Source organism: Pinus tabuliformis, chromosome J (assembly GCF_031772625.1).
Source record: "Pinus tabuliformis cultivar Carrire ecotype Pingquan chromosome J, CPIR1, whole genome shotgun sequence".
Taxonomy (NCBI): domain Eukaryota; kingdom Viridiplantae; phylum Streptophyta; class Pinopsida; order Pinales; family Pinaceae; genus Pinus; species Pinus tabuliformis.
This window is the reverse complement of record NC_142295.1, coordinates 1398884557-1399028735: the sequence shown is the minus strand read 5'-3', so window position 1 is coordinate 1399028735 and position 144179 is coordinate 1398884557. Positions and strand designations below refer to the sequence as shown.

At 39.2% G+C, this 144179-nt stretch overlaps 1 protein-coding gene across 1 annotated transcript; it reads left to right on the top strand.

Annotated features, from left to right (window-relative positions):
• Positions 1 to 22080: 22080 nt before the first annotated feature.
• LOC149232594 (flavonoid 3'-monooxygenase CYP75B137-like) lies at positions 22081 to 24072 on the top strand. The gene is made up of 2 exons (XM_089379450.1): positions 22081 to 23038; positions 23244 to 24072. The coding sequence occupies exons 1-2, from the start codon at positions 22121 to 22123 to the stop codon at positions 23871 to 23873; spliced, it is 1548 nt and encodes a 515-aa protein (XP_089235576.1). The 5' UTR covers positions 22081 to 22120; the 3' UTR covers positions 23874 to 24072.
• Positions 24073 to 144179: the final 120107 nt, after the last annotated feature.

The following is a 144179-nucleotide window of genomic DNA, read 5'->3' as shown; positions in this document are numbered from 1 at the left end:
TGCTCCCGGTCAGCTATTTTCTCAAAAATTCATAATAAAACATTATTATTGCATATGATGGTGTCCTCTCTGCTATGTTAATGTTTATGGTTGATTGTTTATGATGTTAATGGATTCCGCAGATTAATATTGTTAATGAAAGATGATGAATGTTAGGTGTAGTTCGTAAAGTAACTTAACAATGGAACATGTTAGCTACTTAGGTGGTGCCACATGGTTGCCAATTAACGAAAAAAGAATTGGGGGCGTGACAGATGGTATTAGAGCTACTTGCAGAGAACAGACATGTATGCAGGAAAAATTTATGGAGAAATCATGGATTAACAGTCTGCGTTTCATGGACTTGATGGTTCATGGAAAGACCATTCAAGTTTTGCTGGACACAGGGGCCACTCATAACTTCATGATGACATGGTTGGCAAAAGAGGTTGGACCGATGATCTTCCCATCAAATGTGGAAGTCAAGGCGGTGAACTCTAGAGCCAAAGTGGCGGGGCTGGCACACGAAGTGCCTGTACAGATAAAAGAATGGAAGGGTCAATTGGACTTCACAGTGATGGAGATGAACGACTTCAATATGATATTGGGGCAAGATTTCTTGACAGGCAATTGTTGTCCCCTTCTGTGATGAGGTGTTGCTGGTCAGACAGACACAAACATGGACTTTGCCCACTCATAGGCAAAGGTGGGAAGTCAAGGTGCAGCATGTTTCTACACTAATTTTGGAGAAGGCTATGAAGGAGTCAGATATCAAGACATATGCGGTGATGTTCAAGGAAGTCAAAGGTGATGGAGTGGGGATGCCTGTTCCAGCCGAGATTTCTGAGGTACTCGCAAAATATGCAAATTTGATGCTTGATGAGCTGCCAAGGAAGCTTCCACCAAGGCGTGCAGTGGACCATAGCATAGAGCTTGAGCCAGGGAAGCAACCTCCGGCTAAACCACCTTATCAGTTGTCAGGAATTGAGTTGGAGGTGTTGAAAAGGAAATTAAAGGAGTTAACTGATGCAGGTTTCATCAGACCTTCAAGGTCCCCCTATGGAGCTCCGGTATTATTCCAGTGGAAGAAGGATTCGAATGATTTATGAATGTGTTGTGATTACCGTGCACTGAACAAGCAGATGGTAAGGAACAGGTATCCATTGCCATTGGCTGCTAATTGCTTCAACAAGCTTGTGAAGGCCTGAGGGTTTTCCAAGCTAGACTTGAGGCATGGGTATTATCAGGTGCAGATAGCTGAAGGAGACAATAAGAAGACCATGATAGTAACAAGATATGGTAGTTTTGAATTCCTTGTTATGCCATTCGGGTTGTGCAATGCTCCTGTTACCTTATGCACCTTAATGAATGATGTTCTACATCCATACTTGGATTTGTTCATAGTAGTATACTTGGACGATATAGTGGTGTATAGTGACAACACGGAGGATCATAAGAAGCACTTGGTGATGCTGTTCGAGGCACTAAAGGCAAATCAGTTGTACTTGAAGAAGTCTAAGTGTGTGTTCGCTCAGACCGAGATTCCGTTCCTCAGACACATAGTGGGTCAAGGGTACATACGGATGGAGCCATGCAGAGTGAAGGCAATCGAGGATTGGGTTGAACTGAAGAATGTCCATGATATCAAGGTGTTTGTGGGCATGACCAACTACCAACAAAAGTTTGTAGAGGGGTACTCCAAGGTAACATCATCACTTACAGACCTGTTGAAGAAAGACAAGAGATGGAGTTGGAAGGACAAATGTCAGTCGGCATTTGATAATTTGAAGAAGATGATGGTTACAACACCGATACGAAAGTTTCCAAACTTCGAGCGACCGTTTGAGGTACACACAGATGCTTTAGATTTTTCTGTAGGAGGGCTTTTTATGCAGGATGGGCATCTGGTGGCGTATGAGAGTCGGAAGTTGCAGGATAGAGAATGGAGGTATCCGGTCCATGAGAAGGAGATGACTACGATCATTCACTGTCTTCATGTGTGGAGGCATTACCTGATTGGGAAGTTGTTTGTTGTCAAGACGGAAAACGTTGCAGTAAGTTATTTTGCATCACAACCAAAGCTTTCTACAAAGTAAGCTCCTTGGTAGGACTTCTTGGCAGAATTCAACATGACTATCGAGTATAGACCGAGGAGACACAACGCGGTATTAGATGCCCTTAGCAGGAAGGGATAGCTTGCAGCATTGGAAGGAGAAGACCGGGCAGCAAGGGGTAGTAGTCGAGTTCAGATGTCAGAAGAGACACAGAAATAAGCTTATGGAAAGTGTTGAGACTGATACTTAGGTGTAGAATATAGTGAAGCAAATAAAGGAGGGGAATACATGAAAGTTCTTTCTCTGAGATGGGTTCTTGTTCTCTGGAAACCAACTCTATGTTCCAAAGTCATATGGACTCAGGAGGCACCTTTTGAAGGAGTTCCATGACTTTCCATGGGCTGGCCACCCAGGGCAGCATTGTTCTTTGTCATTATTGCAGAGAGGATTCTTTTGGGAAAAAATGCGGGAGGATGTATAGGAGTATGTAAATACGTGCATCATTTGTCAGCAATACAAATCGAATACTTAGAGGCAAGGAGGTCTATTGCAACCTTTACTGATTCCTGAGAGGCCATGGATGAGTGTCTCGATAGACTTCATTACTCAACTGCCACAGGTACAAGGTTATAACGGGATAATGCTTGTGGTTGAACATTTTTACAAGTATCTTGTCTTTGTTCTAACAAATATGCCTTGTGGAGCCAAGCGGACTGTGGAGTTGTTCTTCAAGAACATAGTGAAGTATTGAAGGATGCCACTAAGCATCGTGTTGGACCAAGTTCCATGATTTACACGCAGATTTTGGACCACATTGTTCAAGTTAGTCGGGACAGAGTTGTTGATGAGTTCAAGTTACCATCCACAGATAGATGGACAGACCGAGAGGATCAACGCATTGCTGGAGGATTACTTGAGACATTATGTGACGACTTATCAAAAGAATTGGCCTGAACTCTTAGATGTGGCTTAGTTTAGCTACAACATTCAAAAGAGTTTTGCGATGGGGTACAGTCCATTTGTGTTGGTGAATCGACAGAGGCCAATCACACCACATACCGTAATGACAGGAGGTTTGTTGAGGAGTTCTAATGTGAAGAAGTTCATGAAGGCTTGGGATGAGACCTTGGAATTGGCATGGTTGCGCTTGCATGAAGCTACAAGGAGAATGAAGAAATGGGCAGATAAGAGAAGACAGGACGCACACTTCAATGTGGGAGATATGGTGTTTCTCAGGATTGTTGGAGATTAGTTTCAACCACCTAAGGGGACTGCGAGCAAACTAACGAGGAAGTATGAGGGACCATTACAAGTTAAGAAGAGAGTGGGGGAAGTTGCTTATGAGCTGGAGCTTCCACGCCATATGCACATGAAGTATCCGGTTTTTCATATGAGTCAGTTGAAGAGATGCAGACTTGATGCTGATCATCCAAAGAGGGTGGAACCACCGAGGGGACCAACCATGATTGTGGACAAGCCTCACCTAGAGATGGAAAAGATTTTGATTGTTTGATCTATAGGGATTGGTTGCCACAGGGGATGGGAATTTCTTGTGAAATGGAAGAATTCACCGGAAGAGGACAACTGGGAAACGGAGGACTTACTTTGGAGATGGAAGCAAAAGATTGCGAAGTATGATAGGAAGCAACAGAGGAGAGCCAGATTTCCACGGATGACAATGGTTTCAGGTGGGGGATAATGTAATTCGCTTCTGCTTGTGATTCTCCTGGGTGCGCCCACCGAACGAAGGAGCTAGAAAACAGGCAGAAATGCGACTGAGCAGATGAGGCATACATATGAAGGCGAGGTGTGGTTGCATGGTTTATATGCGGGCGAGCTAGGTGAGCTACCTGTGGGCCGGCCAAGTGGCATTGTGAAATGGGCGAGCGAAGGAGAGGGCTGTCCCGCGACATGGGCAGGCCGACCCACACCTTGGACGCGTTTTGCAACAAAATAGCAAGTTCGCTGGGTGGGATGACTCACCCACCCACCATATATATTGTTGGTGCGAGCTGGGAGGAAGGCATCTTCGATCACATTCGTTCATTAAATGAGTTTGAAGGGAAGTGCGAGGAGTAGACGTAAGCCACAGAACTGCGGGTGGTCATGTGCCCGCTCTTCGGGTAGACGGACACGAAGTCTTGCACAAGTTTGGTGGAGGGGTGGTGTGTCAGGGGGAGGGCCACACGAAGGCGTGCTTGCCCGATGGGTGAAATGAGTTCGGGTGGAGGGCCGCATGAAGGCGTGTCCGCCCGAAGGGTGAACGAGTCTGGGTGGAGGTCTGCACGAAGGTGCGCTCGCTTGGTGGTCTTGTAAATGACTCGGGTGAGGAGAGTCGGGTGGAGGGTTGCACGAAGGCTCACCCGCTCGACTCATGCACGAGTTTTGTATTGTTGAACGGACCAACCAAGGGCGGCAGGTGACCCGGGTGTGGGCGCCTGTGCATGCTGAGTTGGCAAACTTGTTGAAGTGTGGATTGTATATGTGTGACCACCATGCAAGGTGTGCATGAGGTGGGGCGCCCGGTGGCAAAAGACACGGGTATAACGCCAGTGAAGCATTTGCTCCCGGTCAGCTATTTTCTCATAAATTCATAATAAAACATTATTATTGCATATGATGGTGTCCTCTCTATTGTGTTAATGTTTATGTTTGAATGTTTATGATGTTAATGGATTTCGCACATTAATATTGTTAATGGAAGATAATGAATGTTAGGCATAGTTCTCAAAGTAACTTAACAATGGAACATGTTAGCTACTTAGGTAGTGCCGCATGGTTTCCAATTAACGAAAAAAGAATTGGGGACGTGATAGATGGTATTAGAGCTACTTGCAGAGAACAAAGTGGAAAAATTTATGGAGAAATCATGGATTTACAGTCTCCGTTTCGTGGACTTGATGGCTCATGGCAAGACCATTCAAGCTCTGGTGGACACAGGGGCCACTCATAACTTCATGATGACACGGTTGGCAAAAGAGGTTGGACTGATGATATTCCCCTCAAATATTGAAGTCAAGGTGGTGAACTCTAGAGTTAAAGTGGCAGGGTTGGCACAGGAAGTGCCTGTATAGATAAAAGACTGGAAGGGTCAGTTGGACTTCACAGTGATGGAGATGAACGACTTCGATGTGATATTGGGGCAAGATTTCTTGATAGGCAACAAGGCAATTGTTGTCCCCTTCTGTGATGAGGTGTTGCTGGTCGGATAGTCACAAACTTGGACTTTGCCCACTCATAGGCAAGGGGGAAGTCAAGGTGCAACATGTTTCTGCACTAAGTTTGGAGAAGGCTATGAAGGAGTGAGATATCGAGACATATGCGGTGATGTTCAAGGGAGTCGAAGGTGATGGAGTGGGGACGCTTGTTCCAGCTAAGATTTCTGAGGTACTCGCCAAATATGCAAATTTGATGCTTGATGAGCTACCAAAGAAGCTTCCACCAAGGCGTGCAGTGGACCATAGCATAGAGCTTGAGCTAGGGAAGCAACCTCTGGCTAAAGCACCTTATCGGTTGTCAGGAACTGAGTTGGAGGTGTTGAAAAGACAATTAAAGGAGTTAACTGATGCAGGTTTCATCAGACCTTCAAGGTCCCCCTATGGAGCTCCGGTATTATCCAGTGGAAGAAGGATTCGAATGAGTTACGGATGTGCTGTGATTACCATGCACTGAGCAAGCAGATGGTAAGGAACATGTATCCTTTGCCATTGGCTGCTGATTGCTTCGACAAGCTTGTGAATGCCCGAGTGTTTTCCAAGCTAGACTTGAGGCATGGGTATTATCAGGTGGAGATAGCTGAAGGAGACAATAAGAAAACCGTGATAGTAACAAGATATGGTAGTTTTGAATTCCTTGTTATGCCATTCAGGTTGTGCAATGCTCCTATTACTTTTTGCACTTTGATGAATGATGTTCTGCGTCCATACTTGGATTTGTTCATAGTAGTATACTTGGATGATATAGTGGTGTATAGTGACAACATGGAGGATCATAAGAAGCACTTGGCGATGGTGTTCGAGGCACTAAAGGCAAATCAGTTGTACTTGAAGAAGTCTACGTGTGTGTTCACTCAGACCGAGATTCCGTTCCTTGGACACATAGTGGGTCAAGGGTACATACGGATGGAGCCAAGCAGAGTGAAGGCAATTGAGGACTGGGTTGAACTGAAGAATGTCCATGATATCAGGGTGTTTCTGGGCATGACCAAATACCAACGAAATTTTGTAGAAGGGTACTCCAAGGTAACATCATCACTGATAGAACTGTTGAAGAAAGACAAGAGATGGAGTTGGACGGACAAATGTCAGTCAGCATTTGATAATTTGAAGAAGAGGATGGTTACAACACCGATACTAAAGTTGCCAGACTTCGAGCGACCATATGAGGTACACACAGATTCTTTATATTTTTCCATAGGAGGGGTTCTTATGGAGGATGGGCATCTAGTGGTGTATGAGAGTCGGAAGTTGCACGATAGAGAATTGAGGTATCTGGTCCATGAGAAGGAGGTGACTACAATCATTCACTGTCTTTATGTGTGGAGGCATTACCTGATTGGGAAGTTGTTTGTTGTCAAGACGGACAACGTTGCAGCAAGTTATTTTGCATCACAACCGAAGCTTTCTGCAAAGCAAGCTCATTGGCTGGACTTCTTGGCAGAATTCGACATGACTATCGAGTATAGACTGGGGAGACACAATGTGGTAGCAGATGCCCTAGGTAGGAAGGGACAGCTTGCAGCATTGGAAAGAGAAGACCAGGTAGCAACGAGTAGTAGTAGAGTTCAAATGTCAAAATAGATGCAAAATAAGCTCAAGGAATGTGTTGAGACTGATACTTAGGTGCAGAATATAGTGAAGCAAATAAAGGAGGGGAATACACGAAAGTTCTTTCTCTGAGATGGGTTCTTGTTCTTTGGAAACTAAATCTATGTTCCAAAGTCATATGGACTCAGGAGGCACCTTTTCAAGGAGTGCCACGACTCACCGTGGGTTGGCCACCCAGGGCAGTGTCGTTCTTTGGCATTATTGCAGAGAGGATTATTTTGGGAAAAGATGCGAGAGGATGTAGAGGAGTATGTACATACGTGCATCATTTGTCAGCAAGAAAAATTGGATACTCAGAGGCAAGGAGGTCTATTGCAGCCTTTACCGATTCCTGAGAGGCCATGGATGAGTGTCTTGATGGACTTCATTACTCAATTGCCACAGGTACAAGGGTATAATGGGATAATGCTCGTGGTTGAACATTTTTCCAAGTATGTTGTCTTTGTTCCAACAAAGATGCCCTATGGAGCCAAGTGGACTGCGGAGTTGTTCTTCAAGAACATAGTGAAGTATTGGGGGATGCCACTAAGCATCGTGTCGGACCAAGATCCACGATTTATAGGCAGATTTTGGACCACATTGTTCAAGTTAGCCGGGACAGTGTTGTTGATGAGTTCAGGTTACCATCCACAAATAGATGGATAGACCGAGAGGATCAACGCATTGTTGGAGGATTACTTGAGACATTATGTGATGGCTGATCAAAAGAATTGGCCTGAACTTTTGGATGTGGCTCAGTTTAGCTACAACATTCAAAAGAGTTCTACAGCGGGGTACAGTCCATTTGAGTTGGTGAATGGACAGATGCCAATCACACCACATACCATAGTGACAGGAGGTTTATTGAGGAGTCCTCATGTGAAGAAGTTCATGAAGGCTTGGGATGAGACCTTGGAATTGGCATGGTTGCGCTTGCATGAAGCTGCAAGGAGAATGAAGAAATGGGCAGATAAGAGAAGACAGGATGCACACTTCAATGTGGAAGATATGGTGTTTCTCAGGATTTCCGGAGATTAGTTTCAGCCACCTAAGGGGACTGCGAGAAAAATGACAAGTATGAGGGACCATTACAAGTTAAGAAGAGAGTGGGGGAAGTTTCTTACGAGCTGGAGCTTCCACGCCATATGCACATGAAGCATCCAGTTTTTCATATGAGTCAGTTAAAGGGATGGAGACTTGATGCTGATCATCCAGAGAGGGTGGAACCACCGAGGGGACCAGCCATGAATGTGGACAAGCCTCTCCTAGAGATGGAAAATATTTTGAGTGTTCGATCTAAAGGGATTGGTTGCCACATGAGATGGGAATTTCTTGTCAGATGGAAGAATTCACTGGAAGAGGACAACTGGGAAACGGAGGACTTACTTTGGAGATGGAAGCGGAAGATTGCGAAGTATGACAGGAAGCTACAGAGGAGAGACAGATTGCTAGGGATGGCAATGCTTTCAGGTGGGGGAGAATGTAATGCCCTTCGGCTTGTGAGTCGCCTGGGCGTGCCCACCGAACGAATGAGCTAGCGAACAGGCAGAAATGCGACCGAGCGGATGAGGCATACATATGCGGGCGAGGTGTGGTTGCATGGTTTATAGGCAAGCTACCCGCGGGCCGACCAAGTGGCATTGTGAAATGGGAGAGCAAAGGAGAGGGCGGTCCCGTGAGGTGGGCGGGCCGACCCACACCTTGGATGAGTTTTACAACAAAATAGAAAGTTGGTAGGGAAAGTGAAATGAGTTGACCGGGTGGCACAACTCACCCACCCACCATATATATTGTTGGTGCAAGTTCGGAGGAAGGCATCTTTGATCACATTCGCTCATCAAACGAGTTCGAAGGGAAGTGTGAGGAGCAGACATAAGCCACAAAACCGCGGGTAGTCATGTGCCTGCTCATCGGGCAGACGGACACGAAGTCTTTCATGAGTTTCGTGAAGGGATGGTGTGTCAGGTGGAGGGCCACACGAAGTCGCACCTGCCCGATGGGTGAAACGAGTTCAGGTGGAGGGCCGCATGAAGGCGTGCCCACCCGAGCGGTGAACGAGTCTGGGTGGAGGGCCGCACAAAGGTGCGCTCACTCGGCAGTGTTGTAAACGACTCGGGTGAGGAGAGTCGAGTGGAGGGCTGCACGAAGGCGCACCTGCCTGACTCGTGCACGAGTTTTGTATTGTTGAACGGACCAACCGAGGGTAGTGGGTGACCCGGGTGTGGGCGCCTGTGCACGCCAAGTTGGAAAACCAATTGAAGTGTGGATTGCATATGCATGACCACCATGCAAGGTGTGCATGAGGTGGGGTGCCCGGTGGCAAAAGACACGGGTATAACGTCGGTGAAACATTTGCTCCTGGTCAGCTATTTTCTCATAAATTCATAATAAAACATTATTATTCCATATGATGATGTCCTATCTATTGTGATAATGTTTATGTTTGAATGTTTATGATGTTAATGGATTCCGCACATTAATATTGTTAATGAAAGTTAATGAATGTTAGGCATAGTTCGCAAAGTAACTTAACAATGGAACATGTTAGCTACTTAGGCGGTGCCGCATGGTTTCCAATTAATGAAAAAAGAAATGGTGGCGTGACAGATGGTATCAGAGCTACTTGTAGAGAACAGACATGTATGCAGGAAAAATTTATGGAGAAATCATGGATTAACAGTCTGCGTTTCGTAGACTTGATGGTTCATGGCAAGACCATTCGAGCTCTAGTGGAGACAGGGGCCACTCATAACTTCATGATGACATGTTTGGAAAAAGAGGTTGGATTGATGATCTTCCCATCAAATGTGGAAGTCAAGGCGGTGAACTCTAGAGCTAAAGTGGCGGGGTTGGCACACGAAGTGCCTGTACAGATAAAAGACTGGAAGGGTCAGTTTGACTTCACAGTGATGGAGATGAACGACATCGATATGATATTGGGGCAAGATTTCTTGACAGGCAACAAGGCAATTGTTGTCCCCTTCTGTGATGAGGTGTTGTTGGTCGGACAGTCACAAACTTAGACTTTTCCCACTCATAGGCAAAGGCGGGAAGTCAAGGTGCTGCATGTTTCTGCACTAAGTTTGGAGAAGGCTATGAAGGAGTCAAATATCGAGACATATACGGTGATGTTCAAGGGAGTTGAAGGTGATGGAGTGGGGATGCCTGTTCCAGCCAAGATTTCTGAGGTACTCCCCAAATATGCAAATTTAATGCTTGATGAGCTACTAAAGAAGCTTCCACCAAGGCGTGCAGTGGACCATAGCATAGAGCTTGAGCCAGGAAAGAAACCTCCGGCTAAAGAACCTTATTGGTTGTTAGGAACTGAGTTTCTGGTGCTGAAAAGACAATTAAAGGAGTTAACTAATGCAGGTTTCATCAGACCTTCAAGTTCCCCCTATGGAACTCTAGTATTATTCTAGTGGAAGAAGGATTTGAAAGAGTTACGGATGTGCTATGATTACCATGCACTTGACAAGCAGAGGGTAAGGAACAGGTATCCTTTGCCATTGGCTGCTCATTGCTTCGACAAGCTTGTAAAGGCCTGAGTGTTTTCCAAGCTAGACTTGAGGCATGGGTATTATTAGGTGCAGATAACTGAAGGAGACAATAAGAAGACTGTGATAGTAACAAGATATGGTAGTTTTGAATTCCTTGTTATGCCATTCAGGTTGTGCAATGCTCCCGTTACTTTTTGCACCTTTATGAATGATGTTCTGCATCCATACTTGGATTCGTTCATAGTAGTATACTTGGACGATATAGTGGTGTATAGTGACAACATGGAGGATCATAAGAAGCACTTCGCGATGGTGATCGAGGCACTAAAGGTAAATTAGTTGTACTTGAATAAGTCTAAGTGTGCGTTTTCTCAGACCGAGATTCTATTCCTTGGACACATAGTGGGTCAAGGGTACATACAGATGAATCCAAGAAGAGTGAAGGCAATCAAGCACTGGGTTGAACTGAAGAATGTCCATGATATCAGGTTGTTTTTTTGCATGACCAACTACCAATGGAAGTTTGTAGAGGGGTACTCCAAGGTAACATCATCACTGATAGACCTGTTGAAGAAAGATAAGAGATGGAGTTGGACAGACAAATGTCAGTCAGAATTTGATAATTTGAAGAAGAGGATGGTTACAACACTGATACTAAATATTCCAGACTTTGAGCGACCGTTTGAGGTACACACAGATGCTTTAGATTTTGCCATAGGAGGGATTCTTATGCAGGATGGGCATCTGGTGGCGTATGAGAGTTGGAAGTTGCAGGATAGAGAACAGAGGTATCTGGTCCATGAGAAGGAGATGACTACGATCATTCACTGTCTTCATGTGTGGAGGCATTAACTAATTGGGAAGTTGTTTGTTGTCAAGACGGACAACTTTGCAGCAAGTTATTTTGCATCACAACCAAAGCTTTCTGCAAAGCAAGCTCATTGGCAGGACTTCTTGGCAGAATTTGACATGACTATCGAGTATAGATCGAGGAGACACAATGCGGTAGCAGATGCCCTTAGGAGGAAGGGACAACTTGCAGCATTGGAAGGAGAAGACCGGGCAACAAGGAGTAGTAGTCAAGTTTACATGTCAGAAGAGACGCAAAATGAGCTCAAGAAAAGTGTTGAGACCGATACTTAGGTGCAGAATATAGTGAAGTAAATAAAGCAGGGGAATACAGAAAAGTTCTTTCTCCGAGATGGGTTCTTGTTCTTTGGAAACCGACTCTATGTTCCAAATTCATATGGACTCAGGAGGCACCTTTTGAAGGAGTGCCACGACTCACCGTGGGATGGCCACCCAGGGTAGCGTCGTTCTTTGGCATTATTGTAGAGATGATTCTTTTGGGAAAGATGTGGGAGGATGTAGAGGAGTATGTCCATGCGTGCATCATTTGTCAGCAAGATAAATTGGATACTCAGAGGCAAGGAGGTCTATTGCAGCCTTTACCGATTCCTGAGAGGCCATGGATGAGTGTCTCGATGGAATTCATTACTCAATTGCCACAGGTACAAGGGTATAATGGGATAACGCTCGTGGTTGAACATTTTTCCAAGTATGTTGTCTTTGTTCCAACAAAAATTCCTTGTGGAGCCAAGCGGACTGCGAAGTTGTTCTTCAAGAACATAGTGAAGTATTGGGGGATGCCACTAAGCATCATGTCGGACCAAGATCCACGATTTACAGGTAGATTTTGGACCATATTGTTCAAGTTAGTCGAGACAAAGTCGTTGATGAGTTCGAGTTACCATCCATAGACAGATGGACACACCGATAGGATCAACGCATTGATGAAGGATTACTTGAGACATTATGTGATGGCTGATCAAAAGAATTGGCCTGAACTCTTGGATGTGGCTCAGTTCAGCTACAACATTCAAAAGATTTCTGCGACAGGGTACAGTCCATTTAAGTTTGTGAATGGACAGATGCCAGTCACTGTTAAATTTTAATTTTAAACAGCGCGCAGCAGTTTTTGAAAACAACCCCGGTCTCCCCGCACCGCCCTTCACCAAAGGCGGTATCCGTAGCTGAGGCTCCGACACAATCACACTCCGCCACGCGTCCTTAGTACGACGCCGAAAACCGCTCTCCCCGGACGCTAAAGTCCGTTTGTTTTGCGCGAGGTTGGCTCCCGAACCTCGTTGGATCAGCCAAGTGATCTGGGCGCGCGATCTAAGCCGTTGATTTCCCGAAGATGCATACCGCCCGTGTCAAATCGATTTTTGCGTGGATTGAAAGTCTCTTTTGTCGTTTTGTGTTGACCGCCGTAGGTGATGAACTTATGGCTTTTAATGTGTCTACGTAGAATTGGGTGGCGGCCTTTAATATGGTTATGGGCATGTGTTTAATATAGTTATGGGCACATTTTTTTATGTTTGTTTTATATATGTCGTAAAAAAAAAAAAAAACGTCTACGAGTGTAGTTTTTGTTGTGTGTGTTGTGAGTGGTGGCTATGCACGACAGTGCGATTTTTTCTTGTGTAAATGCACAGCAGTGCGATATAGAAATGGATATGTAATGTTTTGATTTAGCCATTGAAGAATAGAGAGCTATTTATGTAATATCCACAGCAGTGGAAAATCTGTGAGAGTAACAGAGTTTGTTTTGTGAATCCCTCTTTGCACAGAGGATGAAATATGTATCAGTCCTTTTGTTTTAAATCAATGGAAGTGTTTGTTGTGACTGTGTAATGGACTGTGTTCTGAGTTATTTTTTTAAAGAGGTTCTCTGCAAAAGATCCTGGATAGAAGAAACAAAGCATTGTCTCTGTGGTGAATATTTTGTTGGTTTTGGTATTTTCCCCATTAAAAATACCCAACACTGGTATCAGAGCAGGACCAGGCTCTTTAAAGAAGTTAAAGAAGTTGAAGGGAGAAGGTTGTTGCTGCAGCAAAACTTCTCAGGCAGATAGAAGACTCAGACAGCGAAGGACTCAGGTATTCCTCAAAAGCATCTCTTTTGTTATTGCGGAAGACAGTTAGTTGTTTTAAAAAAAACACAGTCAAGGATTTAAAGCCATAGTTCAGAATGCAAGGAATGGCAAGCACAAGCATGGGTATGTTCAACACCCAGCTCCCACAGTTTAATGGGAAAAACTATGATTATTGGGCAATAACTATGAAAGCCCTGTTTGCCTCTCAAGATTTATGGGAAATAGTTGAAGATGGTTTTGAAGAACCAGCAGATGAAAATGAGTTTAATAGATTAACTCCAGGAGAGAAGGATCTGCTGAAGAGCAATAGGAAGAAGGATTCAAAAGCCCGTGTGTTGTTGTATCTAGCAGTAGATCAGAGTGTGTTTCCAAGGTTAGCAGCAGCTAAGACATCAAATGAAGCATGGGAAACCCTTAAGACAGCCTATCAAGGCATGGAGAGAGTGAAGACAGCAAAATTGCAAATGCTGAGAAAGGATTTTGAAAACTTGAACATGAAGGAGTCAGACAACATTGAATCATTCTTCACTCATGTGATTGGTGTAATCACACAAATAAGAACTCATGGAGAAACAATTGAAGATAAAAGAATAGTGGAGAAAATATTGAGGGTCTTACCCTCAAGGTTCGATGCCATAGTCACCACCATTGAAGAGACAAAGGATCTCTCAAACTATTCAGTTGATGAGCTACATGCATCACTGATAACTCATGAGCAGAGGTTGAGTAGGAATGAAAACTCATCCCTTGAGCAAGCCTTCAAGACCCAGATGTCCTTTGGAAGAGGAAGGGGTCAAGGAAGAGGAAACCGAAGAGGAAGAGGCAGAAGCCAGAACAGAGGTGGAAGGAACAGCCCATCAAATGCACAAGGAAGAGGCAGCAATCCAAATCAGAACCAAGGTCAAGGCAACAGCCAACAAAGAGATCAGTATCAGGCTCAAGGACAAAGGTATGATAAATCTAATGTTCAATGCTATTATTGCAAAAAGTATGGACATTATGCTAGTGATTGTAGAAAGAAACAGCATGATATGAACAGCAGACAAAATGCAAATGTTACAAGAGAAAACAACAGTCAAGAAAATGTCCTGTTAGCTTGTAACATGGCTGAAACACATAGTGAGGACATATGGTTTTTAGACTCATGTTGCAGCAACCATATGACAGGAAACATTGCCCTCTTCTCAGCCTTAAATCAAAACTTGAAATCAGAAGTCACACTAGGAACTGATAGTAAAATCTCTGTTATGGGAAAAGGGGAGGTAAAAATATTTACAAAGCAAGGAGAAAGGAAAACCATAGCAGATGTCTACTATGTCCCCGGAATGAGATGTAACCTCTTGAGTATTGGACAACTTGTTCAAAAGGGTTACAAAGTCTTTTTTGTGAATGATGTATGCACCATCATGGATATACCACCCAGCAAAAGATGCATTGTTGAAGTGAAGATGACAAGGAACAGGATGTTCCCTCTCCGGATCAGGGCAGACATGAAGAACAAAAGGGAAATGGCAGCAATCACCCAAGAGGCCTTCCAAAGCGTGCAAAAGGATGAGAACTGGTTATGGCACTTGAGATTCGGGCATCTAAATTTTGGAGGTCTAAACCTATTAAGCAGAAAAGGAATGGTAAGAGGATTACCATTGATAGAGAAGCCGGACAGCCTTTGTGAAGGTTGTATATTGGGCAAACAACATAGAGAAAGTTTTCCATCAGGGAAAAGCATAAGGGCAAAGGCACCCTTAGAGATTATCCACTTAGATTTGTGTGGACCAATGCAAGCTCCATCATTAGCAGGCAGGCTATATTTCTTAACATTCATTGATGACTTTACAAGAAAAACTTTGGCATATTTCCTTAAAAACAAAAGTGAAGTGTTTGAGAAATTCCAAAATTTCAAAGCACTTGTGGAGAACCAAAGCGGGCTGCATATAAAAGTTTTGAGAACTGATAGAGGAGGTGAGTATATCTCCAGTGAATTCCTAAATTTTTGTAGAGAAAATGGAATTCATAAACAGTTTACAACTTAGTACACCCCACAGCAAAATGGAGTTGCTGAAAGGAAGAACAGAACCATCATGGAGATGGCAAGGAGCATGTTGAAGGCAAAGCATTTGCCAAATGAGTATTGGGCTGAAGCTGTACATTGTGCAGTTTATATTTTGAACAGGTGTCCTACAAAAGCAGTCATGAACAAAGTGCCAGAAGAGGCATGGAGTGGGAGAAAGCAAGGAGTCACCCACATGAGAGTCTTTGGATGTGTGGCCTATGCACACATTCCGGATCAGCTAAGGAGGAAGTTAGACAGCAAAGGGGAGAAATGTATTTTCATTGGATACAGTGATGAATCCAAAGCCTTCAGGCTGTACATCCCATCTACCAAGAAGTTCTTTGTCAGCAGGGATGTTCAATTCATTGAAGAGGAAGCTTGGGATGGAAGCATAGAGAAAACAGTGAACATTAAAAGCTGTTTGCCTCATGATGAAAATGAAGAGGAAGTGGCTGAAATGAATCCCCAAACAGCAACACCAACACAAGAACAACAAGGTACACCATTGAGGATCAATGAGAGTGCTTCTCCAAGCACACCACAAGGAGGAAATTCAAGTGCATCTTCAAGCACTTGCACACCAAGTGAAAGAGGTAAGAAATTTAGAAATCTAAGTGACATTTATGATGAAGGAATGAATTCCTTATTTGCCTTGTATTGTCATGTTGATGATCCTATTCATTTCGAAGAAGCTATTAAAGATAGAAAATGGATAGAAGCTATGGATGAGGAAATGAATGCCATAGAAAGAAACAAAACATGGGATTTGGTTGAGTTACCAAAAGGCAAAGAAGTCATTGGTGTGAAATGGGTCTACAAGACCAAGAGCAATGCTGAAGGCAAGATTGAAAGGCATAAAGCAAGGCTGGTTGTCAAAGGCTACAAGCAACAGTATGGGAGAGATTATGAGGAGACTTTCGCCCCGGTTGCAAGAATGGAAATCGTGAGAGCAGTGCTGTCCATAGCAGCTCAAAACAAATGGAAAGTCTACCAAATGGACGTGAAGTCGGCATTCCTAAATGGAGTGTTAAAAGAAGAGGTGTACATTGAACAGCCTCTCGGATATGAGAAGAAAGGTGAAGAGCACAAAGTGTGCAAATTGAAGAAAGCTCTTTATGGGCTGAAGCAAGCGCCAAGAGCATGGTACAGCAGGGTAGATTCATATCTATTGGATAATGAATTTGACAAATGTGAAGGAGAACCCACAGTCTACATCAAGGAAAAGGATGGTAAAATTTTGATTGTTGTCTTGTATGTTGATGATGTCATTTTTACAGGTAATGATATTTATCTTATTGAGAATTTTAAATCAGTCATGAAAGATGAATTTGAAATGACTGACATGGGTTTGTTGAGATACTTCTTAGGCATAGAAGTAGATCAAAATGAAAAAGGAATTTTTATATCTCAAGCAAGATATGTAAATCAAGTTTTGGGCAGATTTAACATGCAAGAATGCAAGGCAACCATCACTCCCACAGTAATGGAATTAAAGCTCAGCAGAGAGGACAGCAGCAAGGATTTTGATCCTAGTTTGTACAAAAGTGTTGTAGGCAGTCTTATGTATTTAACAGCAACTAGGCCTGATTTAATGTATGCTGTTAGTTTAATTTCCAGGTTCATGGAGAGGCCGAAGGAGGCACATTGGCAGGCAGCAAAAAGAATTTTGAGGTATGTCAAAGGTACCAAAATGTTTGGAATTTTATATCATGCCTCAGAACATTCAGATTTGGTTGGGTACACAGATAGCGATTGGGCTGGAAGTGTAGATGATCGGAAGAGCACTTCCGGTTATGTTTTTAATATGGGTTCAGGAGCCATTTCATGGGCTTCTAAGAAGCAATCCATTGTAGCATTATCTACAGCAGAGGCAGAATATGTGGCAGCGACAGCAGCAGCATGTCAGGCAGTATGGATGAGAAGGATGTTGAGAAGCTTAGGCCAAGAGCAGGCAAAAGCGACAGTGGTCTTTTGTGACAATAGCTCAGCTATTGCTTTGTCAAAGAATTCAGTGTTTCATAAGAGAACGAAACACATTGATACAAGGTTTCACTACATCAGAGAATTAGTGAACAATGGCGAAATCGTCCTAGAACATTGCAGGACCCAGGAACAGGTTGCAGACATCTTGACAAAGCCACTGGTTCAGAAGAGTTTTGAATTTTTGAGAAAATGCTCAGGAATGACCGAACGCGCGGTTGTTAAAATTAAAGGGGAGTGTTAAATTTTAATTTTAAACAGCGCGCGGCGGTTTTTGAAAACAACCCCGGTCTCCCCACACCGCCCTTCACCAAAGGCGGTATACGTAGCTGGGGCTCCGACACAATCACACTCCGCCACGCGTCCTTAGTACGACGCCGAAAACCGCTCTCCCCGGACGCTAAAGTCTGTTTGTTTTGCGCGAGGTTGGCTCCCGAACCTCATTGGATCAGCCAAGTGATCTGGGCGCGCGATCTAAGCCGTTGATTTCCCGAAGATGCATACCGCCCGTGTCAAATCGATTTTTGCGTGGATTGAAAGTCTCTTTTATCATTTTTTGTTGACCGTCGTAGGTGATGAACTTATGGCTTTTAATGTGTCTACGTAGAATTGGGTGGCGGCCTTTAATATGGTTATGGGCATGTGTTTAATATAGTTATGGGCACATTTTTTTATGTTTGTTTTATATATGTCGTAAAAAAAAAAAAACGTCTACGAGTGTAGTTTTTGTTGTGTGTGTTGTGAGTGGTGGCTACGCACGACAGTGCGATTTTTTCTTTTGTAAATGCACAGCAGTGCGATATAGAAATGGATATGTAATGTTTTGATTTAGCCATTGAAGAATAGAGAGCTATTTATGTAATATCCACAGCAGTGGAAAATCTGTGAGAGTAACAGAGTTTGTTTTGTGAATCCCTCTTTGCACAGAGGATGAAATATGTATCAGTCCTTTTGTTTTAAATGAATGGAAGTGTTTGTTGTGACTGTGTAATGGACTGTGTTCTGAGTTATTTTTTTAAAGAGGTTCTCTGCAAAAGATCCTGGACAGAAGAAATAGAGCATTGTCTCTGTGGTGAATATTTTGTTGGTTTTGGTATTTTCCCCATTAAAAATACCCAACAGTCACATCGCATACCGTAGTGACAGGAGGTTTATTGAGGAGTCCTAATGTGAAGAAGTTCATGAAGGCTTGGGATGAGACCTTGGAGGTTGCACGGTTGCACTTACATGAAGCTGCAAGGAGAATGAAGAAATGGGCAGATAAGAGAAGACAAGATGCACACTTCAATGTGGGAGATATGGTGTTTCTCAGGATTGCTGGAGATTAGTTTTAGCCACCTAAGGGGATTGCGAGAAAACTGACGAGGAAGTATGAGGGACCATTACAAGTTAAGAAGAGAGTGGGGGAAGTTTCTTACGAGCTGGAGCTTCCACGCCATATGCACACAAAGCATCCAATTTTTCATATGAGTCAGTTGAAGAGATGGAGACTTGATGTTGATCATCCAGAGAGGGTGGAACCACCGAGGGGACCAGCCATGATTGTGGACAAGCCTTTCCTAGAGATGGAAAATATTTTGAGTGTTCGATGTAAAGGGATTGGTTGCCACATGAGACAGGAATTTCTTGTCAAATGGAAGAATTCACCGGAAGAGTACAGCTGGGAAACAAAGGACTTACTTTGGAGATGGAAGCAGAAGATTGCGAAGTATGACAGGAAGCTATAGAGGACAGTCGGATTGCCAGGGACGGAAATGCTTTCAGGTGGGGGAGAATGTAATGCCCTTTGGCTTGTGAGTCGCCTAGGCGTGCCCACCGAATGAATGAGCTAGCGAACAGGCATAAATGTGACAGAGCGGATGAGGCATACATATGCGGGCGAGGTGTGGTTGCACGGTTTATAGGCGAGTGAGCTAGGCGAGCTACCCGCGGGCCAACCAAGTGGCATTTTGAAATGGGCGAGTGAAGGAGAGGGCGGTCCCACGAGCTGGGTGGGCCAATGCACACCTTGGACGAGTTTTACAACAAAATATCAAGTCAGCTGGGCAAGTGAAATGAGTTGGTCGGGTGGCACGACTTGCCCACCCACCATATATATTGTTGGTGCGAGTTGGGAGGAAGGCATCTTTGATCACATTCGCTCATCAAACGAGTTCGAAGGGAAGTGCGAGGAGTAGACGTAAGCCACAAAACCGTGGGTGGTCATGTGCCCACTCATCGGGCAGACGGACACGAAGTCTTGCACGAGTTTGGTGAAGGGGTGGTGTGTCAGGTGGAGGGCCACACGAAGGCGTGCCCGCCCGATGGGTGAAATGAGTTCGGGTGGAGGGCCACATGAAGGTGTGCCCGCCCGACGGTTGAACGAGTCTGGGTGGAGGGCCACACAAAGGTGCGCCCGCCCGGTGGTGTTGTAAACGACTCGGGTGAGGAGAGTCGGGTGGAGGGCTGCATGAAGGCGCACCCGCCCGTCTCGTGCACGAGTTTTGTATTGTTGAACGGACCAATCGAGGGCGGCGGGTGACCCGGTTGTGGGCACCTGTGCTCGTTGAGTTGGCAAACCAGTTGAAGTGTGGATTGTATATGTGCAACCAGCATGCAAGGTGTGCATGAGGTGGGGCGCCCAATAGCAAAAGACACGGGCATAACGCCGGTGAAGAATTTTCTCCCGGTCAGCTATTTTCTGATAAATTCATAATAAAACATTATTATTGTATATGATGGTGTCCTCTCTATTGTGTTAATGTTTATGTTTGAATGTTTATGATGTTAATGGATTTCGCACATTAATATTGTTAATGAAAGATGATGAATGTTAGGCGTAGTTTGCAAAGTAACTTAACAATGGAACATGTTAGCTACTTAGTCGGTGCCACACAGTTGCCAATTAACGAAAAAAGCATTGGAGGCGTGATAGGTTTGGTCCATGTGTATGTGTCATATTTGAAATGGTTGAAAGAGGACGAAATTGAAGTTTAGTGATTTGCTACAGTGTACAGTGTTTGCACATAAAAGGGTGTGCACCTATGTTGCATGAGTTCCTGGAACGTGGGAACGTTGGGAAGTTAGGTACGGGTGTGAGGAACGGCTTGAGGTTTCCCAAAAATTTACAGGAAACGGCTAATCCAGAGTGATAATATTATATAGTAAAAAAATATAAAATATAAAAATAAAAATATTTTTTTAATTATATAATTTATATAATAATGAAAATTATTATTGAATAAAAATATTCAAATATTAAAATCAATTTAAATATATAAATAATAAATATATAATCCCTCTTATATATAAATATATTTTTTGGGTCTCTCTCTCCTTAAGTCTCTCCCTTTTATATATATAAAATATTAAAATGTTAAGTTCATTATGACACATTATGAGTCTATGAAATAATTTGGCTTAAAAATACAAAGGAACAATTTTACATATGTTTTTCTAGTTATTCTTAAGAGAAAAAGTAAAGAAACTCTAATGTTTAAGCATTGACTTGCCACATACAATATGCACACACAATCTTGTGCCATATATATACATAAACAACAAAATAAATACTCACCACCATGACATCATATATTTCACCCTTACATCGAGGTGCCACACACTTCCTTAACCCATCAAGAGATTGCTCCAGTTTCTCAATTAAGGATATAGGTGTTAAGGATGTCTTTGGCCTTTCTTCTTGCGAAGGTTTCAACTCATGTTCATGTTTTGTGGGCAGTTCGCCGTTCTTCTTGCGAAGGTTTCAACTGAGGCTCATGTTTTGTTGGAAGTTCAGCATATTTCTCGTTCTTCTTGCGAAGGTTTCAACTGAGGCTCATGTTTTGTTGGCAGTTCAGCATATTTCTCTAGAAGCTTTGTATTCCCTAACCCCAAGGAACGCGAGAACTCCAAGAAAACAGTCTTCAAAGCTCCCGAAACTTCGCAAGCTCCCATTGCAGCTCCCGCTGAAAAGGGAACGTTCCCATACAGTTCCAAAGCTCCCAGGAGCACGGGAACCATTGGATCGGGTTTCCCAACTTTTGGAAGTGGTTCTCGTGTAACAAATATTTGCACATAAATGGTGATAGAGAAAACACACTGAACCGTGTTTGCAGAATAGTTACCAAATTCAAATCCAAATTGGATACGATACCATAAACAATATACATTTTAAACATTGAGAAATATACACTTTTCTTATGTAACAACAATTGTTTTTACTAATTTTCTTTCTATTAATTTTCAAACTTAAATAATTTCTATTAATTTTAACTAATATAAACAATTTTAAAATTACAATAAAAAAAGAAAGACGCTCTCAAGCTTATTTCTTTTCAAAACTTTAAAATCACTCCCTAATTAAAAAATCTATCAAAATTCATTTGTTAATTAATATATATTTAAAAATTAAATACTAAAAATATGTAAATTTTCTTATAATTTAATCATATTTAAAATTTCGAATTTCAATTTCAATTACATATGTAATTTGTAATTTGCTAATTTCGCAACTCAATTTTTGCTGATTTCACAATTCAATTCTTTTAGCTTTAGGGGCCACCTCTCTACCCATGTAGATATCCCATAAACTCTGAACCGATCTCCTTTTCGCAAGGCAGACGATAAATTAGTTTATCTGTACGCACCGAATCGAATTTTTACCGAATTATTCGAAATACTAATCGAATTGCCGAATATCCGTATTTTTTTTTTTCTGCAGTACGAGCGAATTTGGTAACTAGGGTTTGCAGTCTGCACATAAAAGGCCATAAAGAGAACGCATTCGGCAGGCCATAAAGAGAACGCATTCGGCTTAGTTAAAGCGAAGGAAACCATGGATCCATCGCTTGATTTGCTACAGAGATCTAATCCGAGCCTGAGCCTCAGCTCAGCTTTGAGTCTGATCCTCCTGGCAATTGCTTTTATCTGCGTGGTGAAACGGGGTCTGAGAAAACGGTTTCCCCCGGGTCCGTCTGGATGGCCTGTGATCGGCAGCCTTCCACTTCTGGGCAACATGCCCCATCACTCACTCTATCAACTATCGAAGCAATACGGTCCGATCATGTATTTGAAGCTCGGGACAACCGACACTGTGGTCGTCTCCTCGCCAAAGATAGCGGAGGCATGCCTCAAAACGAACGATCTCAACTTCTCCAACCGGCCAGGCAACTCTACGGCCAAATACTTTGGCTACGACTCCAACTGCCTCCCCTGGGCTCCCTACGGCCCCCGCTGGAGAATGATGCGAAAGATCTGTAACATTCATCTCTTTGGCGGCAAGGCCCTGGACGATCTACAGCCCGTGCGTGAAGAAGAGGTCGGGATGCTGGTGAAGTCTATTCTCGAACATGAGCGACAAGGGAAGGCAGTGAACCTCGGGGAAGTGCTCAACATCTGCGCTGCCAACGTCCTCGGGCAGACTATGTTGAGCAAGCGCCTGTTCGATTTCCAGGGGCGCAGGGCCGGCGAGTTCAGACAGCTGGTGGTGGAGCAAACGGATTTGGCCGGTAAGTTTATTATCGGCGATTTCGTGCCCTCTCTGGCATGGATGGATCCGCAGGGCGTACGGAATAAGATGAAAAAGCTGCACATAAGGGTTGATGAGTTCATATGTCAGATGATAAAGGAGCACCAAACCGCATCGTGCAACGGAGGGAAGGCCGACTTTCTTAGTATTCTTTTGCCTCTTAGAAATGATGCGGATTCCGAAGAAGGAAAGCTCACGAATGATGAGATTAAGGGCCTTTTACATGTGAGTATTATTAAATTCATTATATTGAATTTCATAATGATCTTGCAAAAACCTATCGAAAATTTTCGAATCTGTAATTTTCCCAAAAATGTTGAGTTTATAAGTTTTCCGGGATTAAAAATGAAAAGTTTTTGATCCCACTATTTTTTTTTCAAATTTCCGAAGCTTATGTGATACTTGCAACTTATACATGTATATTTTTTAGACCATGTTCAATGCAGGAACGGACTCATCTTCGAATACAGTGGAATGGGCAATAGCAGAGCTGATACGCCACCCGAACATCATGAAGAGATGCCAAGAAGAAATAGAGTCGGCAGTAAAAGGGGAGCAGAGAAAGGTGAAGGAGTCAGACCTCCGAAACCTCCCGTACTTGCAGGCCGTGGTAAAGGAGACGTTACGGCTGCACCCTTCCGGTCCCCTCCTGCTGCCTAGGATGACAGTGGAGGCATGCGAGATAGAGGGGTACTACATACCCAAGAACACTCGAGTCATGGTGAACGCGTGGGGTATGCAGCGCGACCCGGGCGTGTGGGAGAGGCCGCTGGAATTTGATCCCGACAGGTTTATTGGTAGCAGTGTTGACGTGAGGGGGAGCGATTTCCAGCTAATCCCGTTCGGCGCAGGCAGACGGATCTGTGCGGGCATGAGCATGGGAATCCGCATGGTTCAGCTCATGCTTGCTACCTTAGTCCATTCCTTTGATTTGTCTCTCCCCAACGGCCAGCCATCCGAGACGCTTGATATGGCAGAATCCTCTGGTCTCACAATGCGTAAGGCAGGGCCGCTGCTTGTTGTTCCCACCGCTCGTATACCTATCCATCTCTACAAGTAATGGACTCCATTTGTCAAGAGGATAGTGTGGTTTAGATTACACAGTGTGCATGATTGAATTATGTAAAATGAAAAATTGAGGCTGAAACTCTATTTTTCAGTAGCTATAACATAATAGCGTTGTCTACCTACGCCACTGAAAGGTGCTGTTTTGTTTGTTTGTTAAAAATAAAAGAGAAAAATCAGAATGTTGGAACGTTGGAGTTTTTATTGGTTTTTTAAGTGTGGAAATAGATTAGCATCATCTAGGACTCAAACACGCCTAAAATCTTAATATTTAAGAGTTGTAGTTTAAATTTTCAAAAAAACTTCAGAAATTTTATCATAATCTTGTACAAATTTCTCTTATTTTTAAAATTAATTTATAAGTTCTTTAAACTACCCGTAACCTAACATATAGTGACTGAAGAATTGCTGCACTATATTTTTTTAGCTTCACAGGTAATTATTATGCTTTAATATAACTGAATGTATAGTGAATGTCTGTAAGAAACGGGATCAAATTCGATAGACGAGCGAGGTAATTATTAGGTGTTTAATATAACTGTATGTATAGTGAATGATTGTAAGAAAAGGGATCAAATTCCAGAGACGAGCGGGAGAGGAAGAGTTAGCAGACGAAATGGACATTTGATTGTCATGTTTTTGCTGATTTATTGTATTTCTGACATTTTCCTCATTTAGATGTCCTTGTGTTTATTATCCGTCCGTTTGAATGTAGTATTGTCTAGTAATTTGTTATGGTATTGTTGTGATAAAATGATTATTATAATACTAATTTATTATAATAATTGTTTGATAAAATGATTATAGTAATAGGTAGTTAGTATATTTTAATATAACCTAATGTATAGGGTATGTGGGTTAGAAAATGGATTAAATTTCAATTCTAAAGGTGAAGCCAAGAGAAGAACTAAGAAAAAATTAAACTCTAAAGGTGAAGTTAGGAGAAGAAATAAGAAAATAGATCAAATTTCAAAAACTAGGAGAGAGAGTAATTATGAGATGAAGAGTTAGGAGAGGAATGGACATATGATTGTCATGTTTTTGTTGGCTTGTTCTTTTTCTTTTTTTCAATTTCCATTATTTGTGTTTATTATAGGTAGGCTTGAAATTTGAGTTGGGTTCTATAATGGGTAGGTTTGGAATGTGAATTGGGGATATTTTTTCCTATAGTCATTTATTTATTGGCAAGTGTATATATTTGAAGCTCCGTGGATGTCAATGGCAGAAATTTCATTTTTTTATTTATCAAGGGCTAGAATCTATTGTTGCCCGAACATTCTTCGTCTAACAGCTTGATCCATAAATACAACGAGAGGGAGTGCAAAGAATCATGGAAACGTGGCGGTGAAGGATCGAAGGACACGGGTGAGCATCAGGGTGATGATCGCGTGTGAAGAGCGAACACCACATTACGAATTGAATGACATTTCAAAGATCGAACAAAACAGTAGTTTATTAGCTCAATTTGGTTTTGTATTGCTCGAGTGGTTGAATTTTTTTCGCCTCAGATTGTGTGGATTTCTAATTGAAGTAGAGGGACATTTTTTCTGGAACAGTGTGCATGTTTGCATCACATTTCATGGCGAGATATATGAAAAAGAGCAGGTGACTACGTGTACAACAATATGAGTGGTGAGATTCTTTTGGTCCTTCGATATCTGTACGCAACGGTTGGTTCTACTTTTATTTTTTTTTCAAATATGTTTTGAGCTTGCAATAAGATGGATAGGGAATGCGGGGTTGTTTCCACTCATTATATTGATAGCATAAAACTGGTCTTGTGGAGTCTTATGCTTGCAGTGACTAGATGTAAAAATGCACGAATGATCTTGTCGAATTTCTAGTGAATATTCTCATAGAAATTTGGGGTGGTCTGTAAGCTACCAAGTAAGAGAACGAAGAGTTATATGTTTTGATATAGAATTTGTTATGAATTCTTTTGAAGATTTAGTTTTTTTCTCTATCTAATGTCCTATAGCAATAAATAAAAATAATTTAGGTTTGTTAAATGAATATGGACTTCGGTAACAATATTTCTTGAGACATTACATGTTAAGTAGAAATTACGAGTGACTTCGGTAACAATATTTCTTAAGACATTACATGTTAAGTAGAAATTGTTAGTCACGTAGTCAGAAGTTGGGATGGTGTTTTGAAGAATTTACTTGGAGGTGGCCCCAATCCCAATGTACAGCGTAGTCAACGTACTCACATAAATGGTTTTTTTTTTTATTTTTTAACTTTTTTTCGGTATTGCTATTTTTCGAGGATTATTAGTTGAAGTGATGTTTTAAGAGAAAAATGATTTTTTTTTCAAGAATGCAATTTTTTTTAAATTGTCTTAAATTAATGTTATTTACTATATATATATATAATTTTTTTAATAAATATTTGCGAAGGATTTTTTTATCATGTTTAATATGATAATTTGCATATTTAATAAGATTGGTATTTTTAAAGGATTTTATCATTTGCGATGTAACATACAATATTTGGTTTGCTTTTAGGAAAGTTGTTGACTTTCTCATGGATCCAAGTATTTGGAAGTTCCTACCATTTGAGATTCTTGAGCTTATATTTCATTGGCTTCCTTTATCAATGTTGATAAAATTTCGGTTGGTTTGTAAAAAATGGATTATTCTGTTTGAAAACCCAATTTTTCTCGCTTCTTGCAATTAATGTACCTACAAAGAATTTGGATTTATTTATTTTCCAGCTGGTATCAAGGATAAATGATTTGTTGGATCTTACCTTAATGAGAAAGGTTAAATATCTCAGTTGGTTTTTCCTTTTTACACTTTGGATACAAAATTCAATGTACATTTGGATCAATGATTGTGTTCACTACACCTGGAAGCTCTTTACATTTTAAGAATTATTTCATAGTAAACCCCTTTACAAATACCTTTACAAATATTGTAAGTGTTACTGTTGGAGATGGGATTCTTCACTTTGTTGGAGAAATTTAGTTGACAAAAACGTTATTGGGTTATGCTGAAACATGTGTCAAACGACATGGAATCACATTTTTTTATTTGCAAGAGTGTGTACATGGTTTGAAGAAGGACGAATCCTCCTTTTGGTGGTGTAAGGCCCCCAAAGGAGGCTTTCTTTAAGAAAGGAAATTTTTTCTGGTTATATTTAAACAAAGATTATGATGATTACCCTTTGTATGCCTACACTATCTATTGGATGGATGTTATCATAAATGAATGGGGTTTTTCATTTATTCCTATCCTTGACATATGATATATGACATTAGGATTGTATCGGAGCTAACTGGTTTTTCTTGTAAAAAATTGTTCAATGTTTGTTTGGTCACTTGAAGAGAGAAAATTTTGAATTTGGCCATGCTTCAATTGGACGAAGCTTAGAATATTTTGAAGATGTCTAGGGTTTCAGATGGAGATTGCTTCATACTATCTCAATGTATATAAATAGTAAATGCCCAGGCTACATACCTTTTCAGTTGAAGGAAAAGTACTTATATTGGGTTGTATGGAAGTGCAACTAAAGGTATATGATATGGTGATTGGATTATGCACAATGACAATTAGTGATGGTGTCTCCCTTCAGAAAGATCTGGGTTCCATGTGCAAGCCGTTGAAGGTTTCAATGATGTTATTGAGAATGGAAATGTTTTCTCACTTTCTCCAAATACAAATTCTATTGTTGATATAGCACTACTGCCTATGGATAACTTGAGTTAGCTTTTGAGGCTTCAAGAATTTTTTGGTGGACATTGTTGCAAATGTCATGTTTGTTTAACCTTTGCAGAGGTATTTTAGAGATCACTATGATACGAATTTGGATTTTTTAATGAAAACACAACCATGTCAAATTTTCATATTTTTGTTGGATATTACTTGCACTGATTTACTATTTTACAGATCGAACAATGCACTTAAATGTCAACTTTCGTTATGTATCTGTGTATTGTATAGAGTGTTTTTATATTTCATATGTTAAACTGTGTAAATGATGGTTCTTTTTGTATTTGTAATATGGAAGGTCAATTGTTTGTATTTAAAATTATGTAGTATTGTGATGAGCCTCATCATTGGGTAACTATATGGACCTTAATTCACCTCCTAGCTTAATCAAATCAACTCTTCTCACAATTTATTGCATGTTTTGATTATATTTTGTTTAATGAGATGAGTCAAAGTTTGATATTATGCCTAATGGACTAATGTGCATTGAATGCAGATTTGTGAGAGAAAATCGGGGAATTTTGGCAAGATTAAAGGCTGAAACTTGAATGAGACAAGGAAGAGAGATTGTAGGAGGTAAATCCTCCTCATTTACTGCTCCCTCATTTAAATATTCCTCGATCAATCACACTAGCTCAGACTACAACCAGCCAAGTCATGAAGATCAAAAGGCAGCCGAGCAAGTGACAGTCAAAGAGTTAGTTTATCTCGAGTTTGGGAGCCGAGCCTCCCTATAATTGAGGAAGTAATTGGGGGCTTCAGTTGTATAAATAAAGAGGCCTAGAGCCTCATTAGGATTCAATTTTTTGCTGTAAAGACACTAGTTATTTTTGAGCTCCAAACTTGTGGAAGACATTGCTATGTAATTTTTTGTTTTGATAATGAGAATGAGCTTTTTCTTGATCCAGTACTGAGTTAACTCAGAAGGCTGAAGCTCTTGGGTTAGTGCCCAACCCTAGCAAGAAAGGCTCCTCTTCTTGTATCTGTACACTTAGATTGATTTCATAGATTCATGGTTAAATTTCCCTTAGAACAATTTCATTGCATGTAGTGTAGATTTGATTAGTTTGTTTATTAGTTTGCTTCAATTTGTGATTTACTTCAACAGTAGTTTAGAAGAGAAAAATAACCATCAAAAAGCTATCAATAGGTGTTTTGGCCTCACTTCCTCCTTTAGGGATCATGATTTGAGGAAAAGACTCCTATGCAGCCCCAAAAAGATAGAATTCTACTTTCTCATATAATTTAGAGTTTTCTGTACTTAAGTCAGTGTTTGATCACTTTGCAAGAGTAGGCCCTAGTCATCATTTCTTCCATCTCAAGCTTTACAGTAGATCGCATCAATGATTCCATCTTATTTTGCAAGTTTTCCTCATGCATGAAGTAGACAACTAGCTCATTAAACTATGTTTTCCTAGTTTATTGAAATTCTCCTTGTTTATATGATTTTTGGGAAAATATCAATGTTTGATGCAGTGCAGGTGTTTCAGAAGTAAAGAGAGATCTCATAGACAACAACCTCCTTCAAACTTCATCCATTCATGATCATTCCTTGCTTTCACTAAGACCCTCACCAATTTCAATATTTTACAAGGAAACTTCTCCAAGCATGATTGAGCAAATCCAACCATCTCCCAACCTTGGTTTTGAGTTCTGAGTGACCCTAGGCATTTTCTTGCTTCATTCCATCCACCAACCACCTTCCCTAAGCCTTCCATCACCTTCAGGACCCATCATTTTTCTCTTGGCCGTATCCTATAGAAATACAGGGAATCCTATAGGTTATTAAGACATCCTCTAGGTTTTCTTATAGTGGCTTGTTTTGTGGCCGAATTGAGGGAAAATCCTCTAGAAAGCCAGACAAGATCACCTAAGGGTCTCCCAAACCTTCGAACCATCCACTAGCATTCCTAAGCCACCTGCCACATCACCAAAATAGATTAACTTTCACACTCTTCCATAAAAAAATAAAAAAATAAATAAATAAAAACTAAAAAATAAAAAATAAATAAAAAACAAATTTATTCTAGTCATTTACATGCACAATAGTAATGTTTGATGTTTTGAACTTACATGCTTAGAATAGTAGAATTTCATACATGTTAACTTAGCATTCTTTCTAAAGCATAGTCTCTTAGCAGCTAGTTAGAAAATGGTTTGATTTTAGCATTGGATTTCAGTATTTTTCCTTATTGAAGTAGACAAGCTTTCTCTTAGAGTAGATTTCTCTTTTCCTCATCAGTAATCAAGCTTCTGCTGAATCCATAGAAGTCCGGCTTGAAAAACCCTAGTGGTCTGTCGCCAGCTAAACAGTGACAAAAGGGAAGAACCTTCACTTTTACTTGTGTATATAGCACTGTCACCTCCAAGTTTGTACAAACCCCAGGTTGATAAAGTAAAGTTGGTAGCCCTAGGATTTGCAGCATTCTTGCTACAATACTGGTGCTCATCACTTTTTGGTGTCGTTGCTAGGGAGGTGTGTGAGTAATATGTGATTACTGCTTTCTTTCTTCCATTTCTTGTTTATGATATTCTGCTATTAGTTTCATTTTTGCAAGAGTAATTTAGCTGCTTTCTTTTCCATTCTACATTCTTTGATTTCCTTTCCATTCTGCAAGTAAGATTTCATTCAAATAGTTAATCTTCATTCAGTCATTTAGTTTTCATTCAGTCTGCAATTTCAATTCTGCAATCATTTTCAAAATTTGAAAACAATCTCAAAACAAAACAAAAAAACAATTTTTTCATGCCTTGTAGGAATAGGTATAACTTAGGGTTTTTTTTGCCAAATACCCCCATTGCTTCAAAAAACCAACCTTCCCTCTTCTTCGGTGGCTGTTAATTGGACGAACCCTTAGGTGAGCAACCTGGACTATTTGAAGAACCTATAGGGGAAGAAGAAGAAGAACCCATTCCTACTGATCCAATGGCTGAAAATAGAAATGACAGAGGAAATATAGAAAGAGTTGAGGGTGCCTTCCCCATCAGGGAAACCAATGGGGATACTAAGATCAAGAATATAAGCCCCTCTTCCCTTGCTCATTTCCATGGCCTGACCTCAAAAGATCCAGACACTTTCTTATTTGAATTTGTTGTCATATGCCAAACCTATGACTACACCAATGATGAGTAGTAGTTGAAACTATTCCCATCCACTCTCAAGGATGAAGCTTTGCGTTGGTTCATGGGTTTACCTGGGGATATCATCACCACTTGGGCTCAGATGCAGCAAGCATTCAACAACAATTATCAAGACTACTATAGGTCTAAAGACACTAAAGAGGAATTTTTTAGGATGACCTTAGGGCATGATGAATCCCTAGAGGATTATGAAGAAAGGTTCCAACTTAGCTACAAAAGGGCCAGGTGTACACTTGATCCTGAGTCACTAAAGCTAGTCCTACTTAGAGGAGTAAGGGAAGATCTTCTGGATACCCTAAAATTGTTAGAAGGAGGGGACATCTACTAGTTACCCTATGAGGATATCAAGATTGTCTTTAGAAGCCATTCTAGGGTAGCTAGGAAAAAGGGTAGGGGTAGTCAACCTATGCTCAGTCCATCCTCTTCCAATGCATCGATCAAGGGTGAAATTGGAAACATGTTGGAGTATTTCAAGAGTGAGATGCTGCAAACCCTTGCCCTACAAATGGACACTATGCACATTAAGAGAAAATAGGAGGAAGCAGAAAGAGCCTTAGCCATTTTATGCCCTAGATGCACTAGGAGCCACCCTAGGAATGAATATCCATTGAATTCGATTGAAATCTGCACAGTTTGTGAAGATAACCACTCGACAGACAAGTGCCCTTCTCTACCGAGACTAAAAGTCGTATATCAAGGAGCTGAAGGGGTAATTGAACAACTCTGCTACATTAACCAAAGGAGACCCCATGGGCCTAGGCCATACCAGCAGGGCATGCAAGGGTCATCCCATGCATATTAAAACCCCAACCAGACCACATCCATTCCCTCTTGGGGCCCCCCTGCTCATCCTTCTTGGTCTACACCTCCTCCTTGGTCCTTTGCACCTGAGTATCCTTCCCAGCAAACCAGCCAGTCATTTCAACCATATGCTCCACACAACCTCAGTGGAATGCACCACTCCAGGGGTGGAGGCTCCCATACAACAATGCCCCAACTTTATTGCCTTCACCACCTACTCAACCATAGCTGTTACACTCTTCTCCACCTAAACAACCCCAGATGCCTTCCTAGCCAAATTCAAACCTGAACAACAGATAGGCAAAACCAGTATACAGTGGAGAGACATCCTATCTAGCTTATGCTGTGGAAATTCAGGAAATCAACCTAAGATCTGGGAGAGTATTCTCGAACAACCAACCTCTACCTCCACCTAGGGAGGTTGAGGAAGAAAGAGAGGAAAGCATGCTTAAAGTAAATCCACCACCCTTTCCTGAGAGATTAACCCAACCACTCCAACCTACCTTAGAAGAGACTGAACTTCTGGGAGAATTGAAAAATCTATGTGTCAAAATTCTACTTCTCCAAGCTATAAAATATGTGCCTATTTACAGAAAGTTGATGAAGGTTAATTTCTTCAAGCATTCAGGGAGGCGAAGAAGATATGCCCCTACCATTAATGTCATTGAACAACTGTCTGACTTAATGCTGGGGCAAGTAATCTATCCAAAGTATTTGGACCCTGGAAGACCTATAGTAGATGTGCACATCAATGGCACCATCGTCCCACACACTTTGATTGATCTTGGGGCAACCATTAATGTGATGAATAATGACACCATGCTTAAGATCAACCTCCAAGGTTCATTGAGAAATACCACAATAGTCCTACAACTTGCAGACCGCTCCACAGTGACCCCTGAGGGGATTGTGGAGGATCTGATGGTCTCCATTAACTCTTGGGAATACCCTGTAGATTTCCTAGTTCTCCAACCTAAGGCCAAGCTTAGTGGTTACCCTCTCATCCTTGGGAGGCCCTAGCTAGCCACTGTTGATGCCTACACTAGTTGCAAGGCTGGAAATATGACTATAAAGAATGGGCATATGTCCAAGGAATTAGTCCTATATCCTCTTTCCGAGCCATCTCTAGAACATGACTTACCTTTATGGCTAAAAGAGGAGGAAGAAGATGAGATTTATTTCTCCCAACTCTATACCTTAGGAACAACCATGGGAGGGGGACAACCGGATGAAGATGATTTGATTGAACACATAATCCAAAGTCCAACTCCTAGTACATTGTCCTTAGAAGAAGTAGTAAAGGAAACCAAGAAAAGCCATCAGATTGATGTATGCTTAGCCAATTCCAACCCTATCCATGTCAAAACGATAGAATTCGGCCTTGAGAGAACTTTGAAAATCAACGCATCTCTTTCTGTTCACTAAGAAGAAAAGGTGTGCAACATGCTAAAGAAACATCTCGATGCCTTTGCTTGGAGTTACAAAGAAATGAAGGGAGTTCACCCCTTGGTGTGTACTCACCACATTTATATCAAAGAAGGTTGCAAACCAGTCTGACAACCCTAAAGGAGGATGAATCTAGCTCTCAAAGATATAGCCAAAGAAGAACTGGAAAAGCTGCTAAATGCAGGATTCATTTATCTTATCTCCTTTGGTGTTGGTTCCAAAGAAAAATGGTAAGTGGAGGATTTGTGTCAATTATAAAGAGTTAAAAAAAGCCACAAAGAAGGACCATTTCCCTCTACCTTTCATCGAACAAGTGCTAGATGGCCTAGCAGGGAAAATGTTTTTCTCTTTCCTAGATGGGTTTAGTGGGTACAATCAAATCCAGATCAGCCAGAAGACTAGGATAAAACCACCTTCACTTGTCCTTGGGGTACTTTCGCCTATAGGGTCCTTTGTTTTGGCCTATGCAATGCTCCTGCCGCTTTCGAGAGAGTAGTCTTGAGCATCTTTTCTGAGTTAGTCCATGATGTAGTAGAGATTTATATGGATGATTTTACACCTTATGGATGTGATTTCCAAGATGCTCTATCCAACTTAGGTAAGGTGCTAAACAAATGCATTGAAATGAACCTATCTCTTAGTCCCGAAAAATGTGAGTTCTTGATGACTACAGGGACTGTGCTAGGTCATTCAATATCCCAGCAAGGACTGCAGGTGGACCCAAACAAAATATCTATCATCTAAAGGGTCCCACCTTCGTAAAAGCAGAGATATGTCAGAAGTTTCCTAGGGTTAGATGGATACTATCTAAGGTTTATAAAAGACTTCAATGAGTTAGCTTCTCCTTTATTTGGGTTGTTGGCCAAGGACTCTGAGTTTGTATGGTCAAAAAGCTATCAAGAGGCCTTGGACACCCTGAAGGACAAGTTAACCACTACAACGATTCTCTGAGGCCCAAATTAGGCCCTTCCTTTTCATATACATGTTGATGCCTCACACAAAGCCATAGTAGCAGCTCTAGGCCAAATTAATGAAAAATTTCCTTATGCCATTTACTTTATCAGTAAGAATCTGTCAAAGGCCGAACTGAACTACACAGTGACCGAAAAGGAGGTCTTGGCTATTACATTACAGGTTATCAAAAATTTTTACATACTGAACATTTGTACAAGGCCGAACTGAACTACACAGTGTCCGAAAAGGAGCTCTTGGTTATTTCATTGAACAAATATATGCATTAGATTACAGGTTATCAAACATTTGTACATACTGACCATGCTGCAATCAAATATTTAATGAATAAACCTGATGTGAATGCTCAGATTATTAGATGGTTACTTTTATTATAGCAGCTTGATCTAGCCATTGTTGATAAGCCTGGTAAGGTAAATGTTGTTGCAGATTTTTTGTCCAGATTAACTTTGCCTACAAGTGAGGAAGGAATGGTTGATGATTAGTTACCAGATGAACACTTATTCACCATTTCAGTTCTCTCTCCATGGTTTGCTGACATAGCAAACTATTTGGTATCTGCACAGTTCCCATCGAATTTTTCCTCAAAAGAGAAAAGCAAGATTGTGAGGAAGAGCACCCCATTCACTTGGATTGGGGGCAACCTCTTCAAACTAGGCCTGGATCAAATTATGAGAAGATGTGTTAGGGAGGAGGAAGTCTTTGACATCCTTCTGACCTATCATAATGGGCCTTGTGGAGGTCACTTTTTAGCAAAGAGGACAACATTCAAGGTGTTACAAGCTAGTTATTATTGGCCCACTCTTCATCAGGATGTTGAAAAATATACTAGTCAGTGTGATTGGTGCCAAAGGATTGGAAAGCCTACTCCAAAGGATGAAATTCCTCTGCAACCTAAAGTGACTTTCAAGTCATTTGATAAGTGGGGCATGGATTTCATTGGACCCATTGACCCTCCTTCCAAGAAAAAGCAACACATCATTGTGTGCACTGACTATCTGACTAAGTGGGCTAAAAGCAAGGCAATCAAGGTAGCAATAGAGGAGAAGATGGCTGAGTTCTTAAGGGAAAATGTCTTTTACAAGTTTGGGTACCCTAGAGAACTAGTCACTGATCAAGGTAGCCAGTTTACATCCAACATGATTGAATACTTGTTAAGCCAACATAGGGTCAAGCATAGGACCTCCACTCCCTATCACCCACAAGCTAATGGGAAAATGGAGGTGACCAACAGAGTGCTAGAGGGCATCCTGACTAAAGTGGTTAGCAGCAACAGAAAATATTGGGCAGATAGACTAGTTGAGGCCACCTGGGCCTACAATACCACCTAGAAGACCACCACTGGATTCACACCATATGAGTTGGTATATGGGAAAAAGGCCCTGTTGTGCATTGAATTTGAGTACAATACATTGTGGATGGCAGCTAAAATAGATCTAGATCTTAACAGTGCACAAAAAGAGAGATTGCTCTAATTGAATGGGTTAGATGAGTTCAGAAGGCAGACCCTCCTACACACAGAGGTAACTCAAATTCAGAGGAAGATCTGGCATGACAAGAACATCAAGGACAAGCAATTTAAAGAAGGTGATTGGGCTTTGTTATATGATTCCAGATATAAAGACTTCAAGGGCAAGTTAAGGAATAGATGGTTAGGGCCTTATGTCATAGAGAAATTTCATGATAATGGTTCGGTGCATATCAAAACTATAGATGCAAAGGCCATTCCTTTACTTGTTAATAGGAACAGATTGAAAGTTTACAAGAGGCCATTTTCAAAGCAAGAGTTCATTGATGGCGTCAACAAAAGAGTGGTGGTGGTGGAGCAAGTCTCAGCTCCTACCACATCAATTCCCTGAGAAAAAGAAGAAGAAAAAAATTAAGGAGACTCAGGTGAAAACCTCCAAGAGGTGCCTGAGTCCCACTATTGGGTTGAAAACCTCATGAGGCGGCCCAATGGTGTCAAAAAAAAAAGGAGAGAAATAAAAAGATCCCTGGGTGAAAACCTCTCTTGAGTCACCCAGGGCAAGCAACTAGGATGAAAACCTCTTGGAGGTAGACTAGTTGTTTTTCAAAATATATATATAAAAAAAACAAAGAGAAAAGAAAATTTATGAAAATATTGTTTGTAGGCCAGCAGGAGGATGATCGGAGCAATAATGGAGAATCAAAATGGGCTTATTCAACTCATATTTTTATTTGTCCATTCATTATACTTCATCATTCCACCATTCCTTTCATTTTTTCACTCATTTGCCTCAGTTTGCAAGGGTTTTGTGTTTTCTACAGGATTCTCTGTAAACCTACAGGATCCCCTGAAAACCTACAGGATGATCTTGTAGGAATTATAGTGTCTTGGGAATCTTAAAGGAAGTGACCCTAGAGCAAGGAAATGGACTTCCCATGTCAAAGAAATAAATTCCTAGCTCAACGCCTCATTACCATACCTCTCTCCACCTTGATCACCCCTGCATTCATAAAAAAAAAAAGTTTCAAAAAATTATAGTTGTAAAAAAAAAAGACAGAGAAAAAGATGAAGTCAGAGAGCAAGGGGAAAACAACTAAAGGTTATTTCTCACCATTCAAAAACCCCTAGACCTCCTCTCTGCACATGCTAATCATCCTCAGGTCCCACCTATAGAATATGATTAAAATTTTTGAGGGAGAAGCAGCTATAGGACTTCCCGTAGGAAATCATGTAGTAGCCTATCCCACAAAACATAAGTCATAGGTTACAACAAGTTTCAAGCATGGAGATCCAAAGGTAGAAGAAGCTCCTCCAGAGCCTAGCAGTAGCAGCAACATCATCATCATCAACACCAGGTACCTGCACATCAAAGAAAATCATCAAAGGATAAAAAAGAGAAAAAGAGAGGAGAAATCACATGCATCCAACACACAACAAAGACCTCATTTCTTTAATAACCACAACAAGGTATTGTTACCACAGGTATATGTCTCACTTCCACTCTCTCATTTTCATAATGTGATCAAAAGATGTAAAAAATTGTGAACAAGTTGGTTTATAAGTGAAAGGTGGCCAGTTAACTTGGCCACATTTGTTCAATCAACAAGGACAAAACAGTTAGTCCTCACATACGTGGCAACAGTCAAGTCAAAGAAAAGGAGGATGAGGTCGAAATCAGTTAAGACTATGGATGTTCGAAGTGAGAGTTGATTACAAGCTGAGGAGAATGATGATGTGGTATTGGGACCAACGGTCCAAAAATAGATATTCGTACCTTGGCTAGCAGCACACCACCTCACTCGAATGAACCATAGGAGGAAGTGACCGTTGATCCCCATGCATAGATGCATTCACATTCTTGAGGCTCACACTAGAAAATTCGCTCTCGGCCCTCCAGAAGTCTACAGGAGAGGTAAATTTCATTTTTTTCCTGTGTAGGACCATCTACAAGATCCTACAGGGAATCCTACAGGATCCTACAGGGAATCCTATAGGATCCCACAAGAATCCAACAGGATACAGTCAGGCAACCTACAGGATTGGCAGTGAGCAATTTTAGAGGGAGAAAACTAGGGGTTGGCTACATCAAGCATTGTAAGGAGGTAGGCTCTACATTTCCTCCTATTTTTTCAAGTGAAAGGAACAAAAAATCCTCTAGTTTGTTGAAATTGATTGCAGTAAAAGGGAATTGTATCCACAAAAATTTTAGTTCAATTTCCTCCATAAAAATCTTGTATTAGACATATATACTCCTCCATCCATTAGACAAAATGACAGGGGGGTTTAATAGAAGGGATCCCATCAAGACTGTGAGGATTCACCAACACCCTCCTGTGCTAGAAATATCCACAAGGCATAATTGGATGGGTTTCTTTGAGAAATTAAGGGGGTATGATGATGAAGTAGCCAAATATTTTTCTCTCTCCCACATCCCACTAACTAGGACCCATGCCACTGTTGTAGTGAGAGGCCTCTCCATAGATCTCACCCCTGAACTCATAAGCATAATTACCACACTCCCCTTAGGAGCGCCTTAGAGAAAGGAAGACAAAGGAAATAGCCAAACTGCAAAGAAGAAATTATTTTAAGAGGTAGAGGAGGCCATGGAAGACAAAAATGGAGTAAGAAGAGAAAGCCTACCATACCCATGGAATGAAATAAACTACCACCTTATAAAATATATATCATGTGAAGGTAGGTATAGTGTGGTATATGGATACCACTTTAGGCTTCTTGAAGAATTGAGGTTTGGAGAAGATACACCTACTCACCATAGACTCAGAATACCCTACTTCCTTATTCAATCATTGATAGATATGAGCATGAAGGTGAAGGAAGGAAACTACTAGCAGCTAGCCCATCATGGGTTAATTAGACTAATCATAGAAGATGCCCTCCACAAACTTAGAATTCCTATCACATGGGCAATTTTCAGAGACATGCATACAGAGGAGGATATAAAAGCCCTCAAATATGACAAGAGCCCTACTGCCAATGAAAGGGGTAAAGAAGAGACTGAAACAGATGAAGAAGAAACAAAGAGGGAAGAAGAGGAATACAAAGAGAAGGAAAGCGATGAAGAAACAGAAGAAGATGCCAAGGAGGAAACTGATGGACAAGGTGAGGAACTAGAGGGAGAATGAGAGGAGAAAGACAAAGATGAAAAGGGCAATGGAAAAGAGGAGGCAAAAGAAAAGGAGGAGTCACCCAGGGTGTCTCCAGAACCCAAGGAGAAAGAGGTAGCAACTGCCCTCACTACCCTTAGCACCCCTATCAAACAAAAAGGCAAAAGACAGAGTCAAACTCCTTTGTACTTTGGAACAAGAAAAAGTACAAGAATAAGGTAGGGAAAACCTCAAACTCCCACCAAGGTTCCCATTGTTATTGAAGACTCACCAAAACAATAGGAGAAGATGGTTCCTCTTATACAAACTCAAGGAGAAGGATCCTCAGAACAAACCTCCCCTAAGTCCCCTATCACTTATGTGAGAAGGCCTGTGACTAGATCTACCTCTTCCAAGGGAAAATACATCCTACAGGATACATAGCAGGACTTGCAGGAAGCAGAGGAAATCCTATAGGAAACTCTTCTAAACCTATAGGAAACTCAAAAATTGGATAAGGAAGGGAGTATGTAGCAAGAAACAAAGAAGGAGGATCCATAGTTAAGGGAACCTAGTCCTCAACCTATCCTTCACTCCTACTATAGATTTATTGAAAGGGGTAGGGTCATTCCACAAAAATTTTCCATCCCATTATTATTTGAGCTTGAGAAAGAAAGAGCAAGAAAACATAGATGGATGCAGATTGCTAAGTCCAAGGGAGTGGAGGACATAGGTCACATGGACGAAAAGCTCAAAGAGATGGGAAGAGAACTAAGCAGCCTGAGGGACAGAGAGGCCATAATAAAAGCTTAGTTGGAGGCAGAAAATGCATGGTTGAAAGGACAAATGCAAGAAAAAGAGAATCAATTGGAAACCATGGCCAGTCTATCTTTAGAGGCAATCCAGTGTACGATGCCAGCTAATTCCTATGCATTATACCTTAAGGAATAATGGTTGCAGTTCCAAATCAAGACCATAGCACAAAGAGGCACTATGCCATTCCAGGATTATAGATAGTTCATTGATTTTTGTGATCATAGCACATTGGAGGATAGGGCTAAGATGTATGACTTCTACTTGCATAACATGGCCTTGACAGATCTGAATGTATGGGACCCTAATGAAAAAATAGGGGATTTATAGTTGATGGTTTTGGCATCATGGATGAACCATGAGGAAGCAAGCGCTATAGAAATGAAGAAGATATTGGAAAAGGGAAAAGACGTAGCCTCTCATGATAAGAGCTAAGCAGGCAAATCCAATGGCTATTGTTTAGTCAATTTAGTGTTGTCTAAATTGCTAGTATTAATTGTCAACCCGGGGCTCGTAAGCTGATGAAGTGAAGGTGTACTATATGTACTTAAGTAACCTCTTAGAGTTTTCTTATCGTTGGGGGTGTTGTTGTGGTTAATTATGTTCCTAAGATGGAATGATGATTTATAAACAAGTGAGTGATGGTGTGTGTGTAGTGTGAATCCTAAATGGGTGAGAGCGTGTGATTAGTGATTTTTAACTACTTGCTTGAAAGGAAATGCTTGAAAGAAATAAATGACTTGAAAGATCTTGAAATAACTTTGAAAGCAAATAACCACTTCCAATGGCACTAGACACCATTCATGCAGCTGCAAATAAAAGAAAAGAAAGTCACTTTTAAAACCAAAGATAAAGATTATCTCTCTCTAACTCGCTGCTTCAAACACATGTACTGTGTAAAGCACGGAAAGAAAGTAGCTTAAGTTGAATTAGAAAAGTGATTAAAAATGAGAAAATCTGCTTTAAAGACTAGTGATAACGTTTTGCTCTTTCTAACTCTCTACTTCAGCCATATGTACTATGCAAAGTATGATTAGAAAGTAGTGAAAGAATAGTCTAAAAAGCACTTAAAACCAAAAATCTACTTTAAAGACTAGTGATAACGTTTTGCTCTTTCTAACTCTCTACTTCAGCCATATGTACTATGCAAAGTATGATTAGAAAGTAGTGAAAGAATAGTCTAAAAAGCACTCAAAGCCAGCTGCAAGTTAGTGGTATTTTGATCTTAAAAGATAACAATTTATGATAGAAGATCATTCATGTGTTAGAAGCTCTTTGAGAAATAAGATTAAAAATCAGCTATAAAAACAAAGGCAGCAACTTGAATCTGTCAACTTCAAATACCATTAGTTTGTAAAGCAAACACACACACATAAAAACAAATCCCGGGCTAAAAGAAACCTGCAAAGAAGTAATACTGATCAGCTTGAAAGAAAAGAAATCAAATAAATGAAACTATACATGCTTAAAGGAATGTTGAATGAGAAAATAAGTAAATACTGAACATAAAATACTTTACAGAGGCTAAGATGAATAGGGGCCCTCTATTCATTCAGCCACAAGAAAACTCAGAGATCTGGAAGCTTCAAAACAGCACTATGTCTATTCCTTCATTTGCAAAAGTGTACAAAACAGAGTGCTAGAATAGCACTAAAAAAACAGAGTTCACAACGCTCTTAAAATTAACACAAGTTCAGAAATTACAACTGATAAAAAGTCTGTTGAGCATACGCAGACGCAGCTATTTATAGGCATTTCTAGGATAGCCTAACACGTACAGCTACTAACTGAAAAACAACTAACTGTAATGCGTAATTATGGTTCCTGGACACATCATACGGCTGCGTGGATGAGCTGGTGCTTCTGTCGTCATGGGCAATGAATCCCATGTTGGATCATGTCCCCTACCATCTGCAAAATGTGGACAAGTCACCGTTTAAGCTGACGTGACCTAGCAACTCACAATCACCGTTAAACAGCCTTTAGTTGACCGTAACTTGACCAGCTTTGACCAGGGGTAAAGATGACGTGGATGGCTAGAAAAATGGGACAGGAACCTCGAGCACGTTGATACCTAAGTGCCCATGTGGCTCATCTGGCAAACTGACACGTGGAACCTTGCGTTTAACAAAAAGGCTGCAGGATCATCAGATAGCTGTGGGATCATCAGATAGCTGCGGGATTCCTGCAAGTATGTCAAAATCTAAACAAACAGTCACCCATTAGCAAAACTTACTTGATCATGCCTAATGACACCTAATGTAATGATCTGGGTGGTTTTACAGTGAAAATGAGGCAAAAGTGAAGAAAAGCTGAGGAAAAACTGAGGGAAATGATAGTCAAGTAGGTGTAAAGTAGAGACTCTACATACCCCCACTACGAGGGTATTGCATGTCCTCATGCAATGAAAACACAGCTCAATCCATCTGCTGGGATGCCTCTGCTAGGACATCCAACCTCCTCTTCTTCCTCTGTGTAGAGATATTGACTTTTGGTCTTTTGAACAAGCATCTGAATTTCAAATTGATTAGTGCTCTGTTTAGCCTTCTACATTTCTTCTTCAGTTCACTGCTGCTCTTTTTGCAGACGGCTAGGTGCAGCATGGTGTTATTATGAAGCATTTTGTCAATGTTTGCTTGTTCCTTCAATTTCTCATTTTCCTGCCTAATGTGGCGATTTAGCACTTCAAGTTCAAAGATCTCTTGTTTGAGTACATCTATTTGCTGCTCATGAGGTAGGATATTACTTGGACCAGCAGTGGTCTGCTCCAATGTTTCAAAATAATTGTATGCTTCTTGCTGCGCTGGATCAATCATTGGTGATTTTCTTGGCCTATGTGCATGCTCAATTTCTGTTTCAAACTCCTGCTGAAATGGACTGTCCTCCCTTGGAGGGGTAGCTTCATCATGTTGTGGACTACCTTCAAAATATGATTTTATAGCACCCTTCTCAGGTGTGCTTAGATCAATGAAAAGTGTCCTTGTGGTTTTATCTTTATTCTGCAGTCTGCTACTCCTTCTTACAGTGGCAACACTCTGTGTTTCTCTTTGTGCCTTTTTCCTTGGTTTTTGTACTTTTACTTTCTTGGAGAGGGCAATTTTCTCATGGAGTTTAGCTAACCTTTGTGCTAAGGGCTGGCTATCTCTCTCTTCATCACTAGAATGCTCTGGAGTCTGATAAGTTTCTTGAACTATGGATATTCCCTTGTCTTGCTTTTGTTTCTTTTTATCTTCTCTTCTCTTTTTGGCAGCTTCTTTGGCAAGTTTAGAGAGGGTTTCTGAGATAATCTCTTGAGCACTATCCACAGTAGGTTCAGGCTCAATCTCATGTTCAGGATGATGTACTTCTATTTCCTCTACAGTTTGTCCTTGGACAGTTCCCTCTAAGATATCAGTTTCAGGGGTATCCTCTTTTCTTTTTCTTCTACTTTTTCTAGGCACAGAGGTTTCTCCAGCTTCTTCAAAATGATTTCTCACAAGGAATCTCTCCCAGGTGTCTCGTTTGGCTTTTAATTATTCCTCCACTAACAACTTGACAAGACTATGATGACCAAGATATGCTTCAATGTTTCGTGGATTCTTTTGAGCCATGGAACACATTTTTCTAAGGCTTTGGAATAGAAAGTAGGGAAGATTTATATCATGTTCTCCTTGAAATTGCAGCATAATTTTACCATGATAAACGTATAAAACCCCAAATCTCCCTTCACATGTGAAAAGCTTTTGTACTAACAACAGTAAAATTTTCCATTCTTCTTTAACATGAGAGACAGGGATTCCTTTGGTGAAGATACTTGTGTCCATACCTGGGTTTTTAAAAATCTGCTTCCATTGTTGATCCTGGACTGCCCGGTTTTCGAACCACCGTTCTCCGGTTTGTGGAAGAGATGTAGCTTTTGCGATGCTCCCCTCACTGACTGCAAATGTTAAATCACCCACCTCCACTTGACTGTCTTTATCTTTGAATGACCTTGCAAAGGCTTTTGTTACTTCCTTGTGGTAGCCTTTAAACTTCTTGATGCACTGTAGCCAATTGGCTTTTTGCAATGCCTCCTCAACTTGAGGATATGCCTCCAAGAATTTCGAACCTTCTGGTTCAGCCCTTAAAAGTTTTCCCATTGACCCTACGGCTCTGTCTTAAAACACGATTTTGATGGTGGCTTTACACAGAAAATCCTCGGCTCTTGTTCAGAATTTTATGGAACAGAGGATGTATGGGTTCAGCAACAGCCTTAGACTCAGAGAATTTACGGCTTGAACAGAGTTAAATGGTGGACAAACAGTGTGAACACAGTGAAACGGTGGCTTTACTGGCTATACATATTCACTGTTTCTCAGAATGAGCAGAGAGGAAAAACAGAGTATGGTTTATGGAGGCAATCGTAGTGGGTGAAACGGAATGAGGGAGATGAGAGAATGGAACAGCGTGAAATGGAGTTTTATAAGCGTAGAGGGTTTCGAAATAATGAGTGAAACGGCTAGATTCTCAGATTTCGGTTGTAGGTTAACACATGGCTGTGGGATGAGGACTGAGAGAGTCGTAATACGGTAGGTTACGTCACTAGGGTACGAAAGCCTTAATGACAGAAGCAGCCGATGGTGATTTTCGAAATCGTGGTTATCATGAACTGATAGACGTGGAGGATTCGTGGATATGTGATCGCATGGTAGAGAAAATGGGTAATCATTACAATTAGTGGCCAAAAAGACATAACCCAGAAAATTTTGCGTAATGAAATAACTATAGGTTTAAGATTTAAAACGTACCTCAGATCCGCGTTTGATTTGCTTTCTGATAATTTGCCACTAACCCTTTGTCAACTTTATTGCTATTACATGATTCTTTCCTACTTGTCATTGATGATTTTTGAACTGTAAATATTTCTCAGACAGACTGTGTTTCTCTGTGCAGGTGCAGAGGGCTGCAGAAAGGCTAAATGGCTGCAGAATTGCCAAATAGCTGCGGGAACTGCAATGGTGTCCTTCAGCTGCACAAAATAACTTTAGTTCCTGAAAATTTTTTTATTAATGAAATGAAATGGAATGAATGAATGGATGAATGGGTGGAAAAACAGTGAGGTGAAGTGAGGATGGTGAGATGGAATGAGATGGAATGGCGAAATGAGATGAGAGAGAGAGATTTTTTTTTTGGAAAACATGAGGTGTCAGGTGACCCTGATTTTCACCGTATGTTTTCTGCATGAGACTGCCAATCAGAGATTGGTTTTCAGGCTCATACATTTATTCTTTTTTTTTTTTTTTCATTGAAATTGAAAGAAACAGAGATTAGGCTGATGGAGGAGAAGAATTCTTCTCCACCAGCCTCATTTCAGAATCGCCTTGGAACAACTTAACAAACTCCTCTTTTGAGAGTGGCTTGTGGTAAATTTTCAACCGGTGGCCATTCACAATAAAGGGACTTTGAAGTTCATCAATAGTCTTCACTCTAACTGCATCATTATTAAAGACTTCATCAATCTCATATGGCCCAAGCCAATGAGTTTGAAATTTTCCTTTGAAGTCCTTAAATTTTGAATCAAACAAGAGTGCCCAATCACCCTTTTGAAACTTCTTTTCTTTGATATGTCGATCATGCCATTTTCGTCTTTGGTGCTGAACTAGATCGGTCCTTAGAATTGCATCTTGTCTCATTTCATATAGTTCATTTAACTGGTCCATTCTGTGCTTCTGGGCTTCTGATAAGCTCATCCCCAATTGAACTGCTGTCTTGAAGGTCTTGATTTGGAACTCAATGGGAAACAGGACTTCCTTCCCATAAACAAGTTCATAGGGAGAATGTCCTGTGGTGTTCCTCCATGTAGTTCTATAGGCCCATAAGGCTTCAGGAAGCCTTTCCGCCCAATCTCTTCTATGAAGATGAACAGTCTTTGTGATGATGCTTTCAAGAACTTTATTTGTAGATTCTACTTGACCATTCGCTTGCGGATGGTATGGAGTAGATGTTCTATGCTTGATCTTATACTCCTCCATCAGCTTCTCCATCATTCTTGATGTAAATTGGCTCCCCTGATCTGTTACAATTTCTCTTGGGACACCAAAACGAGTGAAAATATCCTTAAAAAGAAATTGAACAACTGAATTTTTAGTAGCAGAAGTCAATGCTATAGCTTCTACCCACTTAGTAACATAATCAGTACAAACCAATATATATCTGTTTTGCTTGGATGGCGGATTAATTGGTCCAACAAAATCTAGAGCCCATTTCTCGAAGGGTTCGATGCATACCTGTGGCTGTAGTGGCATTTCATTTGAAAGAGTTGGTCTCCCAACTCTCTGACAACTGTCACACCTTTTAACATATTGCTTTGCATCCTTAAAGAGAGAAGGCCAATAATATCCTAATGAAAGGATTTTATAAGCAGTCCTCTTATCAGCAAAGTGTCCGCCACAAGGTTCGTCATGACATGCCTTAAGGATGTGAGGCATTTCATCCTCCCGTACACATATTCTGATCATCAAATCTAGCCCTGTTCTGAACAATTCATTAGAAATCCAAGAATAATGTGAACTATCCTGAATGATTTTCCTTTTCTCATTAGGAAATAAATGTAAAGGTAACTTTCCAGTAACTAAATAATTAGCAATATCAGCATACCAAGGAGTTTTGGTAGTTACTGCAAACAAATACTTATCTGGAAATTTATCCTCTACAGGAGAGTCCTCATTAGTGTTTTGGATTCTAGACAAGAAATCAGCTACTGTGTTCTGTTTACCTGGTCGATCTAACACAGTTATGTTGAATTCTTGTAAAAGCAAAAGCCATCTTGTAACTCTACCATTAGTGACTGGTTTGTTCATGAGGTATCTAATGGCAGAGTGATCAGTGTGGACAAAGGTTTCATAGCCGGTTATATAGTGTCTAAACTTGTTTATCGCATGAACAACAGCTAGAAATTCCTTTTCAGTAACAGTGTAATTTAACTCAGTGGGAGTCAAATTCTTACTTTTGTAATAAATGGCATAAGGGATCAAATCCTTTTGTCCCAAAACAGCTCCTAAAGCTGTATCTGAAGCATCAGTAGAAATGTGAAAAGGGAGTTTCCAATTTGGACCCCTTAGAATGGGTGCTTCAGATATTCTAGTCTTTAAGGCTTCAAAAGCAGATTGACATTCTGGATCCCACTTAAATTCACAATCTTTAGTAAGGAGTTTGAAAAGAGGTGATGCTATCTTAGTGAAGTTTTCAATAAATCTTCTATAATAACTAGTAAATCCAAGAAAACTTCTAACATCCCTTTGGCAATTAGGAATAGGTAACTTACAGATGACTTCGACTTTAGATCTATCAACTTTGATTCCATCTCCTGAAATATGATGTCCTAAAACAATCCCTTCAGTAAACATCATAAAACACTTTTCATGACTTAAAGAAAGATTTGTTTCCTTGCATCTTACCAGTACTTTTTCCAAATTTGCCAAAGCTTCTTCAAATGTATTACCATAAACTGTGAAATCGTCCATGTATACCTCTACACAATCATGAATCAGATCTGAAAAGATTCCTAGTACAGCCCTTTGAAATGTAGCGGGTGCATTGCACAATCCAAAAGGGAGTACTCGATAGGCAAAAGTTCCCCAAGGACAAGTAAATGTGGTTTTGTCTTGATCTTCAGGTGCTACCTGAATTTGATTGTAACCACTAAAACCATCCAAGAATGAGAAATACTTTTTTCCTGCTAAAGTGTCTAGTACCTGATCAATAAAAGGTAAAGGGGAATGATCCTTTAAGGTTGCTTTGTTCAATTCTCAATAATCAATGCAAACTCTCCATTTACCATTCTTTTTGGGCACTATAACCAAGGGAGAAACCCATTGGCTATCTGAAATGGGGTAAATGAAGTTTACCTTGAGCAATTTCTGAAGTTCTTCTTTCACAATTTCCCTAAGATTTGGATTCATCCGTCTTTGTGGCTGCCTAATAGGTCTGCTATTTTCTTCAATATAAATGTGATGAATACAAGTCTTAGGGTCGATTCCTTTCATGTCAGTGTATTCCCATGCAAAGGCAGTGGAATGTTTTTGCAACAGTTTAGTTAATTCTTCTTGTTGTAGTCTTTCCAAGTTCTTGTTAATGTTTAATGTTTTTCCTGGAAAGATTTCAACTATAGAACTACCAAACTCTTCCATTGAGAAGAGAGACATCTGTCTAGAGGAGAGATATTCAATGTCTGCATCTAACTGAAACTGTGAAGAGTCATATTCTAAAGGTATCTCAAAATTTTCTAATGTATTTAGAATTTGACTGTCCTCACTAATCTCAGAGATGGTTAGAACAGGTTGAAGGGTATCCTCATCATCAATCCACTCATCTTCTCCTATTTCTGTTATTGCCTTTGCGGGAGGATACAAGTTGAATTTCTTGGTAGAATTACCATCTGATATGTACATGTCCCCAGACCTACAACTTATGAAAGCATCAGCTGTGGCCAGCCAAGGTCTTCCTAAAATAAGAGGATGTCCTCCTAGATTGTTCTTGGGAGTTAAAATCATAAAATCAACTGGATATTCCCAAGAATCTAGAGAGACAGGAATGTCTTCTAATACACCATCAGGTTTAATGATTGATCTATCTGCAAGTTGCAGCAAAGTAGGTGTAAATAGAAGGTTAGGAAGCTTTAACTGATCCATGGTCTGTCTACTCATGATGTTGATAGCGGCTCCTAAGTCAATCAAGGTATTTGGGATTTCAACCCCATTAATATGAGTTTTGACAATAGGACTACCGGGATCCACATACTTTTGCATGGTAATCTTACCCATCATAATGTCTGCAATTTTTCCAACTAGATGTATCCTTTTGGTATCTCTGGTTCTTTTTATTGTTTTTTTCAAACTCAACTCCTTTATCGTCTTTGCTAGAATGGGAATCTCCTTAATGGTTGTTAACAAGGGAATCTTGATACAGACATTTTTCAATTCATCTAGAAAGCTATAGTCAGGCAACCAAATCTGCTTCTCCACTCCTTTGTCAATTTGCAATCTTTCAGGAAAAGGAGGAGTAGCTGAAGATGTGGGTTGCTCAACTAAGGGAGTTGATTCTTTTTCTTTTTGGGTTTGAAGTGATACTTCAGAACCTTTATTGACTTTGAGAGATTCTTCCTCAGAAATGCTTGGTTCTTGAACACTTGTGGAAGGTTGATCTAAGATTCTACCTGATCTAGGTTGTACTTCATTGAGAGGAACAACCATATAGGTAGGGAATGGTTGACCTTCCATCACATACGCATTTTGAGGGTTCCTATTATTTGGGTTTGGTAATGGCTGAGAGGGAAGTTGATTTGACTTCTGCTGGGTGAGTTGAGAATTTTGATTTTGTGGAGGAGTTTGTTGTTGTTGAGGGTATGGCAATGATAATTGTTGACCTTGATTTGGAAGTTGGGGAGCTTGCTGATTCTGAAATGATGGAGGATATTGATAGAATTGAGCAAGTCTCGCATAAGGATTTTGCATGCTTTGCAACCATGCTTGAAAATCATTTTGCGGTTGAGGCCAAGGTTGTTGCCAAGGATTCCAATTTGGTTGGGATTGAGAATTCATAGAGTTGTTAAACCCTTGATTCTGTTGTCCTTGCCAAGGTCTCCTTGCAACAAAACAGAGAGATTCAAGTGTGTTTGGATCCTCTTGAAAGACTGCTTTGAGGCCAGGGATTGAAGGACAATCCTTGGTCTCATGAGTTTCTGAGCAAATGACACACGTTTCTACAACATTTGCTTCCAAGGGACATTCCCTTAAAGCATGCTTCTTTCTACACTTCGGGCAAAAAATGGTCATAGCCTCAGCTTCTGCTTTTTGTTTGTTTTGGATCTTAAGGGTATCAATTTGTTCACTAAGACTCCCTAAGATGTCAGTTTTAAATTCATCAAGCATACTGCCGATTTCAGCCCTACTCACGGATCCTGTTGCAGATTTATTTGCCCTAAGGAGAGAAGGATCTCTAGGCCCTTTTTGAGTTTTTGATTTGCCCCTTGAGAGATGGATACAAAGTTCTGCTATATCATTGAGAGAAAGTTGAGAGATATCCCCTTTCCCCATCATGTTTAAGATATCTATCCATTCATCCCTAATGGCTTTTAATAAGAGGGCTTTTAAGGTCTCTTCATCCAGGCTACTCATCTTTGCTCTTTTTAAGTTATATTGAAACCTTTCAAGCAAATCTTCTAAGCTCTCATCTTATTTTTGCATCATTTTAAATACCTCGTCCTTGTGATTAGTAGGCATACAATAGTCCAAATACCTATCCAAAAAGGTTTGTTTCATTTCATCCCAAGTCCTAATGGATTGAGTAAGTAACCCCATGAACCATTTCAAAGCTTGATCTTTTAATGTTGAGGGGAACAGCTTGAGTTTCTGAGTATCATCCAGATAGTCATAGGTTCGACACACAACTTCAAATTCAAACAAGAATGTTTCAGGGTCCTCAGTTCTTAACCCATGGAAATTTGGGAGGACGGATGGTGATATGTTTTTCATAGTGGCTCGGGAATCCTCATTAACAATGGGAAACCCAAATGAATTATCCCCATCCCTATTTCCTCCTACAATGGGACCTCTACCTCCTCCATTATTATTGTTATTTCCTCCTTCTCCTCTACCTCTACCTCTACCACCTCCTTCTTCCTCTGCCATGATGATTCTCCTAGGGATTTCAAAATCTTCTAGTTCCTCTACAAAGGGTGAATGAGAAGAGATTTCTCCTTCTTCTTCAGGTGAGTCTATTTCCTCAATTACAATTTGTTTTCCTGTAGGAGAAAGAGAAGAGTCTCTTCCTGGTTCAAACTCAATAGAAGGCGTAGGAGAATCAACTCTAGGCTCTTTAATTCCAAGAATTCTAGGACTAGGAGTTTCGGTTGGAGATAAGGGAGGTGTCTCTTGTCTCTCTCTTGAAGCAGATGGACTTGAAAAGATTGAACTTCGAGCTCTAGCTAAAAACCTTCCTCTAGAATCTCTAGCTCTATGCATGTCATTTTTTTTATTTTTCTTCAAGTTAAGTTAATAGTTCTTTTTCTGATCTTCCAGGTCACTCTAGGTGCAAGAAGAGAGCATACTCAAGAAACTACTAAATCAATAACTTTCTCCTTTCTGATCCTCCAGATCACTTTGAAGTGCAAGAGGAGAGCATACTTAGATAGGCTATTAACTTCTTTCCTTGAAAATTTTTTTATGTTTTTTTTTTTTTTAAGAATATGGCTACTTAATTTCACTTCCCCGGCAACGGCGCCAAAATGTTTAGTCAATTTAGTGTTGTCTAAATTGCTAGTATTAATTGTCAACCTGGGGCTCGTAAGCTGATGAAGTGAAGGTGTACTATATGTACTTAAGTAACCTCTTAGAGTTTTCTTATCGTTGGGGGTGTTGTTGTGGTTAATTATGTTCCTAAGATGGAATGATGATTTATAAAAAAGTGAGTGATGGTGTGTGTGTAGTGTGAATCCTAAATGGGTGAGAGTGTGTGATTAGTGATTTTTAACTACTTGCTTGAAAGGAAATGCTTGAAAGAAATAAATGACTTGAAAGATCTTGAAATAACTTTGAAAGCAAATAACCACTTCCAATGGCACTAGACACCATTCATGCAGCTGCAAATAAAAGAAAAGAAAGTCACTTTTAAAACCAAAGATAAAGATTATCTCTCTCTAACTCGCTGCTTCAAACACATGTACTATGTAAAGCACGAAAAGAAAGTAGCTTAAGTTGAATTAGAAAAGTGATTAAAAATGAGAAAATCTGCTTTAAAGACTAGTGATAACGTTTTGCTCTTTCTAACTCTCTACTTTAGCCATATGTACTATGCAAGGTATGATTAGAAAGTAGTGAAGAATAGTCTAAAAAGCACTTAAAACCAAAAATCTACTTTAAAGACTAGTGATAACGTTTTGCTCTTTCTAACTCTCTACTTCAGCCATATGTACTATGCAAAGTATGATTAGAAAGTAGTGAAAGAATAGTCTAAAAAGCACTCAAAGCCAGCTGCAAGTTAGTGGTATTTTGATCTTAAAAGATAACAATTTATGATAGAAGATCATTCATGTGTTAGCAGCTCTTTGAGAAATAAGATTAAAAATCAGCTATAAAAACAAAGGCAGCAACTTGAATCTGTCAACTTCAAATACCATTAGTTTGTAAAGAAAACACACACACATAAAAACAAATCCCGGGCTAAAAGAAACCTGCAAAGAAGTAATACTGATCAGCTTGAAAGAAAAGAAATCAAATAAATGAAACTATACATGCTTAAAGGAATGCTGAATGAGAAAATAAGTAAATACTGAACATAAAATACTTTACAGAGGCTAAGATGAACAGGGGCCCTCTATTCATTTAGCCACAAGAAAACTCAGAGATCTGGAAGCTTCAAAACAGCACTATGTCTATTCCTTCATTTGCAAAAGTGTACAAAACAGAGTGCTAGAATAGCACTAAAAAAACAGAGTTCACAACGCTCTTAAAATTAACACAAGTTCAGAAATTACAACTGATAAAAAGTCTGTTGAGCATACGTAGACGCAGCTATTTATAGGCATTTCTAGGATAGCCTAACACGTACAGCTACTAACTGAAAAACAACTAACTGTAATGCGTAATTATGGTTCCTGGACACATCATACGGCTGCGTGGATGAGCTGGTGCTTCTGTCGTCATGGGAAATGAATCCCATGTTGGATCATGTCCCCTACCATATGCAAAACATGGACAAGTCACCGTTTAAGCTGACGTGACCTAGCAGCTCACAATCACCGTTAAACAGCCTTTAGTTGACCGTAACTTGACCAGCTTTGACCAGGGGTAAAGATGACATGGATGGCTGGAAAAATGGGACAGGAACCTCGAGCACGTTGATACCTAAGTGCCCATGTGGCTCATCTGGCAAACTGACACGTGGAACCTTGCGTTTAACAAAAAGGCTGCAGGATCATCAGATAGCTGCGGGATCATCAGATAGCTGCGGGATTCCTGCAAGTATGTCAAAATCTAAACAAACAGTCACCCATTAGCAAAACTTACTTGATCATGCCTAATGACACCTAATGTAATGATCTGGGTGGTTTTACAGTGAAAATGAGGCAAAAGTGAAGAAAAGATGAGGAAAAACTAAGGGAAATGATAGTCAAGTAGGTGTAAAGTAGAGACTCTACAGCTATCATCAGCACACATAATTTATTTGCAAATGATCCTCAACTTGCACCTAGGTATCTTGCTACCCAAGAGCAATCAATTACACATTTTGAGGATATGTTTAGGTTTTTAGGGGATGACAGCATGTAAGCTTGCCAAGGGAGATGGAATACTTTTCGATACAGTTTTAAAATCAGATAGTACCATTCTCCTCAAAGAATGAGAGAAGCATTGAACATGACACCCATGTACAAGCAAACCATCCAAAGGCTCAAAGTCAATTGGATTGGCTTGAGACTCAGCCTACCACTGCTCTTGGGGATGTTAGAAGATAGCAAGGAAGAGGAATAAAGAAAGAAGTGGGAGGATACAGAAAGGAAGGTAGGATTCTAAGCACAAGAAGAGGAAACCACAACAAAAGCATGGGATGTTAGGGAGGCCACTATGGCTATGAAAGATATGGATATTAATTGAGCTGCTCAGAGGATGAGCAACACATTTAGTAGGGGGGTGATGATGAGCCTCATCATTGGGTAACTATATGGAACTTAATTCACCTCCTAGCTTAGTCAAATCAACTCTTTTCACAATTTATTACATGTTTTGATTATATTTTGTTTAATGAGATGAGTCAAAGTGAGATATTATGCCTAGTGCACTAATGTGCATTGAATGCGTTCGAGAGAGAAAATCAGGGAAGTTTGGCAAGATTGAAGGCTGAAACTTGAATAGGAAAAGGAAGAGAGATTGTAGGAGGTAAATCCTACTCATTTACTCCTTCGTCATTCGAACATTCCTCCATCAATCACACTAGCTCGGAGTACAAGAAACCAAGTCATGAAGATCAAAAGCTAGCCAAACAAGTGACAGTTAAAGAGTTAGTTTATCTTAAGTTTGGGATCCAAGCCTCCCTATATTTAAGGAAGTCATTGGAGGCTTTAGTTTTGTAAATTAAGAGGCCTAGAGCCTCATTAGGATTTGAATTTTTGCTATAAAAACACTAGTTATTTTTGAGCTCCAGACTTGTGAAAGACATTGCTATGTAATTTTTTGTTTCGATAATGAGAATGAGATTTTTATTTATCCAGTACTGAGTTAACTCAAAGGGCTAAAGCTCTTGGGTTAGGGGCCAACCCTAGAAGCAAAGGTTCCTCTTCTTGTATTTGTATGCTTAGATTGATTTCATAGATTCATGGTTAAATTGTCCTTAGAACAATTTCATTGCAAGTAGTGTAGATTTGATTAGTTTGTTTATTAGTTTGCTTCCATTTGTTCCTTACTACAGTAGTAGTTTAGAAGAGACAAAGAACCATAAAAAAACCTTCAATAGGTGTTTTTCCCTCACTTCCTCCTTCAGGGATCATGATTTGAGGAAAGGACTCCTATGCAGCCCCAAAAAGAAAAAATTCTACTTTCTCATAGAATTTAGAGTTTTCAGTATTTAAGTTAGCATTTGATCAATTTTCAAGAGTAGGACCTAGTCATCATTTATTCCATCTTCATATTTACAGTAGATCTCATCAATGATTCCATCTTATTCTGCAAGTTTTCCTCATGCATGAAGTAGACAACTAGCTCATTAAACTCTATTTTCCTAGCTTATTGAAATTCTCCTTGTTTACATGATTTTTGGGCAGATATCAATGTTAGATGTAGTGCAGGTGTTTCAGAAGTAAGGAGATATCTCATATCCAGCAACCTCCTTTAAACTTCATCCATCCATGATCATTCCTTGCATTCACTAAGTCCCTCACCAATATCATCACTTTAGAAGGAAACTTCTCCAAGCATGATTGAGAAAATCCAACCATCTCCCAACCTTGGTTTTGAGTTCTGAGTGACCCTAGGAATTTTCTTGCTTCATTCCATCCACCAACCACCTTCCCTAAGCCTTCCATCACCTTCAACACCCATCATTTGGCCCGCGGCCGTACCATGTAGAAATACAGTGAATCCTATAGGTTTTCCTGTAGTGGCCTGCTTTGAGGGCAAATTGAGGGAAAAACCTCTAGGATGCTAGAAAAGGTCACCTAAGCGTCTGTTAGGCCCCTATACTACTAGTGTAACCCCTTATTGTTATTAGTACAACCCCCTTATTATATTGTTGTACCCATGTAGTCCCCATATTGTTATTATTGTGTCCCATAGAAGCGCACTATTGTTATTATTGGGCCCTTACATTATTATTGTTATGTTAGCTTTGATTATATTATGACCCCTTAGACTCCTATATATAGAAAGGAGGTCTTGTCATTTGTATCATCCAAGAATTGTTCTTTTGTGTAATGTATGATGGAAATACTAGGGGGGGTGTATCAATATTTCTTACTATTTATTTTTTAATTGTTCTAGTGATTGCCAACAACCTATATAGATATGTATATGTATACACAGAACACAAAAATCAACAGCTGAATTTAATGCTTTTATTAAAACTTAAGACAGTGCACAGAAATAAATACAATATAAGTATAAATTTGATTGTGAATAGTTTCCAAGCTCCAACTGGGACTTCAGTGAGGCTCCAACCTCCAGAGCACCAAATCTGTTTTGTAGTGGTTATTCACTTAGGAGCACCTACCCCAATGACTTCAGTCCTGTTCATTTCTAAAGCTCCAACCTCTTGGGCTCCAACCCAACCTTGGTATAAATAGGTATGCTATTTCACTCTATTCAGCTGAGGTTGTCTCACTCCCACACTCGTGCCTCTGCTGCCTTTACAGCCTCCGCTACTTTTTCTTCCTCTTTTGCCTCTGTTGTTTCTACTATCTCACCCTCGGGTTCTTCACCACCATAATCGCACCAACAGTTCTCTCTTTCTACTGTTTTATACATTCCCATGGCTTTATCCATTCGTTTCTGCTTACACCGACTCTTAGGCTTCCTCCTCAGTCATTGTCGTTTCCTCTAACTCGCTTGATATTTCAGCTTCCCAATACTACCAAATCCATTTATTCCTATCTTGGTCCTCTCCTTTCCCGAGGATATTTGAACTCTAGGAGGGGCCTCTGTTGCAGTAGCTCTAACTGGTTGCAAAGTCCTAGCACTCTAACATTGTAAGGTTGAACCCTAGCCAAACTCTATAGTGGATCCGAAGAAATTTCTTCCAAAGCTTTCGAAAGGCAATCTGACTGTGCCATTGTGTTGGTTATCTTCGATCAGATTTGTGCATCAACCGCCAGAGAAGGGCGATGATTTTCACGAAATGATCCCGCCGTAATAGACAATCTCATCATGGTGGAAGCCGCCATTGCCATTACGAAGCCGCCGTTTTTGTTTTACTACAAAAACCCTCGTAATCACGCCCATATTAGCCTCTGCCACATTCACAATCGCAACCGTTGATCATTGCGATCCAATGGTCACAGTCCTTTTTCCCGCACGTTAAACATCGTGCATATTCCTTACCATCTGACCTCTGTTGTACAATCAGACGACAGTCACAAGTCCCAATTGCGCAACCTGCATACGTGTTAACCTGCGAAGGTGGTGATTTTCATCCGCCACGCATTGTATTGTGACTGGATCGTGCGGCCATATATGGATACCACCGAACCCCAGTGGGCGGTGCGGGGAATACCGCTTACCGCCTACCTGTATGTCTCCCGCACATTATCATCTGCGCATCTTTCGCATGCGACAACCGTTGGACTTGCTACTCTTTGATCCGATGACTCACATTCATCATCAGTGGATTCTTTTTTTTCCACCAATTTCTTGCCAGGAAGTGATTTTCCTTCCCCCGGCTTAGCCTTTGCAACTACTTTATCAATTATCACAGGTTGAGGCTTCACTTATTTCGCACCATATTTCATTAACTCAGGCTTGACAAGCCTCGCTTCTCTTTGGCCATTTTCCTTAACACGATGCATTAGATCATGAGCTTGTCGATCATCATCAGAATCAGAGTCTGAGTTATCATATCCGCCCATTCCACCATCTGTTTCTTCTACAACTATGGTATAACCAATGAAGAAGACGCTTCCTATGGTGCTACTATGTGAAAGCTTGAAAGGTTTAGAAAACATAATATCCAACGAAAACTGGTCGCATTTCCCTTATGTAAGCGCACCAAACACAACTTTCTTGTTATCAACATGAACATTGAGGAGAGCTCTCTCACTTTCCTTTGCATTTTGAATCTCACCCAGGGCTGCCTGCGATAAGTGGAGATATTTAACAAATGAGGAACTCTATTATATCTTTGTCTAGTTCCCTCGTCTCCATCTGCTCCTCTGGTGGCTCTATCTACCCCTTGAATATTGCCATATTGAAATCAATGACAATCCGTGTCCAACAATCTCCCCCTTTGTTATTGATGGCAATATTCTTCTGCTCTCTCCCCCCTTTGACATCAATGGCAAAGGAATGCATACAAACTCCCCCTGTCAAATTGCTCCCCTTGTCTTGCTACATCTTTATGAATGAACTTGAGTGATGATAAAGAAATAACCCCCATCTTTTGACATGGATGTTCAAATGCTTCTCGAGGAAGAGGTTTTGTGAAAATATTAGCTATCTGCTCCTTTGTACTGATATATTCTAGGACGATGTTTTGTTCAGCTACATGCTCATGGAGGAGATGATACTTGATTGGTATGTGTTTGGTTCTTGAGTGCAGCATTGGATTTTTGCTGAGATTGATAACACTTGTGTTGTCACAATAAAAGGTAATTTGTTGATCTGTACATACATCGAGATCTTTTAGAGCTTCCTTCATCCATAGTATCTGAGTACAACAATCTGCTGCAACAATATACTTGGCTTCGGTTGTGGATAGTGATATGGATGACTGTTTTTTACTAAGCCAGGATACCAAACAGTCTCCTACGAAGAATGCCTTTCCACTAGTGCTTTTTTGATCATCTATACTTCCAGCCCAATCAGCATCAGTGTATGCAGTTACAGTCAGTGTTGAGTCCTTTGGGTACCAAAGACCAAAATCATAAGTTCCCTTCAAATATCAGAGAATTCTTTTTACAGCTAATAAATGGGATTGTTTGGGAGCATAATGAAATCTTCCCACCATTCCTACTGCTTGCATTATGTCTGGTCGTGTAGCTGTTAAGTATAGAATGGCTCGAATCATTGACCTATAATGAGTTGCATCTACTAGAGGGGAGTCATCATCTTTGCTCAGTTTGCAGTTTGTGGTCATAGGTGTTCTCATGGGTGCACAATCCTCCATTCCATATTTTTTGAGCATGTCTTTTAGATATTTGGTTTGAGATATACACAATCCTGCTCTAGTTTGAGATATTTGAAGTCCAAGGAAGTGGGACAGCTCTCCTATCATTGACATCTCAAACTCTTTTGACATGTTTTGAGAAAATTCATGGCTCATTTCATCATTATTAATAGCAAAAATTAGATCATCGACATAAACAAGAGCAACTAGTAACTTACCTTGATCTATCTTTATGTATAGATTGCTTCCAGCCACTCCCTTTTTGAAGCCTTGTTGTTGTAGATAGTGATCCAGTCTTGCATACCAAGCTCTAGGAGCTTGTTTCAACCCATATAAAGCCTTTTTCAACTTACAAACTAAGTCCTTTCCTACTGTTAGATCAAAACCTTCTAGCTACTGCATGTAGACTTCCTCCTTGAGTTCCCCATTTAGAAATGCTGATTTCACATCCATTTGATAGATTTTGAATCCTTTCGAGCAAGAAAATGCCAAGAACATCCTGATAGCTTCCATACAGGCCACTGGTGCAAATGTCTCTTCAAAGTCAATTCCTTCAATTTGTCAATAGCATTTGCAGACAAGTCTTACCTTGCTTCTCATAACCTGTCCTTCCTCATTCATTTTATTTTTGAACACCCATTTGGTTCCTATTATGTTTTTGTCCTTTGGATGAGGTACCAGCTCCCATGTCTTGTTCTTCTCAATTTGGAACATTTCTTCTTCCATAGCTTTTACCCAATAAGGATCCTTGCTTCTGCAAATGTTTCTGGTTCTATCATAGATAGGAGGGCAATGACTTTTTTCTTGGGTGTGATTGATATCCTTCTTCGGGTCTGCACACCTTCATCTCTGTCGCCAATGGTCTGCTCTTCTGGATGATGTCTTTGGACATACTTCATCTTTGAAGGGGTATTAGGTGGTTCTCTTACCTCTTCTTCTTCTTCTTATTCATCTATTACTTCTTCTTTAGGTTCTTCTTCTTCAATGAGAGAGTCATCTTAATGTTCTTTAATTTCCCTTTCTGGAAGATCTTCATCAACCTTTACATCAATGTTTTCCACTATTTTCTTCACTCGATAATTGTAGCACTTGTAAGCCTTGCTCCGTGTAGAGTATCCAAGAAATATCCCTTCATCAACCCGAGAATCAAACTTTCCGGGTGAGCCATCATTTATTTTTATGAAGCACTTGCTTCCAAAGATCTTGAAGTACTTCACCGAAGCAGGTCTTCCTTTCCATAGCTCATAAGGAGTTTTTCCACAATTTGGTCTTAATTGAGTTCGATTTAATGTATAGACAGCTATCCCTACTGCTTCTCTCCAAAATCTAGGCTGTAAGTCTATTGCTAATAACATTGTTCTTGCCATTTCTTGGACTGTTCGATTTCTTCTTTCAACTACCCCATTTTGCTGAGGTGTTCTGGCAACTGAGAATTCCCTTTTAATTCCATGAATATTACAGAACTCACTAAACTCGTTTGATGTGAATTCTCCTCCTCTGTCTGTTCTGAGGCACTTAATTTTTGAATCTTTTTCATTTTATACAAGGGCTTTTAGATTCTTAAAACACTCAAAAGTTTCAGATTTATACTTTACGAAATATATCAACATCATTCTAGTATAATCATCAACAAATAACACAAAGTACCTTTCTCCTTGGAGTGCTTGATTTCTAGTTGGCCCACATACATCAGCATGGATGATCTCTAAGGGCTTCGATGTAGAGTGTTCCTTTGTCTTGTGGCTAATTCTAGTCTGCTTTCCATGTCGACATGGACCACATACTGCTTGATTTGGTTTGAACAACCTTGGGATGTCTCGTATAGCTTTTATCTTATTGATATTGATCAAATTTTTGAAGCTTGTATGTCCAAGTCACGTGTGCCACAACCAACTCTCATCTGTCTGACTCATGTAGCATTTATTTTCTTCAATCTTGTTCAGAATGTAAATGTTGTCTGGTGTCCTCACCCCCTTTTCCACAAGTTTCCCTGAGGCAGAGTTCCTTATTTCATAGTCTTTGTTGCTGAAAACAATCTTATTTCCTTGATCACAGATTTGGCTGACACTCAAGAGGTTGTGTTTGAATCCATCAACCAGCAAAGCATCTTGAGCTTTTCCTTTTCCTTTGATCAGAGTAACTGTTCCTTTTCCTGCAATTTTGCCAGATCCACTTCCAAAGGACTCATTCCCGTCATTTTTTCTCAGTGAGACAAACTTCCTTCTATCTCCTGTCATGTGTCTGGAACACCCACTATCTATAAACCACTGGTTTCCATTATTTTGAGCATATAGAGCTAGGCCGCATTTGTCCATGCTGGAGTTTTTGCTACTCATCCTCCTTCCTTTGAGTGGGCAGTCTTGTTCATAGTGTCCATTATTGTAGCAGAAAGAGCAAATCAGATCAAATTTGGTCAAGGGATCAAATGAATTAAAGGTTTTGATTTGTCCTTGCTTTTTGGGGGCATGTGAGTTGATAATTCTATCCTTTAGCTTTGTCTTTTCACTTCTGCAAGCCATACAATGTCTGGTTTGATGACCAAAGTTTTTACAGTGAAAGCAGTGTCCAAGAAAGATGGTTTTTTACTTGTTGAAGCAACCAAAGTTTTAGTTGATTTCCTTCCTGGGAATTACTCCTCCCTCGTTCTTTGGATTTGCGATGGGCCCTTAGTGGAGTACAGGTTTGTATTTACTGTAGTGTCCATGATTCGACTCCACATTCTTCTTTGGAGTAATTCTCTCTTCATTCTTGGGATCTAGGGTGCACTTTTCATCTTTTGGATTGCAAGAAAGTGCATCGGCATAGCTTTTCGTGTTATTCTTAGTGCTTGATGATTCTCCTTTGAAACCTATTCCAGACTTGTCATGTTGAGGTTTTTGATTTTTCAGAATAGTCTCAAGTATTTGAGAGATTTTACACCCCTTTTTAATTTGCTCCAACTCCTTTCTTTGAGACACTATTTCGGTCTCGCGTTCTTCACAAGTCTCTTCCTTTTCTTTAAGATTTGCTTCCAAGAGATCTTCTCTCCTTCTTATTTCCTCATTTTCCACTTTGAGAGAAATGATTTTGTTCCATATTTTCTCATTTTCTTCAATGACACTTATTAACAGTTCATCTACATTTCCTTCCAGCCCTGAGTCATCATCATCATCGGGTGCCATGAATAATGCTTCTTGGCTTTCATCATGATCGCGTTACTCATCTGATTTCCTTTTGATGACCATAAACTCATCCTCATCAAACTCATCTTGCTTGGAGAAGAAGTTTTTCTTATTGAACCCTTTCTTTTTATGTGCCATTCTTTTAGAATTTCCTTCATCATCACTATTATGTTTATGAGGACATTTTGCTGCATAATGACCTATTTTACCACATTTAAAATAGATAAGAGGATACTTGCCTTTAAGCTTAGATCCTTTCTTCAGCTTTCATACAAATTGAGCCAATTCGGATTCCACATTTGACTCATCAGTATAGTCATTCCTTTCTTTCCCCTTCTTTGACCTTGAGGCCTTGAATGCTGCATCTTTGGAGCTTGGGTCACATTTCCTCACTTCATAGGCAGTGAGAATTCCATGGAGTTCATCCATTTCGAGGGTATCTAGATCCTTTGCTTCTTCTATAGCGCTTATTTTGGAGTCAAACCTTTCTGGAAGAGACCTTAATACCTTTTGAACAATAGTACTTCAACTTTTTCGTCCAATCCTTTCAGGGAATTTACCACTTCAGCTACTCGAAGGAGGTATGCTGCAATATCTTCTTCATCTTGCATCCTCAAAATTTCAAATTTTCTTCTGTGAGATTGAAGCTTTGCCTTTATGACTTTTGAGTCTCCATCGTACAAGCCAACTAGCTTCTCCCACATTTCTTTGGCCGAGGTACAGTGCATGATTTTTGTAAAGTCAGAATTAGTGATTCCACTAGTGATGGAGTTCATGGCCTTTGCATTTGCAATGTAGGCTTTCCTCTCATCTTGGTCTGTTGGAAGAGTGGAAGTAGTTTTGTATTCATTTTGAACAAAATGCCAAACTTCAGGTCCAAGGGACATTATGTAGTAAGTCATTCTTTTCTTCCAGAAACCAAAGTTAGTGCCATCGAACAAGGAGGTCTTCCTGATGCCTCGTGGTTTCTCATCATGGTTGCGGATCCTTCTTCAAGTTGTTAGGCTTGTATGAAGAAGCCTACTCTGATACCAATTGTTGGAAATACTGAGAGGGGGGGTGAAGCTCCAACCTCTTCGGCTCCAACCCAACCTTGGTATAAAAGGTATGCTACTGCACTCTATTCAGCTGAGGTTCTCTCACTCCTACTCTCTTGCCTCTGCTGCTTCTGCTGCCTCTACAACCTCTGCTGCTTTTTCTGCCTCTTTTGCCTCTGCTGCTTCTACTATCTCACCCTTGGGTTCTTCAGCACCATAACTGCACCAACAGTTCTCTGTTTCTACTGTTTTATACATTCCCATGCCTTTCTCCATTCATTTCCGCTTACACCGATTCTTAGGCTTCCTCCTCAGTCACTATCATTTCCTTTGACTCGCTTGATATTTCAGCTTCCCAATACGACCAAATCCATTTATTCCTATCTTGGTCCTCTCCTTTCTCGAGGATCTTTGAACTCTAGGAGGGGCCTCTGTTGTAGTAGCTCTAACTGGTTGCAAAGTCCTAGCACTCTGACATTGTAAGGCTGAACCCTGGCCAAACTCTGCAGTGGATCTGAAGAAATTGCTTCCAAAGCTTCTGAAAGGCAATCTGACTATGCCATCGGTGCTTGTTATCTTTGATCGGATCTGTGCATCAACCGCCACAAAAGGATGATGATTTTCATGAAACGATCCCACCGTAGCAGATGATCTTATCATGGTGGAAGCTGCCATTGCCATTGCAAAGCTACCATTTCTATTTTATTCCAAAAACCCGTGTAATCGTGCCCATATTAGCCTCTCCCGCATTCGCAACCATAGCCATTGATCATCGCGATCCAATGGTCACAGTCCTTTTTCCTACACGTTAAACATCATGCATATTCCTCGCCATCTGACCATCCATCGCACGATCGGATGGTAGTTGCAAGCCCCGATCGCACAACCTGCATACGCGTTAACCTGCGGAGGTGGCGGTTTTCATCTACCATGCGTCGTATTGTGACTGGATCGCATGGCCATATATGGATACCATCAAACCCCGGTGGCTAGTGCGGGGAATACTGCTTGCCGCCTACCTGTACGTCTCCTGCGCATTATCATCCGTGCATCTTTCGTGTGCGACAACCATTGGATCCGCTGCTCTTTGATCCGATGGCTCACATTCATCATCAGTGGATTCTTCTTTTTCCACCAATTTCTTGCCAGGAAGTGATTTTCTTTCCCCCAGCTTAGCCTTTGCAGCTACTTTATCAATTATCACAGGTTCAGGCTTCACTTGTTTTGCACCATATTTCATTAACTCAGGCTTGGCAAGCCTCACTTCTCTTTGGCCATTTTCCTTAACACGATGCATTAGAGCCTGAGCTTGTTGATCATCATCAGAATCAGAGTCTGAGTCATCATATCCTCCCATTCCACCATTTGTTTCTTCTACAACTGTGGTATAACCAATGAAGAAGACGCTTCCTGTGGTGCTACTGTGTGAAAGCTTGAAAGGTTTAGAAAACATAATATCCAACGAAAAGTGGTCGCATTTCCCATATGTAAGCGCACCAAGCACAACTTTCTTGTTATCAACATGAACATTGAGGAGAGATCTCTCACTTTCCTTTGCATTTTGAATCTCACCCAGGGTTGCCTGCTATAAGTGGAGATATTTAACAAACGAGGAACTCTATTATAACTCTGTCTACTTCTCTCGTCTCCATCTGCTCCTCTGGTGGCTCTGTCTACTCCTTGAATATTGCCATATTGACATCAATGACAATCCGTGTCCAACAATGTAAAGGAGGTTTCCCCCTCAAAGAGGCTGAATTCTAAGGCATTCAACTATCTTTTCTACCTTTCTATGAGCTGGTTTCATAACATTTGGAATCAGAGCTGTGGATTTTAGGGTTTCGTTGCTCCAAACAGGTCATCATGGGATTTTCGCTATAACTATTTCGCTACGAAGTTTCAGAAGCTAAGAAAAAAACCCATTTGAAACGAAATTGGTCTGAACCTTGACTCTGAATTTTAGATCCTATCTCACTATATTTTTAGAGATATAGTCTAAGGAATTTATGGTTTTTGTAGACCCCTGAATTACATTCCAAACAGGTGACCTGGGGAAAATCGTCATAACTTTCTCTCTCAGCATCGGATTGAAATTTAGTAAGAAGTTATAGAAAGAGGACAAACTTTAGTTTCCTTTATACATTTTTTAGATCCAAAGGTTGAAACAGTGACACGTGTCACATCATACAAGTTCGCTCTACTGAACTAGTCTATAATAAGGTCACCTTGGGAGATTTCGTATAACTTTTCCTTGGAGAATCCAATTTGGATCAGACTTGTGGCATTGGAAAGAGGACGCAAAGGGCTACTGCAGGTCATGATTTTAGAGTTGGAAGATCTGAAATTACAGAGTTACAGTCCTTTCAAGATCGAGCTCCTAAAATTAAGAAAAAGCTAGATGAGGAAGTTTGATGGCAAGGATCCAGTAAATTAGATACTACAGATGGAGAAATATTTTGATCTACATGGTGTACGACTGTTACAAAAGGTATGTATTGCATCTAATTATTTAGAACCAACTCAAGTTTTATGGTATAAATGGATTTGTTCTCATAAACCACTTGTCACGTGGTCAATTTTTACGGAGGAAATGATAGCACATTATGAGGATACAAAGAGAAACTCCTTCTTTAGCCAATTGATAAATCTCAAACAAAAGGGTTCAATGGAAGAGCACATTGAAGACTTTCAAAAATTGAATAGAAGGGTAAATTGATGCCTTCATAGGGATTTTAAAGGATAATGTTTGACATGAGGTTCATTTTTGGGAACCTAATTCATTGGAGGAGGCATTTGAGTTGGCAAGATAAATTGAAAGCGAAATTATGAAAACAAGGAACCCCACCACTCGTGACTATAATTATGGAAGTGTTTCTTCTCCTAGCCTTCCGCAACCTACCAGGCTTACACCACAACAATTGGAAGAAAAAAGAGAAAAAGGGCTTTATTTCAATTATGATAGAAAATGCACTAAAGGTCATGAGTGTGTTGAGAAGAAATTATTTTACATAGAGTATGAAGAGGAGGAAGAAAAGGATGAAGAAACATCAAAAGAAGAGGATATACGCCAGGACCCAACCCCAGAGAAAGAAGAAATGAATCTGACCATATCTTGTAAAGCATTTGCAAGAATTACCACTCAAACTCTCAAGATAGAAGGACATATCAAGAAGAAAAAGGTTCAAGAAGTGAAAGATCACATTGAGAAAGAAGAAATGAATCCAACCATATCTTGTAATGCATTCACCAGAATTATTACTCCTCAAGTTATCAAGATAGAAGGACATATCAAGAAGAAAAATTTTCAAGAAGTGAAAGATCACATCGAGCATCAAGAAATGAATCCGACCATATCTTGTAAAGCATTGGAAGAAATTATCACTCCTCAAACTCTCAAGATGGAAGGAAATATCAAGAAGAAAAAGGTTCAAGCAATGAAAGATCATATCGAGCATCAACAACAAGTTCTCCAAATTGTAAAGGATAATGCCACTTTGGTGCAGAATCGAATGAAAAAACAGGTAGATCAACATCGCAGTGAAAAATGTTTTGATGTAGGTAATTGGGTATTTTTACGGTTACATCTCAAGCAAGCTATTTATGAGAAGGAAATGTTGGCAATACTACATGCACTTAAGAAATGGCGACTTTACCCAATGGGAAGACACTTCAAGGTAAAAATGGATCATGATAGTCTTAAATACATTTTAGAACAAATATTATCATTAGAAGAACATAAAAAGTGGGTCACAAATATGTTGGGTTATGACTTTGACATCATCTACAGAAAAGGGAAGAAATTTTTTGTTGCAGATGCACTCTTAATAAAGGATGAGGATGTGGAAGCATTATTTTGTGCTATTTCTATTATCCAACTAGATTGGATAAACAAAGCAAGGAATGAATGGAAGAAGGACGAAGAAGTGTGGCCACTCATTCAAAAGCTATAGAAGATCCTAGTTCCAACAATATTGCCAGAACTTAACAAGGAAGGAAAAAGCATATTGGAACCTGAAGCATTTACAAAACTGAGAAGTCAATAGCTACGAAATTGATCAATTTCAAAACATCTCATCAAGTGGAAGAACTTACCTATTGAAGATTTCACATGGAAGGACAAGAATTTTATACAGAATCATCAAGAACTACTCAAGCATTGAGGACAACACTTTTTGAAGGAGAGGGGCATGTTAGGACCCTATACTACTAGTGTAACCCCTTATTGTTATTAGTACAACCCCCTTATTATATTATTGTACCCATGTAGTCCCCATATTGTTATTATTGTGCCCCATAGAATCCCACTATTGTTACTATTGTTCCCTTACATTATTATTGTTATGTCGGCTCTGATTATATTATGACCCCTTAGACTCCTATATATAGAAAGGAGGTCTTGTCATTTGTATCATCTAAGAATTGTTCATTTGTGTAATGTAAAGGAGGTTGCCCCTCGAAGAGACTTATTTCTAAGGCATTGATCTATCTTTTCTATCTTTTTGTGAGCTCGTTTCATAACAGTGCCTCCCAAACCTTCCAACCATCCACCAGCATTCCTGAGCGACCTTCCACATCGCCAAAAGAGATTAGCTTTCACACTCTTCCATAAAAAAAGATAAAAAGAAAAATAGATTTATTCTAGTCATTTACATGCACAACAATAATGTTTGATGTTTTGAACTTACATGCTTAGGACAGTAGAATTTCATACATGTTAACTTAGCATTCTTTCTGAAGCATAGTCTCTTAGCAGTTAGTTAGAAAATGGTGTGATTTTAGCATTGGATTTTAGTCTTTTTCTTTATTACAGTAGACAAGCTTTCTCTTAGAGTAGATTTCTCTTTTCCTAATCAGTAATCAAGATTATTCAGAATCCATAGAAGTATGGCTTGAAAAACCCTAGTGGTCTCTCGCCAGCTGAACAGTGACAAAAGGGCAGAACCATCACATTACTTGTGTATATAGCACTGTCACCTCCATGTTTGTATGAACCCTAGGTTGGTAAAGTAAAGTTGGTAGCCCCAAGAGTTGCAACATTCTTGCTGTAATACTGGTGCTCATCATATTGAAATTCACTTGAAGTATAAAGTCAATTAGCATAAGGAGTAGAACTTGTTGAATATGTAACAAGAGATGCAAGATTGAAAATCGAAATTTCAGAGGATGAGTGTAATCAGGGTGTGAAGAAAAAATTTCAAAATAGGAAGTAGAAAGAAGGAAACTTTCTAAATTTTGTTTAAACCCTCGGGACGAGCAACAATAAATCTGATTGAAAGGTGTTAATTTTTTATTAAAGTGATGATAAGAAAGTGAGGATGAGCTTCTGAGATGGAAGAAGAGTATTGTCTCAATGATTTGTTGTTGTTTATCACAAAGCATCTGATACAAAAAAAGTATAATGCAACACATGATAATAAAGACTAAGAGGTAACTCTGAGCTAAACGCCATTCTAAATGACATGCTTAACTTTACTGAAAAACAACACATTAATTAAATATAGAGAAATATAAGGTCATCTTATGCGTCGTAGTGAAGGCCGTAAGAGTCTTGATGAAACCTTAAAACAAAACATATGGCTAAGAGACCCTTTTATTAACATAAAAGGTTACATATAGACCACATGTATGGGAAGGGTATGAGTGTTCTTGTCAACTCTTGATGTCTTCGCTTCTAACTTATGTTACTGTACAGAGAATGCGACGTGGCCATTGACAAAGTTATTTCTTCTTCTAAGTGTGAGGGTACCTCGAGGCCCTTACAGGAGGGCTTAACGAGCCTTGCATTTTCAGCAGACTACGCATCTACTGCTAGCATCCTCACATTGGCAGTCGGCTCTCAGAAGGTTCTACACAACGACATGGGGATGCTTGCAGGCTCGAAAAGGGTCCTGACACAAATGATCTATGCCAAGATAGGTGTAACCACTTCAAGAGTTCACACCAAACTCATGTGGAATAATGGTCATTGGAGTTCTAGAGCCGGCATGCCTAGAGCTCAGCTTCCGAGTTCGGGGAAAGTAGGAGCGGTCAGAACATATTTACAAATCTAGTACCCTAGCTCAGGAGGGTTAGCATTGGAGAATGCCTCAAATACCCAAAGTTGTTGGTATGAGCACTGACATCGATCTGGGGGTCTACAAAACCTCTTAGGAAGAGCCATGGTCAAGGAAACCAGCTTGAGATTATCAATGTAGAGCTGAGACCTGTTTCCACAATGACCATAAAGGCCTTCCCCTAATGCATTGGAGATGGGAAGGAAGGGATCCCTTAGTTGATTCATGGTGAAATTAGAGAGCCACTTCGATGCGGCACATAAAGGAGTGTTGTAACATTATAATTTATATTGTGTACACCTTATCTTACCCCATAGGGGTAAACCCTATGAATGGAGACCCGTGACTAGTTGTTGATATGACATAGGGAAGTGGTTGGTCAAAAAATGGACCTTACATGTACCAACCTCAGAATGGTTACTGAGGTCACATAACACATTGGTTCTTCAAAAATAGACCCCTTGTGAAGTAAGGATATCAAGCTCATGTCAGGGGTGTGAAGTTGGGATGGGTGCGGAAGAATACCACCTTTGGAGAAGATAACCAACCTCGACTATGATGAAGGATAGAGAGAAAGACCCTCAGAGGTTGGGTAGTAAACAAGGTTGGAGGTAGGAAGGCAAGCTGTGGTGAGGTGGTTTATTAGGCATGATTGTAAGACAGAATGTGATAATGTTGGAGATCAGGGGTCAGATCGAGAGAAGTGAGAACGTGTCAAGTAAGTTAGACTAGCCCCATTTGCCCCACACAGCTAACTGATGCGTGGAACTTTGGCAGAGTGCGATGTGGAAGAGGGAAATGAGGTTGAAAAAACTAGCTTATTCCTTGAGATGCAAGATCTCCTAATTCGGAGGTCCTGTCGAGATAAGATTTTGCATGACCAAGTTTGTCTTGGAGAGGCAAGTGTGATGGTGAAGGTCACTCTGAGTCTAAGGTAAATTATACAAAACAAGAAGTCAAAAATTGTAGGTCTCGTTCGCCTAACTATATTTTGGGATCTAGACTTGCATAATGGCTATCCCCCTTGCTATGGGTTTGTAACATAACCATCTTCTGACTAGATTTTTTATTTTTTATTTTTTTCGTATATATAAATATTCTTTCTTATACCATCATATGATCATTTATCACTCTTTATAAAAATTTACTCCATGTTGATGTCATTTGATACACTGGCTATTTCTTAAGATGTTATATATCGAGTTGGTTTCCTCCTATGTTTTAGCTAGTAGTATTCAACTCTTCCTCGTACTCGAGAAGTCATACAATAACCTATTGTAGCGGCTACAACCACCCTTCAAAATTTTTCCTTAGCCTATTTTGGAGCCACCCTACCAACCTTCATAGCAACCGCCTTTCTTCATCAAGTCCTCAAGCTTCAGTGTCTTTCTTGCTCAAAGGCAGTCTGTCGATCACAGTTTGATCTTTCCCTTCATAGGCTGCTCACCCGAACTTGGTCCATGTTATGAAACCAACTCACAAAATGATAGAAAAGAGAGATCAACGCCTTCAAAATAAGTCTATTTAAGGGGGCAACCTCCTTTACATTACAGAAATGAATAATCCTTGGATGATACAAATGACAAGACCTCGTTTCTATATATAGGAGTCTAAGGGGTCATAATGTAATCAGAGCCAACATAACAATATTAATGTAAGGGCACAACAATAACAATAGTGGACTTCTATGGGGCACAATAATAACAATATGGGGACTACATGGGCACAAAAATATAATAAGGGGGTTGCACTAATAACAATAAGGGTTTAGACTAGTAGTATAGGGACCTAACATGCTGTTCTCCTTCAAAAAGTGTTGTCCTCATCGCTTGAGTAGTTCTAGATGCTTCCATATAAAATTCTCATCCTCCAATGTGGAATATTCAAAGGATAAGTTCTTCCACTTGATGAGATACTCTGAAATTGATCAATTTCATAGCTGTCAATTTCTTGTTTCGGTGACACTCCAATCTGATTTTTCCTTCCTCATCAAGTTCTAGAAATTTATTTGAACTCGAATCTTCTACAAATTTTGAATGAGTGGCCACACTTCTTTGTCATTCTTCCATTCATCCCTTGCTTCATTTACCCAATCTGGTTGGATAATAGAAATAGCATAAAACAATGCTTCCACATCCTCATCCTCTCTTGAGAGTGCATCTACAACAAATTTTTTCTTCCCTTTTTTGTAGATGATTTCAAGGTCATAACCCAACATATTCATGACCCATTTTTTATGTTCTTTTAAAGATAATCTTTGTTCTAAAAATTATTTAAGACTGTCGTGATCTGTTTTTACCTTGAAGTGTCTTCCCATTAGGTAAGGTCGCCATTTCTTAAGTGCATGTTGTATTGCTAACATTTCATTCTCATAAATAGCTTGCTTGAGGTACATTTGATTGCATGGATGTAGCCGTAAAAATACCCAATCGCCTACATCAAGACTTATTTCACTCTGATGTTGATCTGCCTGTTGTTTCATTCGATTATACACCAAAGTGGCGTTATCCTTTAAAAGTTGGAGAAATTGTTGTTGATGCTTGATGTGATCTTTCACTATTTGAATCTTTTTATTCTTGATATGTCCTTCTATCTTTAGAGTTTGGGGAGTGGTAATTTCTTCCAATGCATTACAAGATATGGTTAGATTCATTTCTCGATGCTCGATGTGATCTTTCACTTCTTAAACATTTTTCTTCTTGATATGTCCTTCTATCTTGATAGTTTGAGGAGTGGTAATTCCGGCCAATGCATTACAAGATATGGTCGGATTCATTTCTTCTTTCTTGATGTGATCTTTAACTTCTAGAACCTTTTTCTTCTTGATGTGTCCTTCTATCTTCAGAGATTGAGGAGTAGTAATTCCTGCCAATGCTTTACAAGATATGGTTGGATTCATTTCTTCTTTCTCTGGGGTTGGTTCCTAGCATATATCCTCTTCTTTTGATATTTCTTGATCCTTTTCTTCCTCCTCTTCATAATCTATGTAAAATAATTTCTTCTCAGCACAGTTATGATCTTTAGTGTATTTTCTATCACAATTGTAACAAAGCCCTTTTTCACTTTTTTCTTCCAATTGTTGTGGTGTAAACCTTGCAGGTTGTGGAAGGCTAGGAGAAAAAACACTTCCATAATTATAGTCGTGAGTGGTGGGATTCCTTGTTTCCATAATTTCTCTTTCAATTTTTCTTGCCAACTTGAATGACTTCGCCAATGAATCAAGTTCCCAAAGACGAACCTCATGTTTAATGTTATCCTTTAAAGTTCCTATGAAGACATAAATCCTTTGCTTTCCTGGAATGTCATTTACCCTTATATTCAATTTTTGAAAGTCCTCAATGTTCTCTGCCATTGAACCCTTTTTTTTGTGATTTATCAATTGGCTAAAGAAGGTGTTTCTGTTTGTATCCTCATAATGTGCTATCATTTCTTCCGTCAAAATTGAGCACATGAAAAGTAGTTTATGAGAACAAATCCCTTCATACCATAAAAATTGATTCAGTTCTAAATATAAAGATGCAATATGTACCTTTGTAATAGTTTCACCTCATGTAGATCAAAGTATTGCTCCATCTGTAGTATCCAATTTAATGGATCCTTGCCATCAAACTTCCTCATATCACCTTTTCTTGATTTTAGTAGCTCGACCTTGAAACAACTGTAACTCTATAATTTCAGATATCCAAGCTCTGAAATTGGGTCCTACAGTATCCCTCTACGTCCTCTTTCCAATGCCTCCAGTCTGATCAAAATTGGATTCTCCAAGAAAGAGTTATGCCTAATCTCCCAAGATGACATGATTATTTACTTTTTCAGTAGAGCGAGCTTGTACAAAGTTACACGTGTCATTGTTTCAACCTTAGGATCTAAAACCAATACACCAAAATATATAGTCCTTTCTCTTACTGTAACTTCTTATGAAATTTCAATATGACGCTCAGAGAGAAAGTTATGACGATTTTCCCAAGATCACCTATTTGGGATGTAATTTAAGAGCCTACAGAAACCCTAAATGTCTTGGCCTGTATCTCCGAAAAATAAAACAAAAAAGATCTAAAATTTGGGTGCGAGCTTCACCAAGTTTTCAGCTCAATTGAGTTTTAATTTCAGAGTTTGAAACATTGTATAAAAATAATGATAGCGAAAATGCCATGATGACCTATTTGAGATGGAATTCTGGAGCTTGTAAAAAATCTAACTTCCGCAGATCAAATCTCCGAAAGTATAGTGAGATAAGATATGAAATTTTGACCCGAGGTTCAATGCGATGTCGTCTCAAATGGTTTTTTTTAGCTTCTGAAATGTCACAGAAACAACGTTATAGCGAACATTCCACGATGACCTCGTTTGGAGCAGAAAAACCTTAGAATCTAAAGCTCTGATACCAAATTTTATGAAACCAGCTCACAAAAAGATAGAAAAGAGAGATCAACGCCTTCAAAATAAACCTCTTCGAGGGGGCAACCTCCTTTATATTACACAAATAAATAATTCTTGGATGATACAAATGACAAGACCTCCTTTCTATATATAGGAGTCTAAGGGGTGATAATATAATCAGAGCTGACATAACAATAATAATGTAAGGGCACAACAATGTAATAAGGGGGTTGCACTAATAAAAATAAGGTGATAGACTAGTAGTATAGGGACCTAATAGTCTAGTTTTAGGCAGAGCAGCTTCTAAGTGAAATTTGCACATTTTTGGAGGGCAACCAGCCTTCCCTCCTGGAATTGTGCAATTCCCTCTGACAACTTGCTGGGCTCCAGGATTGCGTAATCTTGCCAGCCAACCCTCCTAGCAGGATTTGTGCAATTTTTCCCATCAATAGGTTGTTTAGCCAAGGATTTGTGCAAATCTGGGCAGCAGTCAGTTGGTCAGCCCAGAAATTATGCAAATCTCCTGGGTAGCCAACCCAGCTCCCAGCCAGAAATGTGCACTTTTATCTAGCAGTCAAGCAGTCTCTTGCATGTGCAACTGAGTTGACCAGTTCCCTTCGAGAATGAGCAAAATAGACTTGCATGCATGGGCTTCTTCTCCCAAGGCAGCATGAAAAGGCATCCCTTTTTTCAGGGATCTATGTTTAGCAGTCAGAAGTTACATGCAAGGGGTAATTCTGAAACCTCCCTCTAAGTGTCGCTTCCCCTAGATTTGTGGCATGCATGTCATAACCTCGATGTTATAAAAACTCATTAACCAGACATTGTAGAGCTCATTCCTCACATCAACCTTGTAGCTCTGACATCCCACATCACATTTAGGAGAAGTCGGCACATTCAGCTCAGCTATTTTGGGGTAAGCTCGCTTCCCATGCCTTGTGCTGCATTTCTATCGCTTTCTGTCTTTTCGCTTGTGTGAGTGTTGTTTTCTTGATTTCTTTGAATTCTTGCTGTCGTTTACATATATTCTAGTGTGTCCTAGCTCTGTTTCAATTTTCATTGCTATCTCACTATTGTCGCATGCATGAAACTGCTTTGCATGGACGTTTGCCTAACCAGTGAATGACCTCACCCACATGCATGTTGATCTGTTTTCTCAATATTCGATTCATGTTTCGCATGCACTGTTTATCGCTTTTGCTATCACTTAGTGTTGCCATGCATTCCATCGACTTACTTTCTTTCAGTTGCCCGTCGGCGAGTCGGGCCGACCCTAGTCTAGTCTCTGCCTTCACCAAGACTGCATTGCGTAATCTGGAGAAGGAAGGCTCACCTTCCTCTCCAGATTTGTGCATTCTAGCCTAGCACTGGCCTCCTGGACTGAATTACACAATTCTGGAGGTCAGTGGCCACTTGGCCCAAAAATTTGCGCAAATCTTCCCTCGGGCCAGCAGTCCTTCCCAGATGGGATTGCTTATTGTGCAATCCAAGCAGCCAACTACCCAATTGGATTGTGCATTTTGTAGTTCCAGTAGTCAATCAGTCTCCCAGTAGCCCAAACTATTCCTTGAGCAGTCTTGGCAGTCGGTCTCCCGATCTCCCACATGAAATTGTGCAACCTTCATGATCATTCACCCAGGTAAGTTGCAAGTCAGTTCTCATGTTCATTTTGGTTTTCGATTGAAAAATTACTTGCTATGAGTGTGGCCATGTCTCCAGGCATCATAGGTGTTCATTTGCCTCTCAGCAGTATAGGTACAATGGTTTCCAAGAGAGCAGAGACGAAGACACCATTCAGAGTATGCTTGGGGATGCAGTCAATCAAGTGTGCATGGGCTTACCTACTCACAGAGACATCAAGTTGTTCATGGACAAGGACATTAAGTAGCAGCATCACAGTGAGTAACATCATGAACAAAAGCTAAAGGCAACATACCGAATGCAACAAATGTAGCAAATGAAATGAACACAGCGAATGCACGAGGAAGGTTGTTGACAACATAGAGGCAAAGCAAAGTTGCAATATCAAGGAGATCCATTGATAATGAAAGCAAATTTGGAGACTCATGCTATGAAGTGACAGCATGAGATGAAGATCATGTGAAGGCAAAAGATGGAATAAAGAAGGAGTTGCATGTGCTGAAATAGCAACTTAGGGAGAACATGAAGCTCCACGGACTGTCCAATGAGGTGTAGCAGGAACAGGAACAATAGTGGGCGCAACATGCACTCACGAATGAAACTGTGCTAGTACAAGTTAACGATCCATCCCAGCAGCTGACACAGAGAAAACATGGTGAGCAGTGTTGTTGAATGCATGCAAAGGATCTAGCAGCATGCATGTCTTTGAGTGCACACATGCAATCCAACCCATTCAACAAACTCACCAAGGCGAAGACAAGAAGCAAGTCCAACTAGGGCTGAACATGCACTTCGGAAAGTTGATGTGCATGACCACCAACACACACTTGAAGATCAACATACACACTATGCATCAGTGTGTTTCCAGTTCAACCATGCCCAAGAAGACCATGCGCGTGTTAGAAGACGAGTTGGATGAAGGGGCCGAACCAATGCACCAGTTGCAACAGAGGCAAGAGTTCACTTTAGCAAGATGTCACCATGAGGTGCATGCACACCATCACAGATAACCAAGCTTGGCATCAGCTCACCAGCTTTACCATCACAAGCAGGTCAAAGAGTTGGTCTCACCACAGAGGACCGAGTATCAGTGATGTCTCACATGAGTACATGTGCATTGTAATGTTGAGTCATGTCAAGTGTAAGTCAAGTGTCAACAGTTGGATGTAATAGTCATAGAGTACTTGAAGAGTCATAAGGGTAGTTAAACTGTCACAAAGGGGAACGTCAAGGGTCAAACCACCCTTTGAAATAAATAGTCCCTCATATCTCATTGTAAGGGCTTTTGGTTAGCGAAGCTTCTACTAAGACTATCTTGAAGAAGGCTTGGACAGTATTATAACATGCTTGGGCTTCTCGACTGCAAGGAGCTAGTACATCTCTTTGGAGGAGCAGGTTGATGTGGTTGTAACGTTCTACTGATAGGGGCTAGCAGGTTTACATGGTGTATTGTATGATTGTGACTTACACTTCTTTTATAATAAGAGCCAACACAGTTTCATGCATATGTTTTTATTGTAGTTGGACTATTCTCGTTTCCTTAATGATATATGTTGTTTAACTTACGTACTTGTGTATGAACTGATTTGTATGCAATTATATGAATCTTGTTGTTAATGTGTTGCATATGTTATTAATGTTGTCACTGTCCATGTCGACTGCTCTGCCAAACATCAGACAAACCTTTCTCATGAACCTGGTTATATCAACTGTCACACTCATCTCAGACTGATCCATGAGTGTTATTCATGTTATCTTACCTTGTTTCTTGTGACTACTGCATCCATGTCGACTGATCTACCCGAAGTTGTTTCCTTTATGTTGTGTGTTCCTAGCCGAGCTGGGACTCATCCCTTTCAACCTGGAACTCACCTTCACCTTCCTCTCTGTTTGAAGTATTGGAACCTCTCATACTCATTCTTTGACTCACTGCATCAGTCACACCCTTGCTACTGATAGAGTTATCTTACTTGCCTCTGTGTGACATCGTGGTGCATTACCTTACAACCCACTACTGGGACTCCTACATGAAACAGTCTGAGGTCTAATTGGGACTTCTTACCGAGGAGACCCCTTGACATGTTGGTGGGTCCAGCACCATCAACATTTGTGGCTCTAGAAGGAGGGCCTGATGACAAGGAGTGTCCTCTCATCTAGTTTTGAACCTTTGCATATATTTCATGGAGTCTTGCATTCTTCTTCCCCCAAGGTGTTTTTTGAATCCTGAAGATGTCTCCATCTCGGAGAAGCTTTTCAATCTCTTGTCCACTCACACGTACGATGGTTAAGGCGCAGTGGCCTGGCCTAAGCACTCACATAACTTCCTTTCCATGATTTATGAGAAATATGATTTTACTGATGAACATGATGATTTGCTGCTTGCATTCACACTTCACAAAGACCCATTTCGTTGGGTGCTCAGCCTACCGGCTGACACCATGCACTCATGTGAGCAGTTTTGTGATCTCATTGAAGACACGTTCCATCATTTTGATCTAGACCATCTTGACCAGAAACTGTTATAGCAACAGAGGGCTCCACAGGAATCTGTTATTGATTTTTGGCAACTTTTCTGTGACATACAGTTTCAAGCTCCGAGAAGCCAGATGAAGTTTGCTTATCTCTGGGACCGTTTCAAGTATTGCCTTAAGAAATCTACCTGTCCCAAGAGAATTTTTGAGATCAAGCCTCGCTCAACCTTCTTTGTTGATGGAACTACACAATCTCATGTGGGAGAAGCCACTATCTCAATAAACTGTCCACCTCCCTCTCATTCAATAGTTCCACCATCGCTCTATGATGTTGAGGATCATGTTCACAGACATGTTCAATCTTCACACCCTCCCAACATCACTCCACATAATTTTTGGGCAGATTTGGTTGTGAGTTCTTTGAGTTCTCATATGAATTCTTTTTTTTGACCTCCGTCTTCACACCCAGGTGTTCCTCCGGATGATGTTGTCTTGTGTTTGTCCATTCTGGACTCTTCACTTGTTGTGAATGAGGAACAACCCACTGACAGAGTTGGTGTTGCAAAACCAACATGCATTTTCATTCATGAAGAGTATGAGTGGGAGCTTGAGCATCAACACTCGACGAAGCATGACTCCATTCCATCCGAGCCCCTCCATTCTTTCCTAACATCATTGTCGAAACTACTATCCATGATTTTGCATGTGTGTCCTCATCCATGGATGTACCCATTGTTGATCTTTCACATGACACACTGTATGTTAGCCCATAATCCAACAATGGAGAGGACCAATCATTTTTTGAAAATCCACTTGATCTTTCATCTGCTCTTTCTGGAAATCCAGAGGGTGAACATCCTTCCTTCACCTCTACCCCTCTATGTGATTCGTCAAATCATGAGGATGCCGACCAAAATCCTGAATTTTATGATCTCGGTTGTCATGATCTCTTCACCTCATCATCCGGTCACGATGTTGATTCACTCGTTGTTAATCCATCTAAGCCACTGGTCTATGAAGATCCATTTGTCAACGAAGTCGAAACCCACAGACTGTCGAGGCACTTCAGCCCGAGCTGATGGTTATGTCAGGCCCTTGCTGTCTTGAGGTTGGTTTCACTTCCGATCAGGAAATTGTTCAAGCACTCAAGGCTCCTCATCACTCATCTATATGTACTCAAGGTCAATCTAACACTTAGATCACACTTCATCCACTCCAACTGCATGATCTGATTTCTCATGCATTGGAGGAGTCTTATATTGCAAGAACTCACATGTGACGCAAGTTATCTTTGTTCCTTTCATTTTCTTGCATGTCATAGTCAAGAGTGTGCTTGTGCTTCAAAGTTGCATGTAGTGTCACACATCACCATGATAAGTCCACGGACTATCGGTCATGCACATGCACTCATGTATGTATCGTGGGAACTTTGAAACACAAAGTGTGGCTGTCTTCACTATTATATCTTTCTTGTATGTTGGTCTACACAACTGGGTTACTCACGGACCAAGCCTTCATCCACATGGGTCTACCAATGCGGTGGTGGCTGCATTGGAAATATCACTTCACGTGATAAGGCCCATGCACCGTTAGTGTAGGAGTAGGAGTAGTGTTTGCATTTAGTTGTTTGCTTGCATGCTTGTTTACTTACATGCTTTGTTTGCTTGTTTGTTTGTTTGCTTGCTTGTTTACTTGCTTCTCTTTTGTTTTGCTTCTGCTTTTGCTTTGCTTTGTTGATTGATTAGTTCGTTCGCTCATTTCATTCATAGGCTAGTTTTCATGAAACCATGTGTGACTCGTGAAATGAGCTGGGTAAAGTATAAGAGGGCTTGTACAACTATCACTACTTGGTTATCTATCATCTTGCCTCTATATGACGAGATTGTTACTTTTAGTACATGATACGTTGAAGGAAAATATGTACTATTCGAAGCGAACCTTGGTGAAAACACAATGCTTGCGCGCTAACTAGTGTCACCTTCTCTAGTCAGTTGTTTTTGGGTTAACCATTGTCAGCTTAGTCAAGTAGAGTAAGGTGAGGGGGAAAACCATAATAAGCACGTCAGAGATACAATAAACTACTTCTTTGTTGGGACAACCTCTTCTGCTCTCAATAAGTTGGGATCCCTCTTCCGCCTCTGAAATAAATAAGTGCCACGCACAATGAAAATGAAAAAAATGAAAAGTGAAAAAATTCAAATGAAAAATGAATAAGGTGAAAGAAGAGAAAGGCTTCCTACACAGTGAGGTGATGCAAGTAACTCCACTAGGGTACTGACCAGGCACGCTAGCAGTGGAGCCATGCTTGTGTTCCTATGTGACTCCATCGGGGTACTGTCCAGGCCTGCCAGTAGTGGAGCGACACCAGAGATGAAACTTAGACTCTGACAACTATACTTCTTGTCCACTTATATACCCCTCAACCCCAATCAAAATAATTGTGTTGTGTTGGCTTGGAATGTGTGTCAATCGACCAAGGGTCTGACAGATACTACATCTTCCAATCAAGCTAGTGTGAATCCAAGATGAGTTGAGAGCTGAACAATACTTTCGGAGGTGTTAGACTTGCTTTTCACGAACAAGGTCCATTCAGAGAGCTAGAGTTCTACCAGTGTGTTGCCAAGTGTTGTAGCATCTACAACCACCCTCCAAAATTTTTCCTTAGCCTGTTTTGGAGACTCCCTACCGACTTTCACAGCAACTTGCCTTGCTTTTTCAAGTCCTCAAGCTTCAATGTCTTTGTTGTTCAAAGGCAGCTTGTCGATCATAGTTTCATCTTTTCCCTTCATAGGCTGCTCACCCAGACTTTGTCCAGCTGCAGGCTGAGAAGCTTCCCAGTGAAATTTTTTCATTTCTAGAGGGCAAGCAACCTTCCCTCCAGGAATTACATAATTCCCTCTGACAACCCGCTGGGCTCCAGGATTGTGCAATCCTGTCAGCCAACCCTCCCAACAAGATTTGCACAATTTTTCCCATCAACAGGCTGTTCAGGCTAGGATTTGTGCAAATTTGGGTAGTAGTCAGCTTCTCAGCCCAGAAGTTGTGCAAATCTCCTGGGCAGCCAGCCCAACTCCCAGCTAGAAATGCACATTTTTCTTAAGCAGTCAACTAGTCTCTTGTATGCGCAGCTGAGTTGATCGGTTCCCTCCGGGATTGAGAAAAAGAGACTTGCATGCGTGGGCTGCTTCTACCAAGGAAACATGAAAAGGAATCCCTTGTTTCAGGGATCTATGTTTAGCAGTCAGAAGTTACTTGTAAGGAGTAATTCCAAAACCTCCCTCCAAGTTTCGCTTCCCCTAGATTGGTGGCATGCACGTCATAACCTCGATGTTATCAAAACTCATCAAGAGAATGTTGCATAACTCATTCCTCACATCAAACTTGTAGCTCTGACATCCCACATCACATCTAGGAGTAGTTGGCACATTCAACTCAGTTGTTTTGGTGTAAGCTCACTTCCCATGCCTTGTGCTGCATTTCTGTCACTTTTTGTGTATTCACTTGTGTGAGTGTTGTTTGCTTGATTTCTTTGAATTCTTGCTATCGTTTACATATATTATAGCTTTTCCTAGCTTTGTTTCAATTTTCATTACTATCGCATCCATGAAACTGCTTTGCATGGACGTTTGCCCAACCGGTGAACGGCCTCACCCACATGCATGTTCATCTGTTTGCTCAATGTTCTAGTCATGTTTTGCATGCATTGTTTATCACTTCTGCTATCACTTAGTGTCACCATGCATTTCATCGACTTACTTGCTCTCAGTTTCCCGTCGGCGAGTCGGGCCAACCTTGGCCTGGTCTCTGCCTTCACCAAGGCTACATTACACAATCTGGAGAAGGAAGGCTCACCTTCCTCTATAGATCTACACATTTTGGCCTAGAATTGGCCTCCTGGATTGAATTGTGCATTTTTGGAGGTCAGTCACCACTTGGCCCAAAAATTTGCACAAATCTTCCCTTGGCCAATAGTCCTTCCTAGCTGGGATTGCTCATTGCACAATCCAAGTAGCCAACTACCCAACTGGATTGTGCATTTTGTAGTTCCAGCAGTCAGTCAGTCTCCCAACAGCCTGAACTGTTCTTTGTGCAGTCTTGGTAGTTGGTCTCCTGACCTCCTAGCCGAAATTGCGCAACCTTCATGATCATATACCTAGGTATGTTGCAAGTCAGTTCTCATGTTCATTTTGGTTTTCGACTAACATATTTCTTGCTATGAGTGTTTCCATGTTTCTAGGCATCACAGGTGTTCATCTGCCCCTTAGCAGTATAGGTACAATGGTTTCCAAGAGAGCAGAGATGAAGACACCGTTCAGAGCACGCTTGGGGATGCAGTCAATCAAGTGTCCATGGGCTTACCTACTCATGCGGACATCAAGTTGTTCGTGGACAAGGACATCAAGCAACAACATCATAGCGAGAAACATCACGAACAAAAATTGAAGGCAACATACCGAATGTAGCAAATGAAACGAACAAAACAAATTCAAGAGGAAGGTTGTTGACAACATAGATGCAAATCAAAGTTGCAAGATCAAGCAGATCCACTGATAATGAAAGAAACTTTGGAGACTTAGGCTATGAAGTGATGAAACAACATGAAGATCACATGAAGGTAGAAGATGGAACAAAGAAGGAGATGTGTGTGTTGAAGCAGCAACCCAGGGAGAACATGAAGCTGCATAGACAGTCCAATGAGTTGTAGCAGAAACAGGAACAACAATGGGTGCAACATGCACTCACGTATGAAACTGCACCAATACAAGTTAAGGACCCATCCCAACAGCTAAAACAAAGAAAACATGGTGAGTAGTGTTGTTGATCACATGCAAAGGATCCAGTAGCATGCATGTCATTGAGCACATACATGCAATCCAACCCATTCAACACACTCACCAAGGCAAAGACAAGAAGCAATTCCAACTGGGGCTGAACATGCACTTCGGGAAGTTGATGTGCATGACCACCAACACACACTTGAAGATCAGCACAAACACTATGCATTAGCATGTTGCTAGTTCAACCATACCCAAGAAGACCATGCACATGTTAGAAGCCAAGTTGGATGAAGGGGCTGAACCAATGCACCGATTGTAATGGAGGTAAGAGTTCACTTCAGTAAGATGTCACCATGAGGTGCATGCACACCATCATGAACAACCAATCTTGGCATCATCTCACCAGCTTCACCATCACAAGCATGTCAAAGAGTTGGTCTCACCATAGCGGACTGAGTGTCAGTGATGTCTTGCAAGGCTAACTCAAACAATTTTGTCTCACATGAGTACATGTGCATTATAATGTTGAGTCATGTCAAGTGTTAGTCAAGTGTCAACAGTTGGATGTAACAGTCATAGATTAGATGAAGAGTCATGAGGGTAGTTGAACTGTCACAAAGGGGAATGTCAAGGGTCACCCCTCCCTTTGCTATAAATAGTCCCTCATAACTCATTGTAAGGGCTTTTGGTCAGCCAAGCTTCTACTAAGACTATCTCGAAGAAGGCTTGGATAATATTGTAATGGGCCTTGGCTTCTCCACTACATAGAGCTAGTACATCTCTTTGGAGGAGTAGGAAAATGTGGCTGTAATGTTCCATTGATGGGGCTAGCAGGTTTACATGGTGTATTGTATGATTGTGACTTACACTTCTTCTATAATAAGAGCCAACACATTTTCATGCATATGTTGTTGTTGTAGTTGGATTGTTCTGGTTTCCTTAATGATATATGTTGTTTAACTTACGTACTTGTGTATGAGCTCATTTGTATGCAATTATATGAATCTTGTTGTTAATGTGTTGCATATGTTATTAATGTTGTCACTGTCTGTGTCAACTACTCTGTTGGACATTAGATAGCCGTTTCTCATGAACCTGGTTATATCAATTGTCACACTCATCTCGGATGGATCTGCGAGTGTTGTTCATGTTATCTTACCTTGTATGTTGTGATTGCTGCATCTGTGTCGACTGCTCTACTGGAAGATGTGCATCTCCTTTGTGTTGTGTGTTCCTAACCGAGTTAGGACTGGTCCCTTTCAACCTAGAACTCACCTTCACCTTCCTCTCCCTTTGAAGTGTTGGAACCTCTCATACTCATTCCTTGACTCACTGCATCAGTCACACCCTTGCTACTGACAGAGTTATCTTACTTGCCTCTGTGGGACATCGCAGTCAAGGCATTACCTTACGACCCACTATTGGGACTCCTACACCAATTAGTCTAAGGTATAATTAGGACTTATTACCAGGGAGATCCCCTTGACATGTTGGCGGGTCCAGCACCGTTAACATAACCATATTTCTTTTTTTGATGTTAGAATAAGGTTGTTCAAGGTTGACTTGGTGAAATCATGTGTGTGATCTGATCGTGCTCTTTTGATTTAAAATATTTTGGTATAATTTATTTATTTTTGTTTATCAAGACTGCCTTTTCACCTTACACATAGGTCTTAGTACATAGTTGGCTATGAAAAGAGGTATAATTTCCTTTATCTCAACTACTCTCAATCTTATTTCTCAATATTTTCATATGTAATTTAAAATCACCTTGGGAGTGGGTTTCTTAGAAGGTGTGTAATGAATTGGCCACTGCCACAGAATCCCACTCCATGTGAAGACCATGTGGACACTGAGCGCCTGCCCTGGTGAATGATGTAGATTCTATTAGTGAAATCTAAGGGCGGAGAATGAATTTCATAAACCCTAACCCTCAACGTGGAATTAGCAAAGACTTATTTTTCTTTGATTCTCTTTTATTTTTCACTGAATGGTGTCATGGGTGCGGAGGGAGGTAGAGGTTCTGGACACTTGTAGCCTGATACAAGGATCTGGTTGCATTCAGCTCCTCCCTTCCGTTACCTCCTGTCATAGTTTTGGTGGTCCCTCGGTAAGTTAGAGGGGTTCCATTTATGGTGTGACCTATTATATGCATTCCTGTGGATTAAGGCGAGTTAAGGTTAATTAGATAATTAATTTTTCTGTGTTTTCTACTCCACTTCGAGGTTTCTTTCTTGCTAGCGAACTACATAGAATCGACCTGACACCATATTGTGCCAACGTGATTACCCACCAATGAATCCTTTAGGTAATGACAGTTTCAAATGTTCTCATTCGACTTCTTTACTAGCATATTTGTTTCATGTCAATTTCTTGTGGGGTTCTTGTTCACCCCATACCAATTTTGAACATAACACACCTAGTGATGCAACTTTTAGGAGGTATTGGTGAATATTTCCTTCTTCTTCTACTAGGGCATATTACAGTAATCGGTTTCTTTTCATGCTTCCTATTTCATTTATTTGGATTTCATTTTTCCTAGCTACTTAGTTAAGTCATCCCTCTCCTCATTTTCCTTTCTCTACCTCGTATATATATAATTCCCAATACTACATTTTATTCTAGCACTAATAGTTAATATATGTGTGACCCTTGTGGGAATTTTCATGTCCTTCTCTATAATAGGTGATTTTTGGTTCCCTTGTCGCATGTATACAATTTTTTTGTCTATAATCTCTGCAAACTGGTTTATATGTTCTAACATTTTCTTGCAAACCTTATGGCAAGTACAGATATTCTCCCTCTAGCTCAAAGTTTCTAGTCAGTAATGATTCCATGTACAATAAATGATAGTAATTATAATAAGGTAGTGTCACGCCATAGGCCAAGTAAATTTTTTTATGCTAGCAATGTGATAGTTGTCATCATTCAAATCTAGTTTAGGATGAGACAAAATCTCCTCAACTCTAATATCCATTTTCTAATGGAAAACACAATCACAACGTTCTATAGCATAGTGACAGACTATCACCCCAATAGGTAATTTCCATTTTTCTTTAAATTTGTTTTTATCCCCATGATTTTGCAAGTTTTTTTTTCTTAAATGCTCGAAGTCTAATTTATGTTTGTTATCTGGGTTGCAGGTAAGCAATTATCCCTGAGTTATTACTCTACAACTTGCATTCATCTTGATCCAAAGTTAATTGTTGGTGCCACTTTCTCTCTTCCAGGTCATCATCTTACCAAACTAGACCCACTTTGTCTTATGCCATGGTGTTGGTCCTTCATGGCCTTAGTGGTCCAAACCCTCTCTAGGGTTTTATGTTGCTTAGGAAAATTTTTTATACTCCTCTCAAATAATTTTCTTTACGACCTGGATTGGCCTATTAGACACTGGTTATACAATATTTAGCTTAGCTCCAGATCTGGGTGAGACTGTATGATTAACTTTGTAAATTTAACATGGATATATACTAGTTTTGTTTTTTAAAGTTCTGTATACGCCTTTGCATTTGTATGAAATCGGGTACCACTAATATAAATATTTCTTGTTGTTTATTGTTCATATATTTGTGAGAAATGGGAAATTTGGGTGTTGTATTAATACTCTGTTATCTCCTTCTTTCATGGTTGTGAGTGTGGTAATCATGTACCTCTATTTTCCTTTAATATAGGTAAAAAATGCACCTTCGCAGAGACTCGATTATTATTGGCTTATGTTTCTTAATAATGTTGTATGGGATGTACAAAATTGAAATTAGGTATATTTACTTCGGTGATCACCCATATACAGTCATGTAATTCATGGGTTATACTATCTTAATAGTTAGTGGAACACTTTTACTATCCCCTGCTTCCATACCAATTCCTCCAACTAACCTCTGATATTCCATTTATTAGACATCCCTCCCACATTTTAATGTTTAGTTTTATTTTTGTTTTTTTCCTCTGGTTATAATAGGATGTGAGAGTTCAATTTTAATAGTAACTTATATAACAATATTACTTGTAATAGTTCTCCTTCATTCTATTTTATTCCACTTTAGCATGTCCAGATCAAGAACTTTCAAGGAAATAGACTTTCTGGAATCTAAAATAGGAATAACATAAACTATTTCACATAAATAGCTACACATATTTCTTATATCTTTTTTCTTCCTTTTTTTTTGTTTAACTCCTTATAGCTATTTATTTCCATGTTAGACTTACATACAAAGTAAATAAACTAAAGCATACTCTCAATATGCCCCCATAATTATGAAGGTTGTAAGGCCATGGGAGTATCTACCTCATGTAACTTAGTACCAGAGTATATGACTATAAAAGTACCCTATCCTTTATTGATTTACCTAGTCCCTCGACATGTGTAATAAATGGGAAATAATATTGTTATACATAATTTCCATGATTATAGAGAAAGTTGAATTTCCTAGATCTAATGGTTTGATTTAGAACAACAAAAGACAAAAAGATAGGGGTTTTCATTAGAGAAATTAGAAAGTTAGAACGAAGCCTACCTAGAATCTGAAGCAAGCCTTCCTTTCCTCCTTGCTTGTAAGCTCCAACTCTAGATCCAAGTGCTATAATTAGAACCTACACACATGACTAAAACAAGAAAATAAACCACAATCCACATAGCATAATCTAAAATTTTCATCAACGAATCAACATGGCATTGAAATGCATGAGTGAAAACATAACACAAAAAATATAGGAAAACAAGATACTTTTTATATTGACAAATATAGAAGAGAGTTTACAACCATAAATAGAAGTTGCCTTTATAGATGTCTCTCCAAGTTGACTTGTCCTTCCTTATCACAAATCACACCTCAAAATTAACCCTAATGCATGAATGTGATGACTCCTATAGGTTCAAAGCATCAGCATGAGGGAACTATCAATCTCCAAAACCTAACCCAGACCTTAAGAGAGGCAGTAAATTTATAATATGAGTGTGGTAGTTTAGAATTCTTATCCAATTACCAATCTAGGCTTGAGATCCACATATGATGGGAGGATGAGCTCAAAGGATAAGAGGTAAGCTCTCCAAGATAGGATTCAAGATCTCTATCCATGGTAAATAACTAAAACTACATTGGATGCTTATGGAAGAGGAATTCTTAGAGATATTTTTTATTTTCCCTGAATTTCTAGAATCGACACACCTACAGAAGGGAGAAATATGTGGTGACTACCATTCGGTATCAACTATGAAACATGCACTAAACATAGGTGGATAAGTATGCAAGGTACATTCAGGCTAAGAACCATGTTTTTGATCTAATTTTCCCATAAACTCAGAATCTTTGGAGAAGCGAAGCTTAGGGATTTGGGAAGGGATTATGACAAAGTGTTCATGGATGTTGATTGATCTAGTTTGCAGGCCCATTGAATAGATGTGACAAAATGGCATGTAACAGATTTCCCCCTAAAGTTAAAAGTCATAAGTAATGGATGAGGATTGAGGTTCTTTACCTTGTGATGAATCTAGATCAAGAAAAATTAGTTGAGATCATCATTTGTTACAATAAAATTTTCATCATGATATCACTGTTGAGGGAGGCATACCCATCCTCAACATGTAAGCTATATTACGTGTACAATGATAAACAAGTCTCGTCTACTGATGAAAAAGTGTGGACCCTTGCTTGGATAATATTTTGTATGATCATAGTCATCATATTTTGTGATCTTGTATGAATCTTGAAATGTAGCCTAAATGGATGAAACTTGATCTGGGATCTTCTATCTCATTCACGCGATCGATTTATCTACAAGTCTAACCATGTGAATAAATGAGTTGGATTCAAACATTGTAGACACCATCTGATTATTGATCAATGATGAAAGTCGTTAATAGATGTGAGGGAACCCACCGATGATGTTAATGTCTCTTAATGTACTATATTACAATCTATGTGTTGTGAATGGATGAGCTAAAATCGAACACCAAACAAAATCTTCTGGTCGAAGGTAAATGATGAAGACATGTCGCTGAAAGTGAGGAAACTTGGCATTGATGCATTCAAGCTCCAAGGTACCAAAGGGAGTTTCCAAGTCAACTTCCTTCATAATGAGCTGATGTCGAGAGGATGCAAGCCATTGTAGGAGGGCCTTGATGTATCCCCCATCAAAGACACTAAATGGGTGTCAAGATTTGATATGGAATAATGATGCAAAACTATTTCACGAATGACAAACATGAATGAAGGCTTAGGATTATTCTCGAAGATAGTAAATGAATGAATTATATTGAACATATCGATGACACTTAATGGAGTTGGCAGCATTGACCCAAAACCAAATGCAGAGGATTTTAACATGGTATGATGAACCAAAGTCGCAAGTAGATTTCCCAACCCAACAACCATGAAGATGAAGTGGAAGTGTCATGTTCAAGAGCGACTCATTGCCATTAATAGGTTAAAGACACTATTTTCCCAATTTTCCCAACCATTTCTAATAAGTGCCTCTTTATTTTTAACAAGATTGAGGATGATAACATATGTTTTATCTATAAGTTCATCCTTTGGATGAATTCCTTCGAGTATTTTTAACAAACCCTGAGAAGGAGAGGTTAAGTCTAGTCATGTTTGAAGAGTCCAACATTGTTTGATGTTTTTATGAGTCCAACACAAGAATAACTCGACTCCTTTTTCATGTTTAGAGTGTTTGAAAAAGAGGAAAAAAGGACTCCAAAGGTTCCTTTTCATAAAATTGTCTCTTGAGTCAGAAAAGGAAGAAAATGATACTTAGGAGAACCTCTTAGCCATGTTCGACTAAGGTATTCTATTTTCGTAAATAGCCTATCCCAATCTGGAAAAGGGTTAAACTTATACTAGGTACATGTTTTTTCATTTACTTTAACGAGTTCAAAAATACAAGCGCTTGAAAATACTTTCATCTTTAGGGAGTCTAAAAAGAGTTGAAAGAGGACTCCAAGGGGTTCCTTTTTCATGAGGTTATAGAGCCGAAAAAAGTGACAAAAGTATACTCCTTCACCAAAATGACCTAATTATACTAAACAATGTGATTAAATCCTTCAAACAACTTTAGTCTTGCTCAAAACACCACAAAAGATTAAAAATACATGAAATCATGGTAAAATTAGGTAAAATTTAGGTAAAAATAATAAATGTAATAAAATAATAATAAAATTGATAGTAAATACGCAAAAAGTAAATTCATTTTTACCATTTTCATTTTACCTCTTTGTTGAGTGAGCTCTGAGTGCTTTTTCCCCCCAAACTTGAGCAGTCGATTGCGGCCAATCCAATGGACCATTTCGAGTGTCATTAGTTCCAGGTAGGAGATATTACCTTTCTCTTTCTTTTCACGGTTTCGATTTTTTATTTCATGAATTTTTTTTGGAGTTTTAAGTTCATTTAGGACTTAGATTTGCACCCTAGATCCAACACACCGTCTCTATGTCGAAAGGTCTATTGAGCGAGATTAATTAACATTGGAAAGAGTGCTTCAATGCACCTCCCAAGGAAGGGAAGGAATGTTGTAGCACTCTATCCTCTTAAGCCAGGGTGTGCTGGGCGCATTTCAAAAAAGGGTTTTATATTTTCCACTCAAATTTCTCACAATTTTTTCCGTGGGATTTTCTCTAAATGTTCTTCTCATTGTGTTGCAGATATTTATTGGAGCAAAAATGGATTTGATTTGGCAAGAAAGAGAACATGAGTCCCATGACATGGATGCTTCCAATGATCCAACAACAATGTAGTCTTTAAGAAATTGTGGACTTCTAAAGTTCTCTTAGCTTCCTAGCATGAGATCCCAATTGGAAATGTTATTATATCTAGCTAGGGCATGGGATATTTAGCAAAAATGTTATAGGATTGGAGTACATACCCTCAACATAAAGGTGGAGCACATTTATTTTTTGATAGGTTTGTCATAGAGGGGATCTCCTATCTCATTATTTGGCTCGAGAAGTGGCAATGAGACTATTAAAGATTACGTTGCTACACATTGTAGGCCTCGTTCCCAACCAACAAAATATGGGAAAATCGAGATTAAGGATGTGGCTTAAATGCCTCCCAGGAAAATCCTTTTTATTATAGCTAGAATGTCTAGCAATGCTACTTTTCATTCGGCTAACAGGACCTAGATGCAATAAGAATTAGAATACATAGAACTCACCATGTTCAATTGGAGTAAGAGGATGTTAGTGAACTTGAAGGAACCACTCAGTAAAGAAAAGGATGGACGATTGAATAATTTTGGATATAACTCCATCTTGATATCATTTTCCTTAGAGAGGATTGCAGTACTTTGTCCTCAACATATTTTGCTTGAGCTTCCGGATCTGAGGGTTCCACAGATGAGACAATGGGTAGATCTCATGTCTCAACATGGAGGCATTTCTTTCATGAGTATTACTCCCATTTTCTTCCGATGGCTATGGATATAGTTCATCATGATTGATGAATACCCATATGCCAGAGTGGATTTTTTAGGAAATCCAGAGCTTGTGCTACCTAAAGGCTAGAAATGGGGTGACATAGGTAAAACAAAATCATTTTGAATTTTTTTAAATTTTTGGGTTTTACAATTTTTTTTTTGTTATTTTTTCATGTATCTAAGACTAACTGTTGATTTCACATGTAGATGTTGGATCTGTTTGGCCAGTGGGCTCATCATATCTTCAGCAACATGGAGAGATGATACTTACATAGATTGGTGCATAGGTAGCTGCAGGACCAGAGGAGGAGATGCAAGATCTCAACATAGATAGGACTCTTTCAAAGTTTAAGCATCACATTGAGGGATTGACCCATAACATAACAAATACCAGGGTCAATCAAATCCCTATGAGACAGCAGCATAACACCATTAGGGTGCCAAACCACATTAGTGAGCTATTATGAAAAGTTTCCTATGTCATTGTTTGTTACCGTGATCACCACCTGGATTAGTCGACTAGGAGGCCATAGAGCCATATTTTGACTACATGTATTTTGATAGTATAGGACGTGTGGCCATATGTGTCTCAGACACTGTTTTTGTAAAAAAAAACTTTTATATATATACAACTATCTATCGATGTTTCCTATTTACTCGATTCTTGTTTAATGTGTGATGTGAATTGAAATGTTTACATATGTTGCAAGTTTCCATATAGAACATAATTCACCAATACATCAGTTAATCTATTTAGGCTTATAGGAATGTGTTGATATTGAATGTAACCAAAATGTCTTTCTAGAAGGCAGACCCTTAAAAACATGTAAATCATAGTTGGACTTCAGACCGAGTAGACATTATTCAAATGTAGTAGTATGAGTTGTGAATCCACTCTGACGATCAAATAGTGAATGCCACATGAAATAACATTAGACAAAATTTTGATCATTGCACTATACTCGATGATATTATTGGTAGAGCGATCGATACAAACCCCTTGTAGGCTCAGTAACTCTCCATTCAGATCATAAATAACCCACATTGTAGAGGGAAAATTATGAGTACTATGACTAGCACCATCAACATAACCAAGATATGGCTTAAGGGATGCCAACATCTACAAATCAAATGTAATCGAGGTTAATAGAGATAATTGGAAACTTCAAAGGAAACACACTGCAAACACACTCACACACCTATACAATATGTACAAAGCGACTATGAAAAGATGATATAAGCATAGTTTTTCTTGAGGTACAACCCATTTCTAGGTTGTGCCAAGGGGATTCCATCAAAATCAATGAGGTCATAAGCCCCTTTTGCAAGAACACGTTTAAATATATACAGACTAAACCACATTGGTTCGAACTTCCTAGCCCTTAAATTATCGGCTTCTTGATCATACAAGAGGACTAGATCACCTTCCAAGAAGGCATGAGGTTTAACATTCTTATCATATTTTTCTTTGATGCATGTATTGTGGGCCTTATTTTCCATTACAACATCACATCGGGTTCCATCTAACCTCGCTCCATGCAAGACATGCTCTTCTTTTGCAGAGGTTGTGGGAAAAATTTCAATTACAAGCTTCAAAGATGGAATCTCGCATTTGATGGGAAGGATTACCTCTAGAACATACACCAATTGAAAATGAGTGTATCCAGTGGAAGTCTGGACAAAGGTTCAATATTCCCAAAAAGTTGCATAAAGGATGAGGTGCCATTCTGATTTGTGGATCCCTATCATGCGTTTTAGCATTGTTTTCAAAACTTTGTTAATAGCTTCTACTTCCTCATTTACCTATGGGTAATAGGGATTTGAGCTTTCATGTTGAGGCCCAACTTGGCAGTAAGGTCATACATCATGTGATTTCAGAAATGTTTCCCATGGTCTATAATAATGGATTGTGGTACACCAAACCTAGCAACGACATGATTAAAAAGAAAAAGGGCAGTTGTTTCATTGGTGTTATTATATGTAGGCATCACTTCAGGCCATTTGGTAAAATAAGATACTGTGATTCTTCCCTTAGTGGTTTCATTTATCTTAGCATCTTTTTCACCTCTTGAAGTGACCTTAATTGACTCACTGAGACATTGATTGACCTTACGAAAACATATTTTTGAGCATGGTTGGGTTTCTTGTGTCATGTTTTGATAGAAGCTTCCCTAATGCACTCCCTATTATGACACAGAGCACTTTAGTGCACCTGTCCCTTCTCTGTGTTTGCACTGTAACACATTGGTGTCTATTTTGCACCTACATTGATTCTGTAGGATGCAAAAAAATTCATTCCTTATCCTTCCTCCTCATTCTTCTTGAGTTTAGAAGGTTTTCTTTATGTCTCTAAGTTTGTCCTTACCTCTAAAAAGGCATCACAATGTTTGTTTTTGGTTTTATTAGCCTTTGGTAAGAATTTATATTTTTTTTTCTCTTTTCTTATCAATTAGGTCTTTGTAAAATTGTTTCTTGATCTGATTGATTGACTTGAAGAAATTAATATTACAGTCATATTATGTGTGATTTATTTTATGAGCGATCTTGCTACATCTTTGTTTTCATTGCATTTGAGAACTAAGAGGAAATAAAAGAAAAATATCATCATTTTACATATTTTGCATTGCATTATGATTTTGAATGAAATTTGGAAATTGGAGCAGTTGCATTTGAAAATTTTTGATTAGGAAGTGTTGTTTGTTGCATTATTGTTTGAATCTATTCCTTCACACAGATAGTTTTTGATAAAAAAGTAAAGAGTTCATATTATCATATTAGATTGCATTCTAGGGAATTTAGGTGAACTTGTCCTTGAAAATAAAATCTAATTTAAGATAAACTTTAAAATTTAGTGAATCAATCTTAAGGAGCATTTGGAACATTAACATGAAGATTTAGAGGTATAGGTTAGAGATGTTCCCCGATGTCTTTAAACGTGGGAGTTGTCGTTTTTTGTCAACATTAAATTCTGGGTTGATATCTCATTCCACATACGTAAGTGTATCAGATCATTGTCCACATACCCTTAGGTATATTGGATGGTGATCCACACATGATAAGTATATGGAAACACTCTCATCGAATGGTTATACATTAGACAACACTACTATAGACTATGCTTCGACGTACCTCCGAGTATATTTTGGAAGCCCTCATTAGGTTGATATCCCACCATAGGTAATTGAGTTGGTCACCTGTACACTATAATACATTGAACAAGACATTTAGAGAGATTTCCTTCCCATACGTAAATGCTTGGTTTTCCAAGGTGGTATATTGTAGTTCACAATTGCTTCGTAAACTCTTTCGCCTAGTGACCCCTTTTTGATTTTTTTGTTTGTTAATTTCTTAAATTTACTAAAACATCATGGAAGAATAACCCCAACAACCCCGTTGTTCGCATAGGATGAAAATATTTCCTCCTTTACCTCCTGAGGCAACACCTGACATCGTCAAAAGAAAAAAAGATGCAGACTACCGAAACTAGTGCTTTGGAAGCAAGCCCTTCTAGTAGTCCATCTAAAGTTAATAATTTAGAATCCTCTTTTCCTATAAGCACTGAGCCCAAGATCATGTCTTTAACTACTAGTGAGTCTAAGATAGTCAAAACCAAAAACCTTGACACTTTACTACCTGAGGTCATTGAACTTGAATTTTTAGATTCAGATACATTACATCCTAAGGTTATATAACCTGAGGAGTCTCAGTTAACTCAACTTATTACTTCAAGGCCTTCTCTTTCTCTTCCTTTGCCTTTGGCCCAACCATAACAACCAGTATATCTTGGTCCTGATGGTGAACAAATTCCACTTGGTATTTTGAGTATTGAGGAGATTCCTCAAGATGACTCTAAAACATCCTCTCCTATCCATTTAAGAGGGACTCATATTTATCAATCCCATTTTTTCCTACTCATACTCCCATACAAGCTCCTTCAGCTAGTACCCCTCATTTCAAATCACCTTTGAGTTTCCCTCACCCAACCTTTTTGTGAAGCTTAACCATGACAACGTCGACAACAATTTCTCAACCTCTATCTACTATAATGAGTGAGTCAATCAAAGTTGCAACTACCTCCATGTTTTTCACTTCTCTAGTAACACATTTGTATGGTGGTCCTTCTGTGTGCTTGGTTATCAATCCTTATCTAGAACATTTTCTAGCACAACGACCAACCCATGGAATTCTACTTCTCCATCCTCATTTGGAATATCATATGGAACTTTTGTAATGAGGGCCTCCCAACCTGTTCCGTCCATAACACCCCAACCATTCTTGGAGTGGAAATATGGTCCAAATGTTAGTGGAATGGGACATTTACTATAACCTCTTCCACATTATACTGGGTACCCTCCTCCTAAGGGGAAATTACCTCCATATGCTCCCTATCCCCCACTAGGGGGGGAATCTATTAATGGAATGTACCCATTTATAAATCAAATGCAACAAGTTGGTGCTCATACCTATTCGAGTGATGATCCTACTGGTCCTCCATTTGCAATAATGGATGCTAATCCTTGGCACCTTACATTGCTTGTACAACTTAGTTTGACCTTAAATCAATTACCAACTTCTCAACCTATTCTATCTACATCTCAGGTTCCTACTTTCCAACCTATACCTCAATTTGCCTAAGTTTTATCTCAAGTAAGTCAACCTACCTAGGCTGCATCTCAAATGTAACATGTTGCACCAGTATCTGGGATGTCTCAAATCTCATCTACCCAACATCTTCAGCCTACCTTACAAACTCCACTTCTTGGTTAGTGCACACATTAAATGCAAGTAGAACAACTTGTTACTTGTATATGGCATGGAATAGGAACAAACGATTCAACCTAATGTAGGGATGTTACAAAATCCTTATGGGAAATTGTACCAAGTTATCCCGCAAGTTCCTACTGGTCAAGATTCTATGCAATATATGCCTTATCAAGGTAAGAAAATTCAAACATAGCTATTCCAATATTATCAAGGTTATACTTATCCCAGAAAACCTGGTTATACATATCGTGGTTATCAGAATCCTCCATACCTGGGAATGAAAATACTTGTGTCTTAGCCTATTTCATCATACCTAGGGTATCCTCCACCACACATTAACTTTCCTACTCAAGGTCAGCCTTCCCACATAGACTTTAATAGGAAATTTCCATTTTTTGTAACTCTTAAGCTTCCAAATTTAACCCGACTTATAAATGATCACATTTATCATTCTCCTTGGTGGTCGGGCATTCCTACAAAGTTACCGAGTGACATTCCCAAATTCAATGGAAATCCTAGAAAAGACCCATCTACTCATGTCATGACATATCATTTATGGTGTTCATCGAACTCCTTAAATGATGATTCTATTCGTTTACAACTTTTCTAAAGAGATATCACTGGTATGGCAGCTAAGTGGTATATCAAATTGCCATGAGCTTCTTTCAACAACTTCAGTTCCTTAGAAAATATATTTCTAACTCATTTGTAGTTTCCTCTTCATTACAAAACTAGCACCAAGATTTTGACCTCATTCAACCAATCTGATTCCTCCCATATATCAGATCATATTTATGACTAGAGACATTGGCATTGATTAGGTAAAACTTATGTTTTTGATCAGTTATTGGCTGAATATTTCACTAAATTATTGTTAGCACCAATGAATAAAGATGTTGCTAAAGGCGTAGTCATTATTGAAGAGAAAGTGATTGCTTTTTCCCAATATCGTGATCTCATTTTTACGCAATCTGGCATGCTCTATGATAAAATACCTTATGCTTCAAGACCTCAACACAATATTCCACTCCCTCCTGCTAAAGAATCACATGCCACTGATGGCATGATTGGTTATGATAGCCAATAGACAATGAGTAAAATATCTAGTTCATCTCTTGCTGTGGCTGCTCAAAACCCATCCTCTGCGAACCCCGCAACTACTTCCGAGATTAATGTCATCCAATCTATGAAAGGAAATTCGTGCCAACCTCAAAGTAAGAAGAAAGGAAAAGGAAGGAAGAAGAAATATAATTATTCACAGGATAAAAAAAATAACCATTCTCTTAAAGATAAATATAAACCTCATTATCCTTACTTAATATGTAATGAGGAACATTTTACCCAGGACTATCTACATCAGGTAAAAGTTAATCAATTCCTCAAGTTGTCATCTATCACACCTATTATGTTAATAAATCCCTTCCCTAATCAGGAGACAAACATGGTTGCATGGGATCTTGATTCCTCTTCCTCAGTTATGATTCTATCTTCCACCAAACCTAAAAATGGAATCATGGTGGATATGAGAAGTAAAGACTATGGTACTACGAATCCCTCAGTTGGTAAGCTACTGATCAGCCTACCATTTGTATCTTAGCTACTTCAGATCCTTTTCCAAATGTGTTTCTGACTGAATTATCTATTAAGCCTACCAAGGGTGTTATTCCCAAATTAACATTCAATTTGCATATGAGAGATGCAAAGAATTATAATATAGTAGAAGACCTAACTCAAGCCCCTTCTGTTATGTCAACTCCTGAGGTTTTGCAAAATTGTCTCGCCCACAAGAGATATTCACTTACCACAATTGGAGGCATTGATCCTTGAGATTAAAATCTTGTGGTATTTAATCATGATAATCATACACCTAAACTTCCACCATAGCTGGAATTTATGATCCACGTTGTTGTTCGAAGTAAGAAAATCCATCAAAAAATTGTGGATGAAGGTGCGTCGACCTGTATCATGTCATTTTTTTCTTACAAGGCTATTGGTTCTCCTTCACTTAATCAGTCATCGACTACTCTCAAATCCTTTGATGGACAAGGATTTAAGCCTTATAGAATTTTGAATACGTTGCAAGTAGAATTAGCTGGAAAAATGGTGTGAGTATAAGTGTAAGTTATAGAGAAACCTTTGGATTATAACATTTTATTCAGTCGCACATGGATTTATGTCACGGTTGATGTCGTTTCAACCTACTTTAGGATGATCACTTTCCCTCACTAGGGGGGGCATTGTGGCTATCGTCCAACTTACATATTTTTCCAATAATTCTCATACTACTAGAATCATACCTCTTGTGGGAGAATCCCCATGACCTTACCAACATGTCATATTAGTACTGCTTAAAGATTATTTGGTGATGGGAAATTTTTCCCTTCCTCCTCCTGACATTCCAAATCTAGTTTCCTTCATCAATATGATTTCTTTTAGTACTATTCCAACCGATCCTTCGATAATTCCATGTACCTATAATATTGATGCATTTGGTGACCACATGTTGCTTTGCCTCGTTGAGCTCAAATATGAAGCTATCTATTTAGCCCATTCGACACATTCTTCTTTCTCCTTCCCAATAGTTTGGGTCAATCCTTCCAAAGATTATGGTTCATCTTCTAATCCTTTCTCTAGTACATTCTATATTGATGAAAGCATCATGGAAATCATGATGTGAGATGATGTGTTGTGGGATGATAATCATCATTGTTCCTCCTTACCTGAGACCTCTAAGGATAATATTGGAGATATTTATGTTGAAAATAGCAACAAGAAATGTTAAAAATAGAATCCAGAAATTCTAGTTTAATTTGTCCTTGAATTAAACTAAGAATTAAAATCGAATTTTATTCTCACAACAACTTGTAATAATTAACTAGTGTGAGTTGACTTAGTTAACTTAGGAATTTTGAGCTAGAAGTCTTTCTAAAGTCACGTATATGTTCTCCCTATATTATAGGGGTCCAAGATGAGTTAAGTATGAGTTATAAGTAGTTAACTCATTTTACTGAGTTAAGTCCAGTTAAATTAGTTCCAAACTATTTGAGGAACTAATAGTGAGTTAACATTCACTTGATGCGTTAGTGCACTCAACTAGTGCTACTCTAGTTAACTGAATATTTACTCATCAAAAAATCATGCATGTCAATTTTGAGAAAGAACCAGTTGAGACTAGAGTGCAAGGATAATGTACTATTTGTTTTAGATTTTTATGAGTTGCACTGATAGTGCATGCATTCGAGAACTGATCCTTAAAGGATCGCGCAATTTTTAGAGGCTTTATTTCCCTTTAAGTACAAGCTATCCTCCATAGGAATTACGCATTGCAATAGAGACTTGGAGAGCTTGTGAAGAGGCTAAGATTTCGCCTTGAGCTTGCTTGTGAGTTGGAGATTGATTTTACTGAGTGCTGGTGTTTCCGGGAAAACTAGTGTCTTTTCGGTTGACTAGCCCTCTAGGATTGCCAGCTATCCTAGAAACAAACAATCAAAGCAATTTGGGATTTCTTCTATGTATGACAGATAAGAGAGAGGCAAAGGAACCAACCTAGATCTTCCGCTTGACTCCTTGCTTGATCTCTCTCCACCTTGAAAGAGCTTGCAACTCCTCTCCTACTTATCCTGCTTTGAGAATACCTATAGAAACAAAGTAAGAAAACACCGTCAAAGTGCCTTGATCTAATATATCATATGCATTGCAAAATCAGAAATACAATGAACATACAATGGCATTCACAAATAACAACATTCACAAATACATAATTGTATGGAGGAAAACTCAAAGAACTTTATTAAATAAGAAGGGAGAATTACAACCCAGCTGTCTGATCCAGCATCATCCTCCGAGCATCAAAGCCCTCTTCACCTCATGAAAAGCAAGATCACACCAACAATACAATGCTCTTTCTCAACCACAAACTATTAGCGCTTCCTTGCAAATTACAAAATTCCAGCCTCTAGATCTCTCAGAAGAGGGATCCATTTATAGATGTGTGCAAGGGTGTGAGTCATCTCTGGGGTTTTGATTAGTGTCATTCCACTTGATATTTTTGGTTCCACTTGGAGATTTCTTGGATCTCTTACTCATCCCTAGGTGAATTCAAAGAGGCAAGTTTCATAGGGGAAGTTTCTAGAATATTCCATGAGCATCCACTTAGCAAACTACCTTGGAAATTTTTCCATCCTCACTCATCGCACCCTATAGAAGGCCTCATCAGTATGCATCGCACCTGGCTACTGTAGGAGTCAGTATGCATTGCACCCTGACAGTGGAGCAGTCAGTATGGTCCTGTTTTGGCCAGTTCTGGATGGTTTTTCAGGTGGAACTTTTGGGGAATGATGTAATCAGTTTACCATGATCCTTTAGGGTATGAAACAACATTTTTAGGGGTGAAAGAGCCCTTAGTTGATCAACATATAAGATTGGGGTTGCAGTGCCCAAATATGTCTATAACAATTGCCACTTAAAGCATGAAGTCGTAAATATTTGATGTCGGGTGAAATGCTTTATCATGGGGATCTGAGGTTTTCGAAACTGGAAGGGGACCTGCATAAGATAGAATACAATACATCATCAAAATATAATTTTCATGATCTAGTTGAGGCGGGAATTCCCATGGTCAACTTTATAAATTCATTTCATGTACATAGAAAAGATGGTTGTCTGCATATGCAGACTGGTGATTCTTCAAGTGTAGATTCATCATCCCTGGCTCGGATAACCATCTATGCAGCTTCTGTGTACATTTGATGTCTTTATATCCTTGAATATATTGCAGCCTAGATGGATGAAACTAGATCTGGGGTCTTCAATCTCATTCAATCTTCGCTCGAAGTACAAGTCGATCCATGTGAAGAGATGTTCTAAAGTCGAACATGGAAAGACATCGCCTGATTACCAGCCAATAATGTGAGCTGTTAACAGATGCGAGAGGAATCACCGATAATGATAATGACCCTCAAGGTACTACAGTACAATTCACGTGGTGTGAATATATGATCCGATGTCGAACACCACGCAAAATATTTCGCTCGAAGGCCATTGGTGTCAACCTATCACCGGAAGTGAGAAACTAGCCATTGAGGCTTGCAAGCTTCAAAGTACTGAAAGGGGTGTTTCTAAGTCAACTTCTTGGATAATGAGCTGATGTCGACAAGAAGTGACCCATCGTATGAGGGCATTAACGTATCCCACATCTATGACATGAAACGAAGAAAATGATCTTCTAGAGGTGAAAAACAATCTGACAACAATTGTTTTAGGAATGGCGATCACGAAAAATTGAGGGTGGAGGTATTGCAGTGGATGAGGCATTAACTAGATGGTGGTTTCTCAACTGAATGACTTCTCTTGAACATATCGACGAGAATCAGATGGATTGGTAGCCTTAACCCCAATAGATGGATGGTGTGGAATACTAATGGTGAAAATGACCAATGAACGGAATAACCCAACCCGACTCAATCAAGGTGACAGAGTGAAAGTGTCATGTTCAAGAGCGACCTGCTACCATAAAATTCTTCAAGCTTTCTTCCCGTCTTTCCCCATTCATTGCTGACTAGTACCTCTTTATTTTTTTCAAGCTTGAGGAGGATAACATATTCTTGTTATATAATTTTCCCTTCCGGCAAACCTGTCAATATATTTTAGTGAGTCTAGCGACAGTGAAACTCATTCTTGCCTAGGTGGACAAGTTAGTCGCTATTGTTTTAACGAATTTAATGATAAAGACAACTTAGTCATTTTCATGTTTAGAGACTTTGAAAAGGGATGAAAGGAAACTCTGGCAGTTATTTTTCATAGCATAATCCCTTGAGTTTGAAAAAGGATAAAATAATACAAAAGGGATGACTTTTCAATCACTTTAGCAAGCCGAAAAGACAAGCGCTCGATTACTCTAATGAGCTGGAAAGGCCAATAGCTTGACAGTATGTTATAGACATTTTTGTGCCTTACAGCTCTAAGCATGAAATGTCCATAAACCAAGGGGCTCCTAAGACCCTAAAAGTGTTGTTCTAACTCCTAAAGGAACAAGGTCAACAAATTACAGCTTCTCCCAGAAGTTCTCCACCAAAAACTGCTCAGAATAAGTCAAATCAGGATCATTTCAACTGCTCCACTAGCCAAGTGTGTTGCATAGCACCTAAGTCCACTAGCTAGGTACGTTGCAATGCACCTAAATGCACTACCAGGGTGCGTTGAGTGGGAAATGACAAGTGGCAGAGTCATTCCACGAGGTGGAGAGACAATGGAAGCTTCCAGAATCTTCTCCAATGACACTTGCCTCACTGAATTCGACCAAGGATGAGTAAGAGGCTCTCAGTCTCCAAGTGGAAGCAAGAACTGATAGAGAGAAGCCACTAATCAATTCATGAGCTGACTCATCCTCCTTGCATACATCTATATATGGATCCCTCATCCCAGAGATCCAGAGGCTGGAATTTTGCACATTGTAAGGAATTGCTGTTGGTTTTGAGATACATATCAGAGAATTGGGTGATCTATGCTTTGTTGGGGTTGAAGAAGGGATTTCTTTGCTGGGAGGTTGATGCTGGGTCAGGAATCATCGGTTGTAACTCCTCCTGGATCTTCTTGTATATCAATAAAACTATTTGAGTTTCTTCTCCATGCTTGTGTTTCATTGATGCTTGTTACATTTGTATGGTTAACTTAAATCTGATCCTAAGTTATTTATGAATATAAACCCATGTCTTTGTATAGTTTCCTTCTTTTGTGATCTTACAGGTACTTGGTGAAGCTAGGCAAGTGAGAGAGCAAGTCACTGGAAACTGTCAAAGAGGAGAAAGATTGGATCAAAGGACTAGCGCAAGACACAGGTTGGTTCATCCTATTCCTCTTTGTTTATAGTTCATAAAGAAGAATACAAAAGTAGTTTTCTCTGTTTGTTTCTAAGGTAGCTGTCACACCTTAGTGGGATAGAGTAGATCTGAATGGACACTTTTCCCGATAACAAAATGGCGACTCCACTGGGGATCGTGTCTAGTTTGTTTGTTTGTGTTTCTCTTGTTGTTTGTTTCATAAACTTAGAAGTAGCAATCGAACTGCATTTGCCATTAACAAATGCAAAGTAGACATCTGCTGCTTCAATCCATTCACTGGATCTATTTATGATTTGAACAGCTGATTCATAGACCAACTGATTTCCCTTGTGATAGCTCTTAGAACCCCCCTTAGATCTACCTATGATTACGCATTACTGATTGCTTTTACTCGGCCAAAAACCAAAGATTAAACTGCAAACCGTAACCCAGAACCCGGATAGAATTCTCGTTTCTACCCTAGCGCAGGCTCTGTCAAGAGGTTCTACAATTCAACGCACTTCCCGAGAGGGCTACCTGCGCTGCAATGCAGTTTCTCTGTGTAACAAGTGCGCTGATCAGCCTAGCCTTGTGCAGCTGAGGTTCTTTGCTTCATTTTTTCAGTTTTGTCTCTGATTTTTGCAGCCTGTGATCAGTATTTCACTGTTTCAAACCCCTTTTCCTTACTGATATTCCACCTCAGTTGTACAAAAGAAACTATAGATGTTTTTTATGTGTTTGTTACGTCGTTTATAGTTTTCCATTGCAAAAGCATAATAGTCGTACAGTCGTCCTTTGATTTAGATCTGTCACAAGTGTCGATTTTGATCATAGGAGAAAGTTTATTTGCTGTTGATAGTCGATTATGCTTTTACTTTTGCCTTTGGCTTGAATTTGTGACTTTCTAGTGTCGAAACAAGTATTTATTTCAAAATCATAAAGTGTCGTAATCGTCTCTACCTTTTGATTTCAAAAAGAAGCTTGTTTGTATTTGTCATTTGAAAGCAAATTCAGATTTGTACATCAACTTTCTTTTTAGGCATCAATATTAAGAAAGTGAAAAACAAAACACATGCATGTGCATTTGCATATTGGCAGTCTATTTGGCTTGATTTAAGAAAAGTGCATTTACAGTGTGCTCTTTTCTCTTTGCGAAAAGATTGTGTCTTTCTTTTCCCCTAGTAGCTAGGATTTTCATTGCTGAAAAGAGATAAAAGTTTGTTTATCATCTTTAGATTGCATTTTAGGAATTACATCTACATCTCATGGTGATCCCAAAAGGCAAACTTCATAAGAAAGATCAACTTAAAATAAATCCAATGAACTTAACAATGCTTTGGAACTTAACGCACAACATTTAGAGGTCTAGGCTAGAGACGTATTCCGGCGTCGTAAAGCCTGGTAACCGTTGTCCTCACTGATGGTTGGGTGATTCCTCCACTTTGAGACGATAAGTGCCAGTACAGACTTGTGCTCCCACGTACTATCGAGTATATATTGGGAGACCCCTATAGGCTTAAAACCTTTATCCATAGGAAGCCGTGTCGGCAGCCCTACTGATTGCAATGCACCGAACACAGCATTCGGGAAGATTGACTGCCGTACCGTAAAAAGTGTTCTGCAGTTTTGCGATTGGTTTGGTACTCCCTCTACCTAGACCTCCAGAGCAGTCCCTTTCGTTCCTTTTCAGACTCCTTAATGGAAAAGGTCCATCTGAGCACTTGTCACTTCAGGCTCATTAAAAATCGAAGGAGACTAGAGTCATCTTTTGTTTTTTCTCGACTCTTAAAAACTGAAAAAACAAGTTGTGTCAAAGTGTGTTAAAATTTATTTTAAACGGAATATTCATACCCTTCTCCTACATTGATCTTGGGTTGAGAAAATGGAGCCTACCAACCAAGGAATTCCCCTTGGTGGAAATCCTAGTCCCTTCTCCTCTTGGGGAGATGTTGGTGCACCCCATATGGCCACATTTTCGCTTCCAGGACTGACAATTGGCTTGCCAGTATGGCTCTTCTCAACCAATGTCGTTAAGAACACCACCATTCCTGAACAATCGAATCAGCAATTAGACGAGTCCAGAGTTGCCCACCAGCCTTCTACTTCCTATAATTCTTCCTCTCCTCCTTCCTCTTCGCTTGACGGAACTGGTAAATCTAAAAGCCATGTTCCTAAGGAGAAGAAGGAAAAGAAGAAGAAAGAGAAGAAGAAGAAGGAGCCAAAGGCGAATGGGGGAAAAAAAGTGTCATCTAACGAAAATCCACACACTGCACCGACCAGGCCTAAATCACCATGTGTCATTTGCAAAGGAGACCACTTTCACAGATATTGTCCTTGCATCCCCCGGATACTAAGGGACTGGTCTCCTCGTTTGCACAACCCGGTGTCTTCAACCTCTGGTGATCATGTTGAAAGCACACCATCAACTAGTGAAAGTGAAGCCCCAGGACAAAAAGGGAAAGCCAGATTTCCTTGTAAATTGTGCGAAGGCAATCATGCCCTCCACCATTGTCCCTTCTTAGACGAAGCTAAAAGAGTTTTGGATGATCGTCCGGTTTCACCGTTACGACTCCCTCCTGGATATAAAAAACTCTTGCCAAGTCCGTCACTAGTTGAGAATCCAGCTGGCCTGCTTAGGTGGTCAGCTGAAGCACCTATCATTGAAGATAAACCAACTGAATCCATACCAGACGAAAGTCAAAGGGTCAAGGCGGCAGTTGACCCAGTCTTTTCTTCAGAGGTTTTATTTTCGGATGATACAGTCACTGAAGAGAACAAGGACGACACTGTCCAAATTCTCTTCATCAACACAGACTCCGACGAACATGGGGGCAATCTACCCATTCCTTTATAGCAGGAAGGAAGTTCGTCAGAGCCATACCCGGCCGTCTACTCGGTCCCACCTCCAAGCAACCTAGTTGTCTCCTTCGACTGGAATCAACTAGGCAGACCCCGTTTACCAGCAAGCATACCATTCCGAATTATCGTTCAAATATATAGAATGGTCATGGCTGGTACCATCATAGATGAGGGGGCTTCTGTGAGTATCCTTTCGTCTACTGCTTGGAAAGTGTTTGGTTCGCCATCGCTTTTGCCTGAGATGAGAAATCTGACAGGCTTTGATAAAGGAACCAGTCGACCTTTAGGGATCCTTCCCAATGTGCCCATAACATTGAGAGGGAAGATAGTTCGCATGAACGTAATGGTAGTTCAAGGACCCTTGGATTATAACCTACTCCTTGGACGAGACTATATTTATTGCATGGGAGCCATCGTCTCCTCACTCTTTAGAGTAATGTGTTTTCCGCACGAAGGAAGAGTGGTCAAGCTCGTGGACCAACTTTCATTTCCCGGATCACGCATAGCAAATAGTCATATACCGTCCCTAAATGGTCTCTTCACGTAAGAAATGTCTCCATCTCCAGTCCGTCCTCCCAATAAGCGCGAGTAATTTGGAGGGATATGACTGAAACCCAGGGGGCATGCGTCCTGGTCTGCTTCGGCAGGAAAGCTTCGGGTATAGGGTAGGTTTCCGCGGGAGAATATGACTAGTCTGTACCCCGTCCGTCAGTGGAAGAGGGGTTATTCTAGAATAAGATTCTCTTGTCAAAGTTATGTGAATTGGCGAACGCCGCCACTCACCTTTGTTTATCTCGGTAGACATTGCCGAAGAAGTGTTTTGTTTACGCCGTAAATAGAACAATCTTTGGGTAACCTGTAAGAGGTAGGCCTCTCCTGATAGAACAAATGTTTTGTCTGCAAATTGAGGGGTAACCTTGAAACCATATTTTATACCTGGGGGCATGCAAACCTTTTGGAGTGCAAGCGAGGGGCAACTATTTATTTTTTTTTTAATTTTTAGGACCTCTAACCCTTTAAACTCATAGGATTAGTTGTCACCTAACTTGCATAAAGAAAGGATGTGGGGCAAAACTCTAAAAGTTGCCATTTTTATATGAGACATTATTATCATATGACTGGATTAATCGAGCAGTTTTAGCACATAGTTCAAGCTCGTTAAAAAATAAACATAAGATATGAGAAAATGTTTCCACCCGCGTTTAAGCTGGTTAAAAAATGAACTTTTCCCCGGTAAATAACCACCGTGAATGAAGCATTTCAGCCATTAAAGCCTTGGTCGTGTTTGCACCGTCACCTCCACTTTTCCATTGGCCGATCATTCACCTCCATTTGATTGTTTACCCATTTTGAGGAACAGCTGCGAAGAGTGATTTCACTAGCCATCCTTGTAACACTGCCCTAATTGGAAAATTCCAAACCTTACCTGGAATCAGCTGCTACCCATTTTATCACTCGTTCCTCAAAAGACGAGTCTTCATTAAGCTCTTTTCAACTGACTCATAAAATATGAAAAGATTGTCGAGTTTTGGCCTTCCAGCTCGTTAAAGCGACCGGAAGTGCTATCCCTCCTCTAGATTTTAATCTTTTTGGACTTGAGGGATCATTTCACAAAAAGATCGAGCGCTTGTTTTGTTCGGCTCGTTAAAGCTAATCGAAAATTAATCCCTTCTGTATTGTTTTATAATTTTTCGGACTTAAGGGATTAGATGACGAAAAAGGAATTTTGGAGTTACCTTTACGTACCTTTTCAGACTCTCTAAAAATGAAAAGAATTGAGTTATCTTTGTCATTGGACTCGTTAAAAAGATTAATAGCGACAAACTTGTCTTTAGACGAGAACGAGTTTCACTATCGCTAGGCTCGTTAAAACATAGCGATGGGTTTGCCCGAAGGGCAAATTATAGAACAAGCATATGTTATCCTCCTCAAGCTTGACAAAAATAAAGAGGTACTAGTCAGCAATGACTGGGGAAAAATTGGGAAGAGAACTCAAAGAATCTTTATTGGTAGCAAGTCGTTCTTGAACATGACACTTCTGCTCCGTGCCCGAGTCAGGTTGGGTTGTTTCATTCACCAGTCGCATCACCATGGTCACGCCATACCATCCACATTTGGGGTTAATGCTACCAATCCATCACATAAGTGTCGCCAACATGTTCAAGAGAAGTCATCCAGAAAGGCCACCTGTGTCCTGCCCACTATCATACATTATACTCCATTCTTTCATGACCGCCACCCTGAACCATATATCATTAGATCGTTTTAACCTCCATCAAAATCATTTGCTCCGTTCCGTGTCATTGATGTGGAATTCATTAAGGCCCTCCTGTGATCGATCACTTCTTGTCGACATCAGCTCATTATCCAAGAAGTTGATCTAGGAACACCCCATTCAGTACTTTGAAGCTTGCATGCCTCAATGGAAAGTTTCTCACTTCTGGCGATAGGTACACATCAATGACCTTCGACCGAAAGATTTTGCGTGGTGTTCAATGCCAAGTCCTTTATTCACACCACGTGAATTGTACTGCAGTACCTTGGGGATCATTATCATTATCAGTGATTCCTCTCGTGCTTGTTAACAGTTTACATCACTGACTGGTAATCAAGCGATGTCTTTTCATGTTCGACTTCAAAACATTTCTCACATGGATCGACTTGTACTTCGAGTGAAGATCGGACGAGATTGAAGACCCTGGATCTAATTTCATCCATCTGGGCTGCGATATATATTCAGGAAAATAAAGACATTGAAATGTACAACATTGTAGCACAGATAATCATCCTACCAAAAGGATGATGGCTATATCAGAATCATCAGTGTACCATCAGACGATTGTCTGTCCTATGTACATGAAAATGAATTTATAAAGCTGAGCATGGGAATGCCCGCCTCAGCTAGATCATGAAAACAGTATGAAGATAATGTATTGTATTGTATCTTATTACAGGTCTCCTCCCAGCATTGAAAGAACTTCGGATCCTCCTAATAAAGCATTTCACCCGATAAACGGCCTCATACTTTAGGGGGCAACTGTTATAGATATTTTTGTGCCTTACAACTCTAAGCATGAAATGTCCATAAACCAAGGGGCTCCTAAGTCCCTAAAAGTGTTGTTCTAACTCCTAAATGAACAAGGTCAACAAATTACAACTTCTCCCAGAAGTTCTCCACCAGAAACTGCTCAGAATAAGTCAAATCAGGATCATTTCAACTGCTCCACTAGCCAAGTGCGTTGCATAGCACCTAAGTCCACTAGCTAGGTGCGTTGAAATGCACCCAAATGCACTACCAGGGTACGTTGAGCGGGAAATGACAAGTGGCAGAGTCATTCCATGAGGTGGAGAGACAATGGAAGCTTCCAGAATCTTCTCCAATGACACTTGCCTCACTAAACTCGACCAAGGATGAGGAAGAGGCTCTCAGTCTCCAAGTGGAAGCAAGAACTGACAGAGAGAAGCCACTAATCAATTCATGAGCTGACTCATCCTCCTTGCATACATCTATATATGGATCCCTCATCCCAGAGATCCAGAGGCTGGAATTTTGCACATTGTAAGGAATTGCTGTTGGTTTTGAGATACATATCAAAGAATTGGGTGATCTATGCTTTGTTGGGGTTGAAGAAGGGATTTCTTTGCTGGGAGGTTGATGCTGGGTCAGGAATCATCGGTTGTAAATCCTCTTGGATCTTCTTGTATATCAATAAAACTATTTGAGTTTCTTCTCCATGCTTGTGTTTCATTGATGCTTGTTACATTTGTATGGTTAACTTAAATCTGATCCTAAGTTATTTATGAATATAAACCCATGTCTTTGTATAGTTTCCTTCTTTTGTGATCTTACAGGTACATGGTGAAGCTGGGCAAGTGAGAGAGCAAGTAGCTAGAAACTGTCAAAGAGGAGAGAGATTGGATCAAAGGACTAGCGCAAGACATAGGTTGGTTCATCCTATTCCTCTTTGTTTATAGTTCATAAAGAAGAATACAAAAGTAGTTTTCTCTATTTGTTTCTAAGGTAGCTGTCACACCTTAGTGGGATAGAGTAGATCTGAATGGACACTTTTCCCGATAACACAATATTTTCATATTTAACAAGTCTGAAAAGAGTTTAAAGAAGACTCATTTTTGAGGAATGAGTGGCGTTTAGGGTAGCAACTGGTTCCGAGTAAGCTTGGAACTTCTCAAAACATGGTGAAGTGAATAGGTTGGCTAATAGGACCACTCGTCGTAGTTGTTCCTCAAAAGGGTAAATAATCAAGTGGATGTGTATGATCGGCCAAAAGGATGGAGGTGATGGCAGGGACATAACTAAGGCTCGAAAGGCTGATAGTGTGGTAATCACAAAGGTTATTTACCGAAGGTGGGTTCATTTTTTAATGAGCTTGAACCATGGGGAACTATGCTCAGTGGTAGGTTTATTTTTTATGGAGCTTGAACCATGCGATAACTATGCTTAGAGGTAGGTTTATATTTTAATGAGCTTGAACCATGCGATAACTATGCTCAGTTTTTAGGTTTTCTTTTTATGTAAGCTAGAAATGGCAAAACTGCAAAGACAAAACTAAAAGGCTAGAAAAACTAAAAAACTAAGGAACTTACTGAGGTTAGGTAGGATGGTTTCATCAGTGGTTAGACAAAAAACTTCCTTTGCTTCGTCCACAGTGCAGAAAAAGGTGAATGGTATGTTGGACCAATCACCTAACCTAAGAAGTTAAAAATCTAAAAAGCTAAAAAGCTAGAAAGTTAAAAATATAAAAGGCTAAAAAAGCTAGAAAATGAAATTGAAAAAGGTTTGCATGCCCCTAGAATGATGAGAAAGAGAGTCTCCAGTAACCATATGGAAATCACTATGGTTAAGCAGGATGGCTTTTGTTAGCGGTTAGACTAAAAACTTCCTTGGCTTTGTCCACCAAGTAGACAAAGGTGAATGGTGTGGGATGGCACTTCCAATCCCGTAACCTACAGGGAAACCTATCTTTCCAGCTAGGTTCATCTACCAAATAGACAAGGAATAGACAAGGGTGCATGCCCCCTAAGCTTCATTACATTCACCGGACTACTCCTGGAAATCAGGTGGATGGAATGAAGGTTCAAGAGACCTTCTCGACACAAAAGGACCATTTAGGGATGATGATGGACTTGAAGCTATGCTTGAACCAGGAATGAAAGTTGGTCAACAGTGACAATTTTTCCTTCATGTGGGAAATGTATCACTTGAAAGAGTGTTGAAACAATAGCTTCCATGTTATAAACATAGTCATGTCCAAGGATTAGATTGTAATCTAAGGGTCCTTGGACTACCATCACGTTCAAGTGAATGGTTTTCCTTCCCAAAGTTATCAGTAACTTAAGAAGGATCCGTAACAGTCGATTGGTTCCTTTGTTAAAGCCTGACAAATTGTGTATGACAGGCATAAGCGATGGCGAGCCAAGCACTTTCCAAGTAGTTGAGGAAAGGGTACTGATGCCACTTCATCTATGATAGTGCCAGACACGATCATTTTGTAAACTTGTACTATGATTCAGAATGGTACATTAAAAGGAAGGCGAGATCTTGCTAGTCGATTCCAATCAAAGGAAGTGGCTAGAGTACTTGGAGGGGGTACCGAATAAACGATTGAGTTAACTCCTTGAGTAGCAAGAACTATGGGATTCTCTTCTTGTTGTGAAGGAATGGGTGGATTGCCCCCAAGTTCATCAGACTCTGAAGTGATAAAAAGAATTTGAATGGTATCGTTCTCACTCTCTTTGGGAAGGGTATGATCTTCTGAAGGAAAAACTGGGTTGACTGCCATCTTGACCTATTGACTTTGGTCCAATATGGACTCAAAAGATTCACTTTCAGTGATAGGTGCTTCGACCGACGACTGAGTTATGTCAATCAAATTTTCAACTAGTAAAGGACTTGGGGAGAGCTTCCTGTATCCAGGTGGAAGTTGCTGCGGTTGTTATAGACATATTTGGGCAGCGCAACCCTAATTACATATGTCCATAAACCAAGGGCTTCTAAGCCCCTAAAAGTGTTGTTTGATACCCTAAAGGAACAAGGTCAGCTGATTACATCATTTCCTAGAAGTTCTCTGTGAAAAACTGCTCAGAATTGGTCAAAACTGGACCATACAGACTACTCCATGCTGAGGGTGCAATGCATCTCACCTGTCGCATGAAAAGGGTGCAATACATACTGAAAATCCCTTTTGTAGGGTGCGATGAGAAAGAGTAGACAAATGGAAGAGGCAGTTTTCTCGGTGGAAACCGAGAGAATCTTCTAGAAACTACTCATTTGACACTTGCCTCTCTCAATTCGCCCAGGGATGAATAAGAGATCATGAAATCTCCAATTGGAACAAAGAAATATCAGTGAAATGACACTAATCAAAATCCGAGAAGCTAACTCACCCACCTGCCAATATCTATATATGGATCCCTCATCCTAGAGATCTAAAGGCTGGAATTTTGTATTTTGTAAGGAAGTGTTGTTGGTTTCTCTGTGCAACATTTTGTTGTTCGGTGATCTAGCTTTTCATGAGGTGAAGAGGGCTTTCACGCTGGGAGGATGGCACTGGATGAGACAACTTGGTTGTAATCCTCTCTTCTACTACTTCTATCAATAAAGCTATTTGAGTTTTCCTCCATATACTTGTATATCTTTGAATCTTGTATTTATGTATGCATTTGTATGGTTAATATACATCTGATCCTATATTGTTTATGGTTATACATATCTATGCTTTGATGGTATTTTGCTGCTTTGACTCTACAGGTGTTCTTTGAAGCGAGACAAGTGAGAAAGGAGTGGTGAAAGATCTATCAAGGGAGAGAGGAAACAAGCAAGGAGACTAGTGAAAGATTGAGGTTGGTACTCTCTGCTTCTCTCTCATCTATCTCTCATAAAGGAAAACACAAGTTACTTTAAATTGTTTGCTTCTAAGATAGCTACCTGTCTTACTGGGACTAGTAGCTCTGAATGGACACTAGTTTTCCCGATAACAAAATGGCGATTCCACTGGGGAGCGAATAGTTTGATTGTTAGTTACTATGGTTTTCTTTATAAATTACATATGGAGCCTGAAGTTAAGCCAACTAGCCTTCAAACTACTTTTTCTATGCAACTGCAAAGTAGATCAACGCTACTTTAGTCAGTCTCTGGGTTGGTTTATGAACTGAACATCTAACTTGCAAACATCCTAAGTGCCCTAGAGGTAGCTCAAATAACCTCATTAGATCATCCCCTATACTTTGTGTTTACTGTCTATCATTAGCTCAGCTTACATCCCTGAACTTAGCTGCAAACTGTGAGGGACAACCAAGCTCCGTCTCATCCCTAGACCATCGCACTATCTCTCATTGGTAGTCTAGATTCATCGCACCTCCTGTGTGCTGCAGGTGAGATGCATCCCTGTTTCCCTTAAGGACAGGTGCAATGATTGAATGAGACTGTTTCTGCCTCCAGATTTTGGTCTTTTCTTCATTTTTTTCAGCTCTATTCAATAGTTTTGTTGTCTATGATCAGTATATCAATATTGAAACCTTCTTCCTTTACATTATTCAGCATCTATTGATAAGGAATTGTAAATTGTTTTTTATGTATTTTTCATCATTTACAGTCCTCCTCTGCAAATAGTAGCTTAATCAAACTGTCATATTTTGATTTGAAAGTGTCACAACTGTCATTTTCAGTCAAGAAAGAGAGTGTCGTAATGTATTCCTCTTTTAGATAGTTGATTACACTTTTTCCATTGTATTTGATTTGAATTATCAATTCTTTGAAGTGCCAAAAACCGTTTTCCATTTGGAATTGAAAGTGTCATCTTAGTCTTCCTTTCGTTTTTGAAAAGAAATTGTTAAAGTGTCGCTTTGAGAAAAGTAGTTCAGATCTGTACTTAGTTTTCTTTTTGTCATTCTCACAGTAAGGAAACTAAAAAACAAATACATGCATGTGCATTTGCATTTAGACTGCATCCGTAAATTGATTTAGGAAAAGTGCATTTAGTGTGTGCTCCCTGCTCTATGTTGAAAGAATTTTTACTTCTCTTTCCTTAGTAGCTAGGATTTTCATTGCTAAAAGAAAGTAAATGACTGTTTATCATCTTAGATTGCATATTTAGGAATTGTATATCTATATCACACGGTGAACCTTAAAGGCAAGCTTCTTAAGAAAGATCAACTGTAAAATAAACCTCAATGAACCATAAAAACGCTTTGGAACCTAACGCACAACATTTAGAAGTCTAGGCTAGAGATGTATTCCAGTGTCGTAAAGCCTGGTAACTATCGTTTTCATCGTAGGTTGGGTGATTCTTCCTCTTTGATACGACAAGTGCCAGTATGAACCTGTGCTCCCACGTACCATCGAGTATATATTGGGAGACCACAAAAGGCTATATCCTTTATCCTTAGGAAGCTATGTCTGCCACCCTATCGATTTCAATGCACTAAACACAACATTCGAGAAGATTGACTGCCGTACGTAAAAAGCATTCTACAGTTTTGCGATTGGTTTGGTAATGCCTCTATCTAGATTTCTAGAGTAGTCACTTTTGTTCCTTTTCAGACTCCTTATAAGAAATGGTCCATCTGAGAACTTGTCACTTCAGGCTCATTAAAAATTGAAGGTGACTAGAATCATCTTTAGCTTTTCCACGGCTCTTAAAAATTGAAAAATCAAGTTGTGTCAAAGCATCATAAAATTTATTTTAATTGGAATAACATCACTATTCCCTCGTTGGTCTTAGGTTGAGAAAATGGAGTCCACCAATCAAGGATTTCCTCTTGGGGGGAATCCTAGTCCTTTCTCTTCCTGGGGAGATGTTGGTGCTCCACACATGGCTACATTGTCCCTTCTAGGACTCACAATTGGCCTGCCAATATGGCTTTTCTCGACCTCTGTCATTCAGAACACCATAATTCCTGAGCAATCAAATCATCAACTAGATGATACTAGAGTTACCCCCAACCTTCTACTTCATTTGTCTCTCCCTCTCCTTCTTCATCTTCACTTGGTGAAGCTAGTAACACTAAAAACCAAGTAACTAGGAAGAAGAAGAAAGGGAAGGAGAAGAAGAAGAAGAAGAAGCCAATGGCAAAAGGGGGCAACCATGTATCGTCTGGCAAAAATCCACACACTGCACCATCCAAACCTAAATTTCCATGTGTCATTTGCAAGGGAGACCACTATCATCGAGATTTTCCTTGCATCCCGTGGATCTTAAGCGACTGGTCTCCCCGCTTGCACAATTCGGTGTCTTCAACCTTTGACGATCATGTTGAGAGCACACTGTCAACTAGTGAAAATTAAGTCAATGGATAGAAAGGAAGATCTAAATTTCCTTGTAGGCTGTGTTAAGACGATCATGCCCTCCACCGTTGTCCCTTCTTGGACAAAGCTAAAAGTATCTTGGATGACTGTCCTGCTTCACCGTAGTGACTTCCTCCTGGATACAAGAAACTATTGCCAAGTCGATCGCTAGTTAAAAATACAGTTGAAACACCTCTATTGTCGGTCAAAACATCTATCATTGAAGATAAACCCTATGAGTCCACACTCAACCAAAGTCAATAGGTTGAGATGGTAGTTGACCCAGTCTTGTCTTCAGAAGGTCCATCTTTAGATGATACAGTCTCCAAAGAGAATGAGAATGAAACCGTTCAAATTCTTTTTGTTAACACAAAACCAATGAAAATGGGGGCAATCTACCTATTTCTTTACCACAGGAAGGAAATTCATTAGAGATTCATTTGGCCATTTATTATGTCCCTCCTCCAAGCAATCTAGTAATTTCCTTCTATTGGAATCTACTAGGGAGACCCCGCCTACCATCTAATGTACGATTCTGAATCATAGTACAAGCTTACACAATGATCATGGCTGGTACTATCATAGATGAAGGGGCTTCCATGAGTATCCTTTCCTCAACTGCTTGGAAAGTGCCTGGTTCGCCATTGCTTCTGCCTGAGATTCAGAATCTGTCAGGCTTCAACAAAGGAACAAGTCGACTGTTAGGGATCCTTCCAAATTTACCTATAACTTTGAGGAGGAAAACTGTTTATCTGAACGTGATGGTAGTCCAAGGGCCTCTAGATTATATTCTACTCCTTGGGCATGACTACATTTATAGCATGGGAGCTATTGTTTCCTCACTCTTTCGAGTGATGTGTTTCCCATATGAAGGCATAATGGTCAAGCTCATATACTAGCTTTCATTCCCTGGTTCAAACACGGGCACTAGTCAAATGCCATCCCTAACTGGTCTTTTTGCGCAAGGAATATCTCATCAACCTCCAATTAATCCACCTGGCATACACACTGGTCTACTTCAGCAGGGAAACCTCAGATATAAGGTAGGTTTCCACGTAGGATATATGACTAGTCTGACACACCCGTCTGTTTAGGAAAATGGGATTAGACTGGAAGAGGATTCCCTCATCAAAGGTTATGTGAGTGGAAGCTCGTACCATTCACCTTTGTCTGTTTCGATGGATAGAACCAAGGAAGTGTTTTGTCTGCAAATGCGGGCGAAACAACCTTGCTTTAATGCAAGAACTTCCATATGGTAACCTGGAAGCTCTACTCCTCTTTATACCTAGGGGCATGCAAACCTTTTGGATGCAGGTGAAAAGCGACCTTTTATTTTCTTAGTTTGTAGGTTCTCAACCCTTTAACCTTGTAGCTCGGTCGTTCCTAGCTTGCATACAAAAGGCTCTGGAGCAAAGTTGCGCATGGGGCATGCTCCTTAAAAAATTAACTTACCAATGAGAGACATCCTTGTTATATGACTGGCACGAGCAGGTTTACACAAAGTTCAAGCTCGTTAGAAAATAAACCTAGCAATGAGCATATGTTTCCCCAGAGTTCAAGCTCATTAAAAAATGAACCCACCTTCAGTAAATAACCTTTGTGATCACCTTGCTATCAGCTTTTGAGCCTTGGTAATGTTCTTACCATCACCTCCACTTTTTAGCCGATCATACGCCTCCACTTGATTGTTTACCCTCTTGAGGAACAGTTGCGATGAGTGATTCTGTTAGCCACCTTCTTTACACTGCCATGATTGAAAAGTTACAAACCTTACCTGGAACCAGCTGCTACCCAAAAATATCACTCATTCCTCAAAGGCAAGTCTCTTTTAAGCTTTTCTTAGACTTGTAAAATATAAAAATATTGCCGAGCAATTGGCCTCTCCAGCTCGTTAAAGTGATTGGAAATGCCTTCCATCCTCTATATTTTAATCTTTTTGGACATGAGGGCTTATTACATAAAAGGATCGAGCGCTTGTCTTTTTTGGCTCATTAAAGTGATCAGAAAAGTCATCCCTTTCGTATTATTTTATACTTTTTCGGACTTAAGGGATTATACTACAAAAAAGGATTACTATAGTTTCCTTTCTGTCTCTTTTCAGACTCTCTAAAACTGAAAAGGGCAGAGTTATCTTTGTCATTAAACTCATTAAATCAATAGCGACAAACTTGTCCATTACAGACAAGAGCGAGTTTCACTGTCGCTAGGCTCACTAAAACATAGCAACAGGTTTGCCCGAAGGGAAAATTATAGAACAAGCATATGTTATCCTCCTCAAGATTGTCAAAAATAAAGAGGTACTGATCAGCAATGACTGGCGAAAAATTGGGAAGAAAAATTGAAGAACTTCATTTATAGAAAGTCGCTCTTGAACATGACACTTTCACTCCATCACCATGATTGAGTCGGGTTGGGTTATTCTGTTCACCAGTCATACCACCATTGGTCCTCCATACCATCCATTTTTGGGGTTATTGATACCAATCCATTTCAGTGTCGCCGATATGTTCAAGAGAAGTCGCTCAGAGAATTCACCAACCCAGCTAACACCTCATCCACTGCAATACCTTCACGCTTCATTCTTTCATGACCGCCACCCTGAACCTTGTATCATCAAATTGTTTTCAACTCCACAAAATCATTTGCTTCGTTTTGTGTCATAGATGCGGGAATCATTAAGGCCCTCCTACAACCGGTCACTTCTTGTCGACATCAGTTCATTATCCAAGAAGTTGACTTAGGAACAACCCTTTCATTACTTTGAAGCTTGCATGCCTCAATGTCAAGTTTCTCACTTCCGGCGATAGGTTTACATCAATGGCGTTCAACTGAAAGATTTTGTGTGGTGTTCGACATCGACTCATGTATTCACACCACGTGAACTTTATTGCAGTACCTTGATGGTCATCATCATTATCGTTAATTCCTTTCACGCCTGTTAATATCTTACATCATTGGCTGGTAATCAGGCAATGTCTTTCCATGTTGGACATCAGAACATCTTTTCACATGGATCGACTTGTACTTCAGGTGAAGATTGAACGAGTTTGAAGACTCTGGATCTAGTTTCATCCATCTGGGGTGCGATATATTCAGGAAAATAAAGACATCAAGTGTAAATCATAGCTACATAGATAATCATCCAAGCTAAGGGATGATGGCTCTACCAAAATCATCAGTCTGCCACACAGACGATTGTCTATCCTATGTACATGAAAATGAATTTATAAAGCTGAGCATGGGAATGCCCGCCTCAGCTAGATCATGAAAATATTATGAAGATAATGTATTGTATTGTATCTTATTACAGGTCACCTTCTAGTTCGAAAAACCTCAGATCCTCATGATAAAGAATATCACCCGACATCAGAAGAATTACGACCTCATGGTTTAGGGGGAAACTGTTATAGACATATTTAGGCACTGCAACCTCGATTACATATGTCCATAAACCAAGGGCTTCTAAGGCCCTAAAAGTTTTGTTTCATACCCTAAAGGAACAAGGTCAGCTGATTACAACATTTCCTAGAAGTTCTCCCTGAAACGCTATTCAGAACTGGCTAAAATTGGACCATACAGACTACTCCATGCTGAGGGTGCGATGCATCTCACCTTTCACATGCAAAGGGTGTGATGCATACTGAAAAGCCCTTCTGTAGGATGTGATGAACCAGAGTAGAAAAATGGCAGAGGCAATTTTCTAGGTGGAAACCCAAAGAATCTTCTAGAAACTGCTCATTTGACACTCGCCTCTCTGAATTCGCCCAGGGATGAGTAAGAGATCATGAAATCTCCAAGTGGAACCAAGAACTATCGGTGAAATGACACTAATCAAAATCCTAGAAACTAACTCACCCACCTGCAAATATCTATATATGGATCCCTCATCCTAGAGATCTAGAGGCTAGAATTTTGTATTTTGCAAGGAAGCATTGTTGGTTTCTCCGTGCAACATTATATTGTTGGGTGATCTAACTTTTCATGAGGTGAAGAGGGCTTTCATGCTGGTAGGATGGTGCTGGATTAGACAGCTTGGTTGTAATCCTCTCTTCTACTACTTCTATCAATAAAGCTATTTGAGTTTTCCTCCATATACTTGTATATCTGTGAATCTTGTATTTATGTATGCATTTCTATGGTTATTATACATCTGATCCTATATTGTTTATCATAATAGATCTCTATGCTTTGATGGTATTTTGTTGCTCTGACTCTACAAGTGTTCTTTGAAGCGGGACAAGTGAGAAAGGAGCGGTGAAAGCTCTATCAATGGAGAGAGGAAACAAGCAAGGAGACTAGCGAAAGACTGAGGTTGGTACTCTCTGCTTCTCTCTCATCTATGTCTCATAAAGGAAAACACAAGTTACTTTAAATTGTTTGTTTCTAAGATAGCTACCCGTCTTAGTGGGACTAACAGCTCTGAATGGACACTAGTTTTCCCAATAACAAAATCGCGACTCCACTGGGGAGTGAATAGTTTGATTGTTAGTTACTATGCTTTGCTTTATAAACTACAGATGGAGCCTGAAGTTAAGCCATCTAGCCTTCGAACTGCTTTTGGTATGCAACAGCAAAGTAGATCAATGCTGCTTCAGTCAATCTCCAGGTTGGTTTATGAACTGAACATCTAACTTGAAAACATCCAAAGTGCCCTAGAAGTAGCTCAAATAACCTCATTAGATCATCCACTATACTTTGTGTTTACTGTCTATCATTAGCTTAGCCTAAATCCATTAACTTAGCTGCAAAATGTGAGTGAAAACCAAGCTCAGTCTCATCCGTGGACCATCGCACTGTCTCTCATTGGCAGTCTGGATGCATCACACCTCCCATGTGCTGCAGGTGAGATGCATCCCAGTTTCCCTTAAGGACAGGTGTGATGATTGAATGAGACTGTTTCTGCCTCCAGATTTTGGTTTTTTCTTCATTGTTTTCAGCTCTATTCACTAGTTTTGCTGTCTATGATCAATATATCACTATTGAAGCCTTCTTCCTTTACATTATTCAATCTCTATTGATAAGGAATTGTGAATGTTTTTTATGTATTTTTCATCATTTACAGTCCTCCTTTGAAAATAGTAGCTTAATCGAACTGTCGTATTTTGATTTGAAAGTGTCGCAACTATCATTTTCAGTCAAGAGAGAGAGTGTCGTAAAGTATTCCTCTTTTAGATAGTCGATTACACTTTTTCCATTGTATTTGATTTGAATTATCAATTCTTTGAAGTGCTGAAATCAGTGTTCCATTCGAAACTGAAAGTGTCGTCTTAGTCTTCCTTTCATTTTTGAAAAGAAATTGTTAAAGTGTCGCTTTGAGAAAACTAGTTCAGATCTGTACTTAGTTTTCTTTTTGTCATCCTCACATTAAGGAAACTAAAAAAAAATACGTGCATGTGCATTTGAATGTAGACTGCATGGGGAAATTGATTTAGGAAAAGTGCATTTAGTGTGTGCTCTCTACTCTGTGTTGAAATAATTTTTACTTATCTTTCCTTAGTAGCTAGGATTTTCATTTCTAAAAGAAAGTAAACGACTATTTATCATCTTAGATTAAATATTGAGGAATTGTATATCTACATCATGCGGCAAACCTTAAATGAAAACTTCTTAAGTAAGATCCACTGTAAAATAAACCTCAATGAACATAAAAACGCTTTGGAACCTAACACACAACATCTAGAAGTCTAGGCTAGAGATGTATTCCAACATCGTAAAGTCTGGTAACTATCGTTTTCATCGTAGGTTGGTTGATTCCTCCTCTTTGATACGACAAGTGCGAGTACAAACTTGTGCTCCCACGTACCGTCGAGTATATATTGGGAGACCATAATACGCTATATCCTTTATCCTTAGGAAGTCGTGTCTGCCGCAATATCAACTTCAATGCACTGAGCACAACATTTAAGAAGATTGACTGCCGTACATAAAAATTATTCTGTAGTTTTGTGATTGTTTTGGTAATCCCTCTGTCTAGATTTCCAGAGTAGTCACCTTCATTCCTTTTCAGACTCCATAAAAGAAACGGTCCATCTGAGCACTTGTCATTTCAGGCTCATTAAAAATCGAAGGTGACTAGAGTCGTCTTTAGCTTTTTCTTGACTCTTAAAAATTGAAAAATAAAGTTGTGTCAAAGCATCATAAAATTTATTTTAATCGGAATAACATCATTGTTCCCTCGTTGGTCTTAGGTTAAGAAAATGGAGTCCACCAATCAAGGATTTCCTCTTGGGGGGAATCCTAGTCCTTTCTCTTCTTGGGGAGATGTTGGTGCTCCACACATGGCTACATTGTCCCTTCCAGGACTCACAATTAGCCTACCAGTATGGATTTTCTTGACCTCTCTCGTTCAAAACACCATAATTCCTGAGCAATCAAATCAACAACTACATGACACTAGAGTTACCCCCAACCTTCTACTTCGTTTGTCTCTCCCTCTCCTTCTTCCTCTTCACTTGGTGAAGCTAGTAATACTACAAACCAAGTAACTGAGAAGAAGAAGAAAGGGAAGGAGAAGAAGAAGAAGAAGCCAATGGCAAAAGTGGGCAACCATGCATTGTCTGGCGAAAATCCACACAATGGACCATCCAAACCTAAATCTCCATGTGTCATTTGCAAGGGAGACCACTATCATCGAGATTGTCCTTACATCCCATGGATCTTAAGAGACTGGTCTCCCCGCTTGCACAATCTGGTGTCTTCAACCTCTGACGATCATGTTGAGAGCACACCGTCAACTAGTGAAAATGAAGTCAATGGACAGAAAGGAAGATCTAAATTTCCTTGTAGGCTATGTGAAGGTGATCATGCCCTCCACCATTGTCCCTTCTTGGATGAAGCCAAAAGAGACTTGGATGACCGTCCTGCTTCACCGCATTGACTTCCTCCTGGATACAAGAAACTCTTGCCAAGTCCATCGCTAGTTGAAAATCCAGCTGACACACCTCTGTTGTCAGTCAAAACATCTACCATTGAAGATAAACCCTCTGAGTCCACACCAGACCAAAGTCAACAGGTTGAGATGGCAGTCAACCCAGTCTTGTCTTGAGAAGGTCCATCTTTAGATGGTGCAGTCTCCAAAGAGAATGAGAACGACACTGTTCAAATTCTTTTTGTTAACACAAAACCGATGAACAAGGGGGAAATCTACCCATTCCTTTACTGCATGAAGGAAGTTCATCAGAGATTCATCCGTCCATTTATTCGGTCCCTCCTCCAAGCAATCTAGTCGTTTCCTTCTATTTGAATCTACTAGGGACACCCTGCCTACCATCTAATGTATGATTTCGAATCATAGTACAAACTTACAGAATGATCATGGCTGGTACTATCATAGATGACGGGGCTTCCGTGAGTATCCTTTCCTCAACTTCTTGGACAGTTCTTGGTTTGCCATCGCTTCTGCCTGAGATCCGAAATTTGTTAGGCTTCAACAAAGGAACCAGTTGACTGTTAGGGATCCTTCCAAATTTTCCTATAACTTTGAGAAGGAAAACCATTTATCTGAACGTGATGGTAGTCCAAGGGCCTCTAGATTATAATCTACTTCTTGGGCATGACTACATTTATAGCATGAGAGCTATTGTTTCCTCACTCTTTCGAGTGATGTGTTTCCTGTATGAAGGTAGAATGGTCAAGCTCAAAGACCAGCTTTCACTCCCCGGTTCAAACACAACCACTAGTCAAATGCCATCCATAACTAGTCTTTTTGCGCAAGGAATGTCTCATCAACCTCCAGTCAATCCACCTAGCATGCACCATGGTCTGCTTCGGTAGGAAAATTCCTGATATAAGTTAGGTTTCCGCGTAGGATATATGACTAGTCTGACACACCCACCTATTTAAGAAAATGGGATTAGACTGGAAAATGATTCCCTCATCAAAGGTTATGTGAGTGGAAGCTCGTACCATTCACCTTTGTCTATTTCGATGGACAGAGCCAAGGAAGTGTTTTCTCTGCAAATGCAGACAAAACAACCTTGCTTTAATTTTGGATGCTGGTGAAACTCTACTTCTCTTTATACCTATGGGCATGCAAAGCTTTTGGATGCCGGTGAAAAGTGACCTTTTATTTTCTTAGTTTGTAGGTTCTCAACCCTTTAACCTCGTAGCTCGGTCGTTCCTAGCTTACATACAAAAGGCTTCGGAACAAATTTGTGCATGGGGTAAGCTCCCTAAAAAATGAACCTACCAATGAGAGACATCCTTATTATACAACTGGCACGAGCAAGTTTACGTGAAGTTCAAGCTCGTTAAAAAATAAACCTAGCAATGAGAATATCTTTCCCTAATGTTCAAGCTAATTAAAAAATGAACACACCTTCGGTAAAGAACCATTGTGATCGCATTGCTATCAACTTTTGAGCCTTGGTCATGTTCTTACCATCACCTCCACTTGATTGTTTACCCTTTTGAGGAATAGCTTCGCCGAGTGATTCTGTTAGGCACCTTCTTTACACTACCATGATTGAAAAGTTCCAAATCTTACTTGGAACTAGCTATTACCTGAAAATATCACTCGTTCCTCAAAGACGAGTCTCTTTTAAGCTCTTTTTAGACTCATAAAATATAAAAAGATTGTCGAGCAATTGGCATCTCCAGCTTATTAAAGTGATTGGAAGTGCCATCCCTCCTCTATATTTTAATCTTTTTGGACCTGAGGGATTATTACACAAAAATATCGAGCGATTGTCCTTTTTGGCTCATTAAAGTGATCAGAAAAGTCATCCCTTTTGTATTATTTTATACTTTTTCAGACTTAAGGGATTATACTATGAAAAAGGATTACTGGATTTTCCTTTCCGTCTCTTTTCAGACTCTCTAAAACTAAAAAGGACCGAGTTATCTTTGTCATTAAACTCGTTAAAACAATAGTGATAAACCCTTCCATTACAGACAAGAGTGAGTTTCATTGTCGCTAGGCTTGCTAAAACATAGTGACAGGTTTGCCTGAAGGGAAAATTATAGAACAAGCATATGTTATCCTCCTCAAGCTTGACCGAAATAAAGAGGTACTAGTCAGCAATGACTGGGGAAAAGTTGGGAAGAAAACTTGAAGAACTTCATTGGCAGCAGGTTGCTCTTGAACATGACACTTTCACTCCATCACCATGAGTGAGTCGGGTTCGGTTATTCCATTCACCGGTCATACCACCATTGGTCCTCCATAACATCCATTTTTGGGGTTAACGCTACCAATCCATTTCAGTGTCACTGATATGTTCAAGAGAAGTCACTCAGAAAATTCACCAACCCAGCTAACGCCTCATCCGCTGCAATACCTTCACACTTCATTCTTTTATGAACACCACCCTGAACCTTGTATCATCAAATCATTTTCACCTCCACAAAATCACTTGCTCCCTTCCATGTCGTATATGTGGGATTTATCAAGGCCCTCCTACGATGGGTCACTTCTTGTCGATATCAGTTCATTATCCAAGAAGTTGATTTAGGAACAACCCTTTTAGTACTTTGAAGCTTGCATGCCTCAATGGCAAGTTTCTCACTTCCGATGATAGGTTTACATCATTGACCTTCGGCCGAAAGATTTTGTGTGGTGTTCGACATTGACTCATGTATTCACACAACGTGAATTGTACTACAGTACCTTGAGGGTCATTATCATTATCAGTGATTCCTCTCACGCCTGTTAACATCTTACATCATTGGCTGGTAATCAGGCGATGTCTTTCCATGTATGACATCAGAGCATCTTTTCACATGGATCGACTTGTACTTCGGGCGAAGATTGAACGAGTTTGAAGACCCTGGATCTAGTTTCATCCATCCGGGGTGTGATATATTCAAGAAAATAAAGACATCAAATGTACATCATAGCTACATAGATAATCATCCAAGCTAAGGGATGATGGCTCTACCAGAATCATCAGTCTGCCACACAGACAATTGTCTATCCTATGTATATGAAAATGAATTTATAAATCTGAGCATGGGAATGCCCGCCTCAGCTAGATCATGAAAATATTATGAAGATAATGTGATGTATTGTATCTTATTACAGGTCAGCTTCTAGATTGAAAAACCTCGGATCCTCATGATAAAGCATTTCACATGACATCAAAAGATTTATGGACTTATGCTTTAGGGGGAAACTGTTATAGACATATTTGGGCACTGAAATGCCGATTACATATGTCCATAAAACAAGGGCTTCTAAGCCCCTAAAAGTGTTGTTTCATAACCTAAAGGAACAAGGTCAGATAATTACATCATTTCCCAGAAGTTTTCCATGAAAAACTGCTTAGAACTGGTGAAAACTGGACCATACATACTGCTCCATTCTGAGGGTGCGATGCATCTCACCTGTCACATGCAAAGGGTGCGATGCATACTGAAAAGCACTTCTGTAGGGTGTGATGAGCTAGAGAAGACAAATGGCATAGGCCGTTTTCTAGGTGGAAACCCAGAGAATCTTCTAGAAACTACTCATTTGACACTTGCCTCTCTGAATTCACCCAAGGATGAGTAAGAGATCATGAAATCTCCAAGTGGAACCAAGAACTATCAGTGAAATGACACTAATCAAAATCCCTAAAGCTGACTCATCCACCTGCAAATATCTATATATGGATCCATCATCCTAGACATCTGGAGGCTGGAATTTTGTATTTTATAAGGAAGTAATGTTGGTTTCTCTGTGCAACATTGTATTGTTCAGTGATCTAGCTTTTCATGAGGTGAAGAGGGCTTTCATGCTGGGAGGATGGCGCTGGATCAGACGGCTTGGTTGTAATCCTCTCTTCTACCACTTCTATCAATAAATCTATTTTAATTTTGCTCCATATACTTGTATATCTCTGAATCTTGTATTTATGTATGCATTTGTATGGTTAATATACATCTGATCCTATATTATTTATGGTTATAGATCTCTATGCTTTGATGGTATTTTGCTGATTTGACTCTACAGGTGTTCTTTGAAGCGGGACATGTGAGAAAGGAGTGGTGAAAGCTCTATCGAGGGAGAGAGGAAAAAAGCAAGGAGACTAGCGAAATATTGAGGTTGGTACTCTCTGCTTCTCTCTCATCTATCTCTCATAAAGGAAAACACAAGTTACTTTAAATTGTTTGTTTCTAAGATAGCTATCCATCTTATTGGGACTAGCAGCTCTGAATGGACACTAGTTTTCCCGATAACAGCAGTGAAGCAGAATGGTTATGCAAGACTCCTTTGGCTTCATCCAAAAAAGGACAACAGGGAAGGGTATGGTCCCCTTCACATAACTTACATGGAATATTGACCTTTCTTTTCTGCCCATTGACTTCACTATTACTAGTTGATGGTGTGCTGTCAACATGATCACCAGAGGTTGATGACACCGGTTGGTGTGAACGGGGGAACCATTCTCTCAAGATCCAAGGAATGCATAGACATTCTCGATGAAAATGGTCTCCTTTACAAATTATACATGGAGATCTAGGTTTGGAGAGCTTAGTGTGCAGATTTTCACCAGATGTTGCATGGTTGCCCCTTTGCTTAATTGGCTTCTTCTTCTTCTTCTCCTTCCCTTTCTTCTTCTTCTCAGCCACCTGGTTACTAGCATCAGTGTTTTCACCAAGCAAAGAGGAAGAACGGGAGGGAGAAACAAACGAAGAAGAAGGTGAAGGGTCAACTTCAGTATCAACTAGATGCTGATTCGATTGCGGAGGAATCACGGTATTTTGAACGAAAAAGGTTGAGAATAGCCATACTGGTAGGCCAATTGTGATTCCTGGGAGGGGACAATGTAGCCATATATGGAGCACCAACATTTCCCCAAGAAGAAAATGGACTAGGATTCCCCTCAAAAGGGATTCCTTGATTTGTGGACTCCATTATCTCAACCTAAGATCAATGAAGGAACAGGGATGTTATTCCGAATTTAATAAATTTTAATGATGCTTTGACACAACTTTGCTTTTTCACTTTTTAAGAGTCAAGAAAAAGCTAAAGATGACTCTAGTCCCCTTCGATTTTTAATGAGCCTGAAGTGACAAGTGCTCAGATGGACCTTTTCTTTTAAAGAGTCAAAAAGGAATGAAAGTGACTACTCTGGAAATCTAGACAGAGGGATTACCAAACCAATCGCAAAACTACAATATACACCTTGGTGATAAATTAAAGAGAAATTACCAAGGACTTATGTAAAACAGTCAATCTTCCCGAACGCTGTGTTCAGTGCATTGTGATCAATAGGGCGGCAGACACGGCTTCCTATGGATAAAGGATGTAAGCCTATTGTTGTCTCCCAATATATACTCAACGGTACAGGGAGCACAAGTCTGCACTAGCACTTGTGGTATCAAAGAGAAGAAATCACCCAACCTTCGATGAAAATGATAGTTACTAGATTTTACGACGCTGGAACATGTCTCTATCCTAGACCTCTAGATGTGTTGTGTTAGGTTCCAAAGCATTATTAGGTTCATTGAGGTTTATTTTAGAGTTGATCTTGTTTAAAAATTTTCCTTTCAATGGTTCACCGTGTGATGTTGATTTGAAATTCCTAAAAATGCAATCTATAATGATAAACAATCGTTGTTTATTTTGATCAATGAAAATCCTAGCTACCAGGGAAAGAAAATTACGATTCTTTCAAAGAAAGAGCAAAGAGCACACTCTAAATGCTCTTTCCTAAATCATTTTTCGCACACAAGCTAAATGCAAATGCAAATGCATGTATTTGTTTTTTGTTCCCTTAATGTGAGAAATGCCAAAAAAGAGAACTAAGTATAGCAAAGATCTGAAATATTTCATTCAAAGCGACATTTCGACAATTTCTTTTTCAAAATAGAAAAGAAGACTAAACGACACTTTTTCCAATTTCGAATAGAAAATGTTTTCAACACTTCAAATATCAACAAATCAAATCAAATACATGACAAAAAGTTCAATCAACTATTCAGAGAAGGAAGACTTGATGACACTTCTCTTTTTGACACAAAACGACAGTTACGACACTTTTGTACCAAAACGACAGATCGATTTAAGCAACTTTTCAACAAAGGACTGTAAATGATGGACAAATACATAAAAACATTTACTAATCCCAATCAATGGAGGCTGATCTATGTAATGCAAGCAGGCTTCAGTAATGAGGCACTATTCATAAGTAGCAAATCAACTAAACAGAGCTGAAAACAAGGACAAAAGACCCAAATTTCAAGAAGGTAAATAGGCTCAGTCCGTCATCACACCTGGGCTTCACAGGAAAAGGGATGAATCTCGCTTTTCAAGCTCAGGAGGTGCGATGCATACTAGTTGACAGTGACAGATAGTACGATGGGCCAAGGAGCACAACTGAGGTGGGTTTTGGCTCCAATTTGCAGTTGATTTCAGTGATTTAAGCTGAGCTATGATGGACAGTAAAGAGAAAAGTACAGAGGAATGATCTTGGGAGGTTACTGAGCTACCAAAGGGCATCTAGAATGCTTTTAAGTTAGATGTTCAATTCATAAACTAAACCAGAGATTGACTGAAGCAGCATTCATCTACTATGCAATTGCAGAGCAAGAGCAATTCGAAGGCTATCTAGCTAAATTCAGGCTCCGCCTATAGTTTATAAAGCAAAAAACAATAACAAAAAATCATCTATTCGATCCCCAACGGAGTCACCATTTTGTTTTCGGGAAAACTACTGTCTTTTCGATCGACTAGCCCTCTAGGATTGGCAACTATCCTAGAAACAAACAATCAAAGCAATTTGGGGTTTCTTCTATGTATGGTAGATAAGAGAGAGGCAAAGGAACCAACCTGGATCTTCCGCTTGACTCCTTGCTTGATCTCTCTCCCCCTTGATAGAGCTTGCAACTCCTCTCCTACTTATCTCGCTTAGAGAATACTTGTAGAAACAAAGTAACAAAACATCGTCAAAGCACCTTGATCTATTATATCATAAGCATTGCAGAATCAGAAATACAATGAACATACAATGGCATTCAGAAATAACAACATTCACAAATACACAATTGTATGGAGGAAAACTCAAAGAACTTTATTAAATAAGAAGGGATAATTAAAACCCAACTGTTTGATCTAGCATCATCCTCCTAGGATCAAAGCCCTCTTCACCTCATGAAAAGTAAGATCACACCAACAATACAATGCTCTTTCTCAACCACAAACTATCAACACTTCCTTGCAAATTACAAAATTCCAGCCTCCAGATATCTCAGAAGAGGGATCCATTTATAGATGTGTGCAAGGGTGTGAGTCATCTCTGGGGTTTTGATTAGTGTCATTCCACTTGTTGTTTTTGGTTCCACTTGGAGATTTCTTGGATCTCTTACTCATCCCTGGGCGAATTCAGAGAGGCAAGTGTCATAGGGGAAGTTTCTATAATATTCCATGAGCATCCACTTAGCAAAATGCCTTGGACATTTGTCCATCCTCGTTCATCGCACCCTATAGCAGGCCTCATCAATATGCATCGCACCTAGCTAGTGTAGGAGTCAGTATGCATCTATGCATCGCACCCTAACAGTCGAGCAGTCAGTATGGTCCTATTTTGGCTAGTTCTAGATGGTTTTTCAGGTGGAACTTTTGGGGAATGATGTAATGAGTTGACCATGACCCTTTAGGGTATGAAACAACATTTTTAGGTGTTAAAGAGCCCTTAGTTTATCAACATATAATATTGGGTTTGTAGTGCCCCAATATGTCTATAACAGCTGGAATTATTCTTGTGAGAACAAGAATTTTATTATCATCTTGGATTTCTGATTAATGAAATACAGATAGTGGGGTTTTGAGTTGTGGCTTTCCTCGAATACTTATTGTGTTATGTGCCATTGACGTTCTTCCTCTTGTCGATTATTGTTATGCTCGATATTTATGTGTTTTCATTGTAAAGAGTATAAGTAGATTCTTGTCTCTTGTTTTAGTAGATTAGATGAGCTTGTGAATCTACATGATATTTCTACATGGTATTGGAGCTGAAGATAGTATACTAGAGGAGATTTCAAAGTTTTGAGTTTTGGTCCACGCGTTTGCAGAGCAGATCTAAAATTTCTTGTGAAAAAAAATTAGAAACAAATAGAATATTTGGATTCATTGTGAAAAAAATACCTAAATTCAAAAAACAAATTGACCGAATTGGAGTTCAGATGAGAGAGATATCGTTGATTTAAAATTAGCTCTTTTTCTAGAAAATTTTGTGATGGCAGGATAGATGAAACAGATTGGTGTGCTAGCCAAGAACCTGTATGCACTTGAGGTACAAGATGCATGCAAAGCCTTGAGGGGAAAGGCAAAGGTTAGAGACTTGGAGGCTGAGAGGGAGAGTAAATTACCTCTCAACATGCAGCCCCAAAAGAAGCCTGAGAAGTAGCTTCAGGATGTTGTGGAGCAGCCACAACTAGAGAAGCTGAGAGGAGACCGAGTGGAGAGATCCACTCAAGAAGAGAAGAAGTAGTCTTAGAAAAAGTCACAAACAATTGTGGAGCAGCCACAGTTGGAGAAGCTGAGAAGAGACCGAGTGGAGGCATCCAGTCATGCAGAGACCTCCAGTAGGGGGAAGTTTTGAGCCAGGTGGGTAGAGGGATCACATGCAGCCATACCTCCAGGTGTAAGGTGGGGTGATTTGAAGTCATAGTGCGAAGAGGGCTGAAATTGGGCACGGTCCATTGAGTGGTTTTATCTCATTGACTGTACCTTGATACAGGAGCCCAAAGTACATTGTAGTGGGAAGAATCAGTGGGATTGATGTAGTTAGAGATTAGAGTGACAGAGGCTAGAGCAGTCAGATACTGAAGAGCATAGAGAAGGGTTGAAAACAATGCAGAAAGGAAGAGTCAACAGAAGCGCAAAGTTTTCAGTCAACAAAGGCAATAACACTCAGAGAATTTGATGACAGGGTTATCATTCTAATTTAGGTCGGATGTTTCTTTTTTCTAGAGTTGTTGGAGCAACAACACTAGAGCAAAGTGTTGCATGCAGAACATTCCAAAGGTTCAGGATCAAGATCAAGTTGAATTCCTTTCTTGTTGAGAGGGAGTGTTGAAAATAACAACAAGAAATGTTAAAAATAGAATCCAGAAATTCCAGTTTAATTTGTCCTTGAATCAAAATTCAAATTAAAATCGAATTTTATTCTCATAACAACTTGTAATAGATAACTAGAGTGATTTGACTTAGTCAACTTAGGAATTTCGAGTTGGAAGTCATTCTGAAGTCATGTATATGTTCTCACTATATTATAGGGGTCTAGGATGAGTTAAGTATGAGTTGTAATCAGTTAACTTAGTTGACTGAGTTAAGTCGAGTTAAATTAGTTCCAAACTATTCAAGGAACTAAAAGTGAGTTAATAGTCAGTTGATGCATTAGTGCACTCAATGAGCGCTACTCTAGTTAACTAAATATTTACTCATCAGAAACTCATGCATGTCTATTATGAGAAAGATCTAGTTGAGGCTAGAGTGCAGGGAAAGTGTACTATTTGTTTTAGATTTTTCTGAGTTACACTGACAGTGCATGCATTCAAGAACTGATCCTTAATGGATTGTGAAATTTTTAGAGGATTAATTTCCATTTAAATACATGCTAAGATTTGGCCTTGAGCTTGCTTGAGAGTTGGACCTTGATTTTACTGAGTGTTGGGATTGTTCTTGTGAGAACAAGCATTGTATTATCATCTTGAATTTCTGATTAATGCATTACAGATAGTGGGGTTTTGAGCTATGGCTTTCCCCAGATACTTATTGTGTTATGTGCCATTGATGTTCTTCCTCTTGTCGATTATTGTTTTTCTTGATCTTTATGGGCTTCCATTGCAAAGAGTAGAAGTAGATTCTTGTCTCTTATTTTAGTATATTACATGAGCTTGTGAATCTACAGGACATTTCTAGAATTTACTCACGTAATATCAGTGATATATCTACAAATCTCCTATCTATCCAAAATGTCAATTCAGAGAAGAATGTATCAAATATTGAAGAGATTGTTCCTCTTGATATTTCGATTAAACCAAGAATTGTCGAGAATGTACATATTGGTGCATCTTGTTCTCCTGATGAGGTCAAGATCTATAAAGCCATTTTCTAGGAATTATAAGATTTTTTTTCTTGGTCATATGAAGAGATTCTATGTATTGATCCCAATATCATTGTACATGAAATGAAAACGTATTTGGATGCGTAGCTAGTCTAACAACGCTTGCATCCGGTTCTTCCTAAGAAAGTTGCTACATTCAAAGCGGAGGTTGAAAAACTTCTTTGGGTTGTTTTGATTTACATATTTCCTTTTATTGATTGGGTCTCGAACATTATTTCTGTCATGAAAGAACAAGGTACAATTTTTGTTTGTGTTGATTATCGAGATATCAATCATGCTTGTCCTAAGGACAATTACCCAATTCCATTTATCGACGAAATTTTTTATGATTGTGCCAGAAGAAAAGTTTTTCATTTATGGATGGTTTTTTTGCTACAGCCAAACCAACATACTCCCATCGAATCAACATAAAACTACATTTATTTGTCCATGGGGCACATTACCCTATCGTAATATCACTTTTGGTTTGAAAAATGTTGGTGCAACTTTTGAGAGGGCTATGAATTATGCCTTTCGTTATATTAAGCACATTGTACAACCCTATTTGGATGCCTTACATACCCATTCAAAACAGCATGAAGATCATTTGATGCATCTTAGGGCCATTTTCCTACATTATTGACATTTTAATATCAGGTTAAATCCACAAAAATGTGTGTTTTTTGTCCAATCTTGTAGACTTCTCGACTTCGTTGTGTTGAAGCAAGGAATTCATATTGATCCGATTAAAGTACAGGAAATCCTCGATCTTCCTACTCCTTCCACACTTGTTTAGGTAAAATGCCTCTAACAGAACGATAACTTTCTCGGAGATTTGTTCCCAACTATGATGAATTGACCAAAGGATTTACTCAATTGTTGAAGAAAGGGGTTCCCTTCCATTGGGATGATACTACCCAAAATGAATTGTATTCTTTGAAAAATGTCCTGGTGCAAGCATGATTATTGTATCCCCCTGATTATCAATGTCATTATTTCATGTATCTCGTTGCTTCCATTACTACCACTTCTATGGTGTTTGTTTAAGAAGATGATGTTTGGGAACAAATATCCCATTTATTATTTGAGCCAGAATTTGAATGAAACCAAAATCAAATATATTCTCATTGAAAAGTTATCTTTTGCAGCTATTCAAGTTATCTAAAGTTTTTTCCACTAAATTTTGCTTCAAAAGATTATGGTAGTTTATGATTGTAACCCCATGACATATATTCTTTCACAAAAATTGTTGGGGAGTAAGTACTCTAAATGGATTGTTATTCTCCAGGAGTTTGATTTGGATTTCATTAAATTCAAATCTAAGAAGCCCATAGTCTTCGCTGAGCTAATCTACGAGCTTGCCTCACTCAAAGCTAAGTCTACATATGACGATTCTACTCTTAACGAGTTGTTGTTTTTGATAGATTCATCTGATCCTTGAAATGGAGATATTATCATATATATCCAGACCTAGAATTTCTAGCCTAATACCTCTCACTCTGATCAATGACGTATTCAATGCCAGGCTAAAAATTACATAATTATACCTCTCACCCATTTTTTATATGAGATTTCCACGATTGCACGAAATGGTGAATTACCTAGATCTAGTGGTCTAATCTAGAGCAAAAAAAGAAAAAAAGATATGAGTTTTCCTTTAAGAAATTAGAAAATTAGAAAGAATCCTACTTGCAATATGAAGCAAGCCTGCCTTTCCTCCTTTCTTGTAAGCTCCGACTCTAGCTCCAAGTGCTATAATTAGAACCTGCACACATGACTAAAACAAGCAAAGAAACCACAATCCACGTAGCATAATATAAAATTTGTATTCAATGAATCATCATGGAATTGAAATATAGGAGTGAAAACATAACAAAAAAAATATAGGAAAACAAGATACTTTTTGTATTGACAAATATAAGAGAGAGTTTACAACCATAAATAGAAGTTGACTTTGTCGATGTCTCCCCAAGTTGACCTATCCTTCCTTGTCACAAGTAACACCTCAACATCAACCCTAATGAATGAATGTGATGAATCTCTTAGGTTCAAAGCATCAACATGAGGGCACTATCAATCTCCAAAAGCCAACCTAGACCTTATGGGAAGCAGTAAATTTATAGGATGAGTGTAGTAGTTTAGTATTTCTTATCCAATTACCAATATAGGCTTGAGATCCACATATGATGGGAGGATGAGCTCAAGGGATAAGAGATAATATCTCCAAGATATAATTCAAGTTCTCTATCAATGGTAAATAGTTAAAACTACCTTGGAAGCTTGTAGAAGAGGAAGCTTCAGAGATACTTTTTATTTTCCTGAATTTCTAGAATGAACGCACTTATAGAAGGGAGAAACATGTGCTAACCAGCACTAGCTATCAGCTATGCAAAATGCAGTGAACACAGGTGGCTAAGCATGCAAGGTGAGTTGGGGATAAAAATAGTATTTTTGAGATAATTATCTCAGAAATTTAGACTCTTTGGAGAAGTGATGCTTAGGGCTTTGTGATGGGATTATGACAAAGTGTTCATGGATGTTGATTGATCTGGTTTGTAGGCCTATTGAACATATGTGAAAAAATGACATATAATAAAGATGTTAATGGAAATATTTAAGTCTCCTTTTCAATAGGAAATGACACTGTCACAGATTGAAATATTCCATCCATATATTTTGAGTGTCTTTCTGGCCTAATATAGTTTGATGAGTTAACTTCTAACTTGTCATGATTCTTTTCTTTTTGAGCTATGGTATACATGTTTACACTAATAAACTTTCAATAGAGATAACCTAATCATAGAAATAACTAATGCTTCCTCAATTATTCCTATGAGACTTTCCGCTTTCAGTCCTTGTAATTCATTCTTTCATATTATTCATGATTGGAGTACAATGGTTTTGCATACCATTTACCTCTAATCATTCCATTACTACACACTTATTTCCCCAAGGTAAATTTCTTCATATGAATTAATAGTTATCCATCAGTCTAGTGCTCTTTCCTTCATATTTTCAAGCAATTTATTCATTAACTCAATAATAATAATATAATTACATCATGACATAAGTCCCATCATGGCTTCCCTCATCATTAAATCTAATAATAATTCAGTGTCTAAAAATAGTAACTGTATAAAAAGAAGATTCATAGGTGTGTTACATCTCCCCCCCTTTAATAAAACACCATCCTTGGTGTTCCCTCAATTCCATATTTTATTAAGATGGAAAGGAAATGCCTCTTTTATTTCCTTTCATTCCTACTCTTGTCTCTTCAGTACGAAGTGCTTTCCCTTCACATTATTTTGAGTGATGGTTCAATTATGTAGTACACATACTCTTATACTCATTCTGTGCATTCCACCTACACCCAACAAAACTATCCACATGCACCCAACAAGGTCAACATCATCGACATAGAATCACAATAAATATCATAAGCCCCCCTTTTTATATAGTACTTTTTATAGTACATTTAATCACTGCTATACCAAGTGACATGGTCATCATTTAATGTGAAATTCAAAACATGGAATTTCCACTTTTCCTTTCATATCACAAAGGAAACAATAATTAATGGCTACGTGTATCATCCTATTTTATAGTTATTATTTTTTACACCATCACATCAAATATGGATATGTCATGCATACTTAGGTGTAGGGAATCCTACTATCTTCGTCCCTTCCATGGTTGGTATATTTTGTCAAATTCACTCCAAGGTGGACTTACAAAAGTCCATTCTTGTGGTTCTGCCACTTGTTTTTATACCTTTGCACAAAGCCACAAAAGTATGAGGAGTTTTAGAATACTAGAAAAACGATTAGGGGTTATTTTGACAAGTTCAAGTTTCAAGGTCAAATAACAAATGTAACCTTACATATCTACAACACACCTTTCCTTTTTTAACCTTATGCACTATTTTCCTTTACTCGTTCCCTTGAGTAATTTCGGTTTCGATCTTTCTATGGTATACAACCATGGAGTCTTTTCCTTTTGCATTTCTATATGCATCAATTATTTTTTTTTGTAATCTTGGAAGTACCTATCCATTCATTCATTTCAATAATCGGGCATGTTACAAACATAAGACACATTTGATGGCCTCAACCCACCGAGTGGGAAACTAGGTCTACTGGCCACTGAACTACATTATATGCCATCCAAAACATAAATAGTCTCAGTTTGTCTATTAAAGACTTGTAGGACTTATAGTCTAGAAACCATCTATAGACATAAAACTATAAACAGAAATGATACCCGAAATATAGATAAAACATAAGCCAAAATAACATCATATAAGACCTTCCATCAACTAGTTATCTGACGATTCCACCAGAGCAAGATCTTTTTCACTTGAGCCTAGTAGTTTGGATTGAGGCAAACAAGGAATGTGGTGCTCAATGCAGCCAAGGTGAGCATTCTTGTGTTGAAGCTGGAGTTGAATTAACTGAAGTTCTTTCTAAATGTCTCTGAGACAAGGATTAGGGTCTGCATTTGGAGCAAGATTGAGAGAGGAAGCCATTTCTTTAGCAATAATGCATTTCATAAACTAAAAAAAAGGAACAAATTATTTTGTATAGTGTGAGGTGACCGTGTTTGTAACTAGGGTTAGGTATCAAATCACTCCAATCCTACATCAACTACTCAATCTTAGCTTTAAAGTTTAATTCAGCCTCCCGGGTTAAGATCGGATGCTTTACTTGTGCCAAGGTCCCCTCATAATAGGCCTCAATGGTGTTCTTTAGAATATGAGCATACAGTTTTCTTCCATACTGGCATGGAGGCCTACCAGATGTCGAAGCTTTTTCATTTCCCTTTCCACCTTGGTTTTTGTGACCACAACCTCCGCGCCCAAAGGCACCACCACTAGGAGGAGTCTTCAGCACGATGAACAAAGTCAAAACACCCTTCATTGACTTTCTCTCACCTACCTGCACTTGAGACCCAACCCCTTGTGTAGAGGCTAGAGGGAGAAGTGACTTAAGTAGACCTGGATTAATAGAAAAACATAAATGTGACAGACAATTAAACTTAGATTTAATAGGAGGACATAAGGACATAGGCAACATTGGAATACACTGCACCACACCATGAATCCACAGGCTGAGCCAATACTTATAGAAAATCAAGAACCATCCCAAAGTGTGAGGCACCTTCTGAATGATAACAACGACCCCCCTACATTCCTTAACCCAAAGTCTGTAGACTCGACCAGGTCCAAATGCCTGAAACCTTACCTTCCTTAGGGTTTTCCAATGAAATTTGAACTCAGAATTGTGGAGCTCACATTGAATATGAAAAGTAAACATAGTAAATAAGACTTGGAACCCATGAAACATGCCCATATGAGATAGAAATTTCCAAAAAAGACATAGATCAGCATAGCGTAGTTGAGAAAGCGAGGACTTGTTATCATAGAAACTTTCTGATTCACTAGTGTTCCTTTTCCCTTCCAAATGCAAGGCAAGTCACTAATTGGAACCCCCAACCTAGGGAAAAGGATAAGCATAAGAACATACCAGACCATTTGCGCCATTTGCGAGGCAAGACAATCCACAATAGATTTTCCTCCCTACATTCCCAGTTCCACGAAACAAAAAGAAATTGTTTAAGGCGTGCAAAAATACTAGTAAAGACAGTTTGAATTCTAGATAGATAGGTGCATATCATCCCCAACTTCCACCCCCTAGAGATTTAATAGACTATCAAACTGCACATCGTGGATTTGCTGATATTTGTGACCATTCATTTCATTAAGGAGATGGAGCATGTGAGGGCGTGGGGGACGCCGCACACCGGCCCTTATGTTAAATCGATCAATTATGGTGATGATCCCCATGCGGATCTCCAACTAGCTCACACCCCAATTAGAGCATATCCATCAATTGTTTTAACACACACTATGTTAAGATAATTGTTTTTATCAATTCCAAACATTTTCACACCTATATATATGTATATTAAAGTACTCCATCACTAGAAAAAGTTAAGGTTAGGGATTTTCTATCATAGTTATGGATTCCCCCCATTCCACAAATGCTTTATTTTATATATTTTTCTTTTTTACTATTTCGTTAGGCTATTCAAGGAAATTATATTAGCATTCCAAATCACCCACTGACATCATTCTAATCAACTACTTGTGAAAATTTCTAATGAAACACAATACTAATCTCTAATCCCATACCAATTTGAGACAATTTGATTCCTAAGATTGATGCCAATCAAGGATTTTCATTGCCCTTGTTAGGGTCTATTGCAATCTCTCTTGAGGGATTACATATTTCACGATTAATTTTAGATTTGGTCCATTTTACTCATGCATTTATGTGCAAGGCTGGTGGTTTTTTTTTTCATCTTTTCATTACTACATGCTAGTGACTTTGTGTTTTTCTAATTTCTTGAGAAGCTAGAATGCCACTATTACTATTATTTTCACCTTGGTATTCTCCACTTATTCCACCCACTTTGTTATTTTCGTGTTTGATGATTTTTCTCCAATCACCATTTACCACGATAATCTATTTTGTCTCACATACATGTATCATATTTGTAGTAAATTATACACATACATGACTATCCAAATTTTCCCTAAAGTATCCTCTCATCAACCAGTTATTTTGGTTATATGTCCGAGGACCATTTTTTCCTTGATATTTAGAAATCAAGAATGTATTATCCTTTTTCAATGCCATTATAAATTCCTCTTAAGGATTTTCATATATATAGTACTTTTTTTTTCCATTAGTTATTGTTTATAATTTCTCATTGATCACACTCTGTGCTCCCATTATTAAGGATATTCAGATATCTACACTTATAAATTTTAATCTACAAGGGAATGAGTTCCCAAGTTTCATTACATGAGGAGGTCATCAAATCATTTATCTACTTCTTTAGTAACATATTATCAGTTCCTCCTAAAATCTTATCAGTTGTACAAAACAAGCATGTTCAGAACATCCTTACTAGTTTGATTCTCAACCATAAAGTTATAATATTTAGAATAATTATACTTTAGTTTTGCGATTAGCATCTGTTTTCTTGAGAGTAGTTCTTCAGTTGTGCCAATATGAATATTAAATATTCTCAATAAAAACTACTTTTTCTGTACTTATTTATTGTGCTACATCATACTTGAAGGCTAATGGTTTTATTATCCCTCTTTTAATCCATTTTTTTACGCATGTCTATATATATATATATATATATATATATATATATATATATATATATATATATATATATATATATATATATATATATATATATATAGATATATAGATATATATAGATACATTACAACATCTTGTATCTTGTGGATGAACCACATGCTCCTTATTCCTAGTATCAAAACCTTTCCTAGATAATTTGTTCATAAGAATACTTTGTATCTTCAATTCCTAATTTAATTTCTTACTTTCTTATTTTATTCCACTGTATCTCTTTCGCAAATCGAATAATAGCGCACCTCCCAATTATATGAAATTTTGCATCTTACTTTTATAAATGCATACATAGTTGTTTCACTTCCTTTTGGGATTGCTTCATAATTATGTACCTAATTCTATCCTTGGACTTATTCATTTTTAATATCATATTACTACATTCCTTATTGGATAGGATTGAATATTAATTACTTCTTATACTCTGTAACAACTAATTCTCCAATATTTATTCTATGCCTACTCTTGTTATACATGCATTTTCCTTCTATCCTCTATATCTTAATATTTTTCTTGCCGAGTAAAGAATGAAAAAGTCAATATTTATGTTTACCCTATAGCTTGAGTGGTTGGGAAAATGATTTTCTTCTCCATCCACCTAGGATCAATTCTCATATAGGGATATGTTGTCCTATTTTGATGAGGCTTCAATATTAGGTACCCTCCATGGCATCAAATTTATTATTGTATTCAATAGGTACCTAGTATGCACTCGTTTTGTATATTGTACAATGTGTTTTTTTTTAACACTTACACCTAAATTCTTGATAACAATCTCGTGTTATCAAAATTTATATACATTTGTGTTTTTGTTCTAGCTATCAGTACTTCACATGATTTCCTGTGTAATATTTACTACTAACTATTCTTAAGTTCCTTTCCACATCTCTCTCTATCCCAACTAATCTTCCATTACATAATTTCCTTGTATAGACCTTGAATTTAACATATAAGAGATCATATTTTCCTTGCCTATAAGGAATCCTATCTCCCTTTTACTTTATATACAGAAATTTATTATGGTAGCAATAATATTTGACTTTAAAGCCCTTTCATCTTATATATGATAGATACTTCAATTTGTAACAATGGATTTTATTCCCCTTTCTTGATATAGTTGTCAAATTAACAAGAGGTATTGGTCGTTTGGTCATGGAAATCCCCTGTACATGCCACATCCATTAGTCTCATCCCATTACTTTAATATGTTTAGTTGAGCATTGCTTTCACTACGACATCTTTTATAAATTTTCTTTCGTTTCTACATCAGTAACAAGTATCAGTTTACCACTATCTCTCTTCCTCAAGATATTCATAAATTATTTTAGGACTGGTTAGCTCCGGTTTTCAAATATGTTACAACCTCCAACAATTATGTTGCATAAAGTAACAATTCATCTTCTATCCACACCTTGGTCTGATCTAGTTGATGTTGATTTCTTTATTACAACTATGGGTTGGACCATAGGGATCAATATTGAATCTATAACTATGATTCCATATGTAACAAACCCATCTTCTAACTGTATTTTTTTACTTTTATTTTTTTCCCTATATACACATATTCTTTCTTATACCACCATATGGTCATTTATCATTCTTTATATAAAATGACTCCATGTTGATGTAATTTGATACACTAGCTATTCCTTGATATGTTATATATCGAGTTGATTTCCACCTATGGTTTACCTAGTAGTATTCTACTCTTCCTCATACTCAAGAAGTCATACGATAACCATATTTATATTTATGATGTTAGAATAATGTTGTTCAAGGTCGACTTGGTGAAATCATGTGTGTGTTTCGATGGTGCACTTTTGATTTAAAAGTTTTTGGTATAATTTATTTATTTTTATTTATCAAGGCTGTGTTTATGCCATACACATAAGTCTCAGTACATAATTGACTATAAAAAGAGACATAATTTTCTTTATCTCAACTAATATAGATCTTATTTCTCAAGATTTTGATATCTAATTTAAAAGAACTTTGGGAGTGGGGTTCATGGAAGGCATGTGATGAATTGACCATCTCCATGCAACCCTACTCCATGAGAATACCATGTGGGCACTGAGTGCCTACCCTAGTGAATGGTATAGATTCTTTTAGTGAAATCTAGGGATGGAGAATGAATTTTAGAAACCCTGACCCATGAATTGGAATTAACAATGGATTGTTTGTATTTGACTCTCTTTTATTTTTGGTTGAATGGTGTCATGGGCGTGGAGCACCACATGAAGTGAGGTAGAGGTGTTGGACAGTTGTGGCCCGATACAAGGCTTCGGTGCTGTTCAACACCTCCCTTCCCTTAACCCGTGTCGAAGTTTGAATGGTCCCTTGGTAAGTTAGAAGGGTTCCATTTAACGTGTGACGTGTTCTATGCATTCCTATGGATTAAGGCAGGTTTTGATTAATTAGATAAAAAAATTTCTTTGTTTTCAATTTCGCTTGTAGGTTTCTTTCTTGTTAGCGTATTACATAGACTCGGCCCAATGCCATATTGTGCCAATGGGATTACCTGAAAATGAATCCTTCAGGTAACAACAGTTTCATGTGTTCTCATTCTACTTATTTACTAGCACATTTGTTTCCTATCAATTTCTTGTGGGGTTCTTGTTTTCCCCATACCAATTATGACCAAAGCACACCTAGTGATGCAGCTTTCAGGAGGTACTGGTGGAAGATTTCCTTATGCTTCTGATGGGGCGTATTACAGTGATAAGTTTCTTTTGATGCTTCCTATTTTATTTATTTTGATTTTATGTTTCCCGACTACTTAGTTAAGTCATCCCTCTCCTTGCTTGCCTTTCTCTACCTTGTCTATATATATATATATATATATATAATTCCCAACACTTCATTTTAATCTAGCACTAATAGTTAATATATATGTGACCCCTACAAGAATGTTCTAGTCCTTCTTGATAACTCGTGACTTATGGTTCCCGTGTCGCATGTATAATTTTTTTTTGTCTATAATCTCTGCAAACTAGGTTTATATGCTCTATAATTTTCTTGAAAAACCTATGACATATATGACTATTCTCCCTTTGGATTGATTTTTCTAGTTGGTAATGTTTCCATGTATAATAATTAACAGTATTTAAAATAAGGCGATGTCATCCCATACGCCAAATAAAATGTATTAAGCTAGCAGCGTGATAATTGTCATCATTCAACTCTAATTTAGGAGGAGATGAAATCTCCTCAACTCTAACATCCATTAGCTATAGGAAAATATAGTGACACCATTCTACACCATAATGACTGGCTATCACCCCAACTGGTAATTTCCCATTTTCTTTAAATTTGTTTTTTATCTCCAGGATTCTACAAGTTTTTTTTTCTTATATACTCGAATTCTAATTTATGTTTGTCATACGAGTTGTAGGTAAGCAATTATCCCTCACTTATTACTCTACAACTTGCATTTCTCTTGATCTAGAGTTAATTGTTGGCCCCACTTTCTCTCTTCCAGGTTGGCATCTTACTAGACTAGACCCACTTTTTCATATGTCATGGTGCTAGTTCTTTGAGGCCTTATTGGTCCAAACCACCTCTAGGGTTTTATTATACTTGCTAAAAATGTTCATACTCCTCTCAAATAATTTTCTTTATGGCCTATATTGGCCTATTAGACACTTGTTATACAAGATTTAGCCTAACTCTAGATCTGGGTGAGATTGTGTGATTAAATTTGTAAATTTAACATGGATATATACAATTTTTATTTATTTATTTATTTTTTTTAAGTTTTGTATATGCCTTTGCAATGGTATGAAATTGGGTACCATTGATATAAATATTTCTTGGTGTTTATTATTCGTATTCTTATGAGATATGGTCAGTTTAGGTTTTGTATCAGTACTCTAGGATCTCCTTATTTTAGGGTTGTGAGTGTAGTAATCATGTAGCTCTATTTTCCTTTAATATATGCAACAATTGCATCTTCACACAGACTCGGTTATTATTCGCTTATGTTTCTCAATTATGTTCTATGGGATGTATAATATGGAAATTAGGTAGGTTTACATTAGTAATCACCCATATCAAGTCATGTAGTTCATGGGTTATACTATCTTAATAGTTAGTGGAACACTTTTACTATCCCCTTCTTCCTTAGCAATTCATCCAGCTAACCTCTCATATGTAATTTATTAGACATCCTTACCCCATTATAATGTTTAGATTTTATTTATTTTTCCTCCAGTTATAATACGATGTGAGATTTATTCTCTAATAATAACTTGTATAACAATATTATTTATAATCCTTATCCTTCGTTCTACTTTATTTCTCTTTAGAATTTTTTGATCAAGTAATTTGAAGGACCTAGACTTTGTAGAATCTAAAATAGGAATAGCGTAAACTATTTCATGGAAATACCTATGCATATTTCTTATACCCTACTTTTTTTCTTTTTTTGTGTAACTTCTTATAACTATTCTTTACTCCTATTATACTTACATATAGAGTAAGTAAATTAAAGGATACCCTCAATATACCTCGATAGTCATAAAGGTTGTAAGGCTACAAGAGTATCTACATCATGTAACTTAGTACCAGGAGTATATGACTATAAACATACCCTATGTTTTATAGATTTACCTAGTCCCCAAACACATGTAATAAATGGGAAATAAGATTTTCATGAAAATCTCTAAGCCTCCTTTTCAGTATGAAATGGCTCCATGAAATATGTACATATTCCATCCATAGATTTTGACTATCTTTCTGGCCTAATCTAGCTTGATGAGTTAAATTATAACTTGTCATGATTATTTTCTTTTCGAGATGTGGTATACTTATTTACACTAATAAATTTCCAATAGAAATAACCCAAGCATAACAATAACTAATGCTTCCTCAATTATTCTTACGAGACTTTCCACTTTCGGTCCTTCTGTTTCATTCTTTCATATTATTCATTATTGGAGTGCAATTTTAATGCTCTCCATTTACCTCTAATCATTCCAATAGTGCACACTTCTGTTAGGCCCCTATACTACTAGTGTAACCCCTTATTGTTACTAGTACAACCCACTTATTATATTGATGTACCCATGTAGTGCCCATATTGTTACTAATGTGCCCCATAGAAGCCCACTATTGTTATTATGGTGCCCTTACATTATTATTGTTATGTCGGTTCTGGTTATGTTATGACTCCTTAGACTCCTATATATAGAAAGGAGGTCTTTTCATTTGTATCATCCAAGAATTGTTCATTTATGTAATGTAAAGGAGGTTTCCCCCTTGAAGAGGCTGAATTCTAAGGTGTTGATCTATCTTTTCTATCTTTTCTTGAGCTGGTTTCATAACATTTGGTATCAGAGCTTTGGATTCTAGGGTTTCACTGCTCCAAACAGATCATCATGGAATTTTCGCTATAACTTTTTTTCTGTGACGTTTCAGAAGTCGCAAAAGAAACCCATTTGAGAAGAAATCGCGCTGAACCTTGGGTCTAAATTGCAGAGCTTTTTGCACGATATTTGCGGAGATATGATCTGAGGAAGTTGGTCTTTTTGCAAACTCCTGAATTACATTCAAAACAGGTGACCTGGGGAAAATAGTCATAACTTTCTCTCTGAGCATTGGATTGAAATTTCGTAAGAAGGTACAGAAAGAGGACAGACTTTAGTTTCTTGTATGCATTTTTCAGATCCATAGGTCACAAAATTGACACGTGGCACTTCATACAAGTTCGCTCTTCTGGAAAGGTCTATAATCAGGTCATCTTGGGAGATTGTGCATAACTCTCTTTTGGGGAATCCAATTTGGATCATACTGGTGGCATTCGAAAGAGGACATAGAGGGCTACTACAGGTAGCAATTTCAGAACTTAAATATCCGCAAGTACAGAGTTACAATCGTTTCAAGTTAGAGGTCCTAAAATCAAGAAAAAGCAAGATGAGGAAGTTTGATGGCAAGGATCCGGTAAATTGGATATTTCAGATGGAGCAATATTTTGATCTACATGGTGTACCACTGTTACAAAAGGTATTTATTGCATCTTCATATTTAGAACCAGATCAATTTTTATGGTATAAAGGGCTTTGTTCTCGTAAAAAACGTGTTATGTGGTCAATTCTCACGGAGGAAATGATAGCACATTATGAGGATACAAAGAGCAACACCTTCTTTAGAGCAACACCACAACAATTGGAAAGAGTAAAAGGGCTTTGTGACATATTTGAATGTAAAAGTATGGCAACAAGGAAGTCTACCCTCACAACTATAAAGATGGACGTGTTGTTCCTCCTAGCCTTCCACAACCTACAAGGGTTACACCACAACAATTGGAAGAAAAAAGAGAAAAAGGGCTTTGTTACAATTGTGATAGCAAATGCACTAAAGGTCATAAGTGTGCTGAGAAGAAATTATTTTACATAGAGTATGAAGAGGAGGAAGAAAAGGATCAAGAAACATCAAAAGAAGAGGATATATGCCAGGACCCGACCCCAGAGAAAGAAGAAATGAATTAGAACATATCTTGTAAACTATTGGCAAAAATGACCACTCCTCAAACTCTCAAGATAGAAGGAAATATCAAGAAGAAAAAGGTGCAAGAAGTGAAAG

Excerpts from the sequence above, each read along its gene's own strand:
- LOC149232594 (XM_089379450.1), top strand. The coding sequence starts at position 22,121 with ATGGATCCATCGCTTGATTTGCTACAGAGATCTAATCCGAGCCTGAGC. Across the intron at positions 23,039-23,243 it reads AGATTAAGGGCCTTTTACAT|ACCATGTTCAATGCAGGAAC; the intron begins GTGAGTATTATT and ends TATATTTTTTAG.